The 105,427-nt window shown below is 44.8% G+C and overlaps 1 protein-coding gene across 5 annotated transcripts; it reads right to left on the reverse strand.

The window, feature by feature from the left end:
- Nucleotides 1-8,535: 8,535 nt before the first annotated feature.
- CDC7 (cell division cycle 7) lies at nt 8,536-102,448 on the reverse strand. 5 transcript variants are annotated; one of them, XM_073593163.1, is made up of 12 exons: nt 102,251-102,444; nt 83,872-83,943; nt 62,172-62,210; nt 61,660-61,795; nt 60,395-60,488; nt 39,735-39,877; nt 31,647-31,872; nt 30,103-30,198; nt 17,600-17,775; nt 17,283-17,365; nt 11,691-11,840; nt 8,536-9,012 (listed from the first exon to the last, which is right to left on the reverse strand). In XM_073593163.1, the coding sequence occupies exons 4-12, from the start codon at nt 61,740-61,742 to the stop codon at nt 8,627-8,629; spliced, it is 1,437 nt and encodes a 478-aa protein (XP_073449264.1). In that variant the 5' UTR covers nt 61,743-61,795; nt 62,172-62,210; nt 83,872-83,943; nt 102,251-102,444; the 3' UTR covers nt 8,536-8,626. The 5 variants fall into 5 exon arrangements, with proteins under 5 accessions (XP_073449264.1, XP_073449265.1, XP_073449263.1 ...); XM_073593164.1 differs by having other exon boundaries at nt 83,872-83,946; XM_073593162.1 differs by lacking the exon at nt 62,172-62,210 and having other exon boundaries at nt 30,103-30,197; nt 31,787-31,872; nt 83,872-83,946; nt 102,251-102,448.
- Between the last annotated feature and the right edge of the window lie 2,979 nt (nt 102,449-105,427).

Genomic DNA, 105,427 nt, shown 5'->3' on the forward strand with positions numbered 1-105,427 from the left:
TTGTGCTTTTTACATTCCCCTTTTCTTACCTGGCTGCCTCCTTCCTCTCCCCCTTGTCCCCGCTTCCTCCAGGCCTCCCCCTCTCCAAAAAAAAGAAGAAAAAAAAAAAAGATAGCCTGTGGGGGTTTTAATCGCACCATAAAGTCAAATGAGGAAAGGTAGGATTGAAGAGCAGGTTCTTGGCCCACTTTTTACCACCCCGGGAAGATAGTTATCTGTACCCAGCCTTGTTGAGAAAAATCGGACATCCTCTAATTTTCCTCTAATTCATACTGATACTCTGTTTTTATATTAATGAGAGAAAAACACAGTTCCTTTGTCAGACAGTTGTCAAATATCAAGCTGCTAATGCTGGATTTAAGAGACCGGGGTTATGTTGTTAATTTTTCAACATTTCAGTCATTGTTTCTTTAGTCCACAGTTTTCCATGTAGCTAGGGGTACAATCAACGTTGTTTCCCTACCGTACCACTGGTAAGTCACGGGGACCCGTCCTGAGTTAGGCTCCCAGCCTCTGAGTCTTCTCAAGATGTCGATCTCTAAGAAGATCCTCTGCCAGGAATGCTGCTTGGAATGCTGCTTGTGTGTGTGCAGCCCAGACTCTGCTCCTCAGCATGGACGGGAGGATGGCCCGTGGATGGCGTCCTCCTCCGTCTCCTCAGCGGAGGGGGGGGGGGGCAGGGGGACGGGAGGCGAGGCGGAACAGCCCAGGAAGCGGCCACTGTGCCTAGCCCGGACCGTGTCTCAGCCGTCTCTCACACGGCGAAGCATCCGGGCACCCTGTCACTGCACCTCCGCCAGAGCTGACGCTGGGCTCCTCCCTCGTGCGGACGTCACACGCCCATCCCACCTGCCGTGACGTGACTTTTTGTGGTTACTAACTTTGTTGCTACTGGCAACCACCGGAAAAGTCAATGGTCACCTGTGTACAGTTGCTTTGGGCACAGTCCGTGCCAGGCGACATGCCTGGACAAATCCTGCTAGCATCAGCATGCCTGCAAACTTCAGTAAACCTAACAAGGGGCTACAGCAACGTGCCCAGGGCGGAGTCTGCCTATGAGTTCCACAGGTGCCAGCCCGTCTGGAAGCGAGGGGGCGGTGCCACACCCTGGAGGAGACCAAAAGTTTCCTGATAGCAGCAGACAACACAAGGCAAAAGATGCGGGAGGGTGGTCGTTTACTACCCAGCTTTAACCTGGTTTCCGGTGCGGACACTGCCTGGTTGGAGCACCGCAGGGGGTTTGCTTTGAGGATGGTCGACGGGACAGAGAGGCTCTGTCTATTGTGTCTTGAGTGCCGAATAGAAACCGCGGAGGTCAGCGCATGGGTGCGGTGTGGCCATTGCGGCGAACCGCTGATGCAGCTAGCATCGGCCCAGCAGGATCCACACTACTTCAAAGTGGACCTGCTCTCAGGACTCTGCCATCTACAGCCACGGTAATCCCGGAAGGCCAGTTCGGGACCAGCATCATACCCCAAAGGTGGAGCGGATTTGAGCCCTTGTGACTCCCCCACGAAGAGAGAGGACCGCTATGACCCGTGGCCTGGCAACCATGAGTACAGCCCAGGGGGACCCAGAAGTACCTTAAATGCTGGCTGCTTCCATGTCCCTCGCCATCTTGATTCCAGCAGAGCCAGTGCAGGGGGGGCCGCCCTCAGGTGAGCTGAATTAAGAGTGTGAGGACAGGGTCATCGATTGGGGTTCCCCCAGACTACTGGCCAAATTTGGATCCCTGGAAAGACTGACAGAGTGGTCGTCCCCTGATGAGAGCTCAGAGGAGGAAGAGTGGGAGATGGGAGGTTCCCATGCTTGCCGACTCAGAGGAAGGAGGTGAACCAGAGTCGGTGCTGGATACAAAGGAAGCCGTAGGGACAACCCCCCCCCCAATCTACAGCAGTTAACTCTTTTTAAACAGACCCTTCAGCACCCACATACAGGCAGTGGGTTGTGAGATCCCAGGATGCCTGTGTCCTGCCAGGAAAGTGGAGGCCTAAGGAGCTGCCCAGGTCTCTCCTGACTCCAGCGGGAAGTACAGAGGAGGGTCACTCTGGAGTGGGGTCTGGATTACCCATATGTCCCTCCCCACATAATGGACATCGTAGAGAACTCCCGGGGAGAGTGGGAGGATGACCTTATCTGGGACTTTTTGCATGTTCCCAAGCCCCTGCGAGTGAATCCTGAGCCCGTTTTGTGGACATTCGTCCAGAATGGAGGCTGGGACGGGCAATCTACAAGGACCGGATACTCATCGTGAAGGCAGGACAGCCTTTGAAGAGCCACTTGGTCTCCGTCAGAGCAGGGGGAAACAGGAAGAGACTACCTGATCCCCACTTTTCTGCGTAGAACTGTTGGAGTACAGCCACTACAAAAGTGTCACAAGGACTGCTGGGAAGTTCCAGCGTGTGTCCTTTCCTTTTTCCCCGACTTTCAGGAACAAACCATGCTGCCACTGTTGCCCGTTGGAAGAAACTTTCCTGTTGCAAGGACACTTGGGTAAGGTTTGTTCCCATACTAACTCTTTTTAGGAGCCCCTCCCACCAAGAACTCCTAAGAGGACTGTCCACTTTATACAAATGTTTTGTTTTTTTTCCTCTATGGTTTCTTTTGGCAGGTTATAACCCCCTCTTGACAGAACAAGACAAAAAAATGTATGTGCTATATCTATGTTGTGTTTGAAATAATGTATAGTTAGGTCTGAGTAGGATGTACTATTTTTTTTTTTTGTCTTCTTAGGGTCTTCTGGGATGGGACGGCTGTCCATTCCCACCCTCTGACTGGAGACAAGAATTTCTGTGGGCAGTGTCTTTCACGAGGGAGAGATGCTTAGAAGTGCCTTATTCGTACTGTACAGATGTAAATGCCTATCAGATTTATATTTTTGGACATAATTTGTACAGTTCCCCATCCAAGTTGTTTCCTTAACCCCCCCCCCCCCCCAATGTATTTTATGGGAGGCCCGTGCTCCTGGGCCCAGGAGCCACTTTTTCAAATTCTGCCAGCTGAGTTTGGGTGGGGGGAGAAAGTGTAGCACCCTCTACTTTAGGTAGGTGCTAGAAGTAGGATTTTTGTGAGTGCAGGTAAAATTTAAATCAGGCCTGGCTGTAATCCAGGCCTTTTTATTTTGATCTGTGTGCGCTGGGAGTGGCTTAGAGTAGCAGCAGGTGACTCACATGCAGCATCACTTCTCAGTTACCACCCTCTGGCTTCTAGAAGAGATGAGTGGAAGAGAGGTGGAGCTGCCTGGGGTGTTCCAAGGAGCGCTGACCAATCCCCAACTTGGATTGGCAGGGGACAGACCTTCTGCTAATACCTAGAGTCAGCCCTGCTAGGGAGTTGTCGGGTGGAAGAAGCTGGAGCACTAAGTTATCGGGGCCTCTGAGGCACTCCCCAGTCTTAGGGGGGTGACCTTGGGTCTGGGTGCAAGTCAGAGCATGAGAAACAAAGGATCTGGACAGGAGGGACCGAGGACAACGGGAGCTAGTGTTGCTGGGTAAGTCTCCAGGAGGGATGCACCAGAGTGCAGCCAAGAGGGCTGGTGAGTGACAGGTACAGTTGGGAGAGCTGGGGAGGTATGCCGGAGCGGACTGGGAGTATGCAGTCTGAGATGGCTGTACAGCCAGCAGGAGAGGCTGATGTCATGGGCAGTGGAGTCAGGCAGCTGCAGTCAGGAGGGCTGGCAGGGCCTGAAGATGCAAATGGCAGTTGCTAAGGCCTGACAGTCAGAGTTGGGCCTAGCATGTTCTAGCTGTGCTTGGAACCAAGTATTGTACAGGAGAGAAACAGTCTACAAATAACATTCTACTATTGATTCTGGGCATCCAATAATTTCCTTGAGCCCAAGTTCAAAATCCCTCAATAAAATACAAAACATACATATGGACTGTTCATGGTTTCTAAGGTGAATGCCGGGCTGGGCAGAGGTGAAGCCACAATATTCAGCAGCCCCTACAGGGGTACCGCTACAGTAATAAAATTTTGCAAACAGGTAATGTTTCCTCACTGATATGCGCAGATGAGGCTGCAGATTGGCAGCAGTTAATTAGTGCCCTGGATTATCAATGTACACACGCTGTCAGCGTGAGGAAAGGCATGCCGTTAACAGGCTTGTGTTTACATCGTGATCGGACACAGCTGATCACATGGTAAAGAGCTGCTGATTGTCTCAATCTGTGATCACAGGAGGATGTCACATGATGGGCTCCCAGAACTGGCTGGCCGTGCTGTAGCTATCATTCGGCCATAGCACAGTCAGCTACTAGTTAAAGGATAAGTTCACCTGTTCGGGCAGAATTTCAGTTGTCATAATAAATAGTAGCGTTTTTTAATGCCATTGCTGGCCCAGCTATCCCAATGTGCTTTCCTCTCACTTACCTTAACCACAGGAGGTTTGTGATAGGATGTGTTCACCACTTTGAACCACAACTCCTTCATACTACTTTCCATCAGCTTCCTGTACAATCTGATTGTATAAATTTCCTTTATATCTCCTATGTAATACAAAGGCTTGTCTGATTTGATACAAATTTAATGGATTGGTCATCCTATTCCATAGATCTAGTAAATCTAAAAGGAAACTGTACAGAGATTGTACAATCAGCTGGCATAGTATATGGCCATCTTTATAAAAGTACATAGGAGGAAGTGGACAGACACTCCGTTGTCAGGCCTTGTTCACATCTTCATGTAGTGAAAACTCACAGCCCGCATGCATTTGTTTTGGGTGTTTTAACTCATCACGCATAGGGCAGTCCATGCACTTGAATAAGCTGCCCTACGAGCAACAATCGCCCCAGACATTTTTGCGGCGCATGGTGCGTTACTGCAGTTTTTAGTGCGTTTTCCACATTTGGGTTCTTTAACATGTAATGACAACACAAGCACGATGCACATTTGCAGCATTTCTGAAAAGCATGGCAAAGTGTGTATTTTCTGTGTGGTTTGCTATGGGTTTGGAAACACAGATGTGAAGAGCCTCATTGTTCTTGTGTAAACGCACCAATTTCACTTTGAGGCCCCATTCACACCTAGGAGTAGTGGGAGCGCATTTTTTTTTACCCATTTTTCCCAGTGACACACATAGGGCAACCCGTTGACTTCAATAGGCTGTATACTACACGTGGCAAAGTAGCTCATGGGACTTTTCAGCATGGTGCGATTTGCACTTTTTTTTTTACTGCATTTGTCACCTGTTTTTTCATATGGCAAAATGTTTTTGCTTGTGTGTTGCTTCGGTGCGCCGTTAACCATGAATGATGCTGAAAGTGCAACCAGGTAATTTTAGATGTACAAATGTGGCCACAGACCATACAATCTGATTGTATAAGCTCCTTTAGATTTACCAAAATTATACAATAGGACGACACACCATCTAACCAAACATGCAGGTCCTTGCACCACAGTGGCCCATGGACCCAAAATCGCACAGAACTTTTCAAAAATGGACCGTGGCCACATGTGAATTGACTGTATTGAAAGTCGGTCTGGTTCACGTTATGCAAATCAGATGCAGTTCAAAATGTATACATAATTATATACCTTTATTTTGCTTATTGCAGGTACTTGCATAGTACCAACAATTTAAACAGTTCTTTATATACATTGTACATTCACATAATTCTCTGCCCTTAAGAAGCTTACAAGCTAAGGTCCCAGACTCACATTCATACACATACTAGGGCCAAATTTAGACAAGAGACAATTGACCTATCAGCAGGTCTTTGGAGTGTGGGAGGAAACCCATGTAGGCACAAAGGGAACATACAAACTCCAGGCAGGTACTGTCGTGGTTCGGATTCGTACCAACGACATTGAAGGTGGGTGTCCCTTGCAAGGTCCAGGGAACTAGACAAACAGGGAATCCATCCATCTGGACTGAACAGCAGCCACAGTTCCCCTTAAGTGGTCCTGCTTTGTACCACAAGAAAATCCTGCAGCTATGGAAATACTTATTGGTTCTAAAGCCTGAACATTTTTTACCTTAATGTTTAGGGATCAGCCTCGCCCCTTCTCCTTACCTGATCCTGCGCTGTGCGTGTCTGCAGCTCTTCTCTCCCCTCATTTCCGGGTCTTGTTGGCTTTGCTGGGGCACCAGAAGCCACTGGCTCCCAGTGCTATCAAAGGCAGTGACGAGAGGGGGGGCTAAGTCCTGCTGTCTGTGTCAATGGACGCAGCAGGGCTTAAGAGCCAGCACACGAGTGTCCACATGGGAAGCGGCGGCGGGGGACCCGTGAAGAGGTGGTTTAGCAGGCACTCTGCAATTCCATTGCATAGCGCAGGCAAGTATAGATACATTTGTTTGTTTTTTTTACCTTTACAAATAGCTTTAATTATCACAGCCCAATTGATCCCTGTTTTTTGGAGTATTAGATAATATGCATTTTTAAAGTTTAGTGTCACTTCCCTTTAAATCACTATTACACAGTTTGCACTTTATTATAGATGTTTTTTATAATGGTAATAAGGCGCTATTATTTTAGGAGTAGATTAATATATTGCAGCCTAATTCCTATGTAAAACAAAAGATGGCATTGAATATTAGGATTTAGATAAATGGAAATACCAATTAAATAGGAGAATATATGGAGGCACAGAGGAGCCAGTGCTGCGGAGCCAACCTAACTGCTCTGAGCTCCAAGAGGTTGATGGGGAGTGCGATTTCCTCAATGAACATGTTCACTGAACGGTTAGGGATTGGAACATTTCTCCCCAGCCTGAGAGACTTGTGTCTTCCCCATTGTTCGGGCTGGGGTGGTGATCCACTGAGATATGGAAATTCTTGCTCAGATGGACAGGAGCATGAGCAAAATCAAGAGTCTTCTGCTTTTCCAGGTCAACAAGATGGTTTTGTTGGCATGTTCTTAAATGAATTGGATGAATGGTACCGCTTCAATAGGAGGCTATTAGGACTTAGAAACACTCATGGATAATCTAAATGTGGAATGTCTCTTGGATCTCAGTTCCTGAGCCTGTGTTTTTAGAGAAAAAAAAAAAAAAAAAAAAAAAAAACTTTCTGGGAAAAAGTATTTTACGTGGGATGTGTTCAGGACCAGACCCAGGTATTTCATGTCAGGGTAAGGCTGGAGGAATAGGATTTGTTTAAATTGATCACCGAACCGAAGGCCTGAAGCATCTGAATTGTCATTACTATTTTAGGAAAATTAAAATTTTATGGTAGCCAGATAGATGAGCCCTACAGAAGAAGGTAATCTAAATTAGGACATCTAAGTGACAGGCTGAGTTGCAAGAAGGGCAAAGCAGAAGATAGGGCAACAGGCAGTGCAACAAACGAAGTGGCGATAAGGTGGGTAAATAGGAACATGAATATAGGCATCTTGGATGTCCCCAGATGCCATGTAGTCCCCTTGCCTAGAATTCTTTGAACCGATCTTGTGGAAGTACTGGCACAATGACTTCCTGGAACAAGAGGTGGTTTGGGGCACTCAGCAAATGTAACTATCCTTTGACAGTTTTGGTTGATTTAACAGAAAAAAAAGCTTTGGAGGCAATAGTTTTGAACTTTATTTTGTACTCGTTTGAAAGCACCAATTGAACCCATAGGTCAGGGATGTCTGTGACCCAGAGTGGCAAACTGTACAGGTGGTATGCAATAGGGGAGCATGGCTTTCAGCAGTGGAAGTAAAATCTTCCCACCTGCGACCTCTGATTGGTCAAGTGCCTCACCAGCGGTCTTAGAAACGAATACACATGAGGCATTTTTTTTTTTAATTTTTTTTAGGAGTCCAAGCTTTTAGCCATACATTTTTGTGCATTAGAATGAAGATTATAGCAATTTTAGAAAATTTGTCTCACAGTACGTTCTAGAGCATCTACACAGAAAAGCAGATCAGAAGGCTACGGATATAATTGCTGTGTAAAAGCATGGTCCTGGAATACAAGGTCACATTGGTTGTTGATTGTCCCAAATCCAGTTAGACAACAAAACTGCAGAAAGGGCTGGGCCTGCAAGAGTAAAAATGTTCCTTCAAGAGCATCTCAATTTTTTTATCTGCAGAATCTGCGAACAAAAGAAAATCTTCAATAGGAACAGTGAGATGTTTGTTTATGACCAAGATGGCATGGGGGATCTGGTCTTTACTGGAGAATATACAAATTATGATTATGTCCACCTAATAAAATACAAATATTTTTTGAGGTATCCTGTGGAAGGCGTCATACTTTTGGCCGTTTGTGTGATTCTCAGTGAAACAGAAAAGGCCCATCACCTTCAGACACTAGCACAAAAACGAAGGACTCACAGAGTGGCGCAGGGTTACAAGAGGAGTACCCAGGGGGAGTGTCCTTTAAAGCTTTGCCAGTGTCCAATCACCTGAAGGTACATGCCTATATAACCCATTGTGTAGGAATACTCTGTTGCGCCCTGTATATTAAGAAATAGGTTCACACTGTGTTCTGCATACTGTCAAGAGAATCGTATACAGAGCGAGAGATGCAACAATTAACACCATTTACAAGAATTAAACTGTACTTTGTAATTTACCCATTACAAAGTGGCAACAAGAGAGCCTTAATTAGATTGCAAATAATTTATTATAGTATATATACACCCATAAATATATGAAAAAAAAAAAAAAAAAACCACCGCGTGTCTAGTCTATTTCAATAACACTCATACGAGATCGTTAAAGAGAGGGTGTAGCAACGCTTCTTCGGCTGTGATCCTTGTGGCTGGATTCATATCCAGCAATCTGTCCAATAGATGGTATGCCTCATCTGGTACTCTGTCCCAGCCATTTATGTTACATTGATTAAGTTCTGTGCCCTCAGTCAAGAGTGTGTACTTTAAACCTTTATCTGTACCCTCAGCAGGATTGACATCAGTCTGCTCAACAAACCAGCCGTCTTGATTTTCCAGTATTTTTAGCTGCAGTGATGTGTGCTGTTTTTGAATTTCTGTTTCACTACCTGATGCAGGCACCATGCACACTCTTAGTCCTTCACATAACGTTCTTAAATCTTTTGGAGGAAGCACTTTGCTACAAAGCACTGTTTTACCTGGAAGAGAAAAAAAAAAAAAAAGTGTAAAAAAAAAAAAAAAAAAAAAAAAGTCTCCTGCTACTCGATAATAAAACATCAGTCCCATCTTCAACGCCTGTGATTTAAACTAAACAGACATTTTTGTGGCGTTAGCAACCTTAGAACAATGAAGTCCTAACATTACTAGAATAGAATTACAGACAGACATACTTAAAGCCCAACTCTGGGAAACTCACTCTGCAAGGGATAATTGCTCATTTAGGTCTAAGGGACACAGAAGGGAATTTACTTACCAGCAAATTCTAGATCTTAAAGTACATTAAATGACATGAAAGTATAAAAGTGCAGCGCTATTCAATAAGTGAGAATGAAACAAATATATGGCTTTGTGTGTCAAAAAATCAAATGACAAAAACACCAAAGAATATTAATGTAGCAAAAGTGTGCAGATAGGTAACTCTGGACAAAAAGATAATCCCAAAAGTCTATATATGGTGGAGATAAAAAGTCCTCTCCCAAACAGGGGAGTATCAGTGTCTTGAAGGGGCTGTGAACAGCGTGGGTGGGTGATCACAAGTTTTAATGACACTCCAAACTTCAAGGAAAAAGGTGGGTACTCTTACCGGATCGGTGGGACACATCTACCATATGGCAGTGCGTCAGTAAGGCAAGAAGGGATAGTCGTCCAGGATATCCAACCAGATAGTGTCTTCCGGGTCTCGGCCACCAATGGGGGGGTGGTTATCCTAGGCAGGCTATGGATCTCCAGTGCACCCGATCCCTGATGTCGGGATTGATCGATCACAAGCAGATGGTTCTTAGTGGACCCATGGAGGAAAAGAAAAAGGGACTCCACATAGTGCAGATCAAAAATGAAGTTTAATAATCCAAAAAAATTGTACAAAATGTAGGTGATCACGAACAAATAAAAGGCATAAAAATGGCAATGTGGGAAGCTGAAATAGCTGGCTATTTCAGCTTCCCACATTGCCATTTTTATGCCTTTTATTTGTTCGTGATCACCTACATTTTGTACAATTTTTTGGATTATTAAACCTCATTTTTGATCTGCACTATGTGGAGTCCCTTTTTCTTTTCCTCCATGGGTCCACTAAGAACCATCTGCTTGTGATCGATCAATCCATAGCCTGCCTAGGATAAAACCCCCCCCCCCATTGGTGGCCGAGACCCGGAAGACACTATCTGGTTGGATATCCTGGACGACTATCCCTTCTTGCCTTACTGACGCACTGCCATATGGTAGATGTATCCCACCGATCCGGTAAGAGTACCCACCTTTTTCCTTGAAGTTTGGAGTGTCATTACAACTTGTGATCACCCCCCCCACGCTGTTCACAGCCCCTTCAAGACACTGATACTCCCCTGTTTGGGAGAGGACTTTTTATCTCCACCATATATAGACTTTTGGGATTATCTTTTTGTCCAGAGTTACCTATCTGCACACTTTTGCTACATTAATATTCTTTGGTGTTTTTGTCATTTGATTTTTTGACACACAAAGCCATATATATATATATATTTGTTTCATTCTCACTTATTGAATAGCGCTGCACTTTTATACTTTCATATTATTTGTGACCTGGTTTGTTGTGTGCTAGCAGCTGTAGCTGTTTGTAGTCTTTATTTGTTTCACGTGATAGCGCAGCTTTTTCTTTTACACCACATTAAATGACAGCCTGAGTATTCGGACTCTGATTGGACATGCCACCTGGGCGCCTCACCTATAACCCTATTCCACTCAGCAAGTCCTGTAGAAACCATGCAGAATAAAGTGGAACTATACTCACCTGTTTTCCAGGGCTGTGATCCCTTGGAGCTGGCCACCAGCCGCTGACCTCTTCAGCCCAGTGGCTTCTAGGTATCGATCCCCGGGCATTTCAACTGGCTGGCCCATGGCGATGGCATTCCCATATATGTGCAGGAGATTAGTCAGCTCAGAATTACTGAAATTCCACACTTAACTGCATGTGTGCATCTCAGTGTACAGTGCAGAAAGGCAGATAAGGTAACTTTAATGCAGAACAGGCATACTAAGTCTCTGCTGCATTAGAAACCCTCTGTTCACAATTTTATTCCTCAATAAAGTTCCACTTTATGATATAAAATTGTAAAAAAATTCCTCTAATTGTACAGTACAAGACACCGGCTGAGTATTCATGGACCCTGGGATGTCCACAAGCAACAAATGAGAAGGGAAGGCAATAATTTGGCAAACAAAACTGTGCCAACAGGGCCAACACCAGAAGCATAGACAGATGCAGCTTCAGTGCTGCTACAAAGTACCTTGCAGCCGAAAGCTGCATCTGCAGATGAATGGATGTCCGCCTGGTGGAACTTTGAAAAGGAATGAACAGAGGAAGTGGCGGGTTCTGCTCATATAATGTACTCAGAGAAAACCGTAATATCCCAATTTTCTTGCTAATCTATGGGGTTGATTTACTAAAAGGCAAATCCACTGTGCATTTGAAAGCGCAGTTGCTGTAGATCTGAGGGGAAGCTCTGCTGATTTTATCATCCAATCATGTGGATGCTAAAATGCCATTTTTTATTTTCCTTGCGTGTCCCTCTCAGATGTACAGCAACTGCACTTCCAATGCAAAGTGGATTTGATATGACTTTAAATAAGAAGTATAAGCTGCACATGTTGTAAAATTGGTTCTCCTCTGAATGCTTACCAAACTGTTTAGCAGCTCTAATGGTTTCTTGTGAACCGCGGATTGTTATGATTTGTGCCAAAGCATTCATATCATCGCCAGCATTGAAGAAGTGATATCTTCCACTAAGCAGGGATAGAAAGATGATGCCTGCAGACCACATGTCAATTGCTGAAATAAAAAGTAGAATTAGAATGGCCATCCTGCTTTTAATCACATACCCTAAAGCCCAGCAAACAGAAGGAATTTTTTAATTAAAGTAGAGTATAAACCTCAAAGTTTTTTTTATCCAAAGACTACATAGTCAAGGGATCTGTGATGACTAGAATTGCACCAATACCATGTATTTTTTTAAAATAATTTTTTACAAATTTTATATTTTTCTGTATTTTTTTTAATGCTTTCTTCTTGGGGTGGGGGGTGCGGAATGGATGGTGTCGTTTTTTTTTATATATATTTTTTTACAATTAACTTTGAAATATTTATTAACTACTTCCATACCGGGCCTATTCTGGCACTTTACAATGGAAAAGGCTGCGGTTTGTTTGGCTATAGCAACATCACTAGACTTCAGTGAATGGTTATAGGGTATACTATTATTTTAAGTCCCTATAACCGGGTTGTATATAAAGTAGGACCTGGTTTTATTTTCTTCTTTTTGGTTATCTATTCTGGCACTTCTCTCCTACATGTAAAAATCATAAATAATTGTGCAATAATTTTTCACACGCACTGAAAGAGGACCGGGGGGGGGTGGTGTGTGGGTGAAGAGGGTTTGTAGACTGAACGATGACAGGGGTGGGGGGACTTGGTACTCCAAGCTGTCTCCTATTAAAGTGATTGTAAAGCCTCAAGATTTTTCACCTTAATGCATATGCATGAATCCCGCTGGAGCAAGCCTGCATTAGGTGCCCTCAGAGAAAGCAGCTTTCCGTGGAGGCACCCGATTAAGTGGGGCCAGGAGCTCTGGCAGGGCACCCCATAAGAAGAAGAAGAGGAGCAGGGCTGCTCTATGCAAAACTATTGCACAGAGCAGGTAAGTATAGGCACATTTGTTATTTTTATTCAAAAAATAAAAAAATAAAATTGAAGGTTCAAACACCCCTTAACCTTGTTCTGACAAGAATTTTGTGACACACCCTAAATACCTCTTGTATTGGAAAGAGGTGTTACTGTTTAGATGTGCTGGCAGCACACAGCTGCACGCATTGCTTAGGTTTTCTTTATACCCTGCTCTTGAAAATTTTGGGGATTTTTTTTTTTTTTTTTTTGACATTTTAAAAACAAGCTCCTTGTATACACAAGAAAATGCAAAAAATACCAAGAGAAAAAATAAAAATAATGCGGCAATACGAACTACACACATCGTACCTAGTATGCCACAAGTGTATCAATTGAAGGTAGAAATAAAACGATGTGTAGAAAGAACCATGGGAAAACAAATAGGATCACCCACACGTTGCATGGATTCAAAAACACAAGGATTACAAAATTTCAAGAGCCTCAACTGATATTAACCCCTGTGCCCCAATGAGGGCCTTGGGAAACAGATAAAGAACCAAAAACACCACTAACCAACTACAGACATTAGAGCCACTATGGGATGTTAAGCATTTGTGGTAGACGTGGAAACCCAGCTGTGCCAGACCTCAATTCTGCAACAGCCTCTACTCAGATAGGTGGCCTTATATGATTGGTAACACTACCTTTATTAACCCCTTCCAAAGGAGGAGAGGGAGCTTACAGCTTTTTTCCCCCCAATGCAGGATCACTACTTTAAGTTCATGAAACAAGACAGTCAGGAAAGTTCTATATGCCCTAAGGGGAACTACCTGCTCGACCAGATGCAGCAGAAAAACGAAACAGACATTGGGATTGGCAGTGGTGATATCTTTAAACATTTGAACTGCCTCCCCCCAAATACTGTCAAGACTACAAGGAAGTGGCAGAAAATACAATCAAAATCTGCTGAGGAAAAAAAGTACACTGCCAGCAATCAACAGAGGGGATCGATACATTTTAGTCAATTTGGCAGTCGTAAAGTAAATTCTGTGAAGAAATTTAAAATGGATCAGTCCCTTGCTGAAACCAAATACGTGAAGGCGTAATGCCATATGTCATCCCAATCATCCCCTTGAAGGTTGGAAACGTTTATCAAACCAACTCTCCCTACAGTGTTTAAGAGCAGGCGACCATACAGGAAACAACTCTTTATAGACTTCAGACCATGGTTTCAACTAAAGAAAAAAATATTTTGCTTTTAGTTATACTTTCACTCCTTTGATTTCCCTCATACCCCTGCAGCAGTAAACTTCCAATGCTGTGGGATTTAATACAAGCCAAAGTACCGGTCATATACACTCAAGAGAGCAGACCATGCCCAGTCAACTCTCTCGACAAGTGCATATGACTTGGTGAGGGGGAGTGGCGGGGAGAAATCAGAGAACTAAGAATGTCAACTACAAACAAGTGACATTTCTCATTGGACTTTCAGGAGGAACAGATTTTGCAGGGTTGCCAGAGCGTCCACTATAAAGTCCCTTGGATACCAAGAGCAAGGTATGGACCTTTATACCTTGTGGTAGAGTCATGATGCTAGGAGATCCATGTCCATCATGATCCAAAGTCAGCCTGACAATTCTACACACTTGGAATATGTACAGCTGACAAGGGTGGACTATGACTTTTGGTTTCACCCCAGTGACTGAAGTAAGCCATGGCGTTATCAGACTTAACACACATCAGCATGCCCCAAGCTTTTTTTCAGGGTCCGTAGGAATTAATCCCAGTTCGACACATTCTTTTAGTCCAGACCGCAAGAGTCTGACATACTGCTATAGAGGCAATAACTGGCCGATTTGATGGACCCGAGGGCACAAGGGGATTCTAAAAGAACCCCAATGCTCTTGAATGCCAGGGGGTCCTCCCCTGGTACTGTTAGAGAAGTGTTGAGAGAGGCAATAGCCTAATCAAACTCAGGAACCACCACATTTCAGAGAAATTAATCCTCTAAAGGGAATTGAGTAATGTGTTTTGAGGAGGCATGAAACTTTTTCAAGCTATAACCAGTCACCATATGGAATGTCCTCCACTAAGAAGTTGAAAAGGCAGAGATCCTAAAATGGCTGCTGCACTGGCCAGTATGCCTGAGCCACTCAGGACTCCAGAGAAGGTGGAAGGACTGCCCAGGGCTGTTAGCAGCAATGCCTGAGCAATGGGATTTAACTTTTGAGCCTTCCCAGTAGCGCTGTCACATATACAGGAAGCAGGGGTGACAGAAAGCAGAAAACATCCAGGACACAATCTCAATAGAAAAGTGGCTGAAAAAGCAAGGAAGGGCCCAGCCATGACAGTAGGGAAGGCACCCAGGGCATCACATGCAAGTATAATTCTAAAAATAGCTCCTAATAGGGGTGATGATCCTCACCTTCAGAAGAGCATATCTTCTTTAGGGTAGGGGTCTTCAGGGACTTGGTCACACCTTGGTCATACATTCGACTTTTTTCGATTTTTAATCCACCCCAGGTCTAGCAATTTCTGAGCCCTGGCCAGGTTCAAATGGAGTTTTTCCTTGGAAGGTGTCATGAAAGCAAATAGTCTAGATTAGGGTTGCTGGGATACCACTTTAAGACTGAGTACAAGTACCGATACATTTCAAGTACTTGCCAATACTTTTTTTTTTTAATATCATGTGACAGTGGACTGTCAGTTTTTCAATTAATTTTTGTTACAATGCCTTTTGGGCGGGGGTAGAGATTGGACGGATGGAATCAGTTTTTTTTTTTTGTAAATATTGGTATTTATTTTTACCAGCCCTGTTGGGGGGGGGGGGGGGGGGGGGGGGGGGGGAATAGAGAGGAGGAGGAGGGGAGTGACATTTGCCGGCTCCTTCCTCCGCTCTCCATCCTGACAGATCCAGGACAGGGGGGATCAGAGGAGCAGGGAGAGGGGGACAGTCAGAGGTGACAAGTGCAGCGGTGGGGGGAGTTACAAGCACTGATCTCCATGTATAGATTTCAATAAAGCAGCTTGGAGTTGATAAAAAGTTCTAAAGGGCAGAGCCCCGCTCTGAAAATGGTAAACCTTCTCTTCTCCCTTCAATTGCCAAAACGAAGATATTTGAAAACTCTTCCTTATTGGGATATGCAGGTAGGCATATTAAGTTCACAGTGGCCATAAAGATTTTTTTCTGCAGAAGCATTATTGTTGAATAGATTCCATCTGAAAAACTTTTTGCAACATATGGACGCATTCAGGGGCTGGAGGTTTAAGATCAACCGATACTTTCGGGATGGTTTCCATATAACAAAACCCATGCAGGGTAAAACCTCTTCCTTGTTCTTGATTGGGGACTGGTATCCGTACACTTTGATCCACAAGCTTTCCTATAAGGAGGGGCAAAGAATGAGTCTTTGCAGGGTCTCTTGAAAGCCCTGTATTTCACCTGAAGTTGTGTGTTTTTCTTTGCATCCCGGAACAATTTTCCTGGCAGTTGTGGCTGTAATTTTAGTTGGGCTACCTGACTGTTTGGTTTCAACAGAACCCCTCATTTTCTACTTCTTGATTAGAGTTGGAACACTGCCAATTGGCATTCTCAATTCCTTGGATATCTTTTTATAACCCTTTCCTGTTTTATACACTTCAACTACCTATTCCTGCAGATCCTTTGTCAATTCTTTTGCTTTCCCCATGACTCAGAATCCAGAAACATCAGTGCAGCATGGGATGAAAGATGCAAGGGTCTGTCAGGAGTCCAGAAACTCATTGACCTTTTATACACACACACCAATTACAAGTAAACAGATCACAGGTGAGGATAGTTACCTTTAATAGCCATTCAAACCCCTGTGTGTCAACTTGTGTGCATGTTATCAGGCCAAAATCACCAGGGTATGTAAACTTTTGATCAGGGTCATTTGGGTGGTTTGTCATCATTAGGATTTAAAAATAGTAACAGTTGATTAATAAATGGCTTCAGCCAAACACTAACCACGAGTGAAAAATGTTTGTGTGTTATTCATAGTCTCTGAAAAATGGCCAGGAAATCAAAATTCTCCCAGGGTATGTAAATGAGCACATCCATATACATATCCATCTCTACATATCCATCTCACTTTACACACACCAGACTTTTTTCTTCATCTCTGAGGGACTCTACTGATAAGATCAGTATGCTCAATTTTTCTGGGTCTGCACACATTATGGAGGAGGATCCACGTGCAATATTAAACTATAGCAGACACAACCGGGCTTTTTAATCATCCAAGACTCTAGGGGCAAGAATCATCCAAAAATCTAGGGGCTATCCTAGCTCATAAGCTTAAGTTATACTACTTTTAGGTGGACTAACAAGCAACCATCATTTACCCCAACACAGGGGAGTCATTTGTTAATCATGCTCAAACCTACAATATTACGATTTTCAAAACTAGGCTTCCCACTTTCATCCTACAAATCAGGAGGAGAGTTTATCTCTCCTCTCTCCCCCCCCCCCCCCAATACCTGAATAGATAAAACATTTATTAAATGGAAAGGCTTCTTCATACAAATGAAGAATGCCAATGAAGTTGGTGGTTCTTTTACCTAAGGAAAATAAGAAAACAGAATATTTACCAGTAGTTTGATTAGGACACTTTGTCAACACCTCTGGAGCACGAAACCCAGGAGTACCAGCTCTAGGAGCAACTTGTCTGGTTCTTTAAAAGAAGAAAAAAAAATAAAGTGAAGTCTCCACACTAGCACATATTAAGATTGCACAGAAAGCAAAGACAAAAACATAACTTTGATCCCAGAGTAGATTTGTGCACATACATACTCTTGCTACCAATCCAAGCATATTCTAAGCTGAGCCAGCTGTGTACCAGAAGACAGCTAATAATTTTGCTAGACAAAGTTCTGCGTGGTTTTATAACATTATCAAAATACAATACCTTGCAAGGCAAATACTGCAGACTTGATCTCTTGCGTAACAGTAACAGGTCAGGCTCACTGGGCAAGTGCTGGCAGTCTTCCTGACCACCCCAGTACTAGTGTTTTTTGCAGGCACAGTCTTCCTAGCTGCCAATTTTTTGGCTGCAACATCTGTCGTCTTGGGCTGCGTTATGCTCTGTAAAAGTGCAGTTGTGGTAGAGAAGAATAAAACAAAAACTTAATGCAATTCTACACGCCTTGTATAGAAACGTTATTCTAGAAGAATTTGCATACAACTACTTGAAGCAGAATTGAACTTGCAGAGGAAAAAAAAAAAAAGCACTGTGCTGTGATGTGACTCCCTTACACATGTGCAGTAATGACAAACACAGCTTGGCCAATAAATTAGCTAAAGAATATAAAACTGGAAGGAAGACCGGGAAAAGATGGAAGTGCCCCAGGCAGCAAAGACTGCTGACATCACAGCAATGGAGGGCAATACTTGGCAGGTAAGTCTGCAGCAATATGTCATTATGGCATAAAGCTCCCAGGCCATTTTTTTAACGTGAAGGTTTAATTCCACTTTAAAAGTCTTTACAGTAAATTAGGGCTGAAACAACTAATCGAATAATCGACAACTAATCGATTATGAAATTAATCGATTACTATTTTCATAATCGATTAATCGGCCAGTAACATAATGGGGTTAAAAAAAAAAAAAGAGCCCTTTATAGTACAAAAAGAGCAAATAATCGCTACTGTAGATGTTACTTTCACAGTTCTACAGTAAAAAATGAACCCCTTACAGTAGTGATTATTTGCTTTTTTTTGTACTATAAAGGGCTAATTTTAGTTTTTTTAACCCCATTATGTTACTAAACATCTTAGACCTGGTTCACATCTATGTGTTTTTTGGTGCTTTTTTTGCAGAAGCGCGCTGCAGTTCATTAACATGGTTTCCCATTGGACACGTTCACATCTATGCTTTTTTCAGCCGCTGTGTATTTTGGAAAGGGTCGGGGTCTTTTTTTTAAAAAACTGTGCTTTTTTGGTTCAATATACTTCAATGGAGAAGCTGCAGAAAAGGATTTAATGTGTTTTTGCAGCAATTTGTGTTCTTTAATCTGGCCAACAACAAAATGGCCAAAAAAAGCAAAAATGAAAATCGCCGCAAAATCACGTGCGCAAAAAACAAAACACACAGCAAAGAGCACAGCAGAAACAGATCAAAAGCAAACTGTATAGGTGTGTAGCGAGCCTTATGCTGGCCACACGGATCAATTTTCAGACGAGAATATTCAGACAAAAAATCTTTGTACATTCGCTAAATGAAAGAAGGTTGTTTAAAATTTTCACTTGTTTTTCACATTCTGTTTTTTAAAATGAATGTAATTTATGAACGAAAACCACATACACTGTCTGAAAATTTCTATTTCCAAATTTTCCCATCACTGTGGTTGAAAATGAACGTCGATTTGACCCCCGCCAACGATTAGAAAATCGAATGAATGTTCTTAAAGTGAATTTTTTTTGAAGGAAGACATTGGATCTCTGAGTCTGATGATATTTATCAGATTCACCCTTTAATAGCATATACAGTATATCTCTCCTCTAAAAGCATGTACAGTATATCTCTTCTCTAAGAGTTTATACAGTATATCTCCTCTAATAGTATATACAGTATATCTCCTCTAATAGTATATACAGTATATCTCCTATAAAATAGTATATACAGTATATCTCCTATAAAATAGTATATACAGTATATCTCTTCTGTCTGTTATTCTCAGAGTGGATTAGATATTTTGCTCTCTTACCATATAGTTGGTTATTTGTATTTACCACTGCATAGAGATATTTACGAATAAATTGCCTTTTTTTTTAAACTTTACATATTAATTAAATTATACACCACACCTTTTTTTTTTTTTTTTTTTTTAAGGTTATTAACCGATTAATCGAAACAATAATTGGCCAACTAATCGATTATGAAAATAATCGTTAGTTGCAGCCCTACAGTAAATGTTGAAAATTTCCACGTGCTAACATCCACCTTGATAACAAGTGTGCCTGTACTTTCTATACACATTTCTCATTTATAATACTTATCTATATTGTCTTCTTTCCTCTAGCTAGTAGTAGTTAGTCGCATTCAACCAAACTTGCTCTGTAATGTTACATGACTTAGTCGTTAGGGGTGTTATAGGATAAAAAAAACAAACAAAAAAAAACCCTTAGTTACTTATCGGTAACGGTATTTCTATGAGCCTTTCAGGACAGCATCTTGGAGAGAGCGTAGCTCCACCCTCCACAGGAACCACTGCCGTGACAAAACCCTTTAAATGCATTAGATATATACGCTGTGCTACCTGTAATTAGTGTAATACACACTATCAGTGTAGAGATTAAAATGCATACATTACTATTAAATGTTTCTTAAACGATCAATGAACTGAATGGTGAGATATTTTAAAATATATACTGAACTTCTTAAATAAAATAACTGTGTCCGAACAGTGAATATTGCGACTAATAGAATATATACAATACACAACTTAATCCAAGGTAGTGTTCAAAGAACATAGATTAATATGTGGATTGATCATGAAAAAAAAAAAGGTGCTCATGTGCACAAGTGATCAACAATTAAGTCTCTGGCAATCCTGACAAAAAAAAAAGTCCATAGGTCTCAGACAGAGAATTGTTCATAAATCAGTGGTCATGCGTATAAAAGTGGTATCCCAAATGCATCACTAATGACCGCGGTGTAGAAAATCCATATATCTCAAGCAATTCAAAAAGGTGGTTCAAACATGCTATATAGTGTCATCACTCAGGTGCTCCCCTTAGGTAGTGAGCACTCACCTTAGAGCATGCGACTTAGCAATTAAGCTCAGTTAGTGCACGCTTGTGAACCACCTCTGGGCTCTTTAATGGTAGCGGGATCCTGGACTCCTCAGTGCGACTCGGTCCCTTTGCTGCGATAAGGCACTTTAAAAAACGTCACCACTCCATACAGGTTAACCACTGTTCCTTTATCTGGTCCAGCTTGGTATAAAAAACGTACTTCTGTGCAGAGCCAGTCATCATTGTACAGACACAGCACCTAGGAGCACCTTGGATTAAGTTGTGTATTGTATATTTTTTTTAATCTATTTAATTAGTCGCAATGTTCACTGTTCATACACGGTTATTTAAGTTATTCAGTATATATTTTAAAATATCTCACCATTTATTGATCATTTAAGAAACATTTAATAGTAATGTATGCATTTTGATCTCTACACTGATAGAGTGTGTATTACACCAATTACAGGTAGCGCAGCATATATATCTAATCTATTTACGCTTGAACGATTTATGTGAAGAGTTTAACGCTAGCAGCTTTCTTGTCATTCATTTTAGCATCTGGTTATTGGTGGCTCGCAGGATCCTTTTACATCTAGTAGGCCCTATAAATACAGCTGCTTCCACCAAGCCAATAGTCATCCCAGAATTCCTCCAACATGCCGGAAGATATAAGCATAGAAAACACCAACCACCAGAGATACTATATAAATGCATATAATAAGCAAGGGAGGGAAGTAGCTGCTGTCCTGGAAAGCTCATAGAAATACCGTTACTGGTAAATAGCTAAGGTTTTCTCCCCTTGCCTTTCAGGACAGCACCTTAGAGATAATCGAGTATTTACTTCAAGGTGGGCCCACAGCTTATAAGACCTTCCTGCCAAAATGATCCAAGGCAGACAGCAGCTCTAACCTGTAGTGCCTTATAAATGCCAGGTAAGCTTCTTTGATAGCCTGCTTTTAGCTTCTGGAAGCTTTCTCCCCTTTGCCTGCTCCTGTTGCCAGGATGGTAGACTGAGGCCTTTCTTTACTTCAAGATATTTTAAAAACATACTGCCACCAGGAGGATTGTTTTCAACCTGCGCAACTCTATGGAGATATCTTGCAAAAATTAAATTTTTTTTTTAAATCAAATGGCTCTAGATAAGGTTTTTTCTAGAAACACTGACAGCGCTGCTACCTGCGCCTCGAGGGTGCTCGCTGCTAATCCCTTCCCCATTTCCTCATGGAGAAATTGTGAACAGAAATTAAACTATTGAAATCAAAGTTTTTTTGTGGAACACCAGTTTAATACTTCCAAACTTTGGAATAAATTGCCCTGGTTACCCTTTTCCTGCTTAATAAAAGGGTGTTGAAAAGCTTTGGAGACAGGCCTCTGCATCTTAGTAGGTCCGCCACAGAAAATAGGTTGAGGCTGGGTCCGGATGAATGACAGAGCCTTGACTCAGCAAGTCCCTTCTGACTGGTAATCTCCAGGGGGCTTTGCTGAAAACCAAGGTCTTTTTGCCAAAAGGGTGTGTTTAAAATCAGATCCGTGGGGTCCCATTTGTGAGCCAAGTCATCTAACCCCATAGCCTGATCCACTCTATAGAGCAAAAAGAAGGCAGGCGTCTTAGTGTTTCTCTGGTCCGCAAATAAATCTACTTGAGATAGGCCCCCACTTTTCGAAAATAATCCAAAAGATCTCCTGATTCAGTGACCGTTCAGACTCCTTTATCCTCTTTCTGCTTAGAAGGTACACTAGGACATTTGGTGTGCTCTTCAAGTGCACTGCTGACAGCGAAGCTAGATTTTGATTTTGCCCAGGATAGGATCTGATGTGCCAGCCCCATCAGTCGCCTTGCCCTATTTTGTCAAGTATAAAACTGCTGACATGTCTGACAGAACCTGAACATGCTGATTTTCTAAGGACTGCCAGAAGAACAAAAGACTTAGTTGAATCGCCCTTCGTTCTCTCCCGTTAAAGGATCTTCCTTTTATAATTTAGGGAAGTCCATGTCAGGAGTTATGTTCAATATAGAAAGAACAGAACTTCTCTACATGAAATGGCATGTTTGGGCTGCGAAGCCAGAACCTCAATGCTTGTAGGTGGAAATGCCAACCTCCAAGCCACTGTGCTGCCAGTTCTTGTAGCAATCTTTTCCATTGACTCCTGGTGCGACCACTTCTGGAGTCTATCCTACGGCACACGTGGGATTTGAACTTGCAACCTCACGGTTACTAGCAGAGTGTATTTGCCCACTTTTCCTAATTTTTCTTGCGGAAGGAAAAATCTGTCTCGAGTCCCTCTCATGACCCAGGAATCTTACTTGCTGTGCCATCTCAAACTGTTTAGGTGCTGACTCATCTGCAGATTGTCTGCTAACTGAATTTTTGAACTCTGCAAATAGTAGCAGATCATCCAAATAGGGTACTATGGGGACCCCTCTCTTAGGGGTTCTAAGGCTTACGCCTTTCTTTGATAAAACTCTGGGTGAGGAGAAAAGACCTAGGAGGTAGAGCCTCGATCTGCCCTATTTTGTTTCCCAGATTGACTGCCAGCAGCCGAAACTCTTGAGATGAGCTTGAAATTGGGATGTGTAGATACACGTCTCACAGGTCGATCGATGCAACAAAACAGTTGGAATGAGCAGATTTCTTAGAGAAACAAAATCTTGTCCACCCAAAAACTTATATACCTGATGGATCTGTTTAGGATCTTAAAAATTCAGGATCAGCCAAAATTTTCCTGAAGGTTTTTGGCTAGAAAGATGTGGGACTAGAAGCCTTCCGCCTCCTGCTCCCTTGGGACCCTTGTTGAATCAGTTCCCTTAAAAAGGGACATCATGACCAGGGCTTTCTCTTGATCCTTTGGGAGACTGGTTATATAAAACCTGTTAGGGGGAAGTCTGGAAAAATTCTGGATTGCCTGCTCCCACTGCGGTCGGAAGGCTTTAAGCTTTCCCCCTACTGCAAGGTGGCAGTCATTGCTTTTTGTTCTGGAGGCCTGAAGAGCACGCCCCCCCTCTACCTCTTCCCTTCTGGGGGTATCTCGGTCTCTCCTGGCTTTGGTCTTTTTCCTTTGGAGACTGAAAAAGGGACAAAAACTTTTTTGGCAGTATACTTTCTTAGTCGGAAAGGCCTTATCCGCTATCCTGACTAGGACGGTTTCCAGGACTGTAACAAACCCGTGAGTCTCCTGTAAAGAGAATTCCACACAATTTCACCTTTAACACCATATTTCCTGACCAGGTCTTGAGTCATAAAGCATTCCGGGCTTAGTTTTATAAGAGCCGAAGATCTCAATGACATCCTGGTGGATTCTGCCGAGATGTTCGCCATGTAGTTTACTGCTTTTAACAGCGTAGGGAAAAAAAACTACTAGATACTTTATGTACCAACCCTTGAACTGCTTAATCCATCAACCACTGTAAAAGCCATCGCTGGTTTTAAGTTGGACAGGGACGAGTCCCGAGCTTTCTTTAGCAGTCTGCCCTCTTGTCCATGGCATCTTTTGAGTATACCCATGTCCTCAAAGGCAACATCGATCCTATAGCGCCTCCCCCAAGTCAGGAGTTATATTTAACCACATAGGAAGAACAGAACTTCTCTACATAAAATGATATGTTTGGGATACGAACCCAGAAAGTCAGTGCTGGTAGGTGGAAATGCTAAACTGTTGCATTTGAATATCAAGGGTGGTATAAATTGCCTTTAGGAGATCGTCCACCTCCTCCCAGGACCATTTGTAATGGGAAGTCCTCACCTCCTCCGAGTCCAGCGTAGGAGGGATACTTTTTTTCTTCCTCCGATTCACTCTTACCTTTTTGAGGGGGGTGGCAGAGGGTTGAAGCGAGAGAGCGCAAGAGCGAGAGCCAGGAAACGCCCCTTTCCTGTAACAGAGCTACCCCATTCTGCTCTACTGCTAAAAGAACATTAAACCTCTAGCACATTGGTCATCAACTCTGTCATCAGGGCCCACTAACAGGCCAAGTTTTATGCATTACCTTGGGGAGATGCAGACTAGAATACTACAATCACTGAGCAGCAAATGATAGCGCCTGTGATGTATTTCAGTTATCTTGCAAACCTGGCCTGTTAGTGGGCCCTGAGGACAGGGTTGATGACCGCTGCTCTAGCAGATAGCACAGGCTTCAGTGGAAGGACAACACAACAAAGCAAACACCTAGTGAGTAAGATTAGAGGCACCTCTGTACCTTTTACCTGGGTCTGGCTGGTGCACCGGGCACCTGGATCCACCCCAACCGCTGTGGCAATACCTCCAAAGCAGGGTACACAGCAGTTGCTGCCACCATTCCGGCGCTTTAAAAAGTATCAGCCAATGACCCGCCTCTTCCACCTGCGTTGCAATGGCTGGAACCACTTGCCGTACGCCCACCTCGGAAGTCCTGCCTACCGCAATGATGTCACCCTCCCTCTGGGACTTGGATCCCACATGCCGAGAGCTCTGTTAGTGGGCGCGCAGGTAGCGTGAATGCTGAGCACAGGCGTGTTCCCCTTGGGTGGCCATCACACCAATGAGCCGGTGAAGGAAGAAGGCACCGTAACACCACTTTCCTGTGCGCTGGGGTGCTGGGCTAGTCACAGATGATTCCTGGAGGTACTGCCAACCCCTCTCCCTAAGAAAATTTCTTGGAGAAAGTGCAGCCCCCGTCAGGGCTTCCACCATGGCGAAGGAAGCCCCAAGACTGATGGCATGGTGGAAGCAGCTGCATTTAAAGGGCGTTGTCACGGCAGTGTTTCCTGTGAAGCGTGGAGCTACACTCTCTCCAAGGTTCTGTCCTGAAAAGGCAAGGGGAGAAATTTATATAAAATATTTATATTTCCCCCAAAGAAAAAAAAAAAAAAAAAAAAAAAAAAAGCTACAATCACCATTTAGATTGTACAAGACATTTCAGCCTCCATTTACAGTAGAAAAAGTAATTGCAAGCAAAGCAAAAATCTAATGGCTCACAACATCAAGCCTTAAAAACTCAACTTTTAGGCTCCATTCACATTTGGTGTTTTGGGATCTGCACTGTTTTAGGTGCCGATGAAAAGGAATGGCAGCCGCACATTCGTTTTGAGATTGCATGGAGAATTCTGCCCCCAATCTCAATTCCCACTGAAATCGCATAAACACGTTTGGCTGCCATTCATTTTCAATTACACCTAAAAATGTGGTGCAGTTTTGCCGCGATCATCGAGCAGGGATCGCGGTATTCCGCAACGAGTAACGCTTGCAGCCCAAATAAGGAACTTCTTTTGGGGCGACAAGCCTCACGCATTGCGGTTTGGCACGATAAGGCAAAACCGCATCACGTTTTAGGCGCTGTTGAAAATGACGCCACCTGAACATGTGTTTTTGCAACTGCAGTGTTATTTGAGATGGTGGGCAGAATAGTAGTGATTCTGCCCAAGATCACAAAACGCCAAAATGTGAACCTTACTGAGGGGGAAAAAAAAAAAAAAAAAAAATCTTTAGGTTATGTATGTTATTGCTTGTGGCGATTCCCAAGTGACAGTAATGAGAGCAGGGAGAATGCTTAACTACTTTTAAAATGCTCTCTCACTGCTCTCTCAATACCAAGAAAAATTCAGCAGCCTTTTGGTCAGTGAGGGAACACCAGCATAAAAACCAGGCGCGTACTTTCATTATCACCCTTTTGCTGGTAATAACTTGCCAACAAGAGGATAGCTAGTGTGAAATGGCCCTAACAGCCCTTTCACACTGGGGCGGGCGTCGGCGGTAAAGCGCCACTATTGTAAGCGGCAATTTACCGTCGGTATGCGGCCGCTAGCGGGGGGATTTTACCCCCCGCTAGCGGACGAGAAATGGTTAAAAACCAGGATTTAATCAAGCAAACACATCAATGTTTGAAACTTGAAGTTTAAAAAGGAGGAACTGCAGGTGTATGTAAAAAAAAAAAATAAGTCAGCAGCTACAAATATCGTAGTTGCTGAGTTTTAATAAAACACTCACTAGCATAGGGAACCAGTGCTGTCATCACCCAGACCAATTCTTCACCAGTCTTCCAGGTGCCTGGCATGGCCATCTTGACTGTGGGAAGCTAGCTGTAAATTCCAGTTTCATATCTGGCTTTGCACTTTTAGACTGCTCCTGCAGCCTCTTGGACCCTGTGATGTGTTGCCGGTGGCATCTTCATATCGATAGGAAGAATGCTGCCGCCTTCTGGTAATTGCACACTGGCACAAAGACAGGAATCCATGCCCAGGTATAACCCCTCTCAGCTAGTCACATCTTCAGTTCTGTAGCAAGCCATGAAACAAAGGAAGGGGGTCGGATCCTTGTGCCGTACGATATAAACCAAGAACTTTTTCTATTCATTGTAATCCCAGGACAAAGATTCAATTTTCATATCCATTACGGATAGGGTTGTTCCAAAACCGGCTGAAGGTCATGACCGCAATAACCCGAACGCCCACCTGCCAAAACCTTGTAAAAGTAAGAACAGAGGACCAGGTAGCGGTCTAACAAACTTGCGCTATCAAAGTGACGTTACATAGCCCATGAAGTAGATTGGTACCTCCTGATTGATTGAGCCAGGAATTGCAAAACTTTGCATTTAAAAACAGTACTTGGGGGGGATTTAAAAAGGACATTCAACAATGGTAGATTTGAAAGCAGTGTGAAATTTCCTGGGTCCCTCAGGAAGCACAAAGAGAAATCAGACAGAAAAATTGTAGCAGCTGACTTCAGGTAAACATTAACTGCATGAACTCCAACCAATGTATGATGGTTCATTACAGGCAAGAGTTGACAATTCTGAAATTCAAGGCGAATTAGTAGTAACCAAAAAAAAAAAAAAAAAAAAAAAAAAAAAAAATGAACCTTACTTGACAGTAGGACTAAAGGGAATGAACATGATGGGTTCAAACAAAGATTTCTGTAACACAGAAAGTACCAAGTTGAGGTCCCACAGAGTCAAAAGGAGTTCTGACTGATGGAACAATAAGCGTGACTCCTTGTACAAAATGCGCGCACCAAGGAACACAAAAGCAATGAGTCCCTAGAAGAGATCCACCAGGGCTCAAATCTGATACTTGATTGTACTCTTAACCAAACCCTGGTCAACACCAAAATGTGACCCATGACATACTTGCAAAGATGAAATCCCCAAGCATCACATAAAGGCAAAATAAGTGCGCTGGTAAGTCTTCTTTGAAGTCACCCTTCTAGCCTTCAAAAGGCTAGGGATGACCAAATCTGATACATCCCTGTCTCAAAACTTCGGCTTGAACAGCCATACCGGGCAGAAGCTGTAGAGGCGGACGGACATGAATTAGGGGGAAACAATCCCAGTGTCGCCATTGCATCTACCAGGGACAACCAATCCTTGGTCCTGGATACAAATCTGGCCAGTTGCGCAGTGAATCCGAATGCCAGAGGATCCACATCTGGATGGGTTCTCCATCTTTTACAGAGTGCAGACATGGAGGGAACATGACTTTCCGCCCAAGACAGGAGAAGATCCATCTCCACCTGAGCGGCCTGTCTCCTGAAGCCTCCCCAAATTATGTATGCCACCACCGCGGCGTTGTCCGACTGAACGTTGCGAAAGGTCCTTCAGTTGCACCGACCAATGCAGTAGAACAAAACAAATTACCTTCAATTGCATGATATTGATGGGCAACAACATCCCCTGCAGTGACCAAGTCCCCTGAACTGAGAGATTCTCCAGAACTTCACTGCAGCCCACCAGGCTGGTCTCCATCATCAGAACTCTCCAGGACAGTGGCAGGAAGGATTTTCCCATCTCCAGCATGTTCAACAGACATAGTTTGCCATGAGAAGTGGAGATGTTAAAGTAGTAGGTTGAAATTTTTTACTATCAAGAACCAGAGCAACAATTTCTCCTTGTGACAGTAGACGATAGAGAGCCTGAAGATGGGGGGGATGGGGGGAGAAAGAGAGGGGGAAGGAGGACTGCCCTTTGCCAATTCCCAAGAAACATTTTAGCGCATGGTGGGGGAAGGCTTTGAAATTCCAGCCTGTATCCCAGAGCGACTATACTGCAGACCCAATCATCTGCAATCGCCCCCTGCCAAATGTGCACAAATGTCCCCCCCACCCAATAAAGTGGGACCATAGACTTCGACCATTTTGTCATGCGTTTTATCCAGTGGCCAAATCCTTTGGGTAAAAAAGGGTAGGAATTTGCATCACTGATGGGTTTAGCCTGGAGTTATATATACACATACACAATTGCTTTGTATTTTTGCCCCCACTTTTTTTTTTTTTATTTCATGGTGCCGCTTGTGCCCTGTAGCAAATGAGGCCCTTCTCTATTGTGAGTGCACTTAATATTTTAGGTCCTGCACAGCTGCTGCATTAACCTTTTTGTGTTCGTGTATTATACTTGTAATTGTATTGCAAGAAGTGTACTTGTTTTGGTTGTACTGCATGTATTGGCAAAAGGATATTAAGAACCTTACAGGTTTGTATATTTTATATTGAAAACGAATAAAAAATTATTAACCACTTAAAGAACGAGCCTCTTTTTCAGACTGTTTACAAGTTAAAAACAAGTTTTTTTGCTAGAAAAGGACTTAGAACCCCCAAACATTATACATTTTTTTTCTAACACCCTAGAGACTAAAATGGCGGTTATCACAATACTTTGTCACACCGTATTTGTGCAGTGGTCTTACAAAACGCACTTTTGGAAAAAAATTCACTTTTTTGAATAATTAAAAAAAATAAATAATTAATAAGACAACAGTAAAGTTAGCCCAATTTTTTTTAAAAAGGCATCCACAGAGAAAATTCTCCAAGTAGCTGCATGACTCGATATTCCTGCGGTCAGTTTCTATACCTCAACATCTGACAAGCCCAAACCTTGAGGCTTCGACACATTCCTACAGTAGGTTGTAAGGCTGCCCCAATGACCGTAAAGGGGGCTTTAAAACAGGACCTCTAAATGATTTTCTGAAGCATCCTTGAACACTGATACATTTTTTTTTTTAACTGGTTGCCACCCATCCACAGTACATTTACTGCAGCAGGGCAGCACAGGCAGGCTGGATCACTTACACGCAAGTCACCCACCCAAGGGGCACGCAGTGCTCTACCTCTGCAACCACTGTGTCTGGAGGATCAAACGATTTCTATGCAATCATGAGGTCAACACAGCTGTTCTGAATTTCACCCATATTATAGGGATGCTGTTGTTGGCCCACAACTATCCCATGGTACCTTGGCCAATTACAGCACCCTGTACCATGTGATAGCTGTGGTCCAATCACAGCACACCATTAGTAAATCACAGCCATTTCTTATTTTTAAAGGCGAAATATGGGCAAAGCTTTTTAGACCATACTTCTCCTGTGGCCAGTTTTCACAGAGCCAGTCCAGGCTCTGGAAATAACCCGACCACATGGGTTGATGTAGCTGCATTCATTTTCAGGCTTCCCCCTCCCTTGTCACCTGGTAATTCTGTGAACTCTCTCTCTCTCTCTCTCTCTACCAACTGTTCAATATGTTCTAGAAACCAGTAACAATATGGCACAAAGCTACTACTCTCATGATAAAGAGGAAAATGTATTATCAATCTTCACCATTACTGAGAATGATTATAGAAGAGTAGTAAATTATACACAGACAGCTTCTAAGTTATTTCAGTACATGTCATCTTGAATATATGTGCATGTGTATTTTATTTTCATGCGTTACTTACTTTTGCAACTGTGACTTCATGGGGGACAGTACTGTAAACATTAAAATTCTTCTCTCCAAACACAGACCTCTGTGTAGATCCACCAAGTAATCCTTCCTAGAAAAAAAAAAAAGACAACCGAATGGCGCACAATAAGAATTATATATCTTTGTCATTTACAACAGCAAATTATTGCATATTTAGGGAGTGAAATAAAGTGAGAACAGCTGCATGCATTATTTCAGGCATACAAACCCTTAACATATGCAGAAAGAACAGTCTAGACAGAGCAATAAACATAATAAGCATCATAACACCCATTGGAACACACAGTACTTGGAGGTAAAGCAGACTGACTGCAGCGTGGAAAAAAAAACAAAAAAAATAAATCCAATATCCAACAAAATTGCTAATCACACTGTTAAAGTGGAACTCGACATTTTTCAAGCCTGAAAAAGGGTTAAATGTCTAAACCAATTCTCCCCCACCCCACCCTTAGTATTGATGGAGAGCCTTGGCACCCCAGATGTTTTGGAACTACATTTCCCATGATGCTCAACCACACTACAGAGTACATGAGCATCAGGGGAAATGTAGTTCCAAAACATCTGGGGTGCCAAGGTTTGACATCACAGGAGTAGGGAATGATTAATTTGTTAATTTTCTTGGCTCTGTAGCCCTCATGCTCTACTTTTGTCAACTGTGCTCTCTCTCACTTTGAAAAAATAACGGGGGGAGAGGATATATTTTTGGATGGAGTTCCACTTTAAGTGCACACAAGTGACATGTCTGTGCTGCATTGCATTAATAGATTTCTCATATAAGCTGGAAGAGTTCTACATGACCGGATCCTCAGCATTTAGCGGTTTTATAATAAATATACCTTTTCATTTACTTGTTCATCTTTTAGCATGTCAATGTGCTTGAAGCAGATACTTCCCAGACTTTGTAAATCCCTATTAGGTCAGCCACCATCCTACAGTACAATTGGAAGATGACCCACACTGGATATACACCATTCATTTTTCATACCATTGACTGTTTTCATCTGATTGTAACAAGTTTACCTATTCCATTGGAAACCATTACTTGATTCAATCCAACTGTTTGCAAACATCAATTTGATAGCTTTTATGATGAAAGTTTAATTTGAAAGTCATTTACTATAAAAGTCAGTTGGTGCGTTGAACAGTTTGCTTGCTAGAGTAGAGGAAAAAAAACAAAAAACAAAACAAACCTGGGATAAAAAGGATTAGTAATTGTTAATGAAAACAACCAGAATTCTAAACCTATCCAATTGTTTTCATCTTTAAAAAATACTGCTATGAAACTGGGCAGGAAGGACCAGACAGACAATGGTTTAAAACTGTTTAGAGTTTCCTGAATCTGACTATACTTATCAGCTTTGAATGATCAGATTATTATACACACAGCCAGCAACATGGCACGGAAACACCACTCATGTGCACCCCTTTATATTGCAATCGGTTATAGTAAAACTCATTACAGGATGGCAGCCATGCTTTGGTTTTTCAACATTAGTAGAGAAGAAAAAGACTTAAAACCTTTGCACTTTTTCCTGGATTTATCTGTGAAAGTGACCAATGTCTTTTAACAGACTGTTTTGTTGAGGTTGGTAGAACTACTTCTCTAGGTACTGGTATATTTCCTGAAATTGTGTGAGGTTTACTTTGTATACAACTCCCCTGTTTTTTGGAGTGAAGGACTTTGAGAAGTTCTATTTGTGTGTCCGGTGTTCCTTGGGCCAACCCAAAATCTACCAGGGCGTACCTGCAAAAACAAAAAACAAACACTGAAGGGTGAAGTGGGAAATTTTTAAAAAGTCAAAACTTTCAGTTATGGATAGTGTATGGGATTTGTAAAGCCCTCCATTTGTTTCTATAAGTGTGCGTAGATATTTATAATAAAATACTGTTGCAAACATTCTATACCTAAAACCTCATGTGGTTGCAAAATACATGCTGAGCGCAGAACAACGCTGTTTTTCCTGGACAGTCCACATACTTGGAGCAGTCAAAGTTCGGACCAAACCTTAATTATGAACTGAGGGCACATTCCGACTCCAAAACTAGTCAGTCAGATTCTTCTTTTCACATGCAGATATTAAAATAGGAAGAATGCCAAGATACACAGAGCGTAATTCACCTTATTGTACACCCGTGCAGTATTACTGAGTGTTCATGCCCCCAAAAAACTACACTGAAGCATACACCCTATTGTCGAACCTTGCCGACGCCCAAACCCCTCGATGATAGAGCTAGAGATGATAGAGCTGGAGCCGATAGAGTTGCTAGAGATGGATAGAGAGAATATATATATATATATATATATATATATATATATATATATATATATATATATATATATATATATATATATATATATATATATATATATATATATATATATATATATATCCCAAACATGTGATTTCAGTTAACCACTTCAGCCCCGGAAGGTTTTACCCCCTTCCTGACCAGAGGTCTTTTTCCAATTTGGCACTGCGTCGCTTTAACTGCTAATTGCGCGGTCATGCAATGCTGTACCCAAACGAAATTTGCGTCCTTTTCTTCCCACAAATAGAGCTTTCTTTTGATAGTATTTGATCACCTCTGCCGTTTTTATTTTTTGCGCTATACACGGAAAAAGACTGAAAATTTTGAAAAAAAATGATAATTTCTACTTTTTGTTCTAAAAAAAATCCAATAAACTCAATTTTAGTCATACATTTAGGCCAAAATGTATTCGGCCACATGTCTTTGGTAAAAAAAATGTCAATAAGTGTATATTTATTGGTTTGCGCAAAAGTTATAGCGTCTACAAACTAGGGTACATTTTCTGGAATTTACACAGCCTTTAATTTATGACTGCCTATGTCGTTTCTTGAGGTGCTAAAATGGCAGGGCAGTACAAAACCCCCACAAATGACCCCATTTTGGAAAGTAGACACCCCAAGGAATTTGCTGAGAGGCATGTTGAGCCCATTGAATATTCATTTTTTTTGTCCCAAGTGATTGAACAATGACAAAAAAAAAAAAAAAAAAAAAAAAAAAAAAAAAAAATTACAAAAAGTTGTCACTAAATGATATATTGCTCACACAGGCCATGGGCATATGTGGAATTGCACCCCAAAATACATTTAGCTGCTTCTCCTGAGTACGGGGATACCACGTGTGGGACTTTTTGGGAGCCTAGCCGCGTACGGGGCCCCGAAAACCAATCACTGCCTTCAGGATTTCTAAGGGCGTACATTTTTGATTTTACTCCTCACTACCTATCACAGTTTTGAAGGCCATAAAATGCCCAGATGACATAAAACCCCCCCAAATGACCCCATTTTGGAAAGTAGACACCCCAAGCTATTTGCTTTGAGGCATGTTGAGTCCATGGAATGTTTTATATTTTGACACAAGTTGCGGGAAAGTGACAAATTTTTTTTTTTTTTGCACAAAGTTGTCACTAAATGATATATTGCTCACACAGGCCATGGGCATATGTGGAATTGCACCCCAAAATACATTTAGCTGCTTCTCCTGAGTACGGGGATACCACGTGTGGGACTTTTTGGGAGCCTAGCCGCGTACGGGGCCCCGAAAACCAATCACTGCCTTCAGGATTTCTAAGGGCGTACATTTTTGATTTTACTCCTCACTACCTATCACAGTTTTGAAGGCCATAAAATGCCCAGATGACATAAAACCCCCCCAAATGACCCCATTTTGGAAAGTAGACACCCCAAGCTATTTGCTTTGAGGCATGTTGAGTCCATGGAATGTTTTATATTTTGACACAAGTTGCGGGAAAGTGACAAATTTTTTTTTTTTTTGCACAAAGTTGTCACTAAATGATATATTGCTCACACAGGCCATGGGCATATGTGGAATTGCACCCCAAAATACATTTAGCTGCTTCTCCTGAGTATGGGGATACCACATGTGTGTGACTTTTTGGGAGCCTAGCCGCGTACGGGACCCCGAAAACCAATCACTGCCTTCAGGATTTCTAAGGGCGTACATTTTTGATTTTACTCCTCACTGCCTATCACAGTTTCGGAGGCCATGGAATGCCCAGGTGGCACAAACCCCCCCCCCAAATGACCCCATTTTGGAAAGTAGACACCCCAAGCTATTTGCTGAGAGGCATGGTGAGTATTTTGCAGCTCTCATTTGTTTTTGAAAATAAAGAAAGACGAGAAAAAAAAAATTTTTTTTTTCTTTTTTCAATTTTCAAAACTTTGTGACAAAAAGTGAGGTCTGCAAAATACTCACTATACATCTCAGCAAATAGCTTGGGGTGTCTACTTTCCAAAATGGGGTCATTTGGGGGTTTTTTTTGCCACCTGGGCATTCCATGGCCTCCGAAACTGTGATAGGCAGTGAAGAGTGAAATCAAAAATTTACGGCCTTAGAAAGCCTGAAGGCGGTGCTTGGTTTTCGGGGTCCCGTACACGGCTAGGCTCCCAAAAAGTCTCACACATGTGGTATCCCCATACTCAGGAGAAGCAGCAGAATGTATTTTGGGGTGTAATTTCACATATTCCCATGGCATGTTTGAGCAATATATCATTTAGTGACAACTTTGCGCAAAAAAAAATAAAAAAAATAAAAAATTGTCTCTTTCCCGCAACTTGTGTCACAATATAAATTATTCCATGGACTCAACATGACTCTCAGCAAATAGCTTGGGGTGTCTACTTTCCAAAATGGGGTCATTTGGGGGGGTTTTGAACTGTCCTGGCATTTTATGCACAACATCTAGAAGCTTATGTCACACATCACCCACACTTCTAACCACTTGAAGACAAAGCCCTTTCTGACACTTATTGTTTACATAAAAAAATAATTTTTTTTTGCAAGAAAATTACTTTGAACCCCCAAACATTATATATTTTTTTTTAAAGCAAATGCCCTACAGATTAAAATGGTGGGTGTTTCATTTTTTTTTTTTCACACAGTATTTGCGCAGCGATTTTTCAAACGCATTTTTTGGGGAAAAAAACACACTTTTTTACATTTTAATGCACTAAAACACACTATATTGCCCAAATGTTTGATGAAATAAAAAAGATGATCTTAGGCCGAGTACATGGATACCAAACATGACATGCTTTAAAATTGCGCACAAACGTGCAGTGGCGACAAACTAAATACATTTTTAAAAGCCTTTAAAAGCCTTTACAGGTTACCACTTTAGATTTACAGAGGAGGTCTACTGCTAAACTTACTGCCCTCGATCTGACCTTCGCGGCGATACCTCACATGCATGGTGCAATTGCTGTTTACATTTGACGCCAGACCGACGCTTGCGTTCGCCTTAGCGCGAGAGCAGGGGGGACAGGGGTGCTTTTTTTTTTTTTTTTTTCTTTATTATTATTATTTTTTTATCTTATTTTTAAACTGTTCCTTTCATTTTTTTTTTTTTTAATCATTTTTATTGTTATCTCAGGGAATGTAAATATCCCCTATCATAGCAATAGGTAGTGACAGGTACTCTTTTTTGCAAAAATTGGGGTCTATTAGACCCTAGATTTCTCCTCTGCCCTCAAAGCATCTGACCACACCAAGATCGGTGTGATAAAATGCTTTCCCAATGGCGCTGTTTACATCCGGCGAAATCTAAGTCATAAAATGCTCGTAGCTTCCGGTTTCTTAGGCCATAGAGATGTTTGGAGCCACTCTGGTCTCTGATCAGCTCTATGGTCAGCTGGCTGAATCACCGGCTGCATTTTCAGGTTCCCTGTTGAGACAGGAGAGCCAGAGAAAAACACGGAAGACGTTGGGGGGGGAGGGGCATTCCCTCCCACTGCTTGTAAAAGCAGTCTAGAGGCTAATTAGCCGCTAGGATTGCTTTTACATGAAAGCCGACCGCTGGCTGAAAAGAATGATACCAAGATGATACCTAAACCTGCAGGCATCATTCTGGTATAACCACTCAAAGTCGTGAATGGCGTACCTGAAGACAAAAAAATGGTTAACAATAAAGCACAGTAAACGGTAAGGTATAAAAAATTGCATACCTGAAAAGCAAACATGATAAAACATAATAACAATAAAACATTGCAGAATAGAATACAGTAAAAAAGAGCAGAACAATAGAGAGAGAATAGAGAGAGAGAGAGAACAATAAAACGACAACTATTTTTTTTTATTTTATATTTTTGTATGTGTTTTTTTTTTTTACACTTTTTTTTGTAACTAACTTTTATAACTGTAACCGGTTCCAGGTTCGGGTCTCTCAAAATGCGATGGCATCTTGGGAGACCCTGTGAAAGTGTGCCTAGTCTGTGCAATGCTGTACCCTACGCTAATACTCAACTAGTGAATGGTAGCGTTCAAAACATTCACCAATGCAAAGACCAGGATTGTCAGGACAGGAGGGACAATAATAGCGGGTGTCACGCCTATATCCGCGCTTGCTGCAGACACGACATCTTTTTTGGGGGGGTTCGTTGGGTAGGGGTACTCGGGAGGACATAAAGAAAATGCCTCTCATGCAGCCGACTGCATTTGGTTGGGGATGTGAATGGGGAAGTACGGGCGCTGCAGAAGCGGTGGGTTCCCAATTAGGATTGGCGAATGCAGCAGGAAGGGCACTATGGGCACGACGGGCCTGTGTTTGTCTTCTTGGTGACAGCGGGACACTACTTGTGCTTGCCACCTCACCAGCTTGAACTGCACTTATGGGACTCGCCACGTCACCAAGTGTTACTGCAGTGCTGGTTTGACTACGACCGGGGTGTACTAGGCCGCTGGTGCTTGCCAGTTCACCAAAACGCTACCAAAAAAAACTGTTAGCGATCGCAAGGATCAGGCCTGACTCTGCGAACGCTGCAGTTATGCGTTTAGTGTTTTGTAAGTGTCAGTGATCGATCGATACTGCACTTGGGTGGGCTGGGCTGGGCCGGGCGGAGGGGCAAAACGCAGGTGCTAGCAGGTATCTGGGCTGATCCCGCTAACACTGCGTTTGTGGGAACCCTAAACTGTTGGGGACGCTAGTATAGATCTGATCAGATATTGATCCGATCAGATACTATACCACTAAGGGAGGCGTATGCTGCGTGCGCGGGTGTTAGCGGTACTGGCGCTAACCTGACACTGCTTGGGGCTGGTGCTTGCCAGTTCACCAAAACACTACCAAAAAAAAACTGTTAGCGATCGCAGGGATCAGGCCTGACTATGCGAACGCTGCAGTTATGCGTTTAGTGTTTTGTAAGTGACAGTGATCGATCGATACTGCACTTGGGTGGGCCGGGCAGAGGGGCAAAACGCAGGTGCTAGCGGGTATCTGGGCTGATCCCGCTAACACTGCGTTTTTGGGAACCCTAAACTGCTGGGGACGCTAGTATAGATCTGATCGGATCAGATATTGATCCGTACAGATACTATACCACTAAGGGAGGCGTATGCTGCGTGCGTGGGTGTTAGCGGTACTTGCGCTAATCTGACGCTGCCTGGGGCGACGCATATCACCGCCGGGCGATCAGGGGGCTAAACTTTTATTCGGTAATAAACGGCGGGTGCCCTGACACTATAAAAAATAAACGAACTAACCAGCGTCACTCGTAACAGTTATACGGTGATCAGTGGTGAAAGGGTTAACTAGGGGGCAATCAAGGGGTTAAAACATTTATTAGGTAGTATATGGGGGTCCCTGTCGCTATAAAACGCTGACGGCGAACCTAAATATTTACCTCACTAACTAGCGTCACCAGCGACACTAATACAGCGATCAGAAAAATGATCGCTTAGTGACACTGGTGACAGGGGGTGATCAAGGGGTTAAAACTTTATTAGGGGGGGTTAGGGGGGTATCCTAGACCTAAAGGGGGGTAACACTCACTGCCCTAACACTGTAACTGTCACAAACTGACACTATGCAGTAATCAGAAAAAAAAAAAAAAAAATACTGCTAATGTCAGTTTGTGACAGGGGGGGGGGGGGGGGTGATTGGGGGGGGGGGGATCGGGGGTGTAAGGTATGCCTGGCATGTTCTACTGTGTGTGTTTGTGTTGTGTGCACTTACATGTCTTCTCTCCTCGGCGCTGGACGGAAACTGCCAGACCGAGGAGAGATGACATCACATCCTCTGCCTGTGTGAAACTACACACAGGCAGAGGAGGATTCCCATTGGCTGGGAGCGATCGCGAGGGGGGGGCCACGATCGGATGGTCTCCCCCTCGCCTCCCGACGCTCCCAGTCAGATGCCGACCGCCGCTGGCACCGGGGGGGGGGGGGTCCGATTGGACCCCCCGCCCGCGGGAGGCAGATCACGTATATATACGTGATTCTGCCTGCCCGTGCCATTCTGCCGACGTATATCTACGTTAGGCGGTCGGCAAGTGGTTAAAGCAACCAGCCAAATTAAAATCTATTTAAAAAAAAAAAAAAAAAAAAAAAAAGTGTACCAGTTTACCCCCTTAGTTTATCCTAATCAGGCCTGAGTCCTTCCTTGTCTTATTTCAACTTTTGTACTGCTTTATATTTTTTAACCATATTTAAACTTTTCACTTAAAAAGTTTTTATTTCACAAAATACATATGTATATATATTTTTTAAACAGGACAAGTTAGAGAATTATATTTATCGTTTAAGCACAGTAACTTTTTCCCCAAGCCAACATTGACTCAAGAAAAAAAAAAAAAAAAAAAAAAAAAAAAAGTGTGCAAAATAGGGGATAGATTTATGTCATTTTTTAAAGTAATGACGGTGATCAGCGATTTTTTAGCAGGACTGCGACATTCAGGCAGACAGATCAGACAGCTGACATTTTTGGAGCCCAGCGACTACAGTGATCAATGCTAAAAATATGTACTGACATTGTACTAATGACACTGGCAGGGAAGGGGTTAAAACTAGGGGCAATCAAAGGGTCAACTGTTCCCTTGATGTGTTTACTAACTGTATGGGGGATGGGCTGCCTGGGATAACACACAGATCCATCTTCCTGCTTAGCAGAAAGAAGATCTGTGTCATCCAGTCAGAAAGGAGATGTGACTTGTTTACTTTGGCAGATCCCCGTTCTGTTTGCGTGGAAAGATCGTTGGCGAAACCCGCTGATTGGCTCCCCTGCTGGCCAATCTGTCGGTGCGCCCACACAGGGCCGTGAATGAGCCCAACATACAGCTACGGCAATTCGCACAGCCGAGCCAGCTTGCCGCAGTACAACTGCGGCGGCTGGTTGGCCAGCGGTTAAAGTTTTATGGATTTTCTCTTTAGATACTTAAAACAAAAAACAAAATTGCTTGTTTAGTCTAGGGGCAGAGGATTAAGGATACTTACCTTACTCCTCACGCCTGCAAACTCCCCCAGCCCTGGGACTGGTCCCCTGCAGCTGCTCTAGCTCCAGTTACACTACAGTCTCCTATGTGTAGAATACAGGGTAAATGACCCTGTATTGTAAAAGACACAGAGGTTCTTCATAAAGACTGACGCTTTGGGCAGAGTGCGCTGGAGCTAGGAATCAAGTAAGTGTTAGGAGCCAGTTCTGCAACCCTCTGGATATAATGCACATAGATTACTCCTAACAGGAAAAGCAGTACATAAGCTGCATTTATAAAGCTACACTTTATGCTAGCCAATCACATACAATATGTACATATGACAAGACCTATATAATAATGTGCCCAAACGTACTGCTTCAGTTTTCTGTTATATAAGAAGTTGCTTGGTTTAACATCCCGGTGAACAATCCCAAAGTAGTGGATACGTTTAAGTGCTTTAAATAGGTTAAACACGTATTCCTTTGCTTCTTGAAAGCTTAGAGAATGTAAAATATCCTATAAAAAAAAAAAAACGACAAGAGATACAGACATGTCAGCTGAACAAAGAAAGCCATTTGCAAATGAGTGATAAGTTAAGACTTTGAAGCAACAAGTAGAAAAATAAGTTATAGGATGTGTAGCATAACATGACTAAACAAAAATCACAAAATTTTTTAAAGGTGGCGTGGGTACTTTGTTTTAGATACAGAAAAACAGCAGCGCCTGAGTGGTTAATGCTGCCCCTTCCTCTCCTAGTATGATTAATGCTGTAAAAGGGATTGTACACTTTCAAAAGTTTGTTGTTTTAACTAGGTATTAGCATACCTCCCCGAAAATAAGACCTAGCGTGATTGTCGGTGATGGTTGCAATATAAGCCCTACCCCCCAAATAAGCCCTAGTTAAAGTCCTTGTAGATCTTATTTTCAGGGTAGAGCTTATTTTTGGGGAAACAGGGTAGGGCTTATTTGGGGGGGGGTAGGGCTTATATTACAGCCATCACTGACAATCACGTTAGGTCTTATTTTCGGGGAAACAGGGTACATACATATACACACACACACACACACACACACACACACACAGGGCTGGAAAGTGCGCACCATTTCTTCACATACAAGCCATGAACCAGTTTAGTAGGTTTCCTAATTCGGTCTTTACTAATCTGTCAATGTAGTCTTGGCAAAACATCCCCCCTGTGCGCCCCCCCCCCCCCCCCCCCCAGGAGGATGTCATTTTGATTTTACACATTTCCTTTTGGAGGGTTCACTGGCTGATAGCCGTTGTGCTAAAAATATGAGAGAGGCACCCACCACAAGGCCTTCTCAAAAGATGCTAACCATGTGCACACAGAGTCCCAGCAGTGTATAGATACAAGTCAGTGTTGCAAGCCAGGGAATTAACTGTCTACCCCCACCAGAGGTACCCACCCCTCAAGGGGTGAGAATATGTAAGCTTATGCCTCTGCATATAAACTAAACATACTTGCTTGCGCCCCCTCCAGCAGAAAGTGTTAGGAAGAAACCTGAGGTAGCCCCTTATCAACCCCACTTTCCTACCTTAGGTCTGGTCTCCACTCGCTCAGTCAAATCTGACATGGCCACTTCCTTGGATGCCAGACTTCAGGTACTCTCTCTCCCAGAGGGAATTTTAGACTGTTATAGGTTCCACCCACACATGTGTCTGTCCTGTGCTGTCCCCAGCATGGCGCTGTAGATCAGGCACCCTCTAGTAAAGGCTGCCAGCTCTGGGCTTCGCTGTGCATTGCGGCATCCACCACCCATAGCCAGGATGGCTGCCTGCAATTTCCACCACACACAGACATTACGTCACACTCCAAGCACCAGAAGTCACGTTCTACTGAAGCCTCCAGCGTCATTGGCCACACCATCTACACAGGTACTTTACATCAGCACATCCTGGAGGCCCACATTGTTTGGGAACAGGTCCACCAACCTCTGCAGCCAACACGGACAGGTGAATCCTCCAACCATGGAGGTATCACCTGGACAATTTAAAAAGGGAGAGGGGGTCCCTAAACCTGCTAGTTGCCACCAGCAGAATGCTGATCCAAAGACTCAGGCAACAGCACCGCCCGGGGATGCATGCTCCTGTTAAGGGAAGACCATGTCTGGGAGGCCCCTGCCACCTAGTAGAGTGGCCTACAGAAAAATAAACAGCTGCGGTCCTGTATGGCTGGAAGAAAACCAACTAAAGGACTGCAGGGTGGAGGGTCTTTGTATTAATATGGATCACGTATTTCCTGTCTAGGTGGGAGAGGCCTCTCTCGTGAAGCTGTCCTGGAAGAGGGCTTGGGAAAGAAGGCAAAAAAAAATCCAACCAAAACACACACCCCAACAACAAACCAGAGTTAAACTTACCGGTAACTCTGGTTCTAGAAGTCGTCCAGGACAGCACTAGAGAGATAGGTTCCGCCTCTGGAGGCAGGAAACACATAACCAGATCTTTAAATGGCAGATTCCTCAGTCTAACCGAGAACGTCCCTGGAACGGCTTCTGAAACAAAAACACTCAGCCAAAGTTATAACGGCATATAGGGAGGGAATCCCTGCTGTCCTGGATGACTCCTAGAAACAGAGTTACCGGTAAGTCTAACTCTAGTTTTTGCTAGTCTGTCCAGGACAGCACTAGAGAGGATCAATGAGAACTTACCAGATTTGGGGGGGGGGGGGGGGGGGGGACGGGGACTACGCTAGGTCTTGCGCTGAGATAAGGTCCAATCTATAATGCTTAATGAAAGTTGAGTAGTTTGACCATGTTGCTGCTCGACAGATTTGTTCTGGTGTCGCTCCAGCTTGCTCTGCCCAAGAAGCCGATAGTGCCCGTGTGGAGTGAGCCGTGGGGGGAAAGGGACATTCCCTTTTCAAAATTTTGGAAACTTCCACAATAGCTTGTTTAATCCACCTTGCAATTGTGTTTTTGAAGCTTAGGACCCCAATTTTCTCCCTGAATGCAAAATAGAGCACTGGATTTTCTAATGCTTTTCAACAATTCCAGATACCACAAGACACAGGCTCTCACATCTAGTTGGTGGAATTCTATTTCCTTTTGGATTGGTGGGGGACCCACAGAATGAAGGCAAAACAATTTCCTAAGTTCTATGGAATTTTGTCACTACTTTAGGCAAAAAACCTGGGTCTGTGCATAGCAGCAGCCTGTGTTCAAAAACGTGTGAGCCGTGGGGGGAAAGGGACATTCCCTTTTCAAAATTTTGGAAACTTCCACAATAGCTTGTTTAATCCACCTTGCAATTGTGTTTTTGAAGCTTAGGACCCCAATTTTCTCCCTGAATGCAAAATAGAGCACTGGATTTTATAATGCTTTTCAACAATTCCAGATACCACAAGACACAGGCTCTCACATCTAGTTGGTGGAATTCTATTTCCTTTTGGATTGGTGGGGGACCCACAGAATGAAGGCAAAACAATTTCCTAAGTTCTATGGAATTTTGTCACTACTTTAGGCAAAAAACCTGGGTCTGTGCATAGCTCAAAAACGTGTAAAAAAAAAAAAAAAAAAAAGGCTTTAACCTCTTCAGGCCCGGACCATTTGGCTGCCAAATGCCACTTTTTTGCGATTCGGCACTGCATCACTTTAACTGACAATTGCGCGGTTGTGCGACGTGGCTCCCAAACAATACAAATTATATACATACATAAAACTTTTTGCTATAAATGAATATGCACTTTTTTTTAAAAAGCAAATTTCTCAGTTTAGGCCGATACGTATTCTATATATTTTTGGAAAAACAATAAAATCGCAATAAACGTATATTGATTGGTTCGCGGAAAAGTTATAGCGTCTACAAAACAGGGGGTAGTTTATGGCATTTTTATTAATTTTTTTAACTAGTTATGGCGGCGATCTGCGATTTTTATCGTGACTGCGACATTATGGTGGACACTTGACGCTATTTTGGGACTATTCACATAGCGATCAGTGCTATAAAAATGCACTGATTACTGTATAAATTTTACTGGCAGTGAATGGGGTTAACCACTAGGGGGCGGGGAAGGGGTTAAGTGTGTCCTAGGGAGTGATTCTAACTGTTAGGGGGCGTGGCTTACTGTGACATGTCACTGATCTCTGCTCCCGATGAGAGGGAGCAGACGATCAGTGTTGTGTCACTAGGCAGAACAGGGGGATGCCTTGTTTACAAGGCATCCCCCCCGTTATGCGATCCGATCATAGAGTCCGCTGGTCCCACGGGCAGGGTCACGGAGATCGCAGCGTGCGCCCGCTAGGGGGCAGGTTCAAAGCAACGTATATATACACACGTTGCTTTGCCTGCCCGTGCCATTCTGCCAACGTAAATGTGCGTGAGGCAGTCGGCAAGTGGTTAATGTAAAGTGCCTGCAGCTCGCTAATGCCTCTAGCTGTGGATATGGCCACTAAAGACAGTTTTGAGCGTGACCCATTTTAAGGACAGCTTTTTCCTGTGACCATTTTAACCAACCTTGTAGTACTGTCGACAGGTCCCATTTTGGCAAGATCTTGAATGGAACGGGTTTAATTCTGGCTAACCCCTTAAAGAACCTGCTAACTAGCGAGTCTAACGCCAGAGGTTGCTCAAAAAACAAAAACACAAACACAGACAAGGCCGAAACTTGTAATGTGCTAATGGCCAGTCCCTGATCCGCACCGTCTTGTAAAAACTCCAAGACGGCTGGGATACCTGCAGACACCTTCTTGGTATCTGACCATGAACAAAAAAAAAAAACTTTCCAAAATTTAACAAATTGCTTGGGTTACTTTCTTTGTACTAGAAAGAATTGTATTTACCATCCTGTCTGAGAGTCCCTTCGATTTCAGGAGGCTTTTTTTTTTTAGACACCAAGCTGACAATTTTAGGCTACTTTCACACTGGGGCGGGTGCCGGCGGTAAAGCGGTGCTATTTTTAGCATCGCTCTACCGTAGTTTTAGCGGCGCCATTAAAAAAAACGCCCCCGAAAAAGGGTTAAAAACCACCTGCAAAGCGCCGCTGCCCCATTGTTTAATGGGTAGGGCCGTTTTAGGAGCGGTGAATACACCACTCCTACAGCGCTGCAAAGATACGGCTTTCAGGACTTTAACTGTCCTGGAAGCGCACCGCTCCAGTGTGCCTCCCTCAGGCTTTCACACTGGACACACAGGAGAGGCTCTTTACAGGCACTATTTTTAGCGCTGTATCACCTGTAAAGCGCCTCAATGTGAAAGTAGCCTTAGAGTCTGTATTTTTGGTAATAGAACTGGGACAGCAGATCCTTCCTCTCAGGTAGCATGAGGGGAGGTTCCTCTGTCAGGCGTAACAGTGTGGAAAACCACAGCCTCTTCGGCCAATACGGGACCACTAATATCATTGTGGTCCGCTTTTGAAGAAATTTCCTCAAGACTAGAGGAATAAGTATGAAATGGGGGGGGGGGGTGTGTGTAACAAATGGGAAAGGCCCACCTATCCCTTTGGCCCCTACTTCTCTTTCTAGCGAGAAGTACACTGGAACCTTGGCATTTGCCTTGTTGGCAAACAAGTCCACCTCTGGGAGTCCCCACTCTACTATTAGCTGAAAGATCTCTGTTTAGTGATCATTCTGACTCATACACTTGGTGTCGGTCCAGAAAGTCCACCAGGTGATTGTCCACACCTTTTAGGTGGACTGCAGATACTGACTTCAGGTTTCTCTCAGCCCAAAACAGGATGACACTTGTTAGTCTGATAAAAGGAGGGACATCTTGTTCCCCCTGCTTGTTTAAGAAACTGCTACCACACTGTCCAAGAGGACCTGTACATGGTGACCTTTCAGCTCTCTGGCAAATGTCTTTAGAGCTTCCCAGATACCTGCAACACCCTCCAGTTGGCTGATCTTTGGGCCTGCACTCTCTCCCAGCGCCCTTGGGCTAGTCTTGACCCCCAGTGGGCCCCTCAGCCCCAAGCACTGGTGTCCGTGGTGATACGGACGGACACATGAAGAGACCATTATAGATCCTGCACAAGGTTCTCTTTGTTCCTCCACCACCGAGACCTTCTGACCTTTGGAGATAGGCGAAAGGTTGTGTCCAGCGATTCCTGTGCTCCGTCCCAGCTGTTCAGAATATTGGCCTGGGAGACACCTAAAATGGGCCCTTGCCCATGGTACTGCAGGAATTGTTGCTACCAGGAAACCCAGACCCGACATAGCTGAGTGGAGAGAAATTGCCAGTTTGTTTTGATAAAAGGTTGCAGTCGCCTTCACCTTTTCTACCTTCTCTTTGAGATAGATCTTTTGCGTTACTGAGTTCACCAAGAACTCTAGGTACTTTAACCGCTTGCCGCCCGCCGGCTGTCATGACGGCCATCGTTCTGTGAGGGCGTCATATGACGCCTTCCCTACCCACCAAGGGGAGCACGCGCCCACCGTGTCACTGGGCACCCGATGCGCATGCCCGGTGGCCGCAATGTCCGCCAGGCACCTGCAATTGCCCGGTAACACGGCAGGACTGTGTATGTGTGTGTGTGTGTGTGTGTGTGTGTGTGTGTGTGTGTGTGTGTGTGTGTGTGTGTGTATATATAAACACACAGATCCACATCTTGTCATAGAGGAGACCGAGGTGTGTTCTCAGTATAGAGCAACACCGGTCTCCTCCCCTTGTGAGTCCCATCCCCCTTCAGTTAGAAACACTCCCTAGGAACACAGTTAACCCCTCGATCACCCCCTAGTGTTAACCCCTTCCCTGCCAGTCACATTTATACAGTAATTAGTGCATTTTTATAGCACGGATCGCTGTACAAATGTGAATGGTCCCAAAAATGTGTCAAAAGTGTCCGATATGTCCGCCACAATATCGCAGTCATGATAAAAAAAAAAAAAAAAAAAAATCGCAGATCACCGCCATTACTAGGAAAAAAAAAAAAAAAAAAAATTATGATATTATAGCAAAGAGTAAAAAAATGTTTTTTTTTTTTAAAACTTGTCACCCTTTTGTTTATAGCGCAAAAAATAAAAACCGCAGAGGTGATCAAATACCACTAAAAGAAAGCTCTATTTGTGGGGAAAAATAAAAATTTCATTTGGGTACAGTGTAGCATGACCGCGCAATTGTCAAAGTGTTACAGCGCTGAAAGCTGAAAAATGGCTTGGGCAGGAAGGGGGTGAAAGTGCACTGTATTGAAGGGGTTAAGACCTGTGTCGGGGTTAAGTTCGACTTCTCCCTGTTTATCAACCACCCCAGTTTTTTTTTTTTTTTTTTTTTTTTATTTTTTTTTTAGAAAGGAACTGGCCACCCACAGATCTCCTTGTAATTGGAGCACGGAGGGGGCAAAAAATAAAAGGTCTTCCTCCAGGATTTTCGTAAAATTCCTGCGGGATGAGAACAGACCGAATGGTAGGGCCCCAAATTAAAAAAAGTCAGACCTGCCTTCCCCACTGGATTGCCACCCTCAAAAATGTGAGATTCCTCGTGGATGGGAACATGTAGATAGGCGTCCCTCAGATCAACTCAGCAGATGCATATGCCATAAAGCCTGCTGCCTTATGCAGCACGAGAAGGGAATCCAAAATTTCCTTCCTGGAGGTCCCACTTTCCAAATGACCTTGTAATTGGTCCAGCCAGACCTCCAAATTACAAGCCACCATTGTTGTAGCCATTACAGGTTTTAGATTTGTCATGGCTACTTCCCATGACCTTTTCAGCAGAACCCCCATCCTCTTGTCCATGGGTTCCCTAAGGACACCTATGTCCTCAAAAGGCGAGGTCTGTTGATTTGGCGAACTGGGAAAAGGCTGCGTCCACCTTGGGCACCTTGTTCCAAACACAGGTGGAATCCTCACTGAAAGGGAATCTCCTCTTCAAACTATTGGGAAAAAACATTTTTTTCTCCGGTTGTAGCCACTCTTTAAGAGTGCACTGTGTACCGGAAACACCGTTTTGGTCATCTTTCAGGGTCTGATACATCTGGTCATGTAGGGACACGGAGACTTGCTCTTCTTTAATCTGAAGCGTCTCGTAGAACACCCCCAATAAGGCATCAACCTCCTTGAGCGAGAGCCTGTATCTGGGTGAACTTGTCCCTTGGCTCGGAATAGGTTTGGATGATGCCGACCTGGGGGGGCGACGACTGCGGCTGGTTGTTTTGGGGGTTTAAAGGTTTGCTAGCATTGACTTAATGACCTTCATTTTTCTGTACCCCAGAAATAGATTCCTTGCAAGCCCCCGTTGCCTCCTTGTAAACCAATTTGTCAATACAGGGTTTACAGAGGGGCTTGTTCCACACTTCCTTAAATTTGTTCTTACATGACGGACACCTTCTTCTCCCCTTGCCACCCGGTTCAGCGGCATAAATGCTGTCTGTTCCTTGCATCGTCAAGTAGACAGTGCTGTGGTGTAGGCTGTCCCGTCTGTGGCTGGCATTTTTCAAATAAACCGACCTGGCTCCGTCGTCCACACTCGCTGCATGACCTGGAACCGGAAGTGGTGCACCGGAAGTCTGGCCCTCCTCCTGTGTTCCATAGGCCAGAAATCGAAGTCTATGCCCTCCCCCTCGCCAGGACAAGATAGCATCCGGCCAGCCATGCGGGGAACGTCAGCCCTCCCTGGGCTATCATGGAGGACGGCACTAGCTACGTTCAGCCTGACTGGGGAACCCAGTTGCCTGCCACCTTAGACCTGCGCGGTACGCAGACCTCCTTCCCCCATAGGTAGCTCCCAGGCTCAGGGGAAGGAGAGCTCCTATCCAGCCTCCTCCTCTGGTGGAAGAAACACAAATACTGAGGAAGAGGGGCGAAAGCAGCCCTTTAAAGATCTGGTTAGGAGTTTCTGCCTCCGGAGGTGGAGCCCATCTCTAGTGCTGTCCTAGACAGACGACTGGAGAAAGTGTGTATACATAACTATTTTTAGTCTGCACCGCTCATGTGATCATGCAGCTCCACCTCCCGTGTCAGGGAGCAGGGGAGGTGGAGCTCCACTCACCGATACAGGTTCACGTGACCGGACTGGAGAGAAGTTAGGCTGAATTTTTTTGGAAAATAAGGGACTGGTAGGCTGCAATATATTCAGTTTTTGGGGGCGTTTAATAGTTCAACACTTAATTAACATTCACCAAAAATCTTTTACTCCCCCTCCCTTTCCCTAGCATTCCTGAACTTATATCATAACCTTAGACTTTAGGGCATTCCATTTAGTAAGACTTATGCAGTTTAGAACAACGTTTTCCAATAAACGTTAAACTCTTTCAGATCTTTTGAAAATCCAATTGCTGATATCTGACAGGATAGAGTAATTACAGAACTATCAGACTTGCAAAAAAAAAAAAAAAAATTAATCTAGGCTCACTTTGTATAGCCAAGTGTTTTTTGTAGTATATGATGCTGCGTCAAGCTGTATTGTAACACTGTAAACCTAATAAAATACTTAGGAAAAAAAAAAAAAAAAAAAAAAAAAAAAAAAAGGGGGGGGGGGGGGGGCTCTACTTACGAGTATTACTATTCAATGAAATAATCTTTGGAGGAGGGACATCAGAAAGATGGAAACTTCCATAGCTAATGCAAGGCAAATCTTGAAACATTAATTAAAAGAAAACCCGCAGTGAGAAATTGGGCTTCTGTTGCAGACCTGTGCCTATGAATACTAGTGGCCTGGCTTTAATTTGCAAGGTTACTTCCCAGGACAAGTAAGCATCCTGTGAAGTCAGAATTCCTGACTTGTATACTTGTTCCAGATCAGAGCTTCAAACTGTTGAAAGGGGTTCTAAAAAGGCAGGTTTTTTTTTTTTTTAATTATACAGGATTTATATAGCACCAGTTTGCGCAGTGCTTTAAAACATTAGGGCAGACAGTACATTTACAGCGAGAGGAAAAAGGTATTTGATCCCCTGCTGATTTTGTACGTTTGCCAACTGACAAAGAAATGATTCTTAATTTTCTTCTTAATTTTAATGGTTTCATGGTGGGGATGGTGTTCTTGGGGTCGGTCATAGGCAGCATTCCTCCTCCTCTAAACACAGAGTTGAGTTGATGTCAAAGAGCTTGATTTTGATCTCATCTGACCACAACACTTCACCCAGTTCTCCTCTGAATCATTTAGAAGTTTATTAGCAAAACTCCAGATAGGCCTTTACATAAGCTTTCTTGAGCAGGGGAACCTTGCGGGTGCTGCAGGATTTCAGTCCTTCACGACGTAGTGTTAACAATTGTTTTCTTGGTGACTATGTTCCCAGCTGCCTTGAGATCATTGACTCTCCCCTGTAGTTCTGGGCCGATCTTGCATGGAGCCCCAGACAGAGGGAGATGACAGTTATTTTGTGTTTCTTCCATTTGAGAATAATCACACCAACTGTTGTCAGCCTCTCACCAAGCTGCTTGGTGATGGTCTTTTAGCCCATTCCAGCCTTGTGTGGGTCTACAATCTTGTCCCTGACATTCTTGGACAGCTCTTTGGTCTTGGCCATGGTGGAGACATTGGAATCTGATTGCTTCTGTGGACAGGTGTCTTTTATACAGGTAACAAGCTGAGATTCAGAGCACTCCCTTTAAGAGAGTGCTCATAATCTCAGCTCGTTACCTCTATAGAAGACACCTGGGAGCCAGAAATCTTGCTGATTGATAGGGGATCAAATACTTATCTCACTCATTTTATCAATTAATTTATAACTTTTTTGAAATGAGTTTTTCTTTTTTGTTATTCTGTCTCTCAATGTTAAAATAAACATACCATTAAAACTATAGGCTGACGATTTGTCAGTGGGCAAATGTACAAATGCAGCAAGGGATCAAATACTTTTTCTCTAATCATCTTCCAGGACGACACACCTGAGAGACGAGAGGTTCCTCCCTACAGGAAACACAATCAATAGCTATTTTAAGTCCCCTCCCTTCCCCTTGATCCTCAGTTTTTGATTGCGTTTCTCCCTACACAGAGAAATGGTTTGTTTTTTTCCCCCAAAATGGCCCGAAGCCTGGGGCTGGTGGTCTCCCCCTGTGAGCTGGACCACAAGCTCGGGAAGCCTCTGGGCCCGGTAGGATATTCTTAACCTTCCTTGGGGGTCTCCCTATCTTTTCCGGGGGCGGGTACAGCAATTGGAATAGCCCCCTGAGAGCTGAAGGACCCTAGGTACAGTGGTATACCCAGAACCTCAGGGGCCATTATCCTGCCTCCCCCCTTACCTGTCCGGGCGTCCATTCAGACGGGGTGCTGGCCATTGGTTCTTTCCAGGGGGCCCTGGTAGCTCGCGTCACGCACCCGCATCATTTTCGGACTTTGGGAAAATGGCGGCGTTCTTACCTGGGAGGGAAGGCCGAGAGTCAGCAGGAGCCCACATCTTCCTTTCGCTAGGCGAGTAGGCAGTAAAACACCACAGTAAAGGGTGTTCCCGTCCTTTCTGTATTTATATCAGTTAAGACCTAGCAAGCTGCACTTCAGAAACACGCAGCATTTAGGGTTTGCTTGGGTCTTAAATGTTTTTACATATTTGCTGCACATCAGAAAACCAGACTGAGGACCGTTTGTCTACATTGAGGTTCAGATTTGGGTCTCTTCCCATATTTGATGTTGGTTTAAGCTAGCCACACTCAGATACACAACATTATTGTCTATACTTGTGTCCTGTCTAAATCTATTGTGCTGTGCCCACAATCTATGACCTTTTTATTTGTGATATTAATAATGCATGTATCTCATTTTTTAATTTCAGCCCTCTTTTCCGTGAAGGGGCCAGAAGTTCTGGCTGCAGACGTCACATGTCAGAAAGCCTCAACCCCTCACATTCAGGGATGCCAGAACCATTTCCTAGGGTTGAAACCCAGTAGGGTTATAGGACACTGGAAGAAGGCGACAGAGAATCACCCTGTTTAGTAAGAACTTGGTAAGTTCTTTTCAGAGTATTATGGCCTGAAGATGAAGTATAAAGATGTATACCCGATCGAATAGGTTACGGCTCAGTGCACGGCCTTCATTTTGCCATTCTAGCAAAACTAGATGTAGCAATATGAGTGTTCTACTCCTGCTATGGACATTAATCCCCTAAAGGAAGCTCTTAGACGTAAGTAAAGTCATAGATTGGGCATGCCTTAAACCCAGGGATCAAGCTTCTGTTGATCTATTAAGTAGGCTTCCCTTTAGTCTTTGCTGACAAAGATAAAAAGGAACAAAAAAAAAAAAAGGAAGAAGAAGGGTTGTCTGTCAGGGGCCCCCCTTTTTTGCAGTTTTATTTCCCTGAACAGGGTAGTGTTAAGACAGGCCCTCTTATTGATCAATGTAGTGTCCTTGTCTTACAACACAGGTCTCTGATTAATCTTTTTAGTGGTTCCAAGTAGCACCTACAGGCACAACATTGCTAACCTACAAGTGTAACATGTTTTCTGATTCCATCTTTAAGAGCCCACTCCACCTAGATCCTGCATCCGAAGCAGAGAAGGCAGGGACATCAGTGGAGTAGACCTGCAGATCAGCCGCATGATCCAGCCAAGATACCTTCATCAAGCATATGGAGTGGAGGTAAAGCTCACTGTAGAACTGAGGTTCGCCAAGAGGGTCTTGCAGTGGTCCCACCCCAAGGTAGGCCTGAGGTACTTGCTTATCCTCTCAGGTGTGCTGTCCTGGAAGATGACTAGAGAAAAGTACCAGTTACTTACCAGTAACTGCCTTTCTAGGAAATCTTCCAGGATGGCAGGCCTACTTCCCACCAGTTGGAGGAGGGAAAATTGTAGAACACTAGAAGGTGAGTGTATGAGGAATGATTTCCCTTGTGAACCAGGTTCAGGAGTTACTGCTCTACAAACTGAGGATCAAGGGGAAGGGTGGGGACTTAAAACAGTTGTCAATTGATTTTTTTTCTGTAGGGAGGAGCCTCTCATCTCTCAGGTGTGCCATCCTGGAAGATTTCCTAGAAAGGCAGTTACCGGTAAGTAACTGGTACTTTTTTCCCTCACTGTACAATACAATCCAGTACAGGAGGAATCAGAGGGCCCTGCTGTTAAAGCTTACCGTCTAGAAGGGAGGGTTTATCTTAATGCATTAAGATAAAACTTTCAGTGTGCAGCAGCTCCCCTCATACTTACCCAAGCCCCATGTCGATCCAGCGATGTCCAAGAGTGCCTTGGTTGTCCCACAAAGCAAAGTAGTACACAGCTCAAGGTATTCACCCTTAAAGTTCCACCTCCACTGCACAAGCAAAGAGTGCTGGCCCTGCACGTAGCAGAAAGTCTGGAATAAAGGAGATGCCTGAAAGGCCGCACTCCAATTGCAAAACAAAAACACAACACCACACACACACATACACACACACACACACACACACACCACGACAGTCCATTCAGCAAGCGAGGAGAGAAGATACAGCAGGCAAAACATCTAAGGAGTGCCACACCATTCTTGGTGCTTAATCATAGCCGCTGAACTTATGACTCAGCCCCACCCCCGGTCATTGGATTTGATGGTGTTTCCTCACCTTTATGCATCAAGGTGAAAAAACACAAGGGTTTACAACCCCTTTAATATGGTCAAAGGCGAAGGATCCACTTACATTGCTCTTATACTTCAATATATGCACACACACGCGTACGTAATAATCCTATTACAAAAGGGGCAAAACCATACAACAAATCTGATGCTTGTTCTCCATTTCATTCCCCCTCCTCATCGGGTCTCCCCCTTTTCTGTAACTTCTTTTCATTATCAACTATGTGGTATTTGGATTCCTTGCACAACACATCTGCCTCTTATTTCTATCCTTACTTCTCATGCTTTGCATTGACCCATGAAGGCTAGTTAACTAAACTTAAATGTAAAACCAATTAACCACTTAAGGACCACGCCTCTTTCTGAGATTTTTTAAAAGTAAAAAGTCTTGCAAGAAAATAGCTTAGAAAAAAAAAAAAAAAAAAAAAAAAAAAAAAGTTTGGGGGTTCCAACACCCTAGAGAATAAAATGGCGAGCGTTGCAATATTTTCTGTCACACCGTATTTGCGCAGCGGAATTACACGCCCACTTTTGGAAAAACACTTTTTGAATAAAAAAAAAAAAAGTGAATAATACAAAACAGTAAAGTTAGCCCAATTTTTTTTTATATTGTGAAAGATAATGTTACGCTGAGTAAGTCGATACATGTCATGCTTAAAAATTGCGACCACTCGTGGAATGGCGGCAAACTTACTTTTAAAGATCTCCATAGGAGACGTTTAAAAAAAAATTCTACAGGTTGCATGTTTTGCGTTACAGAGGATGTCTAGGGCTAGAATTATTGCGCTCGCTATACCGATTGCGGCGATACCTGTGTGGTTTGAACACCGTTTTCATAAGCGGGCGCTACTCACGTATGCGTTCGCTTCTGCACGCAAGCTCGTTGGGACAGGGCGTGTTTTACACGGGAAAAAAAAAAAAAAAAAAACACACAGCATGACAGGACCTCTTAAAATCTGAAATCTGGGGTCAAAAAAACCTCGGATCTCAAATTTACACTTCAATGCAAAAAAAATAAAGTATGGCCCTTTAAGAGCTATGGGCGGAAGTGACATTTTGAGGTCGCTTCCGCCCTGCAATGATATGGAGACGGGTGGGGACCATCTTCCACTCACTCGTCTCCATATCAGGCCACAAGAAGGTTTCCGATCGCCGGAGGGCACCGGCTCGCGGCGGGAGGGGGGCCCTCTCCCGCCACCGATAAAAGTGGTCTTGTGGCGAACCCGCTGCAGAGACCACTTTTATCCTAAACCGGACCATTCACTGAAGAGGATACCGGGGTTATGGCAGCTAGCTGCTGCCATAACGATATCCTCCTTCAAAGTACCGACGTATAACGACGGTGGGCAGTCCGGAAGTGGTTAAATAAAATGAGGAAATGCCAAAACCACTAAATAAAACCAAATGAACACCTCCCAAGCTTAAAAACGAGAAGGAAACCAAAATATGCAGGACAAAAATAACAAAACTTTGGGGTTGATTTGCTAAAACTGGAGGGTACAAAATCTGGTGCAGTTGTTCATGGCAGCCAATCAGCTTTTAACTTTAGCTTGTTCAATTAACCACTTCAACACCAGGCACTTCCGCCCCGTCCTACCCAGACCAATTTGCAGTCATGCTACACTGTATCCAAACAAATTTTTTATAATTTTGATCCCACAAATAGGAGCTTTTTTGTGGCATTGATCACTGCAAAAAAAAAAAAAAAAAAAAAGTTTGTTTCAGTTATACAATTTTGTAAATAAGCAAGTTTTCTCCTGCACTGATGAGGAGGCACTGGTATGCAGCATGGATAGGCATCACTGAGACATCTGGCAGGGATTTGTAGTTGGCACTGACTGGCATCTTTTAGGGCACTGTGGCATCCCTGGTCATCCATGTGTGCTGGCTATCTCTGGTGGTCCTGGCGGCATCCCTGGTAGTCATGTGGGCATCTGCAGGGGGTGGTGCTGCGCCGATGGGCTCTCCTCTACTCGTGTCTATCAGACGTCAGAGGCTCTTTACCGACTGACACGCCGCACCACTGATCACCGTGCGATTGCGGCTTATCCTGCTGGGCGTCAATGGATGTCCAGTCAGGACAACTGAACCACCGCCCGGCATTTTGCCATAGGCTGGGCAGGAAGTGGTTAAACATTGAGGGGGGGGGAAAAAAAAAAAAAAAAAAAAAAAACCCCTGGAAGCCAATTGGTTTCTATGCAGAGCTGCACCCGATTTTGCACTCTCCAGGATTAGTAAACCAACCCCTTTATGTAAATGTGCCACACTCCCTCCCTGACCAACGCAACATATAACAAGCACAAAAGATAGGCTTTTCCTGCATTATGGGGGATTAACGTTTCAATTTCACAAAAAAAAAAAAGCAAAGTCAAACTTACGTTTACTGTGTTGCAAGACACAGCAAACATGGAAAGGTTTTCTGGTCGTAGACCAAAATGTAGCATTTTGGGCTTAATGAAAAATTGCTTATGACCTTGAGAACTTTACCCAAATGGCGAAGAGCATGGTACAACGGTAAGGCATGAAGAATTGATTCAAATACTGGGCACAATTAAGAGGACAGTCTGTAAGTGGCCCAAAAAAAGAACCCCTCTAGTAATACATAGTCCAAATCCACAATGAAGTGGTTTAAAACCGGGAACTTGCATGTCTAAGAGTTGGTCCAGTCAAAATGGAGTTCTGCTTTGTAGATTATTAAAATGTATTTTTTTTTTTAAAGTAAACTAACCCGTAAATAAAGCTTTTATTGTAAAATAGGGTAATGTTAAAAAGGAGAAGTTCACCTTTGGAAATATGTTACATGTTCCACCCGTTTTTAGGCCCCTTTCACACGTGCAGACCATATGTCCATATTTCATCCATCCGTATTTGGATGAAATACGGACATACATGCATCCCTATGGGATAGCGGGTGTCAGCGGATGAACATCTGACACCCGATTCTGCAGACGGAGGAAAATCCTATTTTTCTATCCGTCTGCAGAGCGGATGAACACGGACAGACGGTCCGTGTTCATCCGATCCCCCATAGATGAGAGTGGAGATCTGACAGGGCAGTCCCTGCAGTGTGCAGGGACCACCCTGTCATCTGCCGGCTCAGCCGCTGAGCAGAGGATGTTTACGGGGTGGATCATCATGGATCTGTCCCATGTAAAAGGGGCCTTAGGTTGAAACATGTAGCATGTTCCCGCTCCCCGATTCCCACCCTCTGACAGCGGGGGGAATGTATCTTCCCACTTCTGCTGTCACCATTTGAAAAGTGCAAAGAGTACAACCACGCAGTGCAGAGTGTTCTGTGAGTGAATGAACTACATGTGCATTTATTTAAAAAGGTGAACTTATCCTTCAAAGTAAATTCAGGTTGTAACACTACAAAATGCTAAAAGTGGAGGAATACTTGTACAAAGCAATGTATGACGCCCGCTAAAGAGCATTAGTAGAGTTGTCCACACCACAGTTACAGTATCTCACAAAAGCGAGTACACCCCATTTTTTAAAATATTTTTTTTGTATCTTTTCATGTGACAACACTGAAGAAATGACACTTTGCTACAATGTAAACGTGAGTGTACAGTTTGTATAACAGTATAAAATTTGCTGCCCCCTCAAAATAACACAGCCATTAATGTCCAAACCGCTGTGAAACCCCTGTCCACTAAGTGAAAATGTCCAAATTGGGCCCAAAGTGTCAATAATGTGTGGCCACCATTATTTTCCAGCACTGCCTTAACCCTCTTGGGCATGGAGTTCACCAGAGGTTCACAGATTGCCACTGGAGTCCACTTCCACGATGACATCATGGAGCTGGTGGATGTTAGAGACCTTGCACTTCTCCACCTTCCGTTTGAGGATGCCCCACAGATGCTCAATAAGGGTTTAGGCCCCATTCACACTAGCGCGTTTTTTGATGCATTTTGCAGAAATGCACGGGAATTTTTTAACATGGGTTCCTATGGAACATGTTCACATCAATGCTTTTTTGTATCTCAGCGTTTTTGGAAAGGGTCGGGGACTTTTTTTCATGCAAAAAGCAGCGTTTTGCATGTAATGGTTTTCAATGGACAAGCATCAAAAACACAAGTGCTGCGTTTTTGCCGTTTTTTTTTTTTTTTTTGTAATTTTTTTTTAAGACTGTAAAAAAAAAAAATGGAAAAAAAAAAAAAAAAAAAAAAAAAAAAAAAAAAAAACGCAAAACGCAAATCGCGGCAAAAACGTGGCAAGCATGAAAAAAAAACCTCCAAAAACGCTCAAAAGCAACATGCATAGGTGTGAATCGAGCCTTAGGTCTGGAGACATGCTTGGCCCTTTACCTTTACCCTCAGCTTCTTTAGCAAGGCAGTGGTCGTCTTGGAGGTGTGTTTGGGGTCGTTATGTTGGAATAGGCGGCCCAGTCTCCGAGGGGAGGGGGATCATGCTCTGCTTCAGTATGTCACAGTTAGGAGTGCAACGGATCGTCACCGATCCGTGATCCGAACAGTTCAACCTGTTCGGATTGGCACACATGCGCTTAGGAAAGGCCGTGGCTTTGGCCTAGCTCCAGAGCCGCAGCCATTTTTGTACACCCGGCGGCTGTTTACCACGTGATCGCTCCGTCAAATGACGGAGCGATTACTTGTAAACAAACCGGCGTCATGATATGATGCCGGTTCCTCTCTCCCCTCTGTGTACTGATCTGTACAGTGGAGGGGAGAGATCGGATGGCAGCAGCGCTGTGGGCTGGATCTGTAGTGCCCACAGTTCTGCTCTGTGAAATTGCAGTCACATCCATGGATCCATCCATGCTCAGCCATCCCTCCATACTCTGCCAATACCATGCCATCACAGTACACATTGGCATTCATGGTCCTAATGAACTGTAGCTCCCCAGTGCCAGTAGCAATCAAGCAGCCCCAGACCATGACACACCCACCACCATGCTTGACTTTAGACAAGACACACTTGTCTTTGTACTCCTCATCTGGTTGCCGCCACACACGCTTGACACCATCTGAACCAAATAAGTTTATCTTGGTCTCAGACCGCAGGACATCAGCATTAATGCATTAAGGTGAAAAAACTAGGGTTTACAACCCCTTTAATGGCTGTCTTCTGTTATTCAGGCTCTCAATCTGACTATCATCTTGTTTCTATCCCATGCCTCCATTCTGTTACCAGTGCTGCTCTGTCCTTCCAACTGGAAATATTCCATACGAATTTTGGATGGACTGTTTTCTTATATTTTATTCCTCATTAATTTTGTTAAGTTTTTCTATGCTGCTGTTGATATCATAAGATTATTGAACGCTATATTTTCATTACAAATATGTACTCATGTATAGTATTTAATGAATTTTGAAGCAAGAGGTTATAATATTCATTGTTAAATTGTGTATTTTTAACTATACACTTTAGTCCCTTTGTGAGCGCTGTGTTCCTGTAATCGCTCTTCAGCAGTTGAACTAACATTCAGCCGCTGCAGTGTTTGTTCCCATTTCTGGTCCGTCCTGCCGACTCCGGTTCATTTGGGATTGTGCTGTCTTGTCTACTGGGGACTTTGTCCAACCACAGCCTTTGGCTGCATGGACACCCAAGGGCTGACTAATTCATCAGCCCGCCCCTTCGGCCAGGGCCCTCGCAGTGTATCTGATTCGTCACTACATCTGCTTCTTTTTCTATCCTCCTTGACTGGGCGGAGTTTCTTTCTCCTCCCATTCTCCGTCAGGCCCGATGCCTGTATTGCGCCTCTCGGATCATCATCCGTGGTAGTATACCATTTGTTGTGTGGTCGGCGCACGGCATCCTGGGCATTGTAGGCCTTAGGATCTGGTCACTGCGCGTGCGCCCTGGCCGCTCTTTGTCCGCTCCCGATTGGCTAATTGCTTATGCTGGTCGGGTGGGGGGCTTATAAGGCTGCCAAACTTTTTCATTATTTCATTCACTTGCTGTTGGGTATGCGCTGCGGTTCAGCTGTGTTCCATTAAGGTAAAACTAACTCTGCTATAAATATAGAAATTAGCTTTTCTCCAGCCCCATGTCATCTGGTAATGTATTGATTACAAATACACTGAATTTGTATCTAGATAATAATTACTTTGAGGGGTTCCCTTTTTCAGCTTTTCTGACGGCTAGACCCTAAATGCACTGTGCACCTTACTAGCAATATTGGCTTTTGCTAGGTAAGCGCATTTATTTATATGGTTGGAGCATATTGCATTACTTACCATTTAACAATATGTTCCTTACTTATAGCATTATGAATAACTTACTAATACTATCTTTATGCATTTTTTTGCTGTCTTAGTTTCCTACGCCATTACGGATATCTCTTGATTTACCCATTCAATCACCGTATCTTTATCTACTCAGCGCATTTCCCTATGCTTTTTATATGTGAAATTAGGGTATGTAATTGAGGCTTAGTTAGCCCACATTTAGAACCATTAATTAATCTTAGCTTAGTAAAATTACAACTTTGTCATTTTTAGTCCTTCTAGGCACCTTCTGGGCCCCCTGTAGCCAACTACAGGGTTGGGTTCGACTACTGTCCCCGTTTGTTTGATGGTACTCACGCTGAGTCCCGGGAGCTTGGCATGGTACGTCTTTGATCTGGGACTGGGGGTCCAGGTTGGACAATAGTGTGATTTTGGCAACATGACGCTCACTTGATATCTTGTCATCATATCTCACCGTATTATTAATGTATTTTTTCCCTAGTGTGCTTTTTTACTCATTTGTATTAACTGTTTATTCCCCTGATGAAGCCAACGTATTGGCAAAACTAGTTGGGATGAATTGACACTCGACTAGCTTTTATCATCTCTGGTGTCGGTCAATATTAAGATTGTTTGTATTGAAACCACCTGTTTAGAATGTATAAGTATTTTATCAATTTATATACTAATAAAAATATAATTTAATAAAATGTGTTCCAATTCCATTCATGGCACCACAATAATCCCATTCCTTTTGCCCATTCTATATACTACTATTCAGGGATGAGGTGCCGTATCTATTAGGACATACCACCCACCATTTACTTTAATGGCTGTGTTGTGTTAATTTTGAAGGGACAGCAAATTTACACTGTTAAACAAGCTGTACACTCACAACTTTACATTATAGCAAAGTGTAATTTCAGTGTTGTCAGATGAAGAGATAATAAATTAATTTACAAAAATGTGAGGGGTGTACTCCCTTTTGTGAGATACAATATATCCAAAAAAAAAAAAAAAAGTTGGCTGCCATTAAGGGAGTTAAATACACACTCCTGGGAATTTCCCAGTGCTAGTTCAAAGCATACAAACAAGTAAAAATGGTTTATAGAAGTTTATTTCTTTCTAGTAAACAAATTAACAAGCACACCCATAACTGTTTTGTTTCACAAGCACTGAATTTTTGAAACCCTGGTATACAATTGGCAAATGTGCCAAGAATGCAATAGGTCTTCTCCCACATACTGCACAATACATTGGTGTGAATAAGCACTACTGAAAACAAGTAGATTTTCCCATTGCACCTGCACTGGAAAACAGCTGGTGCATCTGATGTGGACAAACCCATGAGTCAAAAGTTAACTGGGCAACTGTACTCAATGAAAGCAATTAAAAATGCAAAAAACAAACACTTACCACAAAACATTCATGCTCCAAATACGGCATAACTATAACCACATGATCATTTTTTCTAAAACAATATTTTACACCCATGACGTTGTCATCTCCGCTAGTAAAAGAAAAAAAAAAAACAAAAATTCATGCATCAATCTCACACAAAATGAATAATCATTGTCAGATACTTGAGATATAGATAAAATCCACAAGCAGCTGAGCAGTTTATTGTATTGTTACCAGGAAATCTTCACAAGGGAAATACACTAGAAATTAACATTTTAATAGTGAATAGTTGATAGCTCCATAGGCGTCTGGAGTTACTATGCACTCTCATAAGATACACTATATATTAAAAGATTTGTAGAGATCAGACAATTGCAACCAAGTATTAGAGTTTTTTCATCCTGTTCCAAAACCATCCTGTTCAATTAATTACATTGACTACGAAAACAGACTGGGGCAATTTGTTAAAGTCTCCTTGTTATCCAGAGTGCCCTATTCTCCACTCTCCTTGAAAGATATAGGCTACAGTTTGAACCTCCAGAAACAACTGCCCAAAGGTCTGATATCACTACTTCCAGAGGACACCAACCTTAAAGTAATCACAACAGTTGATGTACATACCGTATTTATCGGCGTATAACACGCACCCCAATTTAGGAGGGAAGTTGAAGGGAAAAAAAAAAAAAAAAAAAAAAAAAAAAAAACTTACATTTAAATGCCCATCATTGCAGCCATGTCAGTGCAGCCATGTCAGTGCAGCCTTCCCCCAGTGATCCCAGCCATTCTGGGCTTCAAAATCGCCGATCGCGATTTGAAAATGGCGCCGCCGGCGCCGAAATACACAGAGCCGGTCCTCGGCTCTTTCCGGTGGCTCTCGTTCACTTTCGGCTCCACTCGTAGCCCCGAGCGGAGCTATCCGAACCTAGCCGAGTAGGTTCGGATAGCTCCGCTCGGGACTACGAGTGGAGCCGAAAGTGAACGAGAGCCGCCGGAAAGAGCCGAGGACCGGCTCTGTGTATTTCGGCGCCATTTTCAAATCGCGGTCGGCGATTTTGAAAATGTGACAGGTCGGGATCGCAGGGGATCGGCGTATAACACGCACCTGCGATTTTCCCCTGGTTTTAAGGGGAAAAAAGTGCGTGTTATACGCCGATAAATACGGTACTTCATTACTGAAGCCAGTTGATCAGAAGGACCGCTGTAATATCCAGCATTCTTAACAGGAAAAGTCAGAACAAGTATCACATAATTATGTACAGTTTCCTTTAAAATTTACTTACCCAGCTACTGTAAGACACTGCAGTTCCGCCGCTATTCGTGTGGGGTGACTTGTAGGAATTAAATGTTTCAGAGCAAATTTCATATCCTCTCCTGACCTTAATCTTGCAATAGCCAAATACACAGAACTAAATGTACCTAGAAAAGATAAAATATTCAGTTAATTCTTGGGAAAAAAAAAATGCGATGGTCTGTCAGCAGTCCGGTAAGCAATGTACCCAACCACCTCGATTTTTTATTTATTTATTTATTTTTTTTTAAATGTTACGTGCATGTTAAATATTACCCAAGAAACAAAAATCTATAAAAACCATGCAATAAACGTTCGCATGCATACTAGCCAATTTCCAATCAAACATCTTGCAGAGGAATTTGAGCGCAATCCGCTCTGTATTGTTTTTTGAAGGTAAAGACCATACAGAGCCTCTTTCCCTTGTTTTGCTACCAAGCAATAGACTTCAAACAAGCAGGTTTTGGGCACCTTACACACACTTGATCCATGTCAGTAGCTCACCATATGGGGATGATCAGAGAAGAATGATGGCTCTGAAACCTGCAGACAAAAATCAGCAAATATAGTTCCAATAATTTTCCTTGACAGGTTTCATTTAAAGTAAACGTGTTTCTCACATGCAGGGCAAACAGGTTCACTTTAATAGGACCATACCAGCAGCTTATATTTACTGTTGATTTATTTAGTTGGAAAGTGTAAAGAAAAATAAATCTGGGTACGTGGGGCTTAGGACTTACTTTCCAGTGTGACACTTGATACTTGGAGACTGGCCACTCAGGCACCCAGTGGTCTCATGTTGGTTTAGGGAAAAGGCCACAGTGGAAAAAGTCCTCATTCCTGTACAAACACGCAGAACAACTTTCTACCAGAGCTATTTTTATCAGCCCGCCTGGGCTAAAATCTAACCCTCGATTGTGCTCAAGGGCAATTCCAGATTGGAGAAAAGTCAGGATGCAATCCACTACATACTTGCAAGATGAAACCCCCGACCCTCACACCAAGCAAAATAAGATTTCCAAGTTCTGTGGTAAGGCTTCCTTGAAATCACCTTCCAAGCCTTCAGTGGACTAGTAAAGACTGAATGAGATCCACTTTCACCTGAGAAGCTTAAAAGCAGTGCTCCGCCAAAAAAGAGAAAAGCCAGCAGCTACATATACTGCAGCTGCTGGCTTTTAACAATAGGACATTTACCTGTCCTCGAGTCCCGCAATGTCAGCACCGCAGCTGATGTTTCCATCAGCTGTTGGGTACTGCTGCCGCCACCATTGTGGGTAAGGGAACCCGGCAGTGTAGCCTTACGGCATCACACGGGGAACCCTACTGCGCATGCGCGAGGGCCCTGCTCCCCTCTCCTACTGGCCCAGTGACAGGGAGAGGAGGAGGGTGCCCCATGGTGATGTCACGGGCCCCGGCCCCAACTACCGGAAGTGGGAACAGGATACCTGTGAAAGACAGGTATCCTGTCCCCCCTCCCCCCAAAGGTGCCAATTGTGGCACCGGAAGGGGTGAGGAGACAAATGAGCGGAAGTACCACTTTTGGGTGGAACTCTGCTTTAACTCTTGGTGTCTCCTTGATTAATTACGTATACCACTACCATGACCTTACAGGAAGGCCCTTCAGCTGCATCGATCAATGCAAGGCAAATCACTGTCAATCCCAGATGTTGGTGGGCAGCAACCTTTCCTGTGGTGACAAAGTTCCCTGGACGAGAAGAAGCAATCCAGAACGCCACCACAGCCCATCAGGCTGGTGTTCATCTTCAGGAACCTCCGGGATAGAGGAATGGTTTTCCCATCTCCAGCATCTGTGAGAAAATCAACCAGTCTTGGGATTATAGTCTTAAGTAGGTCTACCTGAGCCCTCAGAGCAAGATATTTGTTTAAAAAGGAGGATCACTCTCACCTGGATGCTTTCCAGGATCAGGATGAAAAAATCAAACCTCTGGGTTGGGCTATTCAGGGCCCATGCTAGCTCTCCTGAGTGGGCACCATGTGAGACACATTGATCTCCAGTAGAGACATGGACTGCTTTCTTAGAAGTCATTCATTTATCCTATAACAGGGATACTCTGGGTACAACGGAGACCCAGAACTAAGCCAAAGCCTTGGTGAACACCCTGGGAGCTGTTGCAAGCTAAACAGCAGGGCCACAAACCAAAAGAACAGAATTTGCAGGTAAGCATCTTTTATATCCACTGGTGCCAAGAAAACTCACTGTTGGAGAGGTCACCACTGAACACACCGATTCCATCCAGAACTTCTAAGCTCATATAGAAACTTGAAGATCCTTGAAATTTAAGATGTGATAAACATTGCAGCGAACAGGTTTTAGTAGAAACCATGAAGCATTTCACCTTCTGGAACTGGAATGATCACTTCTTGAGATAGGATGATCGAGAGCTTGCAAAGGAGCAAACTTTTGTAGATTCAAAGAAACACTTTAAAGCATAAAGCAAGGAGGGGAAAGCACTGAAACTACAGCATGTAGCCATGAGCCATTATACTGTGGATCGACTTGTTCATGCTTCCAGATGTAATCGAAAGCAGGACAAAACAAATGTTCCCCTAGAAAAGCATGTATTCTACATGCTTCTTTCAAGACAATACAGTATAACTGACTAACACTTTGGCCAAATAAACCTGTGCAAGAGTATGGATAAGACCCCAAGATATAAAAGTTGCTTATGGGGTAGTTCTTTAACCACTTCAGCCCCAGAAGGTTTCACCCCCTTCCTGACCAGGCCTGGCTCCTCCACTTTTTGGTGTGCCATCATAAGAAGCTACTTCCTATTGACAGGAAGCACCCACATACAAAAAGGTGGAAATGGCGCTGCTTGCCCTAATAAGCAAGCATTCAACAATTTAAATTTTTCCCAAGGGCTTTTATGCAGCTAAAGAATATCAAACAAGTATACCAAATATCATAACATTTTAATTGTTATTGGTACAAAAAAAAGTGATATAGCTATACATCTAATCCTTTTCGTTGCCAGAGTCACTTTTGCATTTTTGCACACGTTTAAAAAAACCGGAGTTAGACTTACCGGTAACACTTTCTAGGAGTTTTCCAGGACAGCCTCTGAGACATAGGGCTCCTCCCTCCGTGACAGGAAACATTCACCCAAATGGTTAAAAGGAGGTCCCCCAGGCCTTCCCCTTCAGTTTCCACAAGAACCGCTGGAAGGCTCTGAAAGACATAACATTAGTAAATTCCCTTGCAACAGCTATAAAAAAACTCTGGGTGGGAAACCAGGCTGTCCTGGAAGACTCCTAGAAAGAGTTACCGATAAGTCTAACTCCGGCTTTCTCTTGTCTCCCAGGACAGCCTCTGAGATAAGCAAGAAACTTACTCTGTTAGGGTGGGACCACTGCCTGGAGGACCTTTCGCCCAGATGCCTGTTCTTTATCAGCAACCAGGTCCAAGCGGTAATGCTTTGCGAACATGGAGTAGCTGGACCACGTCACTGCTCTGCAGATCTCCTCCAGTGTGGCACCGACTTTCTCTGCCCATGAAGCTGAAACCTCCTTCGTTGAATGAGCCTTAACTAGAGGCACTTGCCTCCCTGCCAACCTTTAAGCCCCCAAGACTGTCATCCTTATCCACCTGGCGATGGTGGATTTTGACGCTTTAAATCTTTTGCGTGAGCCCGCAAAATTCATAAACAAAGATTGACTTCCTGAAGGCTTTGCTAATATCTAAACTAAAAGGCATAGCAAAGGTTGAAGTGCCTTAATCACCTGCTTGAACACTTCCTGGTTGAGTGACCATTCGTCCTGTGTTACTCGCTGACGGCTGAGAGTCCGCCAGAGAGTTCTGAGTCCCCTTTAAATGTACTGCTGTCAGAGAAGCCAGGTTTGATTTGGCCCAAGCAAAAGTTTCGCCTGCTATCATCTGCAGTGCAGGGCTCCTGGTCCCCCCCTGCCTGTTTATGTATGCGACTTTGGCCGCATTGTCTGACCTTACTTGAAGGTGCCATCCCCTTATTTTTTTGCTGGAAGGCCTCTAGCGCCCTCTGCACTGCCAGTAGCTCCCCGATTCGAGGTCCGCCTGACTTCCACCTGAGCCAGATCCTTTTTCAGGTGGGCACCCCAGCCGAAAGAGCTGGAGTCTTTGTTACCTCAGAGCTGTTGGCCTGAACCACAACAGAACTTTGGCCAGATTGTGATTGGTTTGCCATCACCATAGTGTCCTTTTGACTCTGGTCGATATAGGCATAGGCTGATACAAACCCTGCTGGCTGCCATCCCAGCACTGCAGAAGGAGAGCCTGTAACAGGCGCTGGTGGAACCTTGCCCAAGGGACTGCTAGAAAACAGGATCTCATTAAACCCATCACTCTCATGACATTTGACATAGGCTTCCCAATTGGACTGAAGCTGCGCTACCGCTAGACCCACTTTATCTTCTCTGATGGGAGAAAAGACCATTCTCTGTTGAAGAAATCCTGTACCCCAGGTACTGTACTTCCTGGGTTGGGATCAGCTGGGACTTGTCCCCACTGATAACCAAGAGAATGCAGGAAAAGTTGTGCCTCCTGTAAGTTCTCTTCTAGCTGCCGATTAGACTGGGCGACAGAGGATTGTCCAGATAGGGGATCACTGTAATGGCCCTGACACGCAGCGGAGCTAGGGCCTCTGCCAGGACCTTTGTGAAGGTCCAAACGGCAGTGCCCTGAATTGGAAGTGGAGAACTTTCAAAATTCACCCCAACTGCTAGCCTGAGGAATTTCGGAAATCGGCACATGCAAATATGCGTCCCCGAGGTCGATCATCGCCAAATAACAATCGGGAAACAGATTTGTTACTGTGAAGATAGACTCCATCCTGAAATGCTTGTATCTGATAAACTTGTTCAGGGGGCGGAGATTGAGAATCAACCTGAACTTGCCTGACGGCTTTCGGACTACGAACACATGGGGAGTATACTACCTGGCCGTGTTCCGCATGTGGTACCTGGCTGATGACCTGTTGATCCAACAGCTCTCCTAACAGTAAACTCAGGGCTCCTGCTTTCTCCCAGTCTCGGGATAACAGGGTGATCAAAAAGCTGACCAGGGGAATGGCATTGAACTCCAACTTGTAGCCGTTTTCTATTATATTTAATATAAACGGGCTTGAAGTTGCGTTGGTCCATTGCGGGAGGGAGTCCCCCAACCTTCCTCCCACTGGAACACAGGAGTCACTGGGGCTTTGGGGTGGTCTGAGGAGGAATGAACAATATTCCTCCTCTACCACGTCCCTGGTGACCTGTCCAGTGTTTTTTAGGATGACCCTCTCTCTCCTGTTGGGTCTACTGCCTGAAACCACGAAAGAGACATCAACCCTCAGGTTTTTTCTTTTTCTCTAGGAAAGCTCTCTTTTTGTCCTGGGTATGCTCCAAAACCTCCTGAAGCCCAGGTCCAAAGAGGTGATCGCCTGAGAAAGGTAATCCACAAAGCTTGAGCTTTGATGCTGCATCTCTTGAGCAAGCGTTCAACCACACGGCCCTTCTTGCGGTATTTAGCAAAGCTCCTGACCTGGCCGCTAGCTTTACAGGTTTCGCAGAAGCGTCAGCTAAGACCCCAACTGCTTTATATAATAAAAGGAAAATATTTTAGCAGTTGTCTGGACGTGCCTGCAGAAATGTGGGACTGCAACTGGGTTAACCAGCATTCTAAATTTCTGGCAACACAGGTAGCTGCAAGGGCTGGTTTAAGCCCAATAGAAGAGGAATCCCAAGCCCTTTCTAGCAGTACGTCACCCCTTTTGTCCATGGGGTCCTTAAGGGATCCCAGGTCGTTGAAGGCCAAATCAGTCTTTTTGGAAACCTTCACCAGTGGGGCATCCAACTTAGGGACCTTGTTCCAAGGATGGGCCGTGTCCTATGTTCTATAATCTATGTTTAAGACTGCCTGAAAAAAAAAAAAAAAAAAGAGGGGGGGGGGGGGGGGGAACGATCTTTCAGGGTGCTCCCACTCCAGCAAGATCGATTCTACTAGAGACTTGTGCACGGGAAAACTCTGGATTTCTGTGCAGTGACCCCCTGATACATAAGGTCATGCTTAGAAAGCTGTACCGACTCTTCTCTGATCTCCAAAGTGTCTTTTTTTTTTCCATCAAAAGTGAGTTTATTTAGTAAAATAAAACATTACAGAAAAAAAAAAAGTTTTGTGTACATAGTGATCCCGGAGGATAACAATACAGTTTTCAGCATGTATATATGAGTTTGCATACGACTTTATATCTCATGTCTAGTTTCTTTTATACTTTTCCCATGGTACATATATAAAAGGTAATTATTCTGGGTTGGTGTGTATTGGCCAATCTTCATTAGGAGAGCTTCTCTGATATGGTGTGGGTAGGGGCCATCAACCAGGTCATCTCCATGCCCCGCCCCTTCTCACGTACAGGTATCAGGCGACTGAGTCCACCTATCCCAGATCTGGTCATATTTGAGTGGGCAGCCTCTGTGTAAGTACACCAATTTTTTGTAGGGTAGTGTGTTATTGACTTCTATTATCCAGTGTGTGAACTCTGGGGGGTCAGGCCTCATCCAATTTCTGGCAATAACTTTACGTGCGGAGAAGAGTGTTTCGTGAACAAATATTTTTTTGAGTTTATTTATCTCTGGGTCTGATAGGATTCCCAGTATGCAGAGCTTGGGTTGTAGTGTTACTGGGGAACCCATAGTATCATGTAGGAAGCGTACTATCTGCGCCCAGTATGCTTGGATTCGAGGGCACTGCCATAGTAGATGAAAAAAAGTACCTGTGGCCTGATCGCACATTGGGCATATTGTTGTTTGGTTACTCTTGAATTTTGCTAGCTTGAGTGGTGTGAGGTATGCTCTATGTAGCAGGAAGGTTTGGGTTAGGCGGTCTGACAACTTAGGGGACACTAGTTTACATGCATCTAAGGCATCGCTCCACTCATCGTCTGCTATTGTGCCAACTTCTCCCTCCCACCTTGATTTTAGGGCGTAGGCTGCTTTGGTAGCCTGCGGCAGTGTCAGCATCTGATAGAATTGTGATATTAGTTTTTTAGGGTCAGGGCATTTCAGTGCCTCCATTAATGGGTTGTTTGTCAAATTTGTTTCCCCCTGCGGGAATTGTGTATAGAAGGCATGGCGTAGTTGTATGTACCTGAAAAGCATTTGGTTTGGTAATGCAAATTCTGTTTGCAATCTTTCAAAGGTTTTTAGTCTGCCGTTGTGAATGATATGTGACATGTAGAAGATCCCCCTAGAACTCCACACCTCGTTATCTGGTATTATGTTAAATTCTGGGAGGTTTATATTATGCCATAGGGGGGTGAATTCATTAATTGCTGACAGTTGTAGTTTGTCCATGGCTAGGTTCCAAATCTTAGTGTAGTGATATAGCAGTGTTTTTCCTCTTGCATTTTTATCTTCTCTAGTGGTTTTTCCTGCTATTACAGCCAGTGTGTCTTGTGTTGGATGAGCCCACCTGGGACATAGGAAGTGCATGAATCTTTCGCTATCTGTCTTGTCTATATGAAAGATTTGGGACAGCTGTGCAGCTATATAGTAGGCATTGAGGTCAGGTAGGGCCATTCCCGCTAGGTCTGTGGGGTTTTTGAGTTTTTGCCAGGCGATTTTATGTCTGTTGTTTCCCCAGATAAATGGTTTCAGTATAACTTCCATTAGCTTAAAATGTCTAAGGACTAGGTATATTGGCGAATGCCAAGTCATATATAATACTTTGGGTAAGAGGACCATCTTAACTAGATTTATTCGCCCTGTTACTCCCAGCGGGAGACGAGCCCATATCTGTGTCTTGTGTTTAAGCATCGCAAACAACGGTGTTATATTGAGTGTTTCGTAGTCAGCTGGGTCTCTTGTAGTCCTTACACCTAGATACTTGATGGTGTCAACTCTCTGTAGGGGTAGCAGTGCTCTGTCTTTAGGTTGTGGGAAACTGTCAAGGGGTAATATTTGGGATTTGTCCCAATTTATCCTAAGGCCTGAAAATGTACCGAACTGTTTTATTAGGTCAAGTGTAAGGGGCAAAGAGTTTTCAGAGTCGTCTAGGTATAGCAGGGTGTCGTCCGCATAGGTACTGATTTTTTCAATTACGTCCCCCCTGCGGAGTCCCTTTATGCCCGGGTGTGCCCGAATGGCGATGGCAAGGGGCTCTGCCGCCAGAGCGTACAGCAGCGGCGACAGAGGGCATCCCTGCCGCGTGCCTCTGGTCAATGGGAATTGCTCGGATGGCCACCCGTTCGCCAGTACCCTCGCTGATGGGGATTGGTATAAGAGCTGCACCCATTTTATGTAGTTGGGGCCGAAGCCGAACCTGGCCAGGCAGCTCCACAGGTAGTTCCACTCTACTGAGTCGAACGCCTTGGCCGTGTCCAAGGCGACGATCATTCTAGCTCCTACATTTTCATGGGTGGCTTGTAGATTTATGAATAGTCTCCTGAGGTTGAAGGAAGTATTTCTGCCAGGCATAAATCCTGCCTGGTCACCATGGATTAGGGAGAGGATTACTTTATTCAGGCGAATGGCTAATATTTTTGCGAGAATTTTAATATCTACTTGTAGTAGAGATATGGGGCGGTATGACTCTGGGACTAATGGATCCTTCCCTGGCTTGGGGATTAAGACTATAGTAGCCTCTCTCATGGAGGCTGGCAGACTGAGATCCTTAAATATGGCTTCGTATAGCTGTAGCAATCTAGGGGTCAGTGTTGCTGCATAGGTGGAATAAAATTCCACCGGAAGGCCGTCTGAGCCTGGAGACTTTGAGCCAGGGAGTGTCGCCAAAGGCACTGGATATCTCATCTGTTGTCAATGGAGCCTCTAGTTCCTCAACCTGTTCTGTGGAGAGTTGGGGAATAGTTAATTTCCCCAGGAATGTTTCCATCAGGGAAGTGTCTGTGGGGGCTAATGAAGTATAGAGTTTACTGAAGAATTCTCTAAAGATGTCTGTTACCTTGTGTGGTTCTGTCTCTACGGTCCCAGTGGGTGAGCGCAGTGAAATTACCACGGGGGGTCTATCTTCACTATGTACCAAATAGGCCAACAGTTTCCCCGCCCGTTCCCCGTGCTCGAATGATCGTTGCCTATGGAAAAAAAGTTTTCTTTTGGATTTTTCATAATGTAGCTGAGTTAATACCCTTGTACATAGTTTAAGATTATCAGCTTTGTCTGCGGTGGGGGCCTCGAGAAACAGTTTTTCAGAGTCTCGAAGACCAGCCTCCGCTTTAGCTATCGCAGATTCTGAAGTTCTTTTAATTTTGTTAATTCTACTGGCAAGGACCATTCGAGCATGTTTTTTAAAAGTTTCCCACACTAGTTGGACTGGGGCGGAGCCTTCATTAATTTGAAAATAATTATCCCATTCTGTTAAGAGATCGTCCTCCTCCGGCAATATGGTCAGCCAGAAAGGGTTCAGTCTCCATGTCGCTGGTGGGCGGTTGTGAGGAACTTTGAGCGTGGCCCAGTAGGGACAATGGTCGGAGAGGGACCTAGGAGAGAAGCCAGCGTCCGTCAGTCTTGGGAGGAGTGTTTTGGACACTAATATGAGGTCTATTCGTGACATAGCCCTATGCGACGTGGAAAAGCAGGAAAATCGTTTATCTGTAGGATTCCTGAATCTCCATGTGTCTATTAGGCCAAAATCTGATAGAAGTCTGGCGAATCTTGTGGGGTGTGATGTCATAGGTTCGGCAGATGAGGCATTAAGTCTATCTAGTGCGGGATCTAGGACATTATTGAAATCTCCTAGCCATATTGCCGGGATGCTGGGGTGTAGTGCCATGAAATTAAACCCTTCAACAATAACGGCTGCATTAAATGGTGGCGGAACATAGAATGCCATAAGGAGGATTGGGTCTCCATAGATTTTGGCCTTTATGAGGACATATCTGCCCGATGGGTCGATTACTGAGTCCTGGAGCTCGAAGTGTGTGCTTTTGGCGATTAGGAGTGAAACTCCTCTAGATAGGGTAGTATGTGTTGAATGGAACGCCCATCCAATCCATGGTCTCTGGAGTACTTTATGTGCTAGGCCCTCGGCGTGTGTTTCGACCAGAGCCACTACATCTGCTTTTAGTTTTTTAATGATCGAGAATACTGCTGACCTCTTGATAGGTTCTCTGATACCACGGATATTCCACGTGACAAATTTTAGGTTGGTCATCTAAGTATTTATGTTATGTATTGAGCTCCAGGACTCAGGCCACCCCACTCCGCAGTGTCTCAACACAGGTAACAATATTATAGGCAAATTTCTGATGCACCCTGGGAATCATACATAGATAGGTACTTGCTTTTGACGTTAGATAGCACAATGAGAACTGCATAACTCTAACATTCCCCTCCCCCCTCCCTGCCCTGCACCTCCCAAACCTGGTGCGGGCTTTGTTCCCGAACTGCCAACATGGCATTAACCTTGTCCAACCTGTGGAAAAAAAGTGGTATGTTAAGGTTTCTTGAGAGACAGTCACTGTATCCAGGATAGTAATGAGCTCAGGGAGCTGAAATGTCTCGAGCAGTGCTGTCATGATCAGAGCGTTCCATTTCAGGTGGATAACCGTGGTACATAGGGCGAAAATACGCTGCGTACCGTTGTAGAGTTCAGGACTCGACTCACCTTCACTGGTGAGGATCATTATTAAGTCAAGCGTGCTCCGTCGGTTATAGATGTGGACCTTGCTGTGCGATTTTAGGGTGAACTTGTTGCTGGGGTAGGGTCTTATAGGAAGTCCATTAGGGAAAATGGTGTTTGTTATGGTCAGTTAAGAATCTTGCGGATTGTATCCTGTCGGAGTCCCCCAATGTATTATGCGGTTGTGGTGTTTGGTAAAGTCTATTCGTTCTATTATTATAATTGAGGGGTTTATCCAGGTGGGGTAAATCAGATGAACGGTCTTGCAGCATTTCAAGGTGCTGATCATGTGGAGAATGTTGAGGGGGCAGACTGATCAGCTTGCATATATATGGAAATGTCTGGACTTAAATAGTGTTGCGTCCGGAGGATCAGGGTATTATAGGGTGGGATATTTTGAGGGGACATATATGTTGCATAGGGCAGACAAGTAAATTGTAAAGTGGTACTTATCTGTGAGTCTCTCTCTGCTCCAGCCAGGCGATGGCAGCCTCCGGGTCCTCGAAGAAGTGTGCCCTGTCCTCGCCCTCTACACGTAGCCGGGCCGGGAAAAGCATGGCGTATTTGATGTTCTTGATGCGCAGGCGCCTTTTGACCTCGGTGAATGTGCGGCGCCTACGCTGCACTTCTGCAGAGAAATCCGGGTATATGGCAATCATTTTGTTTCCCAGGGGGATATTGCCCTTCACTCTGCTGAGCCGTAGAATAGTGTCTCTATCCCTGTAGTTCAGGAATTTTGCGATGAACGTGCGTGGGGGGGCTCCGGATGGTGGTGGTCTGCCTGAGAGGCGGTGTGCACGTTCGACCACAAATGTTGGGGAGAATGATTCCTTTCCATATGTGTCGCAGAGTAAATTTTCCAAAAACGTGGGGGGGTCTTTCCCTTCCACCCCCTCTGGGAGGCCGACGAATCTGAGGTTACACCTGCGAAGGCGATTCTCAATGTCGTCTTGCTTCTGGAGGAGCTGGTTCACTTGATGCTGCAGTTCTGATGTTGTGTTCTGCAGGGGGGGGAGGGAGTCCTCCACAGTGCCTAGCCGATTCTCAGCTTCTGTGACTCTGCCTTTTAGTTTCTGGAAGTCTTGTCTTACCAGTGAGATGTCCACCTTTACTTCCTCAATCCGCGCTGTAAGGGAGGTTTGACAAGCTGTGATGGCTTCTTGGCAGGATGATATAGCCTCCAGTACCCTTGCTGTGTCTGTTCCGGCCGAAGGCTCCTCTTCCAGCGCGGCGGCGCCATCTTGGCTGGAGGGGTCTGTGCCTTGTCGGCGGTATTGATCCAGTTTTGAGGCCGCCGCGGACGTCTTTTTCGGCGGTGACATGTCCTGGCTGGTCTCTGGGTTGGCGGCTGTGTAGTATGGGCTTGTGGATCCGTGTGACGGTCTCAGGATGTTAGGACGGATAAGTGACCGGCGGAGCTCTGCCTAACTGCGTCCTACTTCATGCCGCTCCAGGCCACGCCCCCATCTCCAAAGTGTCTTTAGTAAGTCCCCCACACTGTCCAGCGTCAATCTGTACCTGGACCCTCTGGAGAAATCTTCCTCCCCTCAGAATCAGACCCAGAGTCCGCTTGGGAAGAGGCAAGCGACTTAGGTTCCCCCTCTCTATCTTCTGAATCCTCCTGACTAGGTTCGGATAGGATAGGCATACTTGCTGGTCTAGACAGAGGCATAGAGGGACCCTGCATCCTATCCATCATTCCCTTGAACGACTTAAAGGTGGATGCAATTTCATCTTTAACAGACGTAAGGATTTTATGACACTGTCATAGAATCATCCTTAAACTGTTGACACATTAGGGGGAAAAAGTGGCTTCTCGCAATTGGGACTTAACTTTGACCCGCATACGGCACATCTTCTCATAGGGGGCTGCATTTGGATCTTGTCCTGTGCTTTACCCTGAAAGCCAAAACAAAGAAAACAAATGCCCATGAGGAAACTGTCCCGGATCTACTCCACCACTGAGATAATGTCAAAAAAAAAAAAAAAAAAAAAAAAAAAGGGGGGGGGGGGGGGGGGGGAGTGCCCAGCCCTTCACCTGTGGTTCCCCACCCAGAGAAGGACAGTTGGTCATAAGGACCCCATCCCCCTCAGAGTAGTAAGACATGGTCAGCCCTCACCACACTTACATGAGAGGTGCGGGTGTCAGAAGAACCAGAGTCAACCGCCTGGGAAACTGCAGTGCCCTCCTCCATGGCTCCTCGGTGCTTGCCACAACCTCTGCTGGGTCTGTCACTGGCTCCGGATACCTTAAATGTCCACTTGCCGCGCTGAGGAGGCCGGAACCTTGTCTCCAGCGCCCCCTAATGACGTAGCTCCGGCGGAAGTGACCCACGCATCTCTACCGTTCGTTGAGCGCAGAAGCCCCGCCTCCAACGCATGCACACGCTCCATACCCGGAACAACCGAGTGAACAGGCGCAATTGGAACCACCTGAGAAGCGCCTTCTAGCCGCCCTGGACGCCATCCGCCCGTCAGACGGTAGTGAAGGAAAGGTACAGCGTGATGGGGGTCCTGCTACAACTCCAGGGGTCCCAACTTTCTCCGAGCTTTGGGCAGCAAAACATCAGGACCAGCAGCCCTCTTCCCCGTAGACAGAGGGGCGCTGAGGCAGAGGAAAGCAACTTCCAGGTGCTCATACAGTACAGTCCTGAGTATGGAGCTCCCCCGGCTCCAAACATGCTTTCTTCCATCCGGCAGGAAACACAAAACTGAAGGGAAAGGCCTGGAGGATCTCCTTTTAACCATTTGGGTTAATGTGTTTCCTGTCCCGGGAGGAAGGAGCCCTATGTCTCAGAGGCTGTCCTGGAAGACGATAAGAGAAAATTATTTTAGCCCTAAAGATGTAAAACCCCCAAACATATTTTCTGAAAGCAGACACCCTAGAGAATAAAATAGTGGTAGTTCCAATTTTTTGTCACATATTACCGCAAAGGTCTAGGAAATGCAAAATTTCAGTAAAAGTGAATTTTAGGGCAAATTTTTGGTAAAATACAAAAGACGAGGTTGTGCTGAGTAAATAGATACCCAACATGCCAAACCTTAAATTTGTGTGCACACATTAAGCCCAGGTTCACGCACCGCAAATTCAGCGTCGCAACGATTAGGACGGTGCCATTCCCGCCGATTTGACATGTCAAATCGTACCAATGTGAACCAGGGCTACATGGCGACAAACTTCAGTACCCTATATTTTCTATAGGCACTGCTTCAAAAGCCCCCTATAGGAATCAGTTTAGTGTTACGGAGGAGGTCTGGTGCTAGAATTATTGCTCTCACTCCGACGTGCGCATCGATATGTAACGCGTGTCGTAATCAACGTTTTCACGCGTAGGCCCATCTGATGGTTTTTAGTGACAGGTTCTCTTTAATGAGATACGCAGGGTCTAAAAGACCCTGCATGTCTTCTTGGGACCCCACTGAATGTTTTGTGATGCAGATTGCATTGCAAAACATTACTTCCTGGCTAAGATAACCAGGGACTAGATGTTCACCTGGAAGTCTGGTCATGGACGTTGCTTTCCGGGTCACAACAAGAAGGGGAGAAGAAGTGTGCCATTACCGGGCACGTGTGTGAGCGCAGCCCAAATGCTTTCACCTGACAAGAAGGAGTCCGCCTGTCAGTGTCAAACAATGCCAGTGGCTTCAGCCACCGGATTGTGTGCAATACCCTCCACTGTCAGGTCAGCAGCGAAAGGGTAATGTCCTTAACTATTTACGAACCGCCGCACGCCAATATATGTCCCAACTTTGAAGGGGAATATAGTTATGGCAGCAGCTAGCTGCCATAACCTTGGTATCCTCTTCTTCGGCCGGTGGTCTTTCAGATAAAAGTAGTCACTTTTATCGGCGACGGGAGAGGAGCCTCCCCCCTCTCGCCACGATAGGGTCCTTTCACATGCTGGGTATGGAGACGAGTGAGGGGAAGATGGCCCCCACCCGCGGAAGGTCTTTTTGACCCCAAATCTCATATTTAAGAGGTCCTGTCATACTTTTTTTTCTATTACAAGGGATGTTTACATTCCTTGTAATAGGAATAAAAGTGACAATTTTTTTATTTTTAAAAACGGAATAAATTATATATAGATATCTCTATATACCATCCTGCCAATCTCACCTGCAGAAGTGAACGCATACTTGAGTAGCGCCCGCATATGAAAACGGTATTCAAACCACACACGTATTTTTAAAGTCGCTTATGGAGATTAAGGGCAAAAATTTGTCACCATTCCACGAGCGGGTGCAATTTTGAAGCGTGACATGCTGGGTATCAATTTACTCGGCGTAACATTATCTTTCACAATATAAGAAAAAAAAATTGCTAACTTTACTGTTGTCTTTTTTAATTCAAATCCCCCCCCCCCCCCAAAAAGTGTGCTTGCAAGACCACTGCGCAAATACGGTGTGACAGCAATTTTATTCTCTAGGGTGAAAACGCCCACCATTTTAATCTGTAGGGCATTTGCTTTAAAAAAATATATAATGTTTGGGGGTTCAAAGTAATTTTTTTTTTTTTTGCAAGAAAACAACTTTTTCATGTAATCAAAAAGTGTCAGAAAGGGCTTTGTCTTCAAGTGGTTAGAAGAGTGGGTGATGTGTGACATAAGCTTCTAAATGTTGTGCATAAAATGCCAGGACAGTTCAAAACCCCCCCAAATGACCCCATTTTGGAAAGTAGACACCCCAAGCTATTTGCTGAGAGGCATATCGAGTCCATGGAATATTTTATATTGCGACACAAGTTGCGGGAAAGAGACACATTTTTTTTTTTTTTTTTTGCACAAAGTTGTCACTAAATGATATATTGCTCAAACATGCCATGGGAATATGTGAAATTACACCCCAAAATACATTCTGCTGCTTCTCCTGAGTACGGGGATACCACATGTGTGAGACTTTTTGGGAGCCTAGCCGCGCACGGGACCCCGAAAACCAAGCACCGTCTTTAGGCTAAGGGCGTGAATTTTTGATTTCACTCTTCACTGCCTATCACAGTTTCGGAGGCCATGGAATGCCCAGGTGGCACAAACCCCCCCCAAATGACCCCATTTTGGAAAGTAGACACCTCAAGCTATTTGCTGAGAGGTATAGTGAGTATTTTGCAGACCTCACTTTTTGTCACAAAGTTTTGAAAATTGAAAAAAAATTAAAGTTACGTACCGGTAACGTCTTTTCCTGTAGTCTTTCAGGACAGCCACAATAGAGAGATAGTCTCCTCCCCTTCCTCTGGAAACACTGCGCCAGCCCATAAAATCTCTCCTCCCCTGCCAGACCTCAGTTCTTTCAAGAGTACCTCCGGCCAGCTGGGGAGACACAAGAACACATTAATAACATACCAATCAATATCATTACCATATTGCGTTCTGGTCTTTAATAAGACCCCCCCAAGCTTAGGGTGGGTAACTAGGGCTGTCCTGAAAGACTACAGGAAAAGACGTTACCGGTACGTAACTTTAATTTTCCCTTTCCGTCATTTCAGGACAGCCACAATAGAGAGGATAATCGAGCACTTACCAATTAGGGTGGGACTACAGCTTGCAGAACTTTTCGCCCAAAAGCCTGCTCACCTGCCGCCACCAAGTCCACTCTGTAATGTCTAACGAAAGTGGAGTAGCTGGACCAGGTTGCTGCCTTGCATATTTGCTCTGGCGTTGCTCCAGCCTTCTCTGCCTGGGAAGTTGCCACTGCTCTGGTGGAGTGTGCCTTTATGCCTCTAGGGATCTCCTTCCCTGCTAAAGAATATGCCTGCCCAATAGCTAATCTAAGCCACCTGGCAATCGTGCGTCGGGACGCTCTGAGACCCTTTCTGGCCCCAGAAAACAAAATAAATAGAGAATCAGACTTCCTTATTGTTTTAGTCATCTCTAGGTATTGTAGGATACACCTCCTTACATCTAAAAAATGAAATTTTAGTTCCCTTTCACCTGAAGGATTGGGGCAAAACGAGGGTAGGACTATTTCCTGGCTTCTGTGAAAGCCTGACGCCACTTTAGGCAAAAAAGCTGGATCAGTCTTAAGGACTATCCTGTCTGGCAAAATAACACAAAAAGGAGGTCTAATTGATAACGCCTCAATTTCGCTGACCCTCCTGGCAGTTGTCACTGCAACTAAAAATACTGTTTTTAGGGTAAGTTCCCTTAACAGGCACTTGTCCAATGGCTCAAAGGGACTTCCCGTAAGGCTCTGTAAAACCAGAGATAGGTCCCACCCGGGAAAGGGAGGACCCCTGGTAGGTCTCTGTCTTGACAGTGCCTTAAAGAATCTGACCACCCATGGATTGGTAGCCAGAGACTTCTCCAGATAAGCACTGAGTGCTAAAACCTGACTTTTAAGGGTACCTACAGATAAACCCTTGTCCGCTCCACACTGCAGAAATTCCAACACAGCTACGGGACTCTGCACCGAGAAGGAGTTTTCTATGCACCATTTGTTGAAAAGGAGCCAGACCTTTTTGTAAATCTTACGGGTCTCCTTTTTCCTACTGTTGAGGAGGGTAGAGATCAAGCTCTCTGAAAACCCCTTGGATCTTAATATACCCTCCTCAGTAGCCAGGCCGCTAATTTCCACTGCTGCACCTGTGGGCAGAGGACTGGACCCTGCGACAGAAGATCCTTTCGAGGTGGAAGGAAAAGGGGAGGTTCCGCTGCTAACTGACTGAGGATTGAAAACCATGCCCTTTTCGGCCAATGTGGAGCTACCAGAATAAGAGAGGTGCTCTCTAATTGAAACTTCCTCAGAACCGCCGGTAATAGTACCGGAGGAGGGAAGGCATAACATGTCCTGAAATGCCAATTCCGAGATAATGCGTCCACTCCCAGTGCTCCTTCCCCTGCGTTTAGGGAGAAAAAACAGGGGGTTTTCGCGTTGTCTTTTGAAGCGAAAAGATCCACTTCCGGGGGTCCCCATTTCTCGGATATGAGATTGAAAACCTCCTGGTTGAGGGCCCAATCTCCTTCCTTTAGACTCCTCCGGCTGAGAAAATCTGCGATTATATTCCTCTCCCCTCTCAGAAAAACCGCTGAGAGTGAGAGAGTGTTGGACTCGGCCCAGCTTAGAATGTCTTCTGCTAGGGCCAGCAGACTTCCGCTCCTGGTGCCTCCCTGCTTGTTTATATAGGCCACGGTGGATGAGTTGTCCGACCGTACCTGTACATGGTGGCCCTGGAGTTCCTTTTTGAAGAATCTGAGGGCTAGGCCTACTGCCCTCAGCTCTTTCCAGTTGGAAGACCTCTGCAGCTCGTCGCCCTTCCATGTGCCCTGCGCTAGAAGGGATCCCAGATGTGCCCCCCAGCCCTTGCCACTTGCATCCGTGGTTAGGATCTGCGGGACTGGGATGAGCCACAGACGTCCCTGTGACAAGTTCACTTCCTTCCTCCACCACCAAAGAGATCTCTTTATTTGATGGGGAACCTGTACTAAGGTGTCTAGATCCCTCTAACTGTGGTCCCATACTCTTAGTACATATGATTGTAGGGGGCGAAAATGTAATCCTGCCCACTGCACTGCTGGAAGAGTAGAAGTTAGAAGGCCTAATGTTGACATTATGGACCTCTTGGACACCAGATGGTTGCACTGGAGGGAGAAAACTGCTCTGTCCAGTTTTAGAATTTTTTCCCTTGGAAGAAAAACTCTCAAGAGCGTAGTGTCCAGCAGGTACCCCAGGTACACAATGCGCTGTGAGGGAATGAGACTGGACTTTTCTAAGTTCAGCAGCCACCCCAAACCTGTTAGAACCCTCTTGGTTAGATCGAGGTCCCTGATCAACTGTTCTGGGGATACTGCAAAAAGAAGCAGGTCGTCCAGATAGGCTATAACTGATACCCCCTGGAGTCGCAGGAAGGCCAACGCCTCTGCCAGTACCTTTGTGAATATGCGGGGCGAGGAGGATAGCCCGAAGGGCAGTGCTTGAAACTGCAGATGCAGTATTGTGCCCTGCAGGTCTACTGCTAAACGGAGGAACCTCTGGGAGGTTTCTGCGATAGGGACGTGTAAATATGCGTCTGAGATCCAGAGACACCATATAACAGTTGTGTGGTAACAGGGCCCTGACCGTAAAGATTGACTCCATGCGGAATCTTTTGTAGCAAATTGACCTGTTTAAGGGTTTTAAATTCAGAATCAGTCTGAATTTTCCCGAGGGCTTTTTCACCACAAATACGTGGGAATAGAACCCCTCTCCTTCCTGCCCCCTTGGTACTTTGTGAACTACGTTCTGAATCTCCAGTTCCTTCAGGGCGTCCACCAAAGCTTCGGCCTTTGCTGTGCAGCTGGGAAGCTTCGTAACAAGGAACCTTTGCGGGGGTGGTCTTGAGAATTCCAAGAGATACCCCCTTCTTATGACCCCCAGGATGAATCGATTGGGTGAGAGGATCTCCCACTGTGGAAGGAAGGCCCCCAGTCTTCCTCCCACCGTCCCTAGAGAGTCATTGATCTTTACGGGCCTTCTCAGGAGGGCGAAAAATCGCCCCTCCTCTGCCCTTGCCTCTTTGGCCCCAAGTTTTCTTCCCTTGCTTGGGAGATTCCTTGCCTTTTTTCGGACGAAACCCCTTTCTCGTCTGAGCTGGGGCTTTCCTCTTAGGCGGAAAGGACTTCTTTTTGTCCGCTGTACGGTCCAAGACCGTCTCTAAACCAGGGCCAAAGAGTAGATCACCTGTCAGGGGTATCCCGCACAATTTGACCTTGGAGGCGGTGTCCCCCGGCCAAGTTTTCAGCCAGAGCGCTCTTCTGGCCGAATTCGCCAGCGCCGCTGATCTGGCCGACATACGGACTGACTCTGCTGAGGCGTCTGCAATGTATGCGATTCCTCGCAGAATCGTGGGGAACGAGGCTAGGATAGTCTCCTTGGCTGTGCCAGCTTCAATGTGCTCCTGAATCTGGAAAAGCCAGTGCTCTAAATTGCGGGCTACGACCGTAACAGCCATTTCTGGCTTTAAGTTACCCACAGTTGAGTCCCACGTCTTTTTTAGAAGTGAGTCTATCCTTTTGTCCATGACATCCGACAAAGCCCCCATATCCTCGAATGCCAGGTCTGTGTGTCTAGAGACCTGAGAGAAGGCGGCATCCAACTTGGGATTTTTATTCCAAATGGACGCTGGATCCTCTGAAAATGGAAACCTTCTCTTAAGGGAGCTAGAAAAAAAGGGTTTCCTCTCAGGATCCTGCCACTCCTTCTTAATCGTTTCCACCAGAACTTCATGTACTGGAAAAACTTTTCTTTTTTGATCTCCCAAGCCCTTATACATAAGGTCATGGAGAGATAGGGGTTTTTTATCCTCGTGTATCCCGAGGGTTGTATATATTGCCCCCAAGAGATCTTCCACCTCATCCAGGGACAATTTATACCTGGAGATTTTCCTGGACTCCCCGTCCTGGTCCTCCCCTTCTGATTCCTCATGGGAATCAGACGTGCCACTGTCCGGTTGCCTCCGCTCCACCCCGGAAGGGCCTGACATCTCCTCTGCCATAACTAAATTGGTAGATCTGGCAGGTGCAGAGCCCTGAGCATGAGGCGGGGTTGTGTCCTGCTGAATGGGTTTAGAGGGAAGCTTGAACGTCTCGAGTAAGGTTTTAAAAGATGAAAAGGTGGATGACAGCTCTTTCACAGAAGCTGCCAACCCAGACTGCTGTTCAGATTCCCTTTCCTTAACCAGGGAATCTATGCACTCCTTACACAAAACTTTAGTCCATGCTTCCCCTAAACTGTCTCTACAAGAGGCACACTTCCTTTTAGAGACATGAGTGGACTTTGTTTTTTCTGTAGATTTCTGAAAATACATACAAAAAAACACATATTACTTCCAGCAAGTTTTAAGTGGAAACAACCCTGGGGGTGTACCAGATCCACCTTAAGGGAACTGCGCTCACCCCCCCACCCCCTGACCACCCAGGGGGACTGCCCTCCCTCTAAGTAAGGAACCATACATGAGGGAGAGCAAACCTTAGATAGAGAGGACCCCTCCCCAGGGAACTCTTACCTTTGGAAGGCTGGAGACAGCGTCCGTATGAGCAGCAGCATCTGCCTCAGACATGACTGCAGGTGGCTGCCTGTGTAGAGTCTCACACTGTGTACATGTGAAGCGACTCACTCCAGCCTGAGCCCGGCCCCCTATCAGCCCCGCGACCCGGAACCGGAAGTCGCGGGTCAAAGGGAAAGCGTCCGCCCCCCCGCCGGAAATGACGTCACCCGTCGTCCGGCCCGCTGGTTCCAAACTTTTGCGGCCTGTATGGATACAGGGGAGAGCGGACTGTCTCCATGCTGCGGCCCTGTGGACGCGATAGGGGTCCCCCACGACCTGATGCCGCGCTCGGCAAGGAAGGGGTGGCTTCAGCTGCGGTATGTACCGCCACTCTTCATCCTGGAAGCCCCTGCTTCCCTAGGGATGATTTTTTAGAAAGAGGCCACAGTCTCCCTGACTGCACCCGGCCTGGTTCCTCTGCACAGTGTCTCCCCACCGGAGGAAACACTAATAACTGAGGTCTGGCAGGGGAGGAGAGATTTTATGGGCTGGCGCAGTGTTTCCAGAGGAAGGGGAGGAGACTCTATTGTGGCTGTCCTGAAATGACGGAAAGGGAAAAATGTTTTTTCTTGTCTTTCTTCATTTTCAAAAACAAATGAGAGCTGCTAAATACTCACCATGCCTCTCAGCAAATAGCTTGGGGTGTCTACTTTCCAAAATGGGGTCATTTGGGGGGGTTTTGTGCCACCTGGGCATTCCATGGCCTCCGAAACGGTGATAGGCAGTGAAGAGTAGAATCAAAAATTCACACCCTTAAAAACGCTGAAGGCGGTGATTGGTTTTCGGGGCCCCGTACGCGGCTAGGCTCCCAAAAAGTCCCACACATGTGGTATCCCCGTACTCAGGAGAAGCAGCTGAATGTATTTTGGGGTGCAATTCCACATAGGCCCATGGCCTGTGTGAGCAATATATCATTTAGTGACAACTTTTTGTAAATATTTTTTTTTTTTTGTCATTATTCAAACACTTGGGACAAAAAAAATAAAAAATAAATATTCAATGGGTTCAACATGCCTCTCAGCAATTTCCTTGGGGTGTCTACTTTCCAAAATGGGGTCATTTGGGGGGGTTTTGTACTGCCCTGCCATTTTAGCACCTCAAGAAATGACATAGGCAGTCATAAACTAAAAGCTGTGTAAATTCCAGAAAATGTACCCTAGTTTGTAGACGCTATAACTTTTGCGCAAACCAATAAATATACGCTTATTGACATTTTTTTTACCAAAGACATGTGGCCGAATACATTTTGGCCTAAATGTATGACTAAAATTGAGTTTATTGGATCTTTTTTATAACAAAAAGTAGAAAATATCATTTTTTTTTCAAAATTTTCGGTCTTTTTCCGTTTATAGCGCCAAAAATAAAAACCGCAGAGGTGATCAAATACCATCAAAAGAAAGCTCTATTTTTGGGAAGAAAAGGACGCAAATTTCGTTTGGGTACAGCATTGCATGACTGCGCAATTAGCAGTTAAAGCGACGCAGTGCCAAATTGGAAAAAGACCTCTGGTCCTTAGGCAGCATAATGATCCGGGGCTCAAGTGGTTAAAGTACCACAGCAAATGCGTTGAAACTTACCCTCTCCAATTTTCCCCATTACATAGAAGACATTGCGAATCTGTGGAACAGCTGCATACAGCTTCTCAATTTCTGCTGGCAAGAAAGAAAGAAGCAGTTACATAACACACATTTAGACAAAAATAGCACATACTAAATAGAAGTGTGATAAAAGGAAAATTTATTTATGCATTTCTCAAACTGCACATACTAAAGGGCCAGTACCCAAAACACAGATATTTAGTTTCAGCAGTTAGAGGAGAAATACATTTCCCACATTCTTTAGTGAGCATAGTGGAAAAAAAATGAGCTTTCCGATCTGCATACTTATTGCAGTCACTGAGGTCCTAAACGTCTTCTGAGATATGCAAATTATATGTTATATTATGCACACCACAGAGATCCTGGTCCCTTAAAGCAGATTAATCAGCACAGTGCTTGTGCTATGTAATCTAACCCTCTCAAAACTGTAATAAACCTCCCTGAACCCATCACACTTCCTGTATCCCCCTCTGTACTGACCATGGTGGTCAGTTTGCGTCCCTCTATCATACGTAGCCTGCTCTCCCCCTCCTGTGTCATCTGTGTCCAGCCCCCCCCCCCATTTGTAAAATATAAAATTAGAAACCATCACTGCCAGCTCTGTATTATAGGCATAGTACACAGTTATCCTTTTCTAAAAACTAGCATTGTAAATACCCGTTTAGTAGGGGTGTAACGGATCGTCACCGATTCATGATCCGAACGCTTCAACCTGTTCGGATCGGCACACATGCGCTCCGCGGAGCGCGACGCTGCCTTGGCCTTAGGAAAGGCAGCGACTTCGTCCTAGCTCCGGAGCAGCGGCCATCTTGGTACACCCGGCAGCGGCGGTGCGCGCTGACGTCATCACCCCTCAACTCGTGGATCTGATCTGGCCGGCTTCTATTCTGTAAGGTAAGACTAAACACTAGTCTTGCTTCCTATACTCATACTGTATACAGTAGGGGAGTCTGGATTTTATTACAGTGGATTTTACTACAGAGATTTTTTTTTTTTTGATCTGAAAATGATCCGAACCGTGACTCCTGATCCGAGGAACAATCCGAACCGTGAGTTTTTTGATCCGTTGCACCCCTACTGTTTAGCGTGATCTTCAGGCCAGTCACGTGACTTGGCTGGTTTCCATGTGATCTCCCCGGCTGACGTCAGAGGGAGATCACGGCCCCTCCTGCAGAAGCCATCCATCGGAGCTGTACAGTGGCCACAAGTCATGTTACCGGCCTGAAGACAGCTAACACAAAAAAACCACCACACACACACGACATGTAGTGTGCTATGCCAGGCTCTAATGAAGGGGCTGGCATAGACTTGCATGATGGGGTTAACAAACGCTTTCAAAATGGCCAAAAAAAATTGTTGTAAAGATGCTTGGCTCACCAATGGTCATGGGGGTGGGATATTACAAGGAGATTGATGGAGGCTTAGTTTTTTTGAACATGTGACCAGAAGCTCATACTGCTCATTTTTCCCTGCAGACAGGCTGGGAAAAACTTTCCCTGTCTCAAAGGGGAGATGTCAGGGGTCTGTTTAACCACTTGCCGACCGCCTCACGCATATATACGTGAGCAGAGCGGCACGGGCAGGCAAAATCACGTACCTGGTACGTGATTGCCTTCCCGCGGGCGGGGGGTCCGATCGGACCCCCCCCCCCCGGTGCCATCGGCGGTCGGCGTTTGGCTGGGAGAGTTGAGAGACGAGGGGGAGACCATCCGATCGTGGCCCCCCCCCCCTCGCGATCGCTCCCAGCCAATGAGAAACATCCCCTGCCTCTGTATAGTACACAGAGGCAGAGGATGTGATGTCATCTCTCCTCGGCTGGCCAGTTTCCGTTCCAGCACCGAGGAGAGAAGACATGTAAGTGCACCAACACACACACAACACAGTAGAACATGCCAGGCACACTAAACACCCCCGATCCCCCCCCGATCGCCCCCAATCACCCCCCCCCCTGTCACAAACTGACACCAAGCAGGTTTTTTTGTTTTGTTTTGTTTTTTTCCTGATTACTGCATAGTGTCAGTTTGTGACAGTTAGCAGTGGTAGGACAGTTAGTATTAGCCCCCTGTAGGTCTAGGGTACCCCCCTAACCCCCCCTAATAAAGTTTTAACCCCTTGATCACCCCCTGTCACCAGTGTCGCTAAGCGATCATTTTTCTGATCGCTGTATTAGTGTCGCTGGTGACGCTAGTTAGGAACGTAAATATTTAGGTTCGCTGTCAGCGTTTTATAGCGACAGGGACCCCCATATACTACCTAATAAATGTTTTAACCCCTTGATTGCCCCCTAGTTAACCCTTTCACCACTGATCACCGTATAACTGTTACGGGTGACGCTGGTTAGTTCGTTTATTTTTTTTAGTGTCAGGGCACCCGCCGTTTATTACCGAATAAAGGTTTAGCCCCCTGATCGCCCGGCGGTGATATGCGTCGCCCCCGTTCAGCGTCAGATTAGCGCCAGTACCGCGAACACCCACGCACGCACCGTACACCTCCCTTAGTGGTATAGTATCTGAACGCATCAATATCTGATCCGATCAGATCTATACTAGCATCTCCAGCAGTTTAGGGTTCCCAAAAACGCAGTGTTAGCGGGATCAGCCCAGATACCTGCTAGCACCTGCGTTTTGCCCCTCCGCCCAGCCCACTCAAGTGCAGTATCGATCGATCACTGTCACTTACAAAACACTAAACGCATAACTGCAGCGTTCGCAGAGTCAGGCCTGATCCCTGCGATCGCTAACAGTTTTTTTGGTAGCATTTTGGTGAACTGGCAAGCACCAGCCCCAAGCAGCGTCAGATTAGCGCCAGTACCACTAACACCCACGCACGCACCGTACACCTCCCTTAGTGGTATAGTATCTGATCGGATCAATATCTGATCCGATCAGATCTATACTAGCGTCCCCAGCAGTTTAGGGTTCCCAAAAACGCAGTGTTAGTGGGATCAGCCCAGATACCTGCTAGCACCTGCGTTTTGCCCCTCCGCCCGGCCCAGCCCAGCCCACCCAAGTGCAGTATCGATCGATCACTGTCACTTTTTTTTGTAGCGTTTTGGTGAACTGGCAAGCGCCAGCGGCCTAGTACACCCCAGTCGTAGTCATACCAGCACTGCAGTAACACTTGGTGACGTGGCGAGTCCCATAAGTGCAGTTCAAGCTGGTGAGGTGGCAAGCACAAGTAGTGTCCCGCTGCCACCAAAAAGACAAACACAGGCCCGTCGTGCCCATAATGCCCTTCCTGCTGCATTCGCCAATCCTAATTGGGAACCCACCACTTCTGCAGCGCCCGTATTTCCCCCATTCACATCCCCAACCAAATGCAGTCGGCTGCATGAGAGGCATTTATATGTCCTCCTGAGTACCCCTACCCAACGAACCCCCCCAAAAAAGATGTGTCTGCAGCAAGCGCGTATATAGACGTGACACCCGCTATTATTGTCCCTCCTGTCCTGATAATCCTGGTCTTTGCATTGGTGAATGTTTTGAACGCTACCATTCACTAGTTGAGTATTAGCGTAGGGTACAGCACTGCACAGACTAGGCACACTTTCACAGGGTCTCCCAAGATGCCATCGCATTTTGAGAGACCCGAACCTGGAACCGGTTACAGTTATAAAAGTTACAGTTACAAAAAAAAAAAAAAAAAAACACACAAACAAAAATAAAAAAAAGTAGTTGTCGTTTTATTGTTCTCTCTCTCTCTATTCTCTCTCTGGTGTTCTGCTCTTTTTTACTGTATTCTATTCTGCAATGTTTTATTGTTATTATGTTTTATCATGTTTGCTTTTCAGGTATGCAATTTTTTATACTTTACCGTTTACTGTGCTTTATTGTTAACCATTTTTTTGTCTTCAGGTACGCCATTCACGACTTTGAGTGGTTATACCAGAATGATGCCTGCAGGTTTAGGTATCATCTTGGTATCATTCTTTTCAGCCAGCGGTCGGCTTTCATGTAAAAGCAATCCTAGTGGCTAATTAGCCTCTAGACTGCTTTTACAAGCAGTGGGAGGGAATGCCCCCCCCCCCCACCGTCTTCCGTGTTTTTCTCTGGCTCTCCTGTCTCAACAGGGAACCTGAGAATGCAGCCGGTGATTCAGCCAGCTGACCATAGAGCTGATCAGAGACCAGAGTGGCTCCAAACATCTCTATGGCCTAAGAAACCGGAAGCTACGAGCATTTTAGGACTTAGATTTCGCCGGATGTAAACAGCGCCATTGGGAAATTGGGAAAGCATTTTATCACACCGATCTTGGTGTGGTCAGATGCTTTGAGGGCAGAGGAGAAATCTAGGGTCTAATAGACCCCAATTTTTTCAAAAAAGAGTACCTGTCACTACCTATTGCTATCATAGGGGATATTTACATTCCCTGAGATAACAATAAAAATGATTTTAAAAAAAATATGAAAGGAACAGTTTAAAAATAAGATAAAAAAGCAAAAAAATAAGAAAAAAAAAAAAAAAAAAAAAAAAAAAAAAAAAAAAAGCACCCCTGTCCCCCCTGCTCTCGCGCTAAGGCGAACGCAAGCGTCGGTCTGGCGTCAAATGTAAACAGCAATTGCACCATGCATGTGAGGTATCACCGCGAAGGTCAGATCGAGGGCAGTAATTTTAGCAGTAGACCTCCTCTGTAAATCTAAAGTGGTAACCTGTAAAGGCTTTTAAAGGCTTTTAAAAATGTATTAATTTTGTTGCCACTGCACGTTTGTGCGCAATTGTAAAGCATGTCATGTTTGGTATCCATGTACTCGGCCTAAGATCATCTTTTTTATTTCATCAAACATTTGGGCAATATAGTGTGTTTTAGTGCATTAAAATTTAAAAAAGTGTGTTTTTTCCACAAAAAATGCGTTTGAAAAATCGCTGCGCAATTACTGTGTGAAAAAAAAAAATGAAACACCCACCATTTTAATCTGTAGGGCATTTGCTTTAAAATAATATATAATGTTTGGGGGTTCAAAGTAATTTTCTTGCAAAAAAAAATAATTTTTTCATGTAATCAAAAAGTGTCAGAAAGGGCTTTGTCTTCAAGTGGTTAGAAGAGTGGGTGATGTGTGACGTAAGCTTCTAAATGTTGTGCATAAAATGCCAGGACAGTTCAAACCCCCCCAAATGACCCCATTTTGGAAAGTAGACACCCCAAGCTATTTGCTGAGAGGCATGTCGAGTCCATGGAATATTTTATATTGTGACACAAGTTGCGGGAAAGAGACAAATTTTTTTTTTTTTTTTTTGCACAAAGTTGTCACTAAATGTTATATTGCTCAAACACGCCATGGGGACTTGTGAAATTACACCCCAAAATAAATTCTGTTGCTTCTCCTGAGTACGGGGATACCACATGTGTGGGACTTTTTGGGAGCCTAGCCGCGTACGGGACCCCGAAAACCAAGAACCGCCTTCAGGCTTTCTAAGGCCGTAAATTTTTGATTTCACTCTTCACTGCCTATCACAGTTGCGGAGGCCATGGAAAGCCCAGGTGGCACAAAACCCCCCCAAATGACCCCATTTTGGAAAGTAGACACCCCAAGCTATTTGCTGAGAGGTATAGTGAGTATTTTGCAGACCTCACTTTTTGTCACAAGGTTTTGAAAATTGAAAAAAAAAAAAAAAATTTTTTTCTGGTCTTTCTTCATTTTCAAAAACAAATGAGAGCTGCAAAATACTCACCATGCCTCTCAGCAAATAGCTTGGGGTGTCTACTTTCCAAAATGGGGTCATTTGGGGGGGGGTTGTGCCATCTTGGCATTTTATGGCCTTCAAAACTGTGATAGGTAGTGAGGAGTGAAATCAAAAATGTATGCCCTTAGAAATCCTGAAGGTGGTGCTGGGTTTTCGGGGCCCCGTACGTGGCTAGGCTCCCAAAAAGTGCCACACATGTGGTATCCCCGTACTCAGGAGAAGCAGCTGAATGTATTTTGGGGTGCAATTCCACATAGCCCATGGCCTATGTGAGCAATATATCATTTAGTGACAACTTTTTGTAAATTTTTTTTTTTTTTTTTTTTTTTTTGTCATTCAATCACTTGGGACAAAAAAAATAAATATTCAATGGGCTCAACATGCCTCTCAGCAATTTCCTTGGGGTGTCTACTTTCCAGAATGGGGTCATTTGGGGGGGGTTTGTACTGCCCTGCCATTTTAGCACCTCAAGAAATGACATAGGCAGTCATAAACTAAAAGCTGTGTAAATTCCAGAAAATGTACCCTAGTTTGTAGACGCTATAACTTTTGCGCAAACCAATAAATATACGCTTATTGACATTTTTTTTACCAAAGACATGTGGCCGAATACATTTTGGCCTAAATGTATGACTAAAATTTAGTTTATTGGATTTTTTTTATAACAAAAAGTAGAAAATATCATTTTTTTTTCAAAATTTTCAGTCTTTTTCCGTTTATAGCGCAAAAAATAAAAACGGCAGAGGTGATCAAATACCATCAAAAGAAAGCTCTATTTGTGGGAAGAAAAGGACGCAAATTTCGTTTGGGTAGAGCATTGCATGACCGCGCAATTAGCAGTTAAAGCGACGCAGTGCCGAATTGTAAAAAGTGCTCTGGTCAGGAAGGGGGTAAATCCTTCCGGGGCTGAAGTGGTTAAACACCTGATATCTCACCAAAGCACCCCCCTCCACCAGGGCTGAGAGATACCTCTCTCTATACACACACACACACACACACACACACACACACACACACACACACACACACACACACGACAGTTTGCACAGCGCTTTACATTAGGGCAGACAGTACAATACAATACAGGGGGAATCAGAGAGCCCTGCTCATTGGAGCTTACAATTTAAGAGGGAGGGTCAAGTTATACAAAAAGGGCAATAGCTGTGGGGGATGAGCTAATGGAGAAAATAGTGCAGTTGTTAGACGGAGGCAGGATAGGCTTCTTTGAAGCGGAAAGCTTTCAGGGATCGCCTAAAAGTGGATAAATTTGGAGACCGTCTGACAGATTGGGGTAGAGAATTCCAGAGGATGGCCGAGGCTCGGGAGAAGTCCTGGAGGCGGATATGGGAGGAGGCGATGAGGGAGCTAGAGAGCAGGAGGTCTTGAAGGAACAAAGAGGGCAATTAGGTTGGTATTTTGAGATTAGGCTAGTGATGTAGCTGGGGGCAGAGTTCTGGATGGCTATGTAACTTGTTAGTATTTTGAATTTAATTTGTTGGGTGAGTGGCAGCCAATGGAGGGATTGGCAGAGAGGGGTAGCAGACACTGAGCGGTTTGTAAGGTGGATGAGTCTGGCAGCAGCATTCATGATGGACTGAAAGGGGGGTGGGGGTGGGGGGGGAAAGAGAAATCATCTATTTAAAAAGGTAAACCAATGGAGGGGGAGTTGCAGTAGTCAAGGCAAGAGATAACCAGGGAAAGAATCAGGAGCATTGTGGTTTCTTTGGTTAGAAAGGGACATAGGTTTAGAGATGTTGGAGGTTGAGGCAGCAAGCTTTGGAAAGTGTTTGGATGTGGGGCCGAAAGGAGAGTAAGGGATAACACCTAGCACGCTGACATGTGGGGATGGGTGGATGGTTGTGCCATTGCTCTTGACAAATAGTAAAAAAATAAAACTACTGACACTGCTGCATATTAGTGCCACTGTCACATGACAAAAAAAAAACAACAAAAAAAAAAAAAAAATTGGTACGTGCTCGGTCCTAAAAAAGTGGCATCCCTAGTGACGGTTATCCGCATTCCTCTATTCACGATGTCAGAGCGCGAGTATCACGTACCTGGTCGGAGGCCGAAGTGCTGAGACAGCTTCCCTTGCGGCTAAGCGCAGAGTGCCCCTGAAGGTGGTAACAGGGAGTACTATGCTCAGAGAAGCAGGGGTTGCCAGCTGCGATGAGGCGATGACCACTGGATGGTGGCTGATGAGCGGGATGCACGGCTGGGCAGAGGTCCTTCAGGAGTACCAGGTGAGACTTGGCAGCAGGGAGAGCCAGGAGCAAACTCAGGATCCAGACCAGAAATCATGCACAGAATATCAGCCAGGCGTAAAGCAGCAAGCAGAGTCAGCAAAGGTCATACACTAGTAGTCAGGCAGCAAAAGTCAGACGAGCAAGCCAGAGGTCATACACGGATTAGCAGACAGGAGCGGGGTCACAGGAGCAAGCCAAGGGTCAAAACCAGGATTGGAGACAAGACAGGTCCAAAGGCAAGCCGGGTCGGTAACAAGAAATCCAAATAACAGGAACACAACTCCTGAACACACGGGGGAGCTAAAGATCATCCAGCAATTAGTGGTTGCTGCTGGCTTTAAATAGGCCAAAGGGCGCCAGAGTGTCACACACTGCAAAGCGCTTTAGCGTGAGGAATCTACACTGATCAGTGCAGTGATTATCAGTGCAGCCCCATCAGCGATGCCCACTAGTGCCGGCAGTGTCCATCAGTGGTGGCTGTCATTGCCTACTCATCACTGCAGCAGATAAGTGCCTCCTCAACAGTGCTGCATATTAGACCCCTTTGCGCTAAAAATAGCACCTGAAAACTGCTTCCCATTCATTTCCATGGAACCTTCACACTGGTGCGGTGCAAACAGTCCTGCTGCTTGCATCTTTGGAGCTTTTTAAAAGGGCCCCTGCCAGTTTAAATGACTGGTGAAGCTCTTCCAAACGGCTCTTTTTAAAGGTCATAAGACCTTAACCACTTCCAGGCCACCCGCCGTCATTATACATCAGTACTTTGACGTTGAATACCATTCTTATGGCAGCTGACCCCGTTATTTCCTGAAACTGGGGGCAGTTCGCTTTAAGATAAAAGTAGTTTCCGTGGTGGATTCGCTGCAAGATCACTTATCGGCTTTCCAGAGCCATCAATAGCAGGGGAGACGATCTAATCCTTTCCCCTCAGAGGCACCAAGTCGAGCAAGGGAATGATAGCCCCCACTTGACTCAATGAAGTTGGATGACGGAAGCGACGCCAAACGTCACTCCCACCCAATGGCCTTAACCACTTAAAGACCAGCCTTGTTTTGGAATTTAGGCGTTTAAATGTTTTTTTGCTAGAAAATTACTTAGAAAAAAACAATATATAATGTTTGGGGGGGTCCAACACCCTAGAGAATAAAATGGCGGTCATTGCAATACTTTTTTTCACAGAGTATTTGCGCAGCGGTCTTACAATCGTGCTTTTTTGGGAAAAAATTCACTTTTTTAAATTAAAAAAAAAAAAATTATATAAAAAGACAACAGTAAAGTTAGCCCAATTTTTTTTATATTGTGAAAGATAATGTTACGCCGAGTAAATTGATACCCAACATGTCACGCTTCAAAATTGCGCCTGCTCGTGGAATGGCATCAAACTTTTACCCTCAAAAATCTCCATAGGCGAAGTTTAAAAAATTCTACAGGTTGTATGTTTTGCATTACAGAGGAGGTCTAGGGCTAGTATTGCTCTCGCTCTAACGATTGCGGCGATACCTCATGTGTGGTTTGACCATCATTTTCATATGTGGGCGCTACTCATGTACGCATTCGCTTCTGCGCGCAAGCTCGTCGGGACGGGGAGTTTAAAAAAAAAAAAAAAAAAAAAAAAAGAAAAAAAATGTTTCTATTTTTTTTTTTTGTAAAATAAGAAAAGTCATTTAAAAAAAATGTGGCTTTAAGACATATGGGCGAAAGTGACGTTTTGATATCGCTTCCGCCCTGCAGTGTCATGGTGACGGGTGGGGGCCATCTTCCCCTCGTCTCCATGCACAGCTAGGGAAAGGACCCCATCGCCTCCGCCAACGGCTCCGGTAAGCGGCAGAGGGCACCGGATCACGCCGGGAGGGGGCCCTCTCCCACCACCGATAAAAGTGATCTTGCGGCGAATCCGCCGCAGAGACCACTTTTATCTTGTAGCCGACCGAAAACGGGGATACTGGGGTTATGGCAACTAGCTGCTGCCATAACAACCATATCCGCCCCCAAAGTAGGGACGTATATGTACATGCGGCAGTCGCCAAGTGGTTAAAAGGGACATTTTTTAATTTATTTTTTTAACTGCATTTAAGTGTAATGTGAGATCTGAGGTCTTTTTATCCCAGATCTCACATTAAAGAGGTCCGGTAATGCTTTTTTTTCTATTACAAGGGATGTTTACATTCCTTGTAATAGGAATAAAAGTGAGCCAGAATTTCTTTTTTAAAAGGTAGAGTGTAAAAAATAAAATTTAAAGCGCCCCGTCCCACCAGGCTCACGAGCAGAAGTGAACGCATTCATACGCCGCACCTGCATATGTTCAAACCACACGTGAGGTATAGCCGCGATTAGAGAGAGAGCAATAATTCTAGCAAAAGATCTCCTCTAACTCAATACTGGTAACCTGTAGAAATGTTTAAACACTACCTATGGAGATTAAGTGTCAAAGTTTGTCACCATGTGCAATTTTGAAGCATGACAAATTGGGTATCAATTTACTCTGCGTAACATTCTCTTACACACACACAAAAAAAAAAACATACATACACATTTTATATATATATATATATATATATATATATATATATATATATATATATATATATATATATATATATATATATATATATATATATATATATATATATATATATATATATATATATATATATATATAGAGAAGTAGGCCTGCCGTCCTGGAAGACTTCCCAGAAACACCGTTGCCGGTAAGTGTAACTGGTCATTTTCTCAAGTCGTCTTCCAGGACGGCACCCTGAGAGAAGAGCAAGTAGCTCAGGCCTACCTTAAAGTGTAAGTAAACCCTCCTATCGTTTTCAGCCAAGGAAGCTGCCATCTTTGCCTTTGTTTAATCTACAACTGCCATGATGCTGCACATGTGATCAGTTATGACACCAGCCATTGGATGGTTTGACAGTTTGATTGACAGCACAACCAATCGGAGTGTTACATTTCTGGCACGTGCCGGAAATGAAACTGTTTTATGGATGGGTTTACTTCCGCTTTAAGGCGAGACAACAGCCTGCAGAACCTTTCTGCCGAAAGCCAGGTGAAAGAAGTTCCACTCTAATGTTTCAGGACCATGTTCTGACTTGACCAGGTTGCTGCTTTACAAATTTGATCTACCGATGCTCCGGCCCTTTCTGCCCAAGAGGTTGCCAGAGACAGTGTAGAGTGAGCTTTAAGATTAGCTGGGACTGTCTTATTTGTTTGTTCATAAGCTATGGAAATAGCCTGTCTGATCCATCTAGCAATAGTCATCCTTGAGGCCTGCTCACCTCTCCTAGCGCCACAAAAACTGACCAACAGATGCTGTGATTTTCTGAACTCCCTTACTCCAAGTAAAAGGAGCAGACATCTCCCGTCATCTAGTGTATGAAATGCCCTCTCCTTCTGCGGGTTGACACAGAAGGATGGTAAGATAATCTCCTGCAACCTATGGAAGCGAGAAGCTACCTTAAGAAGGTACAAAGGGTCCTGACTGAGAATGACCCTGTCCTCCAATAAGCGAAAAAAAAAAGGCTCCTTCATAGAAAGAGCATGCAAATCGCCACCCTTCTGGCCTTAGTAACAGCCAGAAGGAAGGCAGTCTTAAAAGAAAGTAATCTAACTGAAGACTGAGCCAAAGGCTCAAAAGGCGCCCTGGTCAGGGCCTCTAAGACTAAAGATAAATCCCACGGTGGAAATGTATACATTTGGACCGGGGATAGCCTTTCTCTAGCCGTCAAAAATCTCTTTACCAAGGGATCTAGAGCCAATCTTTTGTCCAGAAAGCTAGACAAAGCTGCCACCTGAACCCTAAGGGTCTTGGTTGCCAAACCTTGATCCACTCCTTCCTGTAGGAAGTTTAAAATCACGGGAATATTCTGCTGAGAGGTCCCTCTCGTTTCACACCAACAGGAGAAGACGCCCCAGACCCTAGCATAAATGTCTAGTGACCAGCTTTCTGCTCAGCAAAAGGGTGTCAATTACTCTCTCTGCGCACCCCTTGCTGCACAGGCTCTCCCTCTCAAAAGCCAGGCTGTTGGCTTTAAAAATCTGGGGTTCGGATGGCAAAGAGGACCCTGAAGCAGAAGATCCTGACACTCTGGAAGATGAAGCGGAGAGGTTACCGCCCAGTTCCACAGAGTGGGAAACCAGGTCCTCTTGGGCCATCAGGGCGCAATCAAGATCAGATCAGATTGCCCCTGGCCCAACTCAGTCTTTGAAGGATTCTCAGGATTAGGGCTAAGGGGGGGAAGGCATAGGCTAAACCTAAAATCCCAATCCTGAGCTAATGCGTCCATCCCCTCGGACCCCTCCTCTCTGGAGAGGGAAAAGAATCTCCTGTTTGCCCTGCGGGCGAAGAGGTCTCTCTCTGGTGTGCTCAGCTGCTGACACACCAGAGAGAACACCTCGGGATTTAATTCCCATTTCCCCCTGTTGAACTGTCTGTCGACTGAGGAAATCCGCTTTTATGTTGAAAACCCCGCTTATATGTACCGCAGAGATAGAGGGTATTCTTTGTTCTGCCCATTCCAGGATTTCCTGCGCCAACCTCATCAGGGAGCGAAACCGTGTACCCCCCCTGACAATTCAGGAAAGCCACCGTGGTAGAATTGTCGGAGAGAACTTGCACTTCTCTCCCTCCAATTCTGCTCTTGAATGCTTTTAGAGCCTCCCTGACTGCTAGTAGTTCCCTGAAATTGGAAGCAGTCCTTTGGAGTCTGTCCCATACACCCTGAGCCTGAAGCTCCTCTAGATGGGCCCCCCACACCCAAGAGCTTGCATCCATTGTTACCCTGACAGGCTGGAGCTGAGACCAACGATGACCTGCCCCCAACCTCTGAGGGTTGAGCCACCAAAGAAGAGACTTCCTTACCTCTCGTGGGATATAAACCGGAATGTCCAATGATTCCTTTTTCCGTCCCATGAGAGCAAAAAGTTTTGAAGGGACCTGGAGTGGAGCTGGGCCCAAGGTACTGCAGGAATACATGACATCATGAGTCCCAGAGTCCTCATGATCAACCTTCGGGGGGGGGGGGGAGATACCCCCTGATCTACGGTTGAGGACACTGAAGAGATTAGTGCTTCTACTTTTTCCTGTGGAAGGAGCAGCTTCTGCACCACCGAGTCCACCCACAGGCCCAGGTAGAGCTTGGTCTGAGGTGGAGTCAGAGAGGATTTGGAGACTGATCAACCATCCCAGAGACTCCAAGGTGCATATCACCTTGTCCAGATCCAGAAGAAGGGACTCCCTGGAAAGGTTGTAGACCAAAAGGTCGTCTAGGTAGGGGATCAGAGAGATCCCCTGAAGGTGTAGGTAGGAGATGACCTCTACTAGAATCTTTGTAGACTCTCGGGCTGGCTGCCAGCCCGAAACTGCCTTGTCTGCAGCCTTTGGGCTGGAGAAAAGGAGACCTCTTTTCTGTTTGCCTTTTCCAATACCCCATTTCTTGCCCTCCTTATGGTCTTTAAAATGGTTGTTGACCTGGGGGCCTCAAAAAAAAAAAAAAAAAAAAAAAAAAAAAAAATTTTTCCTTTACCCTTCTTAGGTTTCACAGGAAATTTTTTTCCTTTTTCCGTAAGTCTGGAGATGGTCTGGTCCAGCCCTGCACCAAACAGGAGGGATCCCTCGAAAGGTAGACCACACAATCTTGTTTTGGATGTGTGATCCCCATCCCAAGTCTTAACCCATACGGCTCTTCTGGCCGAATTAAGAAGAGTTGCCGTCTTTGCCAAAGTACGTACGGTCTCGACTGCAGCATCCGCAAAAAAGGCAACCGCCTTACCAATTACTTCCAAGGAGTCCAACAGCTGTTTGGACTTGGAAGTACTTGCTACATGATCCATCAATTTATTAAGCTGCGTATCCGTATTTCTGGCTATACAGGCTGATGCTAATGCTGGGCTTAACGCCGCCGCGTTGGCCTCCCAGGCTCTGCGCAAAAGGGTCTCGGATCTATGGTCCATCTGATCCCGTATGTTACCTGCGTCTTCAAAAGAGATCTGATTGTTTGGACACTTGGGCTAAGGATGCGTCCAGTCTGGGTAATTTAAAAAACGTCTCTTCCTCCTCTCCTTTGAAGGGGCACCTGCGCTTCCATGTCTTAAATCTTAGAAGTTTTTCTGGCTCTTTCCACTCCCTTAGAATAATCTCTTTGAGAGACTGGTGGATAGGCAAGACCCTGGACTAAGCTTTAATAAAACCCCGATACATAATATCCTGGGCAGTAATCTGTGTCTCAGGTTCTTGGATTTCCTCTGAAGCATAAATAGTCCCTAGGAGACCCTCCATATCATCTGTTGAAAAGATATGCCTGCCTGGTCTGGAGTGTCCCTCTTCCTCCTTCTGGCTATCATCTACATCTTCCCCTTCCTCAAGGAGATTATGGCTGGGGTCCTCCCCTCTGCTTCTTCCTCAGAGTCCTGAGAAGACGGGGGTCTCTGTGGTACAGTGCTTGCCAACCTACTACTTGTAGAAGCACTCCCTTGGGAGGATGAGCCCTCTGCTATCCTGCCTAGTATTCAGACTTGCCTGAAAGGCCTTGAGGGTGGACAGCATTTCAGTTGAACTGAGAGAACAATCTCTCAACCTCCAAAGTCTCCTTCCCAGACAATTTAAGTATACATTTGTAACAAAATTTTGTGTGTTCTGCTGTCAATTTGTCATTGCAGTACCCACACCTTCTGAAGGATTTTTGGACTTAGGTCTACTGGCAACACTCTGGGCAACCTCTGTCTCTGAAAGAAAAGAAGCCCATTTTTTTTTTTTTGTGGCTAAAAAGGGGGTCTCCTGCGAGGGCAAGGACTAGGGGACCCACCCCCTCCATTACTCCCACCAGTCCGGTAGACTCACCCCCAGTGGCCTCCAGAACAGCTGCTGAAATGGACTCCTCTTGCTCCATATTGGTGCTAGTGAGCAGTGGACGCCTGCTCCTTGCCTGACAATGCTCTCTTCTCTGAAAGGAATCTCTTCATTTCAGGCTTCCTCCGTGGCCTTTTTGTAGGCCACAGCCAGTAACCTGAGCTGTGGGTTCTCCCTCCGTGCTGCTCCGGATGCCGCGCTCTAGCGCCGGGACCTCACTTCCTCTCCACAGGAGGAAGGATCCACTGCAAAATGACGCCGGACTAACACACGCCACCGGCGCCTGGAGCGGAGGGGAGAGCACACGGATCTCCTGCAACACCTGCACCCACTGCTACATACCCGGCCATAGGAGGGGGAACACTGGGATCTAGGAGGAAGCTGGAGGAAAAAAAAAAAAAATTTATATATATATATTATATATATATATATATATATATATATATATATATATATATATATATATATATATATATATATATTTATTCCTGTCAGGTGGACGAGTCATCTCTCAGGGTGCCATCCTGGAAGACGACTTGAGAATATATATCTATGGAGATGAGTTTTCAGGGACAGGGATCGCCGGACAGGTTGAGGTATCAAGTTCCAGAGGATGGGAGAGGCTCTGGAGAAATCCTGGAGACAAGCATGAGAGGAGGAGGTCTTGAGAGGACGGCTTGGGTGATATTGGAGACAAGGTTGGTGATGTAGCTCGGGGCAGAGTTGTGAATGGCTTTGTATGTTGGGGTTAGTATTTTAAATTGAATTCGCTGAGTGATTGGAGGAGAGGGTTGTCAGACACTGAGCGGTTGGTAAGGTGGATAAGTCTGGCAGAAGCATACATGAAACTTAAGAGGGGATAGCCTATGGACAGGCAGGCCAATGAGAAGGGAGTTGCAATAGTCAAGGCGAGAAATAACGGAGTGAATGAGGAGCCTGGTGGTTTCATTTGTTATAAAGGGGCGAATTTTAAAGATGCTACGGAGGTATATATTTTAATATGTTTGGGGGGGGGGGGGGTCTTAGTAATTTTCTAGCAAAAAAAAAAAAAAAAAAAAAAAAAACAAGCAAACTGATTTTAACAAGTTTGAAAAATACCTGGTCCTTAAGTGGTTAAAAAAGTGTACTGCTAAAGCGCCCAACGTTTTATGTGCAGTTTGAGCGCCTCAGTGTGAAAGGGGTCTTAGCGTTGCATTTTAGTGCCTCCTGATCAGTGAAGGAGAAAACGCACTTGTTTACAAATTTTAAGTATCCATGGTGTTGCAGCTAATAAACAATCCGCCAAATCACCCCACTGCCAGACTTCATATATCACTTCCAGAGACAATAAACAGTCTTTTGCTAGTTTTGTTGTTTTATTGTGGACGGGGGGGTTGGGGGTGTACAACTTGAATAGGGATTGGAATATGGGATACCCATAGGATTTATCATTGTCAACATATTCATAATTTAAGCACAAAAAACACAATGTTAGAGCCAGAAGATTAGATGTGCATGAACATTAAATGTAAATCTCCTCCTGCATCTCCATGCAGACTGTTGCTCCTCCTCTGCTCTCCTCCCACAGACAATTTGTTTCCAAGGACTCTTCATTCAATACCGTGTTAGAGAATGAAGACACCACTTCTGACCATGTAGAAATGATGGTCCCAGAAACTTCTTCCCTCCTACACAAAGCTTGGTTCCTTATACCCACATACACTGGTTTCTCCTGTACACACTTGTAGCTACTGAAATGAAGTATGTGCACATCTTCTATTGGGTAATAGGGGCCCACTCTGAGTAAGTCCCTTTACTGGCTCTGTTTGCTTGCTGCTACTAGGTCTGAGGGCTGCAGAACCTCTCCCCGGAGGCCTAGTAGGTTAAAAGCATGACTTTAGGAAATGGACTACTGTTCCCAGCCAGCCCAACTTGCAAATCATGTGCCCTCAGGCTACATCGACTTGACAAAGATCCCCACAGTCTCTTTTCTGATTCAGGACTCCCCATCATCCATGTGTTTGATGAAGACTCTGCTAATGACCATGTAAAAGCAGAGTTCCCTCACAGACTCCTTGGCACCTCCAGCCCTCAACTGTGGTAACACTCACCGACCTTCCACAGCCCCGAGTCCTTGATGAGGAACTTTCCTGGACCATGCGTTCCAACAGCTTCCCCTACCCCTATGCTCCAGGAGTTCCCTGCCATCTGACCGTGTGGTGACAGAGACATTGCCAATGACCGTGTAGAGGCAATGTTCCCTCACAGTTCTTCCCGGGCCTTCACCTGTGATCGGCGCGGTGCACCCCCTTCCCTTCCTCATTCCACTCTGGACTTCTACCCCCAGCGGCATATCACCTCAGCTTATGAGGCCCGCCCCCTGCCAATACCGACTGGGGATTGGTCAGGGCTCACCCACAAGCTGCCTGCCACTCCAGTTCCAGCCCCTCTTCCAGAATCTTCTCCCTGGAACCAGGTGAGGCGCCGCAGAACTGAAGTGCAGGTGGTCACACCCACAGCTACTCTGACCACTCCCAGCCCCAGATCAAAACAGACAGGTCTAGCTTGCAGCATAGGCCTGCCTAAATTTGCCTGTGCTGGAAAATCCTAGTAAAATAACCCTTACTAGCACCTACCTATTGGTAGAGGGTGCTACATGTATAACAGCATCGAAGAAAAAAAAAAAAAAAAAAAAAAAAAAACCTTTTTACCCTCTGTCTCAAGATTGTCGGTCTTATTCCATTTGTTTAGAAAAAAAAAAAAAAAAAAGAGAAAAATTGTTTGGGTACAGCATTGCATAACAATTGTCATTTAAAGTGCCCCGTAACAAAGTGGTTAAACAGGCTGCCCTATGTACACCAAAGTAACTGGTGGTACCTTTTTTTGGCGCAGAGCCGAGCACGTCTTGCAATCCACTTTTTTTTTTTTAATGCAGCAACAGCCACCTGCATTTGGGTGCCATGTACATTTCTGGAAGCCAAATTATGAATGGAGTCTCAGAGAGGGTTATAACTGTAGTGATGTGATATACAGTGGGTAGAGATAATTAGTAGTTATTATAATGATGATGTAAGTACTCTTCTGCAGCAACCCAATTCTTCCAGAGAGATTATGGGGGGGGGGGGTACAAAAACTTGTGTCCAATTGGGATTTCCCTTCACTTCCTGTCTTATAGACAAAACATGAAGTGAGAGGAAACCCTGGCTGTGCCCCCTTTGGAAGATTTCTCCTCTTCTCTATTCCTGGGGACAACGCAAACGTTGGGATTTTCTTTCACTCTTGGTAAAAATGGCAAATAGAGGGTGAATCTCCCTAACCAGGGCACAGACAACAATAATAACCTGACAGACCTCTTCTTCATTCAAAACTAAAATAAAACTTTCCCCTTTAGTTATACTGTAACTTTCCCTCGCTGTAGTTCCAGAACATTTATGACGTATTACAATGTGGACCTTTCCGCTGCTGTGAGGAACCGGAGCTGACAGCCTACATACAGGAACCAGAGCAGATACACATCGGGAGTCATGCTCCGTTGCTATGGGTTACTGCTTCTACTCAGTACGGAAACACACATCACTCTCTATACTGAATATTTATTCACTAACCTGCCGCCTCGCCGCTACCAACCATTTCCCCGACACTTCGGACCTCCACCACACAGAAAGGCGCCAAACACAGCCGACGCTGCCAGCTGCCGGGACCTAGAAACCTCCCGCCTTCATACATTAGGCGGGGAGACGGTGCAGGTCTCTGCGCTGATTGGAGGAGAATTCCGAGGCTCTCGCCTGTGCACAAATAGAACAGAGCTTTGTATTTGGATTCTAAGCTGCGATTGGATACTTCGCAGTCGTGGGCGGGAGAAAGAGCTTCGGAAGCTGACTGCGTCAGGCTGTGTAGAATCGTGACGCGTCTGTGTTGGGAGCAGCAGTGTACGTCCAGGGTTGTCTGTGCTCCTTCTGTCCTTGTCCTTTGTCTGTGGTGGGTGTTCCTCAGTCAGTGCTGTTGTACAGTCACAGGTTCTCTGTTTCTGAGGTAATCTGTTGACTGGATTTATTGGGTTTCCTGTCAGGTATTTAGCTGTGTACAGCGTCATAGAATGTCTGAAGTAGGGGGTTACACTCATGAATACAGTCAGGCCCCCTTAAGTGTAATGTGACATAGAACACACTAGTATTCTGTGTCCTGTTCATACCAGAACGCTGCGTTTATGGGCCAAGTCACACCAGAAGTTGCGTTCTTGCATGCGGGGTTGAAATGCGTTTGACACGTTTTCATGTGTTTGCGGAGCATTTTTCTCAAGTCTTAGTAATTCCTTTGAGGTCACTGTCTCCCTTTTTTCTTCTGTGGGTTTTTATGTAGGTTATGGTTCATTTCTGTGTTTCACACGTTTTCTGTGAAAAAGTAGTCTTTTTGGGTTGAAAAAAAAAAAAAAACCTCAGCTCAGGTTGAAGCTGCTGTACTAATAATCCGATGTTAGTACAACTGTTTCCCCTGCTGTGCTATTGTGTTCTGACAGGGGGACGCTGGCTGAGACTGCTGATTGGGAGCTGGTCAGAAGACCATGTTTGGTCATGACCCTTCAACAGAAGCCGGCCCGGCTGCCATACACACAGGATGAACGTCAGCTGGTTTCGATTGAAGCGGCCAATGTCGTTTGACATTCGTCCTGTGTGTATGGGGCTTATGTGCCAGTAATCTGCACTTGAAAAAGTTGAAATATTTCCTGCAGATAGTTGCGTTTTGTAAATGAGTTTAACCACTTGCCTACCGGGCACTTACACCCCCTTCCTGCCCAAGCCATTTTTTAGCTTTCAGCACTGTCGCACTTTGAATGACAATTGCGCGGTCATGCTACACTATACCCAAACACATTTTTTTAGCATTTTCTTCACACAAATAGAGCTTTCTTTTGGTGGTATTTTATCACTGCTGGGATTTTATTTTAAAAAAACAAAAAAAAGACCAAAAATTTTGAAAAAAAATGTTTTCCTTTTTTTTTCTGTCAGTAAATTTTGTAACTAAGTAATTTTTTGCCATCACTGATGTGCACTGATGAGGCAGCACTGATGGGCACTGATAGGCTGAACTGGTGGGCATTGGTGAGGTGGCAATTGTGGGCACTGATGAGGAGGCACTAACATGCTGCACCTATGGCCACTGATAGGCGGCACTGGTGGGCACGGATAGGCGGTACTAATGGGCATTGATGGGTGGCACTGATGGGCGACACTGATGGGCATTGATCAACAGGAGTGATGGGCAGCACTGACTGGCATCGCCAATGGGCACTGATTAGTGGCACTTGTGGGCAGTGGTGTGCACTGATTGCTGGCATTGGTGGGCACTGATTGATGACACTATATTGCTATATTGTAATCAGGGCACTAAAGATCAGTGCCCTGATTACATTCCCAGATGTCCCCCTGCGTGGAGATGCCGCTGATCGGCTCTCCTCGCCACATACTCTGTCAGTGTGAGGTGAGGAGAGCCGATTACCGGCATCTCCATGTTTACATGTGACCGGCTGTGATTGGACACAGCCGATTACATGGTTAAAGAGCTCCGGACGCTCCGTGTCCTAGCAACACGCTGCGGCGCTGCATGCCCCCGCACTAGAGCGGCCGTTCTGGGACGCTGTCATATGACGTTGTCCCAGAACGAGAGCTGCACTGGGCGGGCGCCAAGCGGTTAAGAGTGATACTAAAGTCCATTTTTTTTTTTTTTTTTTCCTATAAAAATAACAAACCTGTTATACTTACCTGCCCTGTGCAGTGGATTTGCACAGCGCAGCCCGGATCCTCCTCTTCTCGGGTCCCTCTTCTGTGATCCTGGCCCCTTCCTCCTTTTCAGTGCCCCCCCCCCCTTCATTTGGTTAGCTGACTTTGATTGTCAATGGTGGGAGGGAGGAGGGAGGATCTCGGACGGCTGAGACACTCATGGACAGAGAGGGACCTCAGGTAAGTATTAGGAGGGCTGTTGCACACAGAAGGTTTATCATAGAGCCCTTTCACATTGGGGCGGGCGTCGGCGGTAAAGCGCCGCTACTGTAAGCGGCGCTTTACCGTCGGTATGCGGCCACTAGCGGGACAGTTTTACCCCCCTGCTAGGGGCCGAGAAAAAGTTAAAACCACCGCAAAGCGCCTCTGCAGAGGCGCTTTGCCGGCGGTATAGCCGCGCCGTCCCATTGATTTCAATGGGCAGGAGCGGTAAAGGAGCGATATACACACCGCTCCAAAGATGCTGCTGGCAGGACTTTTTTTACCGTCCTGCCAGCGCATCGCTCCAGTGTGAAAGCCCTCGGGGCTTTCACACTGGAATTAAAGCAGCGGCTGTTTCGGGTCGGTTTGCAGGCGCTATTATTAGCGCAATAGTGCCTGCAAACCACCCCAGTGTGAAAGGACCCTTATAGAATGCATTAAGATAAAATTAAAAACTGCCTTTACAACTCCTTTTAACTACAGATAGCTGTATTTAGATGCGTCAGTGTTTTCAGGTGTTTTTTTTTTTTTTTTTTTTTGGGGGTTGTTGTACCCCAGGCACCTCCCCCTCCAATTTGTTGGTAATTTTCTGAGCAAGGAGATAGAGCTGTGTAATTGAAATAGAGTAGAGAGCAAAGCTGGTGCTTACCATTGTGTGCCTGTTTGAGAGGCAAAGATTTAGCACCAGTTTACATATATGCGGTGTGGGAAACGCAGGTAATCCTGAGCGTTTTCCGCACCGCATTAAAATCGCACTCTGTTCATGAGATCTTCCACCAGTGTCAATGCTAAATTAATAATGCC

This window comes from Aquarana catesbeiana, linkage group LG07 (assembly GCF_042186555.1).
Source record: "Aquarana catesbeiana isolate 2022-GZ linkage group LG07, ASM4218655v1, whole genome shotgun sequence".
Classification (NCBI taxonomy): domain Eukaryota; kingdom Metazoa; phylum Chordata; class Amphibia; order Anura; family Ranidae; genus Aquarana; species Aquarana catesbeiana.

Excerpts from the sequence above, each read along its gene's own strand:
- CDC7 (XM_073593160.1), bottom strand. The coding sequence starts at position 102,371 with ATGTATGAAGGCGGGAGGTTTCTAGGTCCCGGCAGCTGGCAGCGTCGG. Across the intron at positions 60,489-61,659 it reads CAGTGTCTTACAGTAGCTGG|CGGAGATGACAACGTCATGG; the intron begins GTAAGTAAATTT and ends TTCTTTTACTAG. Across the intron at positions 30,199-31,646 it reads ATCCAGGAAAAAGTGCAAAG|GAAGGATTACTTGGTGGATC; the intron begins GTTTTAAGTCTT and ends TTTTTTTTCTAG.